The sequence below is a fragment of the Ursus maritimus genome, unplaced genomic scaffold, assembly GCF_017311325.1.
Source record: "Ursus maritimus isolate PB19 unplaced genomic scaffold, ASM1731132v1 scaffold_13, whole genome shotgun sequence".
Lineage (NCBI taxonomy): Eukaryota > Metazoa > Chordata > Mammalia > Carnivora > Ursidae > Ursus > Ursus maritimus.
Window position 1 is genome coordinate 11336084 of NW_024423675.1, and position 144179 is coordinate 11480262.

At 39.0% G+C, this 144179-nt stretch overlaps 1 protein-coding gene across 2 annotated transcripts; it reads right to left on the reverse strand.

The window, feature by feature from the left end:
• Nucleotides 1-11965: 11965 nt before the first annotated feature.
• Nucleotides 11966-97129, reverse strand: FBXL4 (F-box and leucine rich repeat protein 4). Of its 2 annotated transcripts, XM_008705014.2 has the most exons (10): nucleotides 96968-97129; nucleotides 83840-83948; nucleotides 81403-81520; nucleotides 80164-80747; nucleotides 70997-71342; nucleotides 62688-62932; nucleotides 55371-55584; nucleotides 28667-28738; nucleotides 24189-24501; nucleotides 11966-12517 (listed from the first exon to the last, which is right to left on the reverse strand). In XM_008705014.2, exons 4-10 carry the CDS (start codon nucleotides 80673-80675, stop codon nucleotides 12354-12356), a joined length of 1866 nt encoding a protein of 621 aa, XP_008703236.2. In that variant the 5' UTR covers nucleotides 80676-80747; nucleotides 81403-81520; nucleotides 83840-83948; nucleotides 96968-97129; the 3' UTR covers nucleotides 11966-12353. The 2 variants fall into 2 exon arrangements, with proteins under 2 accessions (XP_008703236.2, XP_008703235.2); XM_008705013.2 differs by lacking the exon at nucleotides 83840-83948.
• Nucleotides 97130-144179: the final 47050 nt, after the last annotated feature.

Below are 144179 nucleotides of genomic sequence, written 5' to 3' on the forward strand. Positions count from 1 at the left end.
CGGCAGTTGGGGAGATAAGACCCTAAAGGATAAGGGTTTTGGTTTTTATTCTAGAGGGTTTTCAGCAGAGAAATGACATGATGTGGGTATGTTTCAAAAGCAGTTTGTGGATATAGACTGTGAGGAAACAAGGGGGGAAGCAGGGAGACCAGAAGTCATCATCTAACAGTCGATGTAATTCTGTAGTATTTCGGTCTGAGCTGGCTCTACCCTATGGATTTGGAGAATCTAATACTAATCAAAGCACATTCACTTCAAAAGAATATTCAGATATTTGGTTTCCATGTTTCTAAAATTTATATATGAACATAATTCCATCACTTACTGAGGTCTAATATACTAAATATGGTTTTTTAAAAAGAAAATTAAGGGGCGTCTGGGTGGCTCAGTCATTAAGCATCTGCCTTCGGCTCAGGTCATGATCCCAGTCCTGCATTGGGTTCCCTGTTCAGCGGGCAGCCTGCTTCTCCCTCTCCCGCTCCCCCTGCTTGTGTTCCCTCTCTCACTCTCTCTCTCTGCCAAATAGATAAAATCTTTAAAAATAAATAAAAATTTAAAAAGTTAAATTCACGAAGACAAAATACGACCAAATAAGGAATATATAATTGAGAAGCATGGTATTAACTAATTTTAAGTTATTATAGTATGTAGTATCCCAGTATATGGGGTGATTATCATTATTATTATTATTATTATTGTCATCAATATAATTTATGGAGTCTGTACTGCTTAAACTAGGTTGGACACCTGGGGTGTTTGTAGAAATGTAGTTTTCTGGGTTCTGTCTAGGCTTCGAATCTCCAGGGTTTGGGGGGCTGGAAATTTACATTTAAACAAGCTCCCAGATAATTCTTACATATAATGATGTTTAAACCTGCAAATCTCCGAGTAATGGAAGAATATCAGTTTGAATATTAGGATTAAAAACAGGGAGAGTTGTACTCTATTACTTTATCTCAAATCCCTTTTTCAATAGGGTGGGATATGAATAAAAGAAAATTAAGATTCCATTGCTCTGCCATAATTCTAGGAAAAACAACGAGTTAAACTATAATAAAAATTGCAGAAGGATATGCTTTGTTAATTAGATGACAATAAAAAAGCATTAGAATGAGAGCTTTATAGTAAGAATGACCTTAGGAAGCTTGTGAAACAACTTTCTTATTTTACACATGAGGAAATTGAGAGGCTGAAGAGGTAAGTAACAGCCACAAGAAGCACACCCCGGACTGTGGATTCCTCAGGACTCCTGCTTCCCTTCCAATGTTTCCACGACTACACCAGCAGTTAGCTAGGGTCACTTCAATGAGTTCACCGTCTTTTGTATTTCCTACCGAATTAGGTGATAGTGATATATGGGGTAGTCTTTTTATTTTCCACAGGATGAAATACAAAGAGTGGGGATCCTTCTAAAAATTCTGAACCTAAACCAATGTATCATACGTTCCTTTTTAAAAAATTAAGATGTTACTTCCTTTTATATTATTTTGACATACTTTGGTTACTTATAGGGAACTCAATTTTGTGGGAAATTGTGGTACCTGGGGTATTATTGTTCAGAATTAGTTGGTCCCAATACCTTTGGCTATGACTTAATCATGGTTCCCTGGAAGGAGCGTAGTCTTGTTGCCCGATGCCTGGGCTTGGCCACACGCCTTGCTTTGGCCAACAGAATGTGAGCAGACGTAATGCGCAGTATATCCACTTGGACACTCTGAGATGCATTTCACATTGTTGCCAGTTCTCTTCCATCAATGCCCTTTGCCACTAGAAGGGCATATCCCAGTTAGGGTCTTCTCTTTCAGCCTGGGTCCTGGATGGAGCAGACATGACCCTGAACCACGTCCTGGAGGACAGCTATGACAACCAACCCACAGTAGCTAACGTGCCACATGAGTGAGAAATAGATGTTTTTGGAAGCCACTTATACTTTTGAAGTTGTTATTCACTGTAGCCTGGTAAAGGCTAATACATAAATGCTTCCAAATCTGGACCAAAAATCTGGTACCTGAGATAGAAAGATATCAAAAGTAAAAATTCGGAGGGTCCAAGCATCTCTGTGATAAAAATGTGTACATATCTTATCAGTGTGCCTGCATATACAATAGTGATAGAAGGTTTTTGTGCAGTTTAGAGTTCAGTATATGATAGGTACATATTTGAGTTATGGTCATTTGTGTTTGGAAAATAGGTGTAATGAATCTCCATGACAATTTCATAATGTAAAATTGCACCAACATGCAGAAAGGAAATGTCACAATATATCTGGGGATATAATTTTCAAAGCCAAGGAAATATGGGGGAATATTTTTTAAATTATTATCCCACAAACACACAATGCTCTATCAATTTACATGACTGATGTCAGATTTACATCAGCAAAAATATTTTGCTTCTCCTTGTAAGATTTTGCAAAGTTTTTCTTCTTAGTATTCTTTTTTTCTTTTTGTTTTTTAAGATTTTATTATTTATTCGACAGAGATAGAGACAGCCAGCGAGAGAGGGAACACAAGCAGGGGAGTGGGAGAGGAAGAAGCAGGCTCATAGCAGAGGAGCCTGATGTGGGGCTCGATCCCATAACGTCCAGATCACGCCCTGAGCTGAAGGCAGACGCTTAACCGCTGTGCCACCCAGGTGCCCCTCTTCTTAGTATTCTTAATTCTCCTAGGGATGATTTGATAATAGCTTAGGAAAATTTATTTGAACTTTATTCTTTCAAGGTAGTCAGTGGCAAGGAAGAATTTCATTGATTTGGACGGACTACTTGACCACAGCTGATACCACCGCTGCGGGAAAAGTAGCCGTAGCTTCTGATGCCTGTTTTTCATCCGGCGGCAGTGAGCTGGGGCCGTTCACATCAACTTAAAAGGACAGTGTGTATCTCATCCCAGCTCAGCATTGAGTGACTTCACACTGAAAGCTTGGAATCAGTCACCCTGGGAGTATTTACATGACAAAAATTGGAAAGCACGACAAATCAGGGCTCCCCCCCCCCACCAGAGAGTGGGTGGTTAAACATTTAGCAAAAGGCTTAAAAAGTCACCTTCTTTTACATTTGGTCCTTTAATGTTCAAAACATCAAAAAATAGATGGCCTCATTTGATTTCTGAGGGAGGATTGGCGGCTACCGAGTTAAAACCGAAGCTAGCGGCTGGTCGCAGAGGGTTAGGACCGCAGGCGCCGAGCAGTCGGGCCTCGTGATGCTCCGGGAACGCCCTTCCGCGCAGACTCTGGGCCACCGTCAAACTGACGAACCGAGAGCAGGACGTGAGACCCCTGACTTCCGTAAGGAGGGTCTCTAGATGGGGAATCAGAAGATGTTTTGGAGGACAGAAGCAGAACAGTTGTCGAATAGTCTAATATTTTCTCTCTTTTCTGTGTAGCTACACGTGGTCAGGCACACTGTGGACAGATGCTAGGGAAACATAGGCTAGAAACACACATTTTAAGATCTCTCAATTTTACAAATATTTCTGATTATAATGACATATGGATATTTATTTTAGGTCTTACTGGGTGGCATTGTTTTTAGGACTTTTAAGTAAAGGAAACAGGGCATCAACACTACCAATTCTTTATTTGGGGTATCTGTGAGCAAAAACATCTCAAAGAAGAACAACGGTATGCCCCGGTCTGTGTTGGTATTAATAATTTTCGATCTTCTGCTTTTGTAATCGTAGCAATTTATAAATATTCTATAGAAGGCATTGCAGAAGCATAAGTTCCCACTAAAAAAAAATTAACAAAATCAATTAAACACCTGAGACTGAAATGTATATGTATATACACATTTGTAAATGTATATACACATATACATATGTATATATAACTACACATACAGTAGGGTTCACAGAAAGTATCTCTTTGGGAAGAAATGGTCTTGTAATAAATTACCAACTTCTTTCATTCATAGCCTTCAGCAAAACAGGTGCTAGTTCTGAATTGTTACTGTAACTTTAAAAAAAATACTACACATTCAACATTTTTAAGTGGTCACTGATCAGAAGTTAATCTCAAATTTCTTTTTCTATTACTCCACAGTTGATGATTAGAATAGTTTGTGGACTAGTACAACACATAAATATTAAGTAAAGGAACATAACAGTGAAATCCTACATACAAATATTGAAATTCCTCAGATGGTACAGCAGCAGTTCCTTTAGGCATTCCTAGTGACTAGACCAACATTCATGTTCACAAAATTTTAGGATACCAAAACATATTCTAAAAATCTAATATAGGAAGAAAAAAGGACTTAGAAATCATGGGCCAAAATTAAAAGTAATCATGCTCAGAATTTTTTTTTAATTACATCACCAAAGTATTTGTCAACTTCCTAAATCGTTCTCTTAAATAATAAATTTAAAACATTTTTATTAGAAATAAATTATAATGCATGATCTTGAGGAAGTATATTAAAAGTTACTGTAGCGAATACTTATCTTAAAAAAGATTTTATTTATTTTGAGAGAGAGAAAGCATGCGAGTGGGGGGAGGGGCAGAGGGAGAGAGAATCTCAAGCAGACTCCCCCCTGAGCACAGAGCCTCACGCTGGGCTCCATCCCACAACCATGAGATCATGACGTGAGCCGAAATCAAGAGTTGGGAGCTTAACCAACTGGGTCACCAAGGCACCCCTGTACTGAATTACTTTTATAAGACACCTTATAAAAGTACTGCTTAGCAGCACTTTCTAACCTGTGCCCTGAGAAACTATAGTTTCCAAGAAATGTTCACAAATAGTCCACAGAAACTTGGGAAACGTTACAAACCTTACCTCATCTCACCTTCACAGCGTCCATTAGGTATTTATTGCAGGTTCTGAAGCTCAGTAGTAAAGAAATCTGCCTAACTGTGCTGAATCCATGGTATCCCATGCTTATTTCACCATAGGTTTGTCTCTTGGCACATAACCACTTGTGAAAAGTGCTCTGTGATTATTTCTATGCGTTCTGTAAACCTGGTCCACCCCACCCTAATATGTGCCTAACACAGAGATCTGCACATATATTTGTTGTCCATATATATCGTTGACTACGTGGATGGATGAATGTGTCTTATCTTGTGCTGTTCTTTCCATGATAGCTCTCACCAAAAACAGTCCGGGTGCAACGAGAACCACAAAACCTGGGGGCTAATTAGTAATGAAGAGATTGGCTTTTACAAAAGCAAATGCCACAGTACATGATACCTTATACGTAAATGCAGGAAAACCCTGTGTCAAACTCTGGTTTAAGTAACAAACTTTAAGTAACTAAATCTTATTTGGGGGAATTACTGAGAAAGGAGAGAGAAGTAAATAACAGTGTGAATGCAGTCTGCAGTTGAATTGCAGACTCGTGTAATTTTAGAGTTTAAAATGAGCTGATGTCATTTCATAACATGAGGATGGAGTGTGAGTGTTTAGCACATAGATGATGGTTCATCTACCAGGCTTACCCTCGTCTAATTTCATAGAGGCTGTGACACAAACCTATTTACCCAAACCTTCCATTATATTCAGCAGTGTCCTGAAATGATCAGTTTTGAAAGTGAGCTAATGAGATACTCAAGCTTATCTTATTATTCTGAAGTACAGAATAATACAAACAATAAAAATCGTTAGACATTGAACAGCATTTTTATACAAATAACATTTAAAACATCTCAGTTAGTTGTCTGTACAGATTCTCATTTGTAACAGAAAGAGCTGTTGTATCTTTGGTGTAATCTACTCAATTTATCTGATCCTGTGACTGCTTTGCTTCTACATGTTTCCTTAAACATTTATAGTTGAGACCGCACCAATTTACGTTGCCAAATACACTGATAAAAATCTTCCTTCCTCTGAAAATGTCAATTTCAACATAATTACCTTTTCCTTTCAAAACGTAATAAACCATTAATAGTATTCCTATGTACAAAAATTTAAGCCCAAAATTCAGACTTATAGGCAAAAATCTTAAATACACTTTCTGCTGTGCCAAAGGAAAAATCTTGGCCTCTATCCACATTTATAAAATATAGATAATAAATCACGGTCTCTGATTAAAGTAATTTATCTTTTCCCTTTTGACTTGTAGCTATTGTCAATCATCATCTCATTTGGTTATTGACATTAATGTACTGCTAGAGAACTAGGCTGCAAGGATAAAATCACAGCTGCTAGAATAGTTTTTTAGCAAGAGCTAACATTCTGTTAAGGGTCACTGACAAAATTTTCAGAATGGCTAAAAAGAAAAGTTCTTCTGAAGTATTAATTTAGTATTAAATGTGCTAAGAGAGGAGGAAACTAGATATAGCACTGAAAAATGTGTGATAAATGGCTTTGAAAATGAAAATTACTGTGTCAGAAATAGGTGTCCTTTAAAACCATAAAGTAAAAAATGAAAAGTCAAACATTCATTATTAATTTACATGGCAACCAAATGAAATTTTTATTTGGTTTTATATCTCCTTGTTAGTATTACTATACTTATGAGTTTCCAGTCTTTAGTTAATTCCTGGGAAACACCAAGAATAAAAACACTTCTTTAAAAAAATCACTTTTTCTTTGCTACATATTGGCTCAAAATTAATCACCCCCCAAAAAAGGAAAAATATTAACTGTCTAAATGTTTTTCTATATTTTGTGTATTTTTAGGGTCTTATTTCAGGGCAGTTTAAATTAAGAGGTTCCTTTGCTTATGCTCACAGAGTTAGGGATGTATTTTAATCTATTACTAGCCACTGGGAAGATAATTTATCTTACCAAAATGCTAATAAATATTAACAAACTTAAGTCAGTTGACAATACTAATAACGATGGGTCATGTGGCTTCAAATTTTAATGGATAGTCTGCATATTTTCTCTCGTTAAGGGAACCTTTACACACTGCTGGTGGGAATGTAAATTGTTACAGCCATTATGAAAAACAGTATTGTGGTTTCTCAAAAAATTAAAAATAGAACTACCGTATGACCCAGCAAACCCACTTCTGGGTATATCTCCCAAGAAAATGAAATCAGGATCTCGAAGAGAGATCTGCACTCCCACAATCATTTCCACATTTTCACAATAGGCAAGATATGGAAACAACCTAAGCTGAATGTAGATGAATAAAGAAAATGTAGGGTGTGTGTGTGTGTGTGTGTATGATTTTTATATATATATGATTTATATCATAACATATATTAACACACACATATAATATGGAATAGTATTCAGCCTTGAAAAGAAGGAAATACTGCCATTTGCAACAACTTGGAGGCACCCGGAGAACACTGTGCTGAGTAAAATAAACCAGACACAGAAAGAGAAACACTGCGTGATCTCACTTATGTGAGGAATCTAAAATAGACAAATTCATAGAAGTAGAGTATAATGGTTACCAGGGACTAGGGGAAGAGGAAATGATGTTGGTTAAAAGGTACGAGGTTTTTGGTTATGCAAGATGACTAGGTTTTGGAGATCTAATGTACAACAATGTGACTATAGTTGACAATACTTATTGTGTACTTTGAAATGTGCTCAATTGTCACCACCAAAAAAAAAAAAAGGTGGTAACTATCTAAAGAGAGATACATTACTTAGCTTGAAGGTGGTAATGATTTCACAATGTATATGTATATCAAATAATCAGATTGTATACCTTAAATTTAAACAATTCTTAGTTGCCAAATATACCTTAATAAAAAAGAAAAAACCCAAAATTCTCTCTTATGGTAAAAAATTTTGTTTTTTCTAAGTCAATAAAAACAATTCATCATATTAACATCTAAATGGTAAAATGAGAAAGATAAAGGCTGAGAACAGGTTTGAGAGTGGTGTATAAAATTGGGAATGAGCAAACCTGAGCTTAGCAATGATTTGGGAATATCCTAGAAAAAGGGTCAAAGATTTGGTCCACCAGCCAAATTCAGACCTCCACTTGAAAATGGCTTTAACATTTTTCTAATGGTAAAAAAAAAAAAAAAAAAAAAAAAAAAAAAATCAAAGGAAAAAGAGCATTTTTTGACACATGAAAATTATATGAAATTAAACTTCCAGTGTCCATAAGCAAATAGAATTTTATTGGAATGTGGCCATATTCATTTATGCGCTGTCTATGGTTGCTTCCGCACCCCGGTGGAAGGGGTGAGTGGCCACGGCGGAGACCTCCGGTGCTCTCAGCATACATATTACGAATGTCAGAGATGCAATTGTAACTCTCCGCATTCTGAATGCCACACATATTGCCATACCACGATGTTTTATTACCAGTGGATACCCATGATGCCAGAACAAAAAGGAAAAGGAAAAAAAGAAATATGGACTCCAAGTTTCCTGTGTTTAAGGCACAGTGCAGTATAGACAATTTTGTTACCACAGTAGATGACAGAGCGTTGTGTTTACCACGCAATGACACTGGAGCTGTGCTGGAAGAATACTATACATACAATGGAATTATCAGATGAAGTACTCATCACAGTGGCCAGAAAAATTAGGAAGCTTGAAACAAGTAACGCATTACTCATTACAGAATTTCTTTTTAAAAATGAAAAAAAAATTGAAAATAAAGCTGCAGCCAAAGTAAGCATCTGAGTGGTTCATTTGTTAGCCTTGCAAGAAAAGCCTTTTATCAATGGTGAGTTAATTAAATTGTTTTTGATTCATCAGCTACAGAAAAGTGTCCAAAGTAAACTTGCTTAGACTATTTAATTAGGCTTTTGGCAAGAACAGTGGCTCAAAGAATTGAGAACGTTGGGAACAACATCAACAGTCAATAAAAAAACAAGGCACGTGATTCCGAGTCGGTTTCCCTGGCTCTCGCCGAGTCAACAAATGTACTGCGACTGCCTCATTCTCGTTTATCGGCTAAGTCCGTGCTGCGGAGGAAGTGACTGAGAGAGAGTGAGTTTCTCCACATAGCCTGTGTGGAGCAGCTACAGGCACGAGTCTTTCCTCAGAAGTTAAGGAAATAGGACTTCGGGGCAAACTGAAGTAGAATCCGCTAAGATGTGTTACATTTGATGGTCCAAATATGTGGGAGCAAAAAAAGGCTTAGTTGGTCAAATTCAGAAAACTTGTTTTAAAATGTCAAGGGTCGAAAACACATACAAATGACTATGGTTATTTACTGTATTATTTACGGCAGCTCTTTGTGGAGTACGCGGGACCCGACCTTGCGTTCCTGAGCTAGCGCTCTCAGCAGGGAACGTCACTGAACCATCCGCAGCTGTCACCTGCCAGGTACAGAAGCCGAATGTCCCGATCTGTCCCCCCACACTGCAGTCTGTCGGCTTGCCAGTGCTACTTTCATCCTGAGCTTTTGAGTTCAGAACGGTTATTGCCATCTTTCTGGACCAGAAGAAATACCCTCAAGCGCTATGACAGAACACCGAATGGCTTTGGACTGTAGCTCTTGGTGCAGACTTGATCCTGTTCTGTAATGAATTCCACCCCCAACTGAAACCCTGCAAAACAATGGGAACAGTTATTCCCACTGTATGTGGGATTCAGGAACAGGCTTCTCCGGACTCCAAGAGCATTCTGGAGTAGTGCTTTTCAAAGGGTGGCCCTCAGAGAAGCAGCGTCAAATTCTGCTGAATCAGAAGCTCTGGAGGTGGAGCCGGCAAAACGGTGTTCCTATGCGAAACATACACTGACGTAATTCTGACGACAGCGAACGTCATCGGAATCACAACGTTACACCGAGCAGCTTTCCTGATTTCCTGTGCTATCGAAAGGTAAGACAAGAAGTGGCTCCTCCATTCTCACACGGATCGGCAGCACACATTGGGCTGCAGCCGTAGGTCCAGCAGTGGTTTTTTTGGGACCCTGATGCAAACGTAAAGGACATTTCCATTTCTTCAAATCCGTTCAAGATTGTGCGGTTGCGGACTCCACACAACCTTCAACTGGAAGTGATTCGTCTGCAGGGTGGTAGCATGCTACAAGGAAACCACCAAGAGAAGAAAGAATCCAACAGAATTCGATCAATGCCTTCCAAGCGATAAATACGCCCAGTGAAAACGTTCCCATGGATTAACGTATGTACTTGGCAATACTTACCTGCATGCGAAGATATTTCCAAAGACAAAATATGTAAAATCATAGTAGGGATCCGCATTAACAGATGAATACTTATAATCAATTTTGAGGACAGGAAACAGTAACTTTGAAATCCCAACTAAGTGAAATATTATCCTCCCCAAGAGTATGTCATTCTTCTTGTTAGAAAACCGTATCACAAAAAATTGTTCTCAATTACTATGTTTTTAATTGTGTCAATAAAAATTCAATCTCTCTATCATTATATAATACCCATACAAGAATCTCAATTTTGCCTCGGAGTCCGTCACAGAAAACGCGTGCTGACCAGTGCTCTAGAATCAGAAACCACCACAGACACTTAAAACGTAGGTTGAAGGCAGTGCCTCTGAAGCCAGATGTCCGAGGCGTGTGTAATGGCTCTGCCACTAGCAGCGATGTGGACGTAAGTTCTTTAGTCTTTCTTTGCCTCAGTTTCCTCCACTGTAAGTGGGAGTAAGTAATGGTATCTATGTTCGAGCGCTGTTGTGAAGATCCAGTGACTTAGGAAGCGCAGAGCACACAGACAGTGTCTGGCACGAAGTAAGCACTGACTCCATGCCAGCTGCTAATTTAAGATAAAAGTACCACTTCACCCAGTTGGTAGTCAATTTATAAATCTCATCCTCCTAAAAGTTCCACCGGATAAAACATTTAAAATGTTTACATCCACTTGTGAGTGAAAAGAAAATCCAAGTGCGTGAAGGTAAAAATATAGGTCAACCCAGCCCTTTCCCAACTCCCCTTGCCTCCGCCATGAAACGGAAGAGAGAATGGGTCATACGCATGACAGCACTCCTCATACAGATGGTTTATGTGGAGGAGACTGTATTACTATTTTAACATTTCAAATGTCACAATATTACATTCTTTATATTCTATAAAAGAAAAAGCACAGTACTACCACTAGTAATAATTTATAACCTTTACTTTTTAAAGTTTGACGTATTATATGGCCTCAATAATATATCCTTACTCATTCAAAAAATATTTATTGAATGCCTAATATTTGTCGCATGTATAAATTCACTAGCTTAACTACTTTGGGGGGAAGAGTGCTTTCATATATGTACTGTTGAGAATACCCTCAAAAATTGCCTAGAGACATACATTAATCACGCTAATTTTTTAGCTGAATGTGCTTTTGCTTAAATGACTACAAGAAAATCTAGAGTAATGCTGTCCGATGTGATAACCACTAGCCTCAGGTGACTACCGAACACTGGAGATGTGGCCCACACAACTGAGGTATGGAATTTTTAATTACATTTCAGTTAACTACGATGAAATAAATAGCCACACATGGCTAGTGGCTGCCATACTGGACAGCAGAGTTCTACAGGATTATTCTAGGATGTGCAGAAGTTGGAATTTAACATTTTGCTCTATGTGGGAAAATAAATTTTGTTACCCCATACACTTACGGATTAGTTTGCTACTCAAAACAGCCTTGTCTTTTCATGCCGCCGAATATTTTGTTTACTTTCTTAGCAGCAGAATTAAATCAATTCACTATTTAACCAACAATGTTGTTTGTTTTTCCTCCACTGTAACAGATTTCTAACTGTTTAAGGTGCTAGGCCACAGGAAAAAAATATATGAATGAAATCCGCAGATATTTCAGAAGTCTTAAACCTTTTCCTCTGGCAAAATTTTAAGGCACCTGCTTAACAGTTGGAAAGCTACTTTCTTTAGTGGTTTACCTCCGTTCTTGATCATGCTCATATTTTTATACCGGTATTACCCACTAGTAAAACAGATAAATATGTCGGAAGAAACATGGAAAAACTAAAATTTTCAGGTCGAAGAGTTAATGTATCAGCTTAAAAAATAACCACAGCATGACGAGTTTCTCCAACTAACTCTGGAAATTCTGTATATACCCAAACAAAACACTGGCCAGGTCATAAGGCTTATTAATAAGACATCCTGACATGGAGGTGTGAAAAATTAATTTTATTTTTAAATATCATGACACTTTCTGGCTCAACATGTTCCTTTAAAAATAAGTTAAAAGGTGTCCATATTACTCTTTTATTACACATGTAATTACTGACTAAAGAATAATATTACTGATTAACATAAGGTAAAAATAATGTGAGCCACTCACATACTCTTCAAGAAAAGTGCTTGCAATATTTTATGAAAACACTTGTTTACATTTTTACTTGATTGAATGGACAATTTCATATTTTTCTTCAAAATCTACAAATGCCTTAATGGAACATTAAGACATTCCCACCATTATAAGAACTAAACAAAACCAACCCTAAAATAAAACCCTACAAAAGCGCATTGACTTTATTATAGAACACATATTAAGTCACTGCGTGAAGCTCTTTTTTATGAACACTTTCGGAAAGCTCACAGTGAGTTCTAGCACAGCTCTATTATCAATCTGTGAACAGAAGGACACATCAAGCAAGGAAAGATCTTTACAAGATTCCAGAAGTTTTCTTAAGGATGCTGGACTTACCATTCTTGTTCCTGTTAAAACAAAACAAAACACCATAAATATAATATTTATATAATGTCCTGACAAAGAGCCCCTTTCCTATTTATTATTTAAAATGCACTTAAAATAAATTGCCTTTTAAAAAGTAAAAGTATTTCTTTAAACAAAAGACATACTGCAATAATCCCGTAAATAATACAAGCTGAATTCTCTGAGCCACTTTGGTATCTAGGACCTGGATTTTGTCAATACTCTACCCACTGTCTTCATTCCTACCTCCTACCCCTTCCAGTCAGCTCCTCCAGACTTTCCTGTTTTCGTCACCCAAGTTTTCCTCAACCCATGGGTCAAATCAGACAGCGATGTGTACAGTAATTCCACCTCATACTCCATGCAGTACAAGTACTGAGCAATCACCCTGCAGAACCTTCTGTGTCAGGCACCGGAGATGCAAAGACGGGTAAGACCCGCATCTGCCGGAAGGAACTCACTCACCGAAGTTGAAAACAAATAACTAAAGTACAATTTGGTAAGTTTACAGTAAGTGGTGGGTATAAAACGGCATTACTGGAATTCGGATGATGGACGCTGAGTACTGCGTAGCCCACATTCAATGTGAAGACACTACGGGACATTCAGATAGAGGCTCAATTACATACATTACGAAAAGCACCTGCTATGTAGCAGGTACTCACTAAATACCAAAGATCATTAGGCTTTAAGATATCATCTGTTGTAAAACAAACCTTGCTTTAACTGCAGGTTTTCTAGGGAGAAAAAATAATCACAATCCCATCACATATACAAACCTATTGTGATGGGGACTATAAAGTTAACCTATGCCTTTTTCCCTGAGAAATCCTTTCGACTCTCCTCCCTGCCATGGGCTCCAGAAGTGGCAACTATACTGTTATCTTGACTGTGGCCGGCCCCCAGATTCTCCTGGGAATTTAGAATGGGAACTCAGTAAAGCCTTCAGTGTCCACAGATCTCTCAAACTAAAGACACGAAAAACTGGCTGGGGCTGTCCTATTTAGCCATGTGTACCTAGAAAGACAGAGATGGCCAGCATGACAAGAAAAGAACAAGGCACAGCCAAAGGGAGAAGCAGACATGAGTATCTCTGAGTGTACAGGGGCCGAGGGGGCAGGGGGCCGGTGCCTGAGCACGAAGGATGGGAAAAGAAAGAAAAAAGAAAAAACAGCTTTCTTGCTTTTTGATGGTTTTCTCGTCTCTCCTGGGGTCTGACCATAGAGCTCCTACCTGTGGACCTCAGAGAGCCACCTCTATCTCCATCACCCTTTTCTTTCCCTTCTGCATATGCTAGTGCGTGGTTTCCGTTATACAAGCTCCGAGAACCTCAGCTGAGACACCTGGCCATGTAGTGTTTTTCACACACCCATTTTCTATTTGGTCATTAGAATCTGAGTTTCCTGATAAATTAGAAGTTCCTAAAAGCCTAAGAGAATGTCAGGGCAGGCAGTTGGGAGACTGAAAATTGACCTTGGCTAGGGCGCCCTGTGTTATGCTTGGAGACACGTGCTTTTGTTTTCTTACCCACTCCTGACACAGCTATGTTCCCAGTCGGCTCGCTCCTTCCAGGCTGGGCCGCGTCTATCTTGCTCACCGACCCGTCTCCAGTGTTGGCAACAATGCCTGACACAGTATACGCTCACTAAGTACGTAATACATGAAAGAATGAAGGCTGGTGTTTAATTTCCCAATACCATCACCCCCGTTTAGACCCTTATTAGATGGTTTACTGCAGCTAATCTCCCTGATTTTGATCTCCTCCCTCTCCAATTCACCTACCACCTGTTTCTAGATTAATATCCCTAAAAAGCTCTAAATATATCACTTATGCCCTGAATTAAAACCTGGTAATAGCTCTTCCTTATTTAATTCTGTGCAGATTCCTCATGCCGGTGTTCAAAACTCTCTGTGAAAGCCTCCATTATACTAACGTTCTAAGTCAAATTAGATTGTCTATTCTCTGAAGATACTCTGTATTTTTAACTCAGATGCTTTTGTTTCATGCTATTCATTCTGCTTAAAATGCTCTCTCCCCCCTATTTCCTATTCACTTTTCAAGGATACCTTTCAAATACCTATTAACCTTTTTAATTAAACTTTTTCTTATTTGTCTAATCATATGTACTCTCTTTACTTTGAGCTCCAAAATGGACTTGCTTCTGGCTTGCATTTAAGTTATTTATATATTGTTTTAACCCCCCCCTTTTTTTTGCCAGGTTATAAACTCTCTGAAGGTAGGGACTGTATCTTACTTAGCTTTTGAAGAAGGTATGCCATTTAATGTTCACATGTGCCAGTCACAAAATGACAAAATAATCACTGTTAGCTTGGGGTTTAACTAAGAAACTTTTTTAAGTGGATTCAAACACTTAAGGATAAAAGGAAACCATGAAACAATAAAAATGAAAATACAGCATGGTGGTTTAGGAGCATAGCCTCTGATTCAAATTCAAATTTCCTGACTAGCCATGAGACCCTGGGCAAATCACGTAACTTGTTTCAGCCCATTTCCACTTCTGTGGCTATAATCTACCTCATACAGTTGTTGGGAGGGTTAAATCAGCTAATATATGCTCACAACAGTATAAAGCATACAGTAACATTGCTGTTAACATTAATTATTATTATTGATACTTTTTCTGTGTTCTTTGTATTCGAAATAAGATGTTCTATCATCTGCATGTTGGCCCTCTTCCACCTATAATTTGTTTTGGCCTAATAAGGATACTTCCTTGCTCTTCTTTTCTGAGTGTAGTCGACACACAATGTTACAGTAACTGCAGGTACAGTAGCAGTGATTCAACAAGTCTGAACATTATGCTATGCTCACCACTACTGTGGCTACCATCTGTCACCATGCAGCGCTAAACAGCACTGACTATATTGCCTGTGCTGTGCTTTTATTCCCGTGACTTATTCACTGCATAACTGGAAGCCTGTACCTCCCACTCCCCTTCACCCATTTGCCCATTCCCTCTACCACTCTCCTCCGGCAACCATCAGTTTGTTCTCTACAGGTCTGATTCTGCTTTTTGTTTGTTTATTCATTTGTTACTGCTTTTTTTTTTAAGATTCCATTTATGAGAGAAATAATGTTATTTCTCTTTCTTAGTGTGACATGTCACTTAGCATAATACCTTCCATGTTGTCATAATGGCACAATCTCATCCTTTTTAAGGGCTGTGTGATATTCCACTGTATATCTATATACCACATTTTCCTCATCCATTTTTTATTGATAGACACATAGGTTGCTTCCATATCTTGGCTACAATAAATAATGCCACATAAACATAGGGGTGCATATTATCTTTTTGAATTTGTGGTTTTGTTTTCTTTGAGTAAACACCCAGTAGTGGAATTACTGGAACATACATGGTAATTCTATTTTTCATTTTCTGAGGCACTTCCATGCTGTTTCCCACAGTGGCTGCACACAGTTTACATTCCCACCAACAGTGCACGAGGGTTCCTTTATCTCCACATCCTCGCCAACATTTATTTCTTGTGTTTTTGATTTTAGTCATTCTAGTAAGTGGAAGGTGGTATCTCATTGTGGTTTTCATTTGCATTTCCCTGACGATTACTGATGCTGAACACTTCCCATGTGTCTATTGGCTATCTGTATGTCTTCTTTGGAAAAATGTCTATTCAGGTCCTCTACCCATTTTTTCATTGTATTTTTTGATACTAAGTTCTTTATATATTTTGGATATTAACCCCTTATGGGATATATCATTTACAAATATCTTCTCCCATTCAGTAGGTTATCTTTTTGGTTTGTTGATGGGTTATTCTGCTGTGCAAAAGCTTTTTATTTTGATGGAGTTCCAACAGTTTATTTTTTTGTTTCCCTTGCTTTAGGAGGCATATTTAGAAAAATATTGCGACAGCTGATGTTAGAGAAATTACTGCCTGTGGTCTCTTCTAGGATTTTTGTGATTTCAGGTTTCACATTTGGGTCTTTAATCCACTTGGGTTTATTTTTCTGTAGGGTGTTAAAAGGTGGTCCAGTTTTATTCTTTTACATGTAACCATCCAGTTTTCCCAGCACCGTTTGTTGAAGAGACTTCTTCCCATAGTATAATCTTGTCTCTTTTGTTGTAAATTAATCGACTATATAATCGTGGGTTTATTTCTGGGCTCTCTATTCTGTTTCATTGATCTATGTGTCTATTTTTGTGCCAGTACCATACTGTTTTGATTATTACGGCTTTGTAGTGTATCTTGAAATCTGGAATTGTGATACCTTCAGCTTTGCTCTTTCTCACGATTGCTTTAGCTATTTGAGGGTTTTTGTGGTTCCATACAAATTTTAATATTATTTGTTCTAGGGGCGCCTGGGTGGCTCAGTTGTTATGCGTCTGCCTTCGGCCCAGGGCGTGATCCCAAGGTCCTGGGATCGAGCCCCACATCAGGTTCCTCCGTTGGAAGCCTGCTTCTTCCTCTCCCACTCCCCCTGCTTGTGTTCCCTCTCTCGCTGGCTGTCTCTCTGTCAAATAAATAAATAAATAAATAAATAAATAAATAAATAAATAAATAAAATCTTTAAAAAACATATTATTTGTTCTAGTTTTGTGAAAAATGCTCTTTGTATTTTGAAAGGGATTGCACTGAATCTAGATTGACTTCGGAAATATGGACATTTTAATAATATTAAGTCTTCCAATTCATGAGCATGGAATATCTTTCCATTTATTTGTGTCACCTTCAATTTCTTCCATCAGTGTTTTATAGTTTTCACGTGCAGTTCTTTCACCATTTTTGTTAAGTTTATTCCTAGGTGTTTTATTCTTTATGGTGCAATTGTCAATGGTGTTGTTTCTTAATTTTTTTTCTGCTACTTCATAATTGGTGTATAGACTTGTTACTCATTTCTGGGTACTAATTTCATATCCTGCAGCTTTACTGAATTCATGTATTACTTTTAGTAGTTTTTTTGTGTAATCTTTAGGATTTTCTATGTATAGGATCATGTCATCTGCAAATAGTCCAAATAAACTTCTTTACCAATATGGATGCCTGTTATTTCTTATCTGATTGCTATGGCCAGGACTTCCAGTACTATGCTGAATAAATGTGGTGAGAGTGGACACCCTTGTCTTCTTCCTGATCTCAGAGGAAAATCTCTCAGTTTTTCACCATTGCATATGATGTTAGCTGTGGGTTTTTCATATTGGCCTTTATTACATTGAGAGATGTTCCCCATTTAACTATTACTATTACGCTGAGGTAAGTTCATTCCACTTTGTTGAGAGTTTTTATCATGAATGAATGTTGAATTTTGTCAAATGCTTTTTCTGCATCTATTGAGATAATATGATTTTTATCCTTTGTTTTGTTGATGTGATGTATCACACATTGATTGATCTGCAAATAACTGAGCCATCCTTACATCCCTGGAGTATATCCCACTTGGTCATGGTGAATGAACTTTTTAATGTACTGTTGCAGGCGGTTTGCTAATATTCTGTTAAGGATTTTTGCAACTACGTTCATCAGGGACACTGGCCCATAGTCTTCTTTGTGGTCTCTGATCCTGGACTTTTTGGTAGTTTTTAAAAATTTTTTTATTACCAATTCGATTTTGTTATTTGTAATTGGTGCGTTCAGATTTTCTATTTTGTCCTGGTTCAGTTTTGGAAGACTATGTGCTTCTAGGAATTTATCCATTTCTTCTCGGTTGTCCAGTTTGTTGGCATATAAGTTTTCACAGTACTCTCTTATAATTCTTTGTATTTCTGTTGTCAGTTGTTACTTCTCTTTTATTTCTGATTTTATTTGAGTTCTTTCTTGTTCATATTTGATCAGTCTGGCTATGGGTTTATTGATTTATCTTTTCAAAGATCAGCTCTTGGTTTCATTGATTTTTTTTTTTTTTTTTGGTCTCTATATCATTTATTTCTGCTCTGATCTTTCTTCTATTTCTTCTACTCACTTTGGGTTTTGTTTGTTCTTCTTTTGCTAGTTCCTTTAGGTGTAAGGTTAGATTATTTGAGATTTCTCTTGTTTCTTGAGGTAGGCCTGTATCACTCTATATTTCCCTTAAAATTGCATTTGTGTCCCAAAGATTTTGGATCATTACATTTTCATTTTCCTTTACCTCCATTTTTTAAAAATTCTTTTGATTGCTTCATTGACCCATTCATTGGTTGTTCAGCATCATGCTGTTTAGTCTTCAGGTGTCTTTGTCTTTTCTAGCTTTTTTTCTCCCTTGTGATTTATTTCTAGCTTCATACCATTGTGATTGGAAAAGATGCATGGTATGACTTTAATCTTCTCAAATTTATTGAGGCTTGTTTTGTGGCCTAATATGTGATCTATTCTGAAGAATGTTCCATGTGCAATCAAAAAAAAAAATTTGTATTCTGTTGTTTTCAGATGGAATGTTCTCTATATATCTATCTAGCCCAACGTGTCATTCAAAGACATTGTTTCCTTGTTGACTTTCTGCCTGGACGATCTATGCAATGATGTAAGTGGAACGTTAAAGTCTGCTACTATTGCTTTATTACCATCAATTTCTCTCTTTATGTCCACTAATATTTGCTCTCTGTACTTAGGTGCTCGAGTGTTGGGTGCAGAGGTATTTACAAGTATTACAACTTCTTGTTGGGCTGATCCCTTTCTCATTGTGATGCCCTTGTCTCTTGTTACAGTCATTGTTTTAAAGTCTATTTTGTCTGATATAAGTATTGCTACCCTCTCCTCTTTTTTTTTTTTTTCCACTTCCATTTGCATGGTGAATGTTTCTCCATCCCATCACTTTCAGTGTATGTGTCTTTAGGTCTGAGGTGAGTCTCTTGTAGTCAGCATAAAGATGAGTCTGTTATTGGTTTTTTTTGTTGTTGTTGTTTTTTCATCCATTCTGCCAACCTATGTCTTTTGATTGGAGCATTCTGGCCATTTACATTTAAAGTAATTATTGATAGGCATGTACTTATTGTCATTTTATTTGTTTTCTGGTTGTTTTTGTGGTTCTCATCTGCTCCTTCCTTCTTTTGCTCTCTTTCCTTATGATTGATGGGTGTCAATAGTGTTATGTTTGATTTTCTTTCCTTTTACTTTTTGTGTATCTATTACAGGTTTGGGTTTGTGGTTACCATGAGGTTCAGAAATAGCATCCTAAGTATACAGCAGTCTATATTAATTTCATGATCTTCAAGTTCAAACACACTCTAAAAACAAAACAGAAAAAGAAAAAAAAAACTTTTCTTTTTCGTCATGTTTTATGAATATGTTGTCCTAGTTTACATCTTTTTATTCATAATTTTCTTATGTCTAATTATGGCCTTTTGTTTTCCATTAAAGAAGTCCGTTTAACGTTGCTTTTAAGTCTGGCTTAGTGGTGATGAACTCCTTTATTTTTTGTTTGTCTGGGAAACTCTATCTCTCCCTCAAATTTGAATGACAACCTTTCTGAGTAGAGTATTCTGGGTTATAGGTGTTTTCCTTGCAGCGCTTTGAAGATATCATGTCATTCTCTTCTGGCGTGCAAAGTTTCTGCTGAATAATCAGCTGGTAGTCTTGTAGGTTCTCCTTTGTAAGCAACTTTTTGTCTCTGTTGCTTTTAAGATTCTCTCTCTATCATTGACTTTTGGCATTTTAATTATTATGTGTTGTAGTGTGGACCTCCTTGGGTTCATCTTGTTTGGAACTCTCTTCGATGTGGATGTCTATTTCCTTCCCTAGGTTAGGGAAGTTTTCGGCGATCACTTCTTCATATAAGTTTTTACCCCTTTCTCTCTCTTCCTCTGGGACCCCTGTACAGCAAATGTTTGTGCGCTTGATGTTGTCCAAGAGATCTCTCCATCCATCCTCATTTTAAAAAATTCTTTTCTCTTTTCAATGTTCATTTTGGGTGCTTTCCATTACCCTGTCTTCCAGATCTCTGATAAATTCTTCTGTGAGTGCTAACCTACTGATTCCCTCCAGTGTGTTTTCTACTTCAGTTATTGTATTCTTCGACCCTGACTCGTTCTTGTTTATGCTCGGTATCTCTTCTGAAGGTCTCACAGGCCTCTTCCACTCTTCTCTCCAGCCTGGTGATCTTTACGAACATTACTTCACATTCTTTCTCAGGCATATTGTTTATTCCTGTTTCATTTACTTCTGAGGTTTGTTTGTTTGTTTTCTTATTCTTTCTTCTGGAGCATATTCCTTTGTCTCCCCATTTTGCTTGACCTTCTATGTTTCTATGGATTAGGCTGAATAGCTACTTCTCCCAAATTTGAAGGAATGGTCTTGTATTTGGTCATTCTCTATGTAGACTGTGTGCTTGATGACTTTTGCTGGCTGGCTGGAGCTGTGGCTGGCATGGGCTGGGGGGGTCCTGGTACTTTCCACATAGTGAGTGCCCTGTCAGGATAGCTAAAACTGAAGTGGATGCAGGCCAGGGTGTCCCAGGGTCCTATGCACTGAGGGCACCCTAGCAGAACAGCTGAAGCTGAACTGGGTGCAAGCCAGGGTGTCCTGGGGTGCTCTGGCTGAGTGGCTGGAACTCATGCAGTGTGCAGGCCAGGAGGTTCCTGAGCTCTCTACACAGAGGGTACCCTAGCAGGATGGTTGAAACTAAAGTGGGTGCATGCAAGGGGGACGCGGGGCTCCACACACAGAGGATACCTTGGAAGGATGGCTGAAGCAAAAATGGATATAAACTGGGGGTGTTCCTGGATTCTCCACACATAGGGTGCCCTGAATGGCAGCTGTAGTTGAGATGGAGGACAGGCTGGGAGGTCCTGTGGCATTCCATGCAGGGGGCATCTTGGCAGGAAAACTAAAGCTAAAATGTGGTCCCTGGGCTCTCCACAAAACATGTCCTGGCAGGACAGCTGAAACTGAATTGGGTGCAAGTTGGGTTGTCCCATGGCGTTCCATGGAGTAGGTGCCCTGGCTGGGCAGTTGGAGCTGGGGCCGGCAAGGGTGGAAATGTTCTGGGGTGCTCCATAAAGGGGGTGTTCTGGGCTGAAATCACTGCAGGCATGGGCCTTGGGTACCTGGGGTGCTCCACACAGGAGGCACCCCGGCAGCGTGGTTGGATCTGAAGCAGACGTCAGCCAAGACGGTCTGAAGCACTCTGCACCGTGCGTGTCCTAGCAAGTCATCTGAAGCCAAAGCAGGGTGGGCCTGGATTGTTTTGGGGTGTTTTGCACCTGTGTCACGTTGGTGTGAAGGCTGGGGCTGTAGTGAGAACTAACCAGGGGTGTCCTGGTGTGTACCACTTTGTGACCGCCTTGGTAGGACAGCTGGGGCTGGTATGGGCTAAGGGCCCAGGGACCACTGAGGCACCAAGTCAATTAAGGTGCCCAGACTGTGCACTGGTCTGTGCTTTCAAGGTGGAGGGGGAGTGCAGACCATGTCCATAGCCCCGCCCGCTCCGAGAGCATTCTAGCAGCTGCCCCCACTGTGTGGTGGAGTTCAAGCGTCAACTCTTTTATATACTAATTGCTCTTTTAGATCATGGCTTTTTAGAGAAAGAAAATAATAGTAATAATAAAAATAAAAGAAAAAATGAGAAAAGAAAAAAAGAGATAAAAATGAAAACAAAACCAGAAACAAGACAAAAAAATCCCAAAAAACAAAAACAAACCCACAGCTTATTTTCTATGCTCCAGCAACACTACCCCCAAGGTGCGGGCTTGTGGACCCTCATCTCACTGAGGTCGCCGGTTCACTGTGATGACCGGAACCGCTGGTGTCCAGATCCTGCTGGGGTCTAGGCTTTTAAGGTGGTGTGGGAACATAAGCCGTGTTGTTCTCTAGTCTCTCCGACCCAGAGAGTAAGCCCCCCAGCGCCAGTGCAGTTTGGCAGAGTTCCAGCATTGTCTCTTTTATATGCTAATCGCTCTTCTACCTGAGGCTTTCTTTCTCCGCCCAAGGACAGAGAGATCCGTTCCCCGCCCTTCAGTAACCCCCTCCCCACTGCTGCTGGCACTGTCAGGGGTGGGGGGTCCTTTTGTTACTGTTTCAGTTTTTCTTGCTGCTCTATCTTTGGTCGTGCAGAAGCTGTTCAGTCAGCCCTCAGTTCTCCCTCAGGAGGAACTGTTCTATAAATAGGTATAAACGTGTGTTCCGTGGAGGTAAGTTCAGGGTCTTCCTATGTTGCCATCTTAGACTGGAACCTTCCATATTTCCTTGCTCTTATGTTTAGGAAAGTTACAAATGTTTTCAAAAAGAAGCCATTATACTTCTTACCTATTTTTCTTTTACGTCTCTGTCAAGTAATTCATACATTTATTGGCCAAGGTTAGGCCACCTAACCACCAACCCATTGTTCACCACAACTGTGCTTTTGTTTTCGGCCGGTGTTACCGACTCTTTTTGCGGTTCTCTAGCAGCTCTTTCAGACGCTGACTACTCTTCATCTCCATTGTATGAGGTTTTGAGGGGGAGAGCTGTGAGACAGACATTAACCAACAATACCACCAACCCCGGAAGTTTGATGCAATTAGTGATTCCATTTTAAAGGCCCTGGCCACCTTTCCTCTTTCTCTCCCATTTTCTTGAACTTCCCCAAATATATTTTTCTTATAAAAGGTCTAGATTAATTCAAGATGGAAGGTGGGTGGGAAGGAAAAGAAATAAGCAAGAAAAGCAGTTGTGGTGGGATGGAAACACAGTACTCACTATGCTGGGGCCCAAACCTGGCATTTGAACTGCTGTTCTGCCACATACTAATTGCTGGGCTCCAGTCCCCCTTCTATGAAAAGACAATGATATCCACTTCCCTGAGCTATGAAGAATAAAGAAAATATAACCTAGATGAAGTAGCTAGCCCAAAGTGTACGTGCCACAGGCAAGAATTTCTCCCTAAAGGTTTAGGCAAGAATTTCTGCCTTAAAGCAGCTTAAGTAATATGCAACCACATAAGCAACATCCACAAGGGTATCACAAACCTGGACTGTGCATTTTCAAGGAAACCACAAACTCAGATGCTGAAAATCTTCAGGTTTTCCTGTTGTTGAATGTTTAATAAACAGGAAAGGCTATAACTAGCACTTCATGCGCTAATGTACTGAGACTCATAGATTACCAGAGAACACAGTGCAAGTGCTGTGTAAGTTCACAAAGTACCAACTGTACGGGCAATTATAACTCTGGTGTTGCCAGCACCTCTGGCTAAAGTGAGAAGTAATACTCACAGGGCTCCCAGTTGCTGGACTGCACTAAGGACACAAGGAATCCCAGAACTGGAAAGGATTTTCAGTGGATCTGCCCTGGGGTAGAACTATTCCTAAAACCTAGAATTATCAGGAATGAAGATTTGGCAATATTCCTTAATCGCAAGTTTAACATCAAGAAGCTTCACGGATGTATGTGTGTTTGTGTGTTTGTGTGTATAATTCACTATACAAATGGATTAATTTCTTCTCTGTCTTTAATAAAAATGGAGAACACAGCTCATATAAATTCTCACTCTTCTTACTAGACCAAGAATTAGTGTTTATTTAGAGCTTTCTGATAGGTTCAACTACACAAGTCTGTTATTTTCCTTACTCTTTTACTTATTATTCTCTGTATCAACTGGCCTATCTTGCACTTCCTCAAACCAAGCAGTCTTATCAGGACAAAATTTTATGGCATCCAAGAAGGGTTTTTTTTCCTTGCAAAAAGTCTGAAATTTGCTTTCATGTCCAGGCTTTAAGATAAATGTATATACTATACCCTTACCTAGTACGTCCAGCTGCCGTAATCTGGTACAATTACACGCCAGTTCTTCAATGTCTGTGTCACACACAGACCTGTTCGCTGTCAGAAAGAGTTTTTGCAAGTTTGGGAGCCGGCGGGCCAGTCTGGCGAAACAGCCGGTACTGCTCTGCAGAGTAGGGCACCAGCCAAGGTCGAGCTCCTCCAGAAGGGGACAGCCAGAAGCCAGCTCTGCGATCCCGTTCTCTGTAATATTCTTACATCGCCACAGATCCAGAGTTCGGAGTTTTTTACACTTGGCCCCTATCATGCTGGCTATCATATCATAGTCTTCAATCTGGAAATCAAATCAGTCCAGTCTCTTACGTGTACGCTCAGAAATACAAACTGTATAGAGCAAGTTAGAACATTCTTTTTATTTAGGTTAAAACATTCCTAACCACCATGTAAACAGACCCACATTCTCGTTCATACAGATCTACGTACTCGTCTCACAGGTCTGTTTCATGAAACAGCAGGAAGAATCACTGACTTAAAAATCCAGCTAACAGAACTCCAGACAGAGGACTTCACGAATTAAATCCCAAAGCAGTATGAAATCCTCAGTCCCTCGTAAAGAATGCGAGGGTTTTCAGTTGTTCTTGTATGCCCCCCGTTTTGACCTTGCTGCTGCTGCTCGTTGACGCGCCTAGTTTCTTCTATTTTATATATAATTCATCAACTATGGTAGGTATAGAAGATCTCCCTGACAAAGATGTGCACTCCACCAGGCTCTAAAATACTGTGTGAATATGCGGATAGTACTGATAATGATACTGGTTTGGAGTTAAAGGAGGCATGTGGGGACCGAATACACAACATAAAAATAACTTAGATCACGATATGTTAGTGTCAGTTACTGCACGTGTCCACTAGTTTACTTCCTGATCACAGGATAATCCCCTACTAGACAAGGATTAAACATTTCAGTTCATGGGCTTTATATGCTTTAATAGCGTTTCTTTGAACAGGTTTCTCTTCAGAGTTTCACTTGTTTATAATCGGGTATCAAAATGATCCCAGAAGTCAAAAGGAAACGAAATAGCTAACACCTCCAATTATTATTTCCTTTGGTTCCTTTGTTTATTTGTATTTTCAGCTACTATGTGCCAGCACCTCTCCAGTGAAACAAAACACAAAGACTTTGTTCACATTTTGGGGAAAGATGTCCAGACAAATGAGCAAAATAAATTCAGAGAGTGATAAGTGGCGTGAAAATAATAAAACAGGGTGATCAGCCTGTCAGGTGCTCAGAGTGTCAGGTGCGGTGGAAGAAGGGAGGGAGTGGTGATTGCTGGGATTTCTAGGAATGAACCTGGTGCATTCAAGGAACAGAAATAGGACGGGGTATGGCTCCAGGGGAGTGAGGAGACCCAAGGGGAGTAAGGAGAGAGGTGGTGAGGGCAGAAATTATGCAGGGGCCAGGCCATCAGGCCATGAAATCAATGGAGGGTTTGAAACAAATATGATCTACATTAAAACAAAAACCCCTCTGGTTTCTGTCTGGAGGATCGTCTATGGTGGGTAAGACTAGAGAGAGGAAGTCCAGCAAAAAGGCCTGCACGAGCTTGGTGTAGAGAGACAAAGGCATGGATTAAGCCTGCAGCAGTGGAACTGGAGAAATGGACAGATTTGGGCTGTATCTTGAGTCAGAACTAAGGCCTGATGGCTTGGATGTAGTTGTGATGATTTCTAAGGTTCTGGTCTTCAGGAACTGTGTGTGGGAGAACCATGCAGGAGACCACGAGAAACAGATTCGGGGGAAATATAACTACTTAAGTGAGTGTACCCAAACTATACAAACCTGTAGCTTTGAAAATTAGTGCCGCCAATCAACTTCTTTACAAAGAAGTAATTTTAAAACTTTCCAAAACCCATGATTCTGACTGCTATTATTTTGGTAGTCAAAACTAAAATCAAATGAATCCTCCTGCCCTGTGGTCAACTGACAGAAAAGAAACCGAAGTAAACATGGTATTATTAAAGTGTCAACAAAGATCTGTCCGTGTTACTGTGCTGGTGAACCCTGGACCTGCAGTGAAATGCGAACAGTATTTCTATGACAGGTGCGGAATGTTCCAGCCACAACGTTAGTAACGGGATCAGCGATATTAGTAGTATTTCTGAACTTCAATGTCAAGTCCTTAAAACTTAATCTCCTGGCAAACAAATATCAATAGCAAACATATTTTACTGATAACTACATACTTTAATTTAAAAATAGCCTATTGGGGTCCCTCGGTGGCACAGTTGATTAAGCATCCGACTCTTGGTTTCGCCTCAGGTCGTGATCTCAGGGTCGTGGGATCGAGCCCTATGTCGGGCTCCACGCTAAGCATGGAGTCTGCTAAAGTTGTCTTTCCCTCTCTCTCTGCCTTTCCCAGCCTTGCACTCTCTCTCTCTCTCTCTCTCTCCCTCAAATAAATAATCTCTAAAAAAATGAAATAAATAAATAAATAAAAATAGCCTATTTATCTTAATACTTAAGAAAAGTCATGCTTAAGTAGCATTTTCTACAGTATATCATATACTAATAGAAGTAATATGGGTTCGGGAACAATGGGTTCGGGAGTCAGGTAAAGTTGGAAAACACTGGCTTATGCAAAGGCACACAGTTTCTTTGCTGCAGGACGTACGACTGAAAACTCCAGGAAGAAGACAGAGTAGCATCATTTCCGAATTTTGACCAGGAATCCCTATGTCACTGTCCCCCAATACACATCTTTCCGTAACTGAATTTCTTTTAGGACTAATATTCCAAGGGCCAACTTGACAATGCTGACTTAAAATACACCTCATTCTACCGACAAGCATACGTAATTCCAAATCTAACGTGTCTGTGGTCAGAGGCCTGCTTTTCTAGAGCGTGTTGCTCCGGTTAGGGGAGGTAAATAGCAGGCAGAAAAAGTACCTGTAGCCAAGATTAAACAGGCTGCTTACCAATCTAAAGAGGTGGGCTAGCAATAAGCAAAGATCCAAGTGGCAGTAAGTGGCTCATCTGTTGACACAGTGCCATCAAACGTCATCGGGTACATCTAGAAGAGTCATCAAAGGGACCCAACAGAAGCCCATGAAATGGCTTACTAAGGTAGGAATTTAACCGAAAGTAAGGAAAGCCTAATGCTCAGTTAGTGGGCTCCCAAGATTTGTTTCCAGAGACCGGCGTCAGCCTGAGCCCATAGTTGGGGTTTAATCAGGCCTAATCACCATGATGCTTTCACATGGGGATATGGAGATAAACAAGTGGCCATAACAGGCCTCTCCAGCCTACAAGGCCAAATCTTGGGGCATCTCTGAAGCCATCACTGAACTCTAAAAGGTTTTCACAGGGGACTTCTTTTGGGTTGAATCCAAGCCTAGGACCCCAGGAGAACTCCTCTGATCTTGCAACCATCTTGCTAACTCAGGTCTTCCTAGTAAGTGGATGGACACAAAATTGGAATGGTTTGGAATCTCCTGCATCTGTTTTGCAAGGAGAAGGTAAGAAAGTGAAGAGGGATGGATCGCTCCACAGTCAGTTGTCCTGGGAGATGCACTTCCTATGAGTGCGCATACAAATACCAAGACTTGGATTGTCCCTTGAGTCTCGGTATTATTCATAAGCCACTTAACTCACATGGAAAAAATTTAACTCATTTCATGAAATCTTTCAGCGGCACATAAAATCATAATTTTAAATCTGGAAGGACTTTAAAGATTATCTAGTCCAACGGTCCTTATGCTTTTGGATTTAATGGATCAGTAACATTTCAAAAAAATTTGAGTTCTACCATAGGGTGCCCATCTTTTTCTATCTTTTTTTAAATAATTTTTATTATGTTATGTTAGTCACCATACAGTACATCCCTGGTTTTTGATGTAAAGTTCCATGATTCATTAGTTGCGTATAACACCCAGTGCACCATGCAATACGTGCCCTGCTTAATACCCATCACCAGCCTATCCCAATCCCCCACCCCCCTCCCCTCTGAAGCCTCATCTCTTTTTTTCCTTAATCAGTAAGGACAATAAAACAAACACACACCAAAAACAACAAAAACAAACAAAAAAACAAGACAAACCTACCTAAACCATCAACATTTCCAGGAAATAACTGCAGAACTTAAAAACTAAAATTAGCTTTGTGACACACTTACTGCACTACTGGCATTTGGGTATGACTGATCTTACTTTGTAAAGGACTCCAGAGAGGTAAATAGCTTGTCTGAAATTACATCTGGCTTGACGCAGAACCAAACTCTTTTTACCACACACACTTCTTTCCTTGCTCTCATAAATAATGTCGACGTTTCAAAGACATACTCTCCAATTTAAGAAAAATGTTTGAAAGAGGGCGACACAGTAGTTCACCATAAATCTCAAAAGCTGCAGGTGAGTGTGGAGTGGGCGGGTCAGGATAAAATTCGCCCACGGGAAGAAAAAGAGAACAGGCAATCCAGTAGAAAGAATGTTCGAACACTTACCATTACACAACTGCCCAAACTGAGGTGCTGAAGCTCTGAACAGAAGTTCAAAATGCTGAGCAGCGCTGTTTGCTGCCATCGGGGATCACATTGGCGGCAAATATGGAAAGTGAAAGAAAGTGAAACAAAGAGAAGAGGTCAATTAGACATTAGAGGCTGTCACTGCTTTCCCTGAAATAGAGCTCAAAACGCAGGTTCCAGATACCACAAATGCCATATAATGAGTCCCCAGGTGCTCCCACCATTGATTGGCTTGAAGTCAAGGTAATCAGTACTAGCTTCCACGTGAGTCGCCCCCTCGTATGCGGTTTGGCCTGCCCTACCGATACCTATGTGCCCTGTGACCTCTCAGCTCATCTCCCAAAGGTAAGGAGTTTGAAAGGCTGGTTAAGACTGAACAGTAAGACAAGCTAAACAGCCCCTCCCGCAAAAAAAAAAAAAAAAAAAAAAAAAAAAAAAAAAAAAAAAAGCCAAAACCCAGAGAAGGCTGGTGACACTCTAAAGAACAGCGGCAGCTCTGACATTCACTGATCAGCTGCCGCCTGATGGAGCTGCCAATAGAGTCACCCAAAATCAGGATCGAGCTGGTGACTTTAATGTCAAAGGATTCTCTGTGCTGACAACGATACCAACAACCATTGAGCACCTGTCACTAGCAACATGCTGACTGGAACATATATAATATGCACTTTCTAGTCATGTTCCTGCCATTTAAGCCCATCTATTCTGAGCAATAACGGTCTCACCACTAAAGAAACCCAAAGGTATGCTGGACTGCTACATAATCACGGGACTTAGTCCTGACTCCCTTTGATGAAATGTCTGCCACGAAACATTATAAGCAACGAATAATGCAAAGCATTCAAATTTCACTAGAAATTAATTTTTTTTAATTCCATAAATTAAGGGGAAAAACCACTCAAACTTATGCGGCAAAATTTCTTTCTAAACATTTTAACGCAATCCTATCTAATGAAATGACAATGAGACCAGACCACCTCTGTTTAATCTGTTCCAAGTGTTCAGAAACTGAAAAGTGTCCATCGGGGAAAGGATGAAGAATGTGTCAATGACAATACAAAACATGAGTTCAAACCCGCATAAGATTCTCATTGAGAAAATAATTAACTATTTCAGGTAAAATAAACTTAGATAAGGCAAAAATAAAATAATAGGCCCAGAACAAAACTAGACTTAAGACTAATTGTTTCATTGTTGGGTATTTCTTTGAATTCAAGCAAAAAAAAAAAGAGTTTACATTGATTTTATGATTTTATGTTTAAGTTTCAACACCACTTATCACAATTATAAGACAACCCCATGTAGCTCTAAGAATGTTGGCATTAGAAGAGATGTATGAAGATTAGTTAATTTTCAGATTCTCTATAAAACTTAGCTATTTTAACCTACTAACAAGATGGGAAAATGACATTAGGTTTGTTTTATTAAAATAGCAGTTCCTTATGACAAGGTTGTTTGATAAGATTTTCCCATGAGCAAGATCCAGAACATATTGGAGAATTTTTAGAGAGAAATCCACATATTTTTGTGGATTAGAAGTCATAAAAAGAAATACACACACTTCATTTAAGTAACCTGCTGGTAACTTATTTTTAAACTATGTACAATGGTAAATATCGAGTATACAGACAAGTATAGAATCCAGTATAATGAATACCCATGTAGCTGCAACTCGGATTTATCAGATCTTAGCATTTTGCTTTCTTTGTTTCCTCTTCTCTATTTTGAATCCCTCCAACCATTCACATATGCCCTTAGAGGTAACGTTTATCATGACTTGGTTTTAAAAACAGGCTTGAAAATTACATAATTTTATTATACATTATGGATCCATAAACAGAATACTGTTCTACATGGTTTCTATATAAAGGATGTTACATAAATACGCATTTACTTTTGCATCTTCCTCAAAAGTGTTTGCGAGGAATTTGTTCATGTTGATGCAGCTTTAGTTCACTGACTTTTTAACTGTTGTATACTGTTCCTTATGCAAATATATTACAACGTACACTCTCACTTGATGAGTAGTTTGTTTATAAGTTTTACCATAACAAAGAATGTTAAAATAACCATTCTTATATGTGCTTCCTTGTACATATTATAGTATTTCTTTAGAGCACATACCAGAGGAAGAATTTCTAGATTTTTAGTATGCTTTGATTATATTAGATTTTGCAAAACAGCTTTCCTGAGTACCTGCATCAATTAACACTTCCACTAGCAATGCCGAGTGCTGGGTCCCCACATCTTTGCCAACATATAGTGTTTTCATCCTTTCTAACTTCTGCTCTCTGATGAGCATGGAATGGTGTACTATGATTACTAGTGAGGTTGAAAATCTTTTTATATGTTTATGGGCTACTCATATTTCCTGCTCCATAAGTTATTTAATCATATCCTTTGCTGCTTTTTTTCATTAGGTTGTTTTTTCCTTTTTGACTTGCAGGAATTTTTTCTATGCTGGATACCATCTTTGTCAGCTATATCCATTACAAATATCGTCTCTAAATGTGAGACTTGTCTTCTGCTTTGTTTATAGAAGCTTCTGAGACATGAAATTTGTAATTTTAATACAGTCATATCGATCTTTTTCGTTTAGGTTTGTATTCTGTTGTCTTTTCTAAAAAGTCCCTCTTTATCCAAGGAAGAATATTCTTTTCTTTTTAAATGACCGCATTAAAGTTTTTCTTTACACTTAGGTTTTTAACCCAACTGTAATGGATTTTCACACATGGCAGGATATCAAATTTCATTTTTTTCCTTAAGAATAAACACTTTTCCGGGGCGCCTGGGTGGCACAGCGGTTAAGCGTCTGCCTTCGGCTCAGGGCGTGATCCCGGCATTATGGGATCGAGCCCCACATCAGGCTCCTATGCTATGAGCCTGCTTCTTCCTCTCCCACTTCCCCTGCTTGTGTTCTCTCTCTCGCTGGCTGTCTCTATCTCTGTCAAATAAATAAATAAAATCTTTAAAAAAAAAAAAAAAGAATAACCACTTTTCCTGGTTCAACTTATTGAAGATTCTACCTTATTTACCCACTTGTGGTGCCTTCTGCTTTGTTTCAAGTTTCCATGTATATATACATACATACATGAGTCTATTTCTGGATCACTTTGTTCCTCTTGTCTACTTGCCTCTCCCTGCACCAACACTTCAGTCTTAATTATTATACTTTACAATAAGTTTACAAAGGGGATAAGGCAAACACCTTTTCCTCATTCTTCAAAACTCTTAACTCCTGGTCCTTTGCTCTTTCATATCAATTTTTGAATCACCTTAAAGATTTTAGTTTACCTTTTTAAAAGTAATACAGAAAGATTAGTTTTTCTTTCTTTCTTCCCCCATGGTCATTATAGCTGATCCTTGAAGAATATCAGAGTTAGGGGTGCTGACTTCTGCACAGTCAAAATTCCATGAATATAATTTTTGACTCCCTCAATACTTAACTACTACTAGCCTACAGTTAACTAGAAGCCTTACCAAAAACATAAATAGTCAGTTAAACACATACTTTGTATGCTGTACTACATACTGTGTTTTTACAATAAAGCAAGCTAGATATAAGAAAATGTTATTAAGAAAACCACAAGGAAGAGAAAATGCATGTAGAGTACCATATTTATTGAAAAATATAGTACTATACTCATTGAAAAACATATAGAACTATATTTTTGAAAAATAACTGCCCATAGTCGACCCCATAGGTCGACTGGTTTTATTGGCATTTTATCAATTCCTGTGTCATAACTGTTGATTATATCTGATACCTTCTCACTGAATTTTTCTTCTTGTTGAATATTTTTAATAGTTCTTATAGTGAGTGTGAGCGGTAAAATCTTAACACACATTTATACAGTAGTTATTAACATGTCAGGTACTGCTATAAATTACATATTAATCCTCACAACAAGCCTATTGTTTATACATTTAGTCCTCACAACAGCCCTACACACTCATTTACTCATTTAATAAATATTTATTGAATGTCTACTCTGTGTTAGGCACTTTATAGACACTTGGGATATAACAGTAAACACATCGGATAATAACCTATAAGGTAGATATTATTATTCCTATTTAAGATATTGTTATTCCTATTTACTTATAAAGATTTCATTTATTTGTGAGAAAAAGAGAGAGAGAGAGCAAGCACAAGCGGGGAAGGGGCAGAGGAAGAGGGACAAGCAGACTCCCCGCTGAGCAGGGATCCCAATGCAGGGCTTGATCCCAGGACCCTGAGATCATGACCTGAGCCAAAGTCAGATGCTTAAGGGACTGAGCCACCCAGGCACTCCTATTCCCATTTATTTATAGATAAGGAACGTGAGTCACAGAAAGTTAAATACCTTATTTAGTCTTTATATTTTCCCTTAATCTTGAATGAAAATTTAGCCAGGCTTAAAATTTTAGGATGACGGTTACTTTCTTTCATCACTTTGAAAGCGTTACTCCATTACCTATTAACCACCATTATTTTGATAAAAAGTCTACTGGCAGTCTAATTGTCTTCCTCTGTAGGTAATATGTCTTTTCTCTCTAGTAGCTCTTATCCCTTCATCTCATATTCTGCAGTTTCATCACGATGTATATAAAGATTTATTTTCATTTAACTGTTTGGTTTCCTGAGTGAACATCTGATTCAAAGACTTGCATCTTTCATTATGAAAGACAAAGATTCTTAACAATTTTCTCTTCAAGTATTATTTCTCTATCATTTGTCCCCCCCCTTTTTTTCTTCTAGAACTCCTACTAATGAACATTGGAATCTCCCAAGACCAGTGCCTACAGTAGTTAAAAAATATGTCCATAAACTATTCTATACTTCTTCCTTCCAGAGACAGTTCTTCTCCTTTAAGAGGGGGCTGGACTTCCTGACTTACTTCCAAAAAACGAACATAGCAGAAGTGATGGTATGTTACGTTATTGTGATGGTTAATTTACGTGTCAACTTGACTGCGCCACAGGGTACCCAGATGTTTGGTCAAACATTATTCTGGGTGTTTCTGACAGGATGGTTTTGGATGAGATTAATATTCAAATCAGTAGACTGAAAGCAGTTAACTCCCTAACGTGGATGGGCCTCATCCATCATCAAAGATCTTAATAAAACAAAAGGCTGACTCTCCTCCAAGTTACGAGAATTCTTCCTGCCTGGTGGTCTTCAGCCTGGGGCATCAGCTTATTCCTGACTTCAAAACAACACTGAAACATCAACTCTTCCTGGGTCTCAAATTTGCTACCCTTCAGACTGGCACATCAGCTCTCCTGGTTTTCAGGCCATTGGATCTGGACTGAACTACGCTACTGACTCTCCTGGGTCTCCAGCTTGCTGACCCACCCTGTGGGCCTTCTGACTTGCCAGCCTGCATAATTATGTGAGCTAGTTCCTTAGAATAAAGCTACATACACAACACACACACACACTCTCTCTCTCTCTAATTTCTGTTTCTTTGGAGAACTTTAACATAGTTATAAAAGGGCTATGGTTCCCCTTGGTTCCACCCTCCCCTGCTGTTCACTCAGGAAAAGCCAGCTCCCATGTCATAAGGACACTCAGAAAGCCTACGGAGAAGCCCCCGCAGAGAGTAACAGAGGCCTTTGGCCAATGGCTAACAAAGAATTCTGCTGATGGCCACGTGTGTAAGCTTGGAAGCTGGTCCTCCAGCTGCAGTCAAGCTCTGAGATGACTGCAACCTTGTTTAGACCCAGGGCCAAAACTATCCAGCCAAACAGCTCCCGGATTCCTGATCTACAGAAGCTATGTGACATTATGAATGTCAGCTACTTTAAATCACTCAGTTTGGAGGTAATCTATGTACAGCAATAAATAAATAATATAGTAACTGGCACATGGAGTAGACACAATATGTATTTATTACATCAATGAATAGGATTACTGTGAGGATTAACTGAGGGGTGTGTATGTGTGTGTGTGTGTGTGTGTGTGTGTGTGTGATGCACGGTGCCTGATATTCAAAGTTTTTACAAGTTTAAGTGCATTCCTCAAAACTCTTCTTCTAATTTAGCAATTGTGTCCAATGTAGATTTTAACCAATTTTTTATTACAGTAACTACCGTTTATTTCCTAGATTTCTAACTAGTTCTTTTCCACAACTACTTGTCCTTGCTGTTTCAGTGTGTGTTCCATAATTTCTTGTTCCATTTTAAAAGATGCTTTCATTTACTTCTTTGAACTCCCATTCCCTGACCTCACTATTTTTATTCTTCCCTGGCCAATGGTCTTGCAGACTGCCCCCATCGAGAACCAGGACTTCTACTGAAAGTACGGCGGGCTTGCTCGGCAGCAGTCCTGGGGATACTGCAGAACCAGGAGAGGCTTGGCTCAGTTCTTTCCATGAGGTCCAGCTGATACTGGGTCACTATATACTTTTTGGTATATGTGCCCAGGCCCAAATTCCTCCTTTCTCTAAGATTTCCATCCAATCCCTGGGGTGGCTTAGATAGCCATCTACCAGTCACCTAGCTCTGACTACTCCCACGTTGGGACAATAAGATTCTCTTGGTAAAGTCTGAGATGAATTCCTGTTAAAGCAGTTCTTCTAATTAAGAGTAAGACAAAAAAATTATTGCCAAGAACACCGTATTAACCTGTCTGGACTGCTCCTCAGAGGAGCTGTACCTATTGCTTACCATCCAGCTTAAAGATTGTAACTTTGAGGCACAGACAACACACTTTTGAATTAAAATTCTCATAATTATATATCTAGAAAACATTTTATGTAATGGTAGATGCATTCTGGAGGAATTTCAAGCCACAGAAGAGGAATTCATGGCATACTGTACATTCATGCAAATATTCTACAATAACTTACACAGTCTGCACATTAAATTGCCAATTAAAAATTCATTTAATAGTAGAGAGAACTATTATTTTCATTCCCGCCTTAAAGAAGGAACAAGAATAAAAGAGATTCATGTCAGTCTTTCAGAGGGAGAGGCAAGATGGCGGAGGAGTAGGGGACCCAATTTCAACCGGTCCTCTGAATTTAGCTGGGTATCTACCAAACCATTCTGAACACCCACGAAATCAGCCTGAGATGTAAGAACATATATCTCTACAAGCAGAAAATCTCTGGCGGTAGTTAGGTATGAAGGACAGAGCCGTGATTCTACAGGTAGATTTCAGAAGATAAACAGAAGGGGGAGAGAGCCAACATAATCTGGTGCTGCGAAGGTGATACAAGACGGGAGCACAAAAGTGTCCGGCGCTGGGGACCGGCACAGACTTGCAGACCAGTAACAGCGGGTAAAGGACTTTAGTGCAGCCCCTAGACAGGATCCAGGAGCTGCGAGTGCACGTACGCAAATCAGGGCAGCTCTTGGTTTTAGAAGTGCAAAGGGCAGAGACACGCCCCGGACCTGGGATCAACCTCTGGGAGAGTTGCTGTGGGGCACACCGCTGGGGAGGCTGTGGGTTTTTAGCAGTGGAGACAGAAACGGAGACTGTGTCCTGGAGAGCTCAGTGAAGAGCAGAATAGACGTGGAAAGTTGCCAGAGAGCAAAAGCTCAAAAAACCGATTTCCACTGAGCACCCCCCGCCCCAACAGGGGGCAGGGCGACTCCACCCAAGCAGGGTTGCATGAGTAATAGTGCTTCAGGCCCCTTCCCCAGAAGACAGGCTGGAAGAACAAGAGGACGGCAACCCTAGGGTCCCTATACAATGGGTGCATCTTGCTTGGGTCATGGTTAATACTTTGGACTCTGTACATTCCCTCAACCACCCCTCAAGAGGAAGAACCCCCAACAAAGAAAAAAATCAGAGACTATGGCCTCTACCACAGACCTAATGGATATGGATATAAGCAAGATGTCAGAGACAGACTTCAGAGTAGCAATTATGAAGTCGATATCTAGGCTTGAGAAAAATATTAGCAACAATATAGAATCTCTAAGGGAAGAAATGAGATCTAATCAGGCCAAACTTAAAAATGCTATGAATGAGATGCAGTCTAAACTGGATACTCTGACAACCAGGATAAACGAGGCAGAAGAACGAATCAGTGAGCTAGAAGATAAGATGATAGAAAAGAAGGAAGCCGAGGAGGCCTGGGATAAACACCTAAAAGCCCAAGAGATCAGACTGAGATTAATGATGCCATGAAATGTTCCAGTGTCTGAATTACTGGGATCCCTGAGAGAGTGGAGAGAGAGAGAGAGGACTAGAAGATATATTTGAGCAAATCGTGGCTGAGAACTTCTCTAATCTGGGGAAGGAAAAAGCATTCATGTCCAAGAGGCAGAGAGAACTGTTCCCAAGATCAATGAGAACAGACAGACACCAAGACATATAACTGTACAACTCACAAATCGTAGATCTAAGGAAACAATCTAGAAAACGGCAAGGGGAAGAGATTTCTTACATACAGAGGGAGGAGCATCAGAATAACGTCAGACCTGTCCACAGAGACCTGGCAAGCCAGAAAGGGCTGGCAAGACATATTCAGGGTACTAAATGAGAAGAACATGCAGCCAAGGATACTTTACCCAGCAAGGCTGTCATTCAGAATGGATGGAGAGACAAGGAGCTTCCAGGACTGGCAGAAACTGAAAGAATATGTGACCAACCAAGGCAGCCCTGCAAAAAATATCAAGGGGGCTTTCTATAAAAGAAGAAAGACCCCAAGAGTAATATAGACCAGGAATTTACAGAGACAATCTATAGAAACAGGGACTTCAAGGCAACATGGTGGCACTAAAATCATATCTTTCAACAGTCACTCTCAACGTGAATGGCCTAAATGCTCCCATGATACAGCACAGGGCTGCAGGTCGGATAAAAAGACATGACCCATCCATATGTTGTCTACAAGAGATTCATTTTGAACATGAAGATACATCCAGACTGAAAGTGAGGGGATGGAGAACCATTTTTCATACCAACGGACTGCAAAAGAAAGCTGGGATAGCAATTCTCATATCAGACAAATCAGATTTTAAGCTACAGACTGTAATAAGAGATACAAAGGGACATTATATCATTCTTAAAGGGCCTATCCAACAAAAAGATCTAACAATTGTAAATATCTATGCCCCCAACATGGAACCAGCCAACTACATAAGCCCACTGTTAACCAAAATAAAGAATCATATTGATAATAATATTTTACTAGTAGGAGACTTCAACATTCCACTCTCAGCAATAGACAGATCATCTAAGCAGAAGATCAACAAAGAAACAAGAGCTTTGAATGATACATTGGACCAGATGGACTTCATAGATATATACACAACATTCCACCCTAAAACAACAGAATACTCATTCTTCTCAAATGCACAAGGAAATTTCTCAAGAATAGACCATATACTGAGTCACAAATGAGGTCTCAACTGATACCAAAAGACTGAGAGTATTCCCTGCATATTTTCAGACCACAGCACTTTGAAACTGGAACTCAATCACAAGGAAAAATTTGGAAAGAATTCAAACACTTGAAAGCTAAAGACCATCCTGCTAAAGAATGTTTGGGTCAACCAGGAAATTAAAGAAGAACTTAAACAATTCATGGAAACCAATGAGAACGAAAACACATCAGTTCAAAACCTATGGGATACTGCAGAGGCAGTCGTTAAGGGGAAAATACATAGCCATCTAAGTCTCACTCAAAAAAGTAGAAAAATTCCAAACACACAAGCTAACCTTACACCTAAAGGAACTGAAAAAGAACAGCAAATAAAACCTAAACTAAGTAGGAGAAGAGAAATAATAAAGATTAGAGCAGAGATCAATGAAATAGGAATCAGAAAAACAGTACAGCATATCAATGAAACCAGAAGCTGGTTCTTTGAAAGAATTAATAAGATCAATAAACCACTGGCCAGACTTATCCAAAAGAGAAGAGAAAGGACCCAAATTAATAAAATTGTGAATGAAAGGGAATAGGTCACGACTAACACCAAGGAAATAGAAATAATTATTAGAAATTATTATCAGCAACTATATGCCAGTAAATAAAGCCAGGGCCTGATGGATTCCCAGGGGAATTCTACCAAACATTTAAAGAAGAAATAATACCTATTTTTCTGAAGCTGTTTCAAAAAATAGAAATGGAAGGAAAACTTCTAAACTCATTCTAAGAGGCCAGTATTACCTTAATCCCAAAGGCAAAGATCCCACCAAAAAGAAGAATTACAGACCAATATCCCTGATGAATATGGATGCCAAAATACTCACCAAAATCCTAGCCAAGAGGATCCAAAAGTACATTAAAAGGATTATCCATCACAGACTAGGTGGGATTTATTCCTGGGATGCAAGGGTGGTTCAACATTCGCACATCAATCAATGTGATAGACCACATTAATAAAAGAAAAAACAAGAACCATATGATCCTCTCAACTGATGCAGAAAAAGTATTTGACAAAATACAGCACTGTTTCCTGATTGAAATTCTTCAGAGTGTAGGGATAAAGAGAACATTCCTCAATTTCATAAAACCATTTATGAAAAGCCCAAAGTGAACATCATTCTCAATGGGGAAAAAGATCAGGAACACGACAAGGATGCCCACTCTTGCCACTACTGTTCAACATACTACTGGAAGTCCTAGCATCAGCAATCAGACAACAAAAAGAAATAAAAGGTATTCAAACTGGCAAAGAAGTAGTCAAACTCTCTCTCTCTTCGCAGATGACATGATACTTTATGTGGAAAACCCAAAAGACTACACCACCAAATTACCAGAACTCATACAGCGATTCAGCAATGTGGCAGGATACAAACTCAATGCACAGGAATCGGTTGCTTTTCTATACACTAATAATGTAACTGTAGAATGAGAAATTAGGCAATCGATTCCATTCACAATAGCACTAAAAGCTATAAGATACCTAGGAATAAACCTAATCAAAGAGGTAAAGGATCTATACTCTAGAAACTATAGAACACTTATGAAAGAAATTGAAGACACAAAAAGATGGAAAAACATTCCATGCTCATGGATTGGAAGAATAACATTGTTAAAATGTCTATGCTGCCCAGAGCAATCTACACTTTCAAAATATCATCATCATTTTTCAAAGAGCTGGAACAAACAATCCTAAAATTTGTACGGAACCAGAAAAGACACCAAATTGCCAAGGAAATGTTGAAAAAGAAAAACAAAGCTGGGAGCATCACACTGCCGGATTAAACTATATTACAAAGCTGTGATCACCAAGACAGCATGGTAGTGGCACAAAAACAGACACATAGATCAATGGAATAGAACAGAGTCTCCAGAAATGGACCCTCAACTCTATGGCCAACTAATCTTCGAAAAATCAGGAAAAAATATCCAATGGAAAAAAGACAGCCTTTTCAATAAATGGTGCTGGGAAAATTGGACAGCTATATACAGAAGAATGAAACTCGACCATTCTCTTACACCAAACACAAAGATAAACTCTAAATGGATGAAAGACCTCAATGTGAGACAGGAATCCACAAAAATCCTAGAGGAGAACATAGGCAGTAACCTCTTTGACATAGGCCACAGCAACTTCCTTCAGGACACGTCTCCAAAGGCAAGGGAAACAAAAGCAAAAGTGAACTTTTGGGACTTCATCAAGACAAAAAGCTTCTGCACAGCAAAGGAAACAGTCAACAAAACTAAGAGGCAACCCACAGAATGGGAGAAGATATTTGCAAATGACATTACAGATAAAGGGCTGGTATACAAAATCTACAAAGAACTTCTCAAACTCAACACCCGAAAAACAAGTCAAAAAATAGGCAGAAGACATGAACAGACACCTCTCCAAAGAAGACATACGAATGGCTAACAGACACATGCAAAATGTTCAAAATCTTAGCCATCGCAGAAATTCAAATCAAAACCACACTGAGATACCACCTTACACCAGTTAGAATGGCAAAAATTGACAAGGCAGGAAACAACAAATGTTGGAGAGGATGTGGAGAAAGGAGAACGCTCTTACACTGTTGGTGGGAATGCAAGTTGGTACAGCCACTTTGGAAAATAGTATGGAGGATTCTCAAAAAGTTAAAAATAGAATTACCCTATGACCCAGCAATTGCACTACTGGGTATTTACCCCAAAGATACAGATGTAGTGAAAAGAAGGGGCATACGCATCCCAATGTTCACAGCAGCAATGTCCACAACAGCCAAACTGTGGAAGGAGCCGAGATGCCCTTCAACAGATGAATGGATAAAGAAGATGTGTTCATACATACAGCCATCAGAAAGGATGAACACCCATCATTTGCATTGACATGGATGGAACTGGAGGGGATTATGCTAAGTGAAATAAATCAAACAGAGAAAGACAATTATCATATGGTTTCACTCATATGTGGAACACAAGGAATAGCATGGAGGACATTAGGGAAAACTGAAGGGGCGAAATCAGAGGGGAAGACAAACCAAGAGAGACTATGGACTCTGGGAAACAATCTGAGGGTTTCAGAGGGGAGGGGGTTGGGAAAATGGGGTAGCCCAGTGATGGGTATTAAGGAGGGCACATGTTGTAATGAGCACTGGGTATTAAATGCAAATAATGAATCGTGGAACACTAGATCAAAAACTAGTGATGTACTGTATGGTGACTAACATAATAATAATAAAAAAAGAGATTCATGTTGAATGCTATCACACAACTTTGCTAAATAAGAGATGGGAGATGAAATGCTAAGACTGCCATACAAGGGGTTGGAGGTGATGGCTACGGGAAACAAGGATGACCTTGGGAAAGATGCTGTGAGGAATGCAACTAGGAGTCAAATAGAGATATACAAAACGGCTGACAGGTAGCACTGAGGTGAACAAGTGCAAGTTTGCAGTTTCATGACTTTCTCAAGCAGAGCTCATGAGAAGCCAGATACTCTGGGAATACCCAGGTTTAGAGAAGACAATAAGTTTGCAATCTAAGTGCAATTAACCAATTTCCTCCTAGAATATCTTTAGGATACTCTTTCTCTGTATTGTTAGTATTCAGAATTAAAGTACTGCTAGTGATGCTGAAAGAGGAGAAACTAAAGAGAAATGAACTCTTCGTTTCCAGATAAAAAAGGGCCTGATTTGGGGGAGACCACAGACTCCATGATTCAGAGCAGGCGTTGATAAACTACTGCCCACAGGCCAAATCTAGCCTACTGCCTACTTTTGTAAATAATGTTTTATTGGAACAAAGGCACACCCAACTGTTTATGTATTGTCTATGGCTGTTTCTACACTACAACAGCAGGGCTAAGTAGTTGTGACAGAGATCATAGGGCCTACAAGGCCTAAGGTATTTACTATCTGGGCCTTCAGGAAAAAGTCTGACCACCCCTACTTAAGAAAACAATTCTACCATAATGAGTACTTGCAGCACTTCTAAATGTCTGGAACACACAAATGGACAGATTAAAGCTACATTATCAAATGTGCTATGAAAAAGAAACTCAGAAATAAAAAGTAAAAAATTGTATGAACCTCTTATTTAAGAATTAAGATAGCTATTAAATCCCCAAGTCCACAAATTCTGCTGGTTAGTTAGTAAAATTCAATAGAAGCACAAGAGTAGCTCTATAAAATTAAAATACAATTTAAATAGTTATCAGCTTTAATAATGCAAGACAGCAGATTCATTTTCAATTGAGTCTGTAACTTTTAAACAAAGGCCCAACCCTATTTAAATCACCATGGAAAGGAATTCACTAAGGAGTGACTGGATCCATGTTAATTTCTCCTATAGAATTATCAAAATACTCCCGTAGGTGAATGCTGGCATCTGGTAGTAGAATATATGCTCCTAAAGAAAGAATCCTTTTGCATTCTACCTAAAATCTACCTACTAACCCTGTTCAACAGCTTCAAAATCCAGTGGATAACTATACGTTACGGAGAATTACTATGAATGCCTCTGCCTGTTATAAGGAAATTTATTAAGAGGTCAAAGAAGGAAATTCAAATTTTCACATTCACAGTTTTTTTAAGAAATGCTACCCATAAACTACATAACCTTCCATTCTCCAGACTTCTAAAGTGCTAAGCAAAAATACTTAGTAAGATGATAACTGATGTTTATTATACTCACATATAAGTTTTAGACAGTCCAGATTTATGGTTTAGAGTTATAGTTATGCATACCATATACATTTTATAATACAGTGAGACATTGTTTAGCCAATGCGTGCAGTACCATGTTCACCATTTTATATTAATACAGGTTTATAGTTGTTATAACTAGTTCATAAACTTTATTGCTCACTTAAAATTAATTGTTGCTTATCTTTAATAAAGAATGCAACCCTTAAATATAACATTCTTAATACAGGACGGTAGGATTCCAAATCAGTATTCTCTACTTTAAAAAATGATTCCTAGAAAACATTCTAAAGGAACATTATAAGTTTATATATTACAGACATATATCAGCTAAAATATAGAAATATAGAGACTATTGACATCACCTGATCACAAACAAATGTACTTTCACTGATCATTATATTTCAAACACATCAGAATAATAGCTACAACTAAAGAGATGGGATTTTATAGAAGTATATTCACTATGTGAAAATTCATAAATTTGCGTAACAAATATCACCAAAGAACACAATCAATTAGCAGAATTTAAAATACACATATATGTATGGGGGCACCTGACTGGTTCAGTTGGAAGAGCATGTGACCCTTAATCTCTGGGTAATGAGTTCAAGCCCCACACTGGGCATTGAGATTACTTAAGAAAAAAAAAATACACATATATGTATGAATCTTCCTCTAATTTTTTTTTTTTTGTCCCAGTGTTCCAATCTCAATAAATTTGAGGAAGGGGAATATAGAACAAAAGAAGTATTTTGTGGGACGCCTGGGTGGCTCAGTCGTTAAGTGTCTTTTTCAGCTCAGGTCATAATCCCAGGGTCCTAAGATCAAGTTCTACATTAGGCTTCTTGCTCAGTGGGGAGCCTGCTCCTCCCTCTACCTGCCGCTCACCCTGCCTATGCTCTCTTTCTCTCTGATAAATAAATAAATAAGTAAGTAAATAATAAATAAATAAATAAATAAATAAATAAATAAAATCTTTAAAAAAAAATAAGTTATTTTGAGACCTGTTTAAAGCACTTGCAACTAACTATATGTAGAAACAACCATCATTCTAGAATATTTAAATTCAATTACTTTACAGAGATTTGCTATGAACCGTCTACTACAAATTGTTCTCTTTTATACAGTTTAAATATACAATATGGTATAGGTTATACAATGATACATAATCCCAACTGAATATCAGAATACGGTTCAAATAATTTGTTAAATTCCCAAAGCCCAAGTGTGTGACAGAACAGAATCAGACTACATCACACACGCTGGCCCCGCCCTGGAGCCTCATCCGGAAGCTATCTGTACCACTGTAGTGGATCTCTTCTATAATCATACAGTTGAATACAGCCTTGCTCACTGATCACTAAACTGACCAACTTCCATATCAACCCATAACGGATGACGGCAGAGATCTGTAGTCACAAAGTCACGGCAGTTTCCACACAAGCTGGACTTGACAGTAACCTTACTGATTATACAAAAAAAGAATGTTTCAATCAGAGGGGTGAGGGTTGGACTGTCAAAGAAGCATGTAAGAGGAGCCTGAGGCATATGCTGGTTGACATTGTTCATTTAAAGAGAGTGCATTAGTCCAAAGACTTTATCTATCTTCTTTCCTGCTAAGCTGGAAGTGTCCACCTGTTCTGTGCTGGTGCCTTTCATCATTTAAGTCACATAACTAACTCTCAGTGTTCTCAGTCTAAGAGAATGGCTCTCACCAAATAAGTCTTATAACTATAATTTGGTTTCCCTTGTGATATGTCAACAGTGAGAGAATGTGCTCGTCAGCTACGTCCAGCGAATGATGTCCTAGCCAGGTAGACTTCTTACACCTGACTTACTGGTGGACGGTAACGAGTCTGATCCCCAAGAGATGACACTGCGCCACATCCTGCCTCACTGCACTGACAAGTCAGGCTTCTTGGCCCTAAATGAACCTTGACCCTGAACGAACCACAGCCATATATACTCAACCAGACCAAAAGCCTCATATTCCCACTGGAACTTTTTTTTTTTTTAAAGATTTTATTTATTTATTTGACAGAGACAGCCAGCGAGAGAAGGAACACAAGCAGGGGGAGTGGGAGAGGAAGAAGCAGGCTCCCAGCCGAGGAGCCTGATGTGGGGCTCGATCCCAGAACGCCGGGATCATGCCCTGAGCTGAAGGCAGATGCTTAACGACTGCACCCCCCAGGCGCCCCCCCACTGGAACTTCTATAAAGCCTGTCAGGATAAAAAGAAGTATATTCTTGCCTGGAGACATATATTGAAGACTTTAAAAGTTGTTAACTTTTAGTATATGATAGTAAGTTATATATATTAAAAGTTATTAAAACTCTTAATTCTGTTTAAGAATAGGGGTACCTGGGTGGCTCAGTTGGTTAAGCATCTGCCTTTGGCTTGGGTTGTGACCTTGGGGTCCTGGGATCCAGCCCTGTGTCGGGCTCCCTGCTCAGCGGGGAGTCTGCTTGTCCCTCTTCCTCTGCCCTGCACCTTCACTCAGGCTCTCTCTTTCTCACTCGCTCGTTCTCTCAAATAAATAAAATCTTTAAAAAATTTTGTTTAAGAACAAAGTAACTACTAATATCCTTCGCTTTACATGTTATCTAACCAAATTAATCTGTCTGAAGTGGACTGTATTTAAGTGGCAGTTAGCCAATGACCGCCTGCATTAGTCAATTTAGGTGACCAATGTAGGTTCTTCCTGTATCCGTTTCTCCTCTTGGTCTCAGTTATCCACACTGGCTCTGTTAAGCGAATGGCCATCCCGTTCATTTGAGTCTGTTAGCTGCACTGACTCCATTAAAGGAAAGGCCATCCCTGCTTCTACTTAGCAGTATAAAATAATGTGTTCTTTAAATCAAGTAAGAATGCAGTACGGAGACCACCATTATCTCTGTGTCAGAAAGCAAATTCATGGCATTAAATCAAATCATTCTGTTTTCAAAAGACAGTTCCTGTATCTTTTGCGGGACAGCTGAGGCGCAGGGTGGGATGCATTTTTACTTGTGTATCTCCTCTCTGCCAAATAAACCGGCACAGAAAAAAGAAAATATGAGGAGAGTGCTGATATTCAACAGAAGTAAAGATCGACTGCTTCTGTTGTCTTCTGGTTGGTGAAGATGAAGGCAGCGGGGTCCTTGAAACTGTCGTCCCTGCCCTGGTAGGCCAAGTAAACAGCTGCCGAACCATACTTGCGGATTACTGTCATACACTAGTCCCCCACAATACCTATAATCAGTTTTTTCACTTCTTCAGATTCTTTCAATTTATGCTCTATCATTCTTGAAGTGAGGCAATCAAAACTGGATGCAGGTGTTCCATTTATAACTCCAACTTTTAAAAAACACACTTGGTTTTCTTGTCTGCTGCTAAGCAACAGAATGGCATTCTTACTGAGTTACTATCATGCCCCATCTCACACCCATTCCAGGTTTATATATATATATATTTTTTACAAACAAAGAAAAAGTAAACAGGCTCAAACTTCTAACACTAATCCAGATTGTTTATGCAAGGCACAGGATTGTTCTTAAAGACACTTCTTATGCAATGTGTTAAAAAGTTACTGTTATGCCATCCTCTACAAGTTGTATTAGTTGATTAGGGCTGCTGTAACAATGTACCATAGACTAGGAGGTTAAACAACAGAAATTTATTTTTGCACAATTCTGGAGGCTAGAGGTCTGAAATTAAGATGGCAGCAGGGTTAGTTTTTTCTGAAGCCTCTCTTCTTGGCTTGACACTGGCCGTATTCTTCCCCTGTCTTCACAGGCTCTTCCCTCTGCGTGTGTCTGTGTCCTGATCTCCTCTTCTTATAAGGACACCAGTCATACTGGATTAGGGCCCACTCTGATGACCTCATTTAACCTTAATTACCTCTCGAAAGACCATTTCTCCAAATACAGTCACATTATGAGCTACACATGAATTTGGGAGAGACACAATTCAGCTCATAACAAGCATTTAAGAGTAGGTTGCAGATACATGCCCCTTTACAGCAAAGAACTATATCTTCCACTTATTTCCAAATGGTTCAGGAAAAAGTTATGCACATGGTAGGGGAATCTACTTTTTATGCCACTTTTCTTTAAGTCTAAAATTATTTTGAAATAAAAGGTTTCCTTTTAAGTATTTAAAAGTCTATTTAATGAGTTAAATTTTTACAGCCCTCCTCTCATGAAAATACATCATCATGTACGGCAGAAGAAGTGACTGTAATCAATTCTTATTATACATAGTAAGAATCTTGTCAACAGAGAAGAAAAGGACCAATGGGACTGAAGCAAATCCTTCCTATCACCATATATCTAACTCTATTACAATCACCTCTTCGTCACGAATAGCAGAAGATCCAAAGTTCAACAAAAGTTTCTTTCCTTTCTGCTCTAAGTTCCCATCTTCTTTTTTTTTTTAAAGATTTTATTTATTTATTTGACAGAGATAGAGACAGCCAGCGAGAGAGGGAACACAAGCAGGGGGAGTGGGAGAGGAAGAAGCAGGCTCATAGCGGAGGAGCCTGATGTGGGGCTCGATCCCATAACGCCGGGATCACGCCCTGAGCCGAAGGCAGACACTTAACCGCTGTGCCACCCAGGTGCCCCTAAGTTCCCATCTTTTGGCTAAAATGGTGTCTATACAACCTAAAAGATCCACCAAATTCATTAAAAAGAAAGTTACCCTGTTTACCAACCCATTTCACTAGTTACTCTGGGAACATGCAGTAAACAAGGCCCAAGTCTTGGCTCAAGGGTCATTTCTTCTAAAAAGGTTGCCCAACATGGACCACTCCTCGACTAAGCACAAGCCAGTGACATTTTTCGTATGCATTTGGGCTGACTGCACACCGGTCCACTTAGTCTCTCTTTATCACAATATTATCTTGTTTCTTACAAGGCATATGTTTACTGCTCCGCGTCCAGTGAAATTCAACAAATGGAGACCACTAACTCTCCAAATAGCTTATTTAGTGGTTTTTTTTTTTTTTGGTTGAGTTTTAAGAAGACATTTGTTATTTCTCTGAGGAAACAATTTCTCATCTCAATCCTAAACATCTAAAAAATGAAAGAGATCTCATGAAATGAAAAAAAAAGTTGAACCATATTTCACTATCTTTTAGGGCTAAGAATTCTGAACAGATACAGTTCAAATATTTTCTTACAAGTTTTTCAACTTCAGATCTAACCATCCATCTGCTTAATACATGTGCTTATCTAATAATGAAAAAAATGAATTGATAAGAGCTAGCTATTATTCATTCAATACACGTTTACTGAATACCTACTACATAAATTCATTTGAACACCAGACACTGTTCTATGTACTAGTCGTGAAGAAGTATACCGTCAAACATGGTTCTTCCAATTATGGAGTTTGCAAGTTAGGAATGAATATTCCTTTCACCAGAAATAAATCAAAAGGGTGAAAAAAATAATTCAACCTAAATCTCCCTTTGCACAGGATGGGAAAGATACTCCCATTTAGGAAGATCTATAATACTTCATGGAGATGGAAATATTTGTGTAGGGTCATGTTGAATAAATCTATACTATCATTTTCACATTTACACAAGTGCATCTAATTTATAAAGTGTGTGGTTCTTTTAAACGTAACATATAACCTAGTTTGGTCTTCTCAATAGCCTATGTGATAGGGTAAGCTTGGTTTTTTAAACAGACAAATAAACATTTAGCTTAGTACCAGTGACTTACCCAAGCACAAAAATCTTTTAAGTGGAAAAACCAAAATAAGAACTGAGTTGGATGACTTAGGTCCATGATACAGACTAAATAACAAATATCTTCCCAGTTTTTAAATTATCAAATAGCATGGGAATCAGATACCTGAACCTACTACTAAGCAAAAGTTTTAATCACAGCTAAAGTCTCAACAAGATCCTACCGCTGCTTTCTCTCACTGTAGGGTACCAGCTACAGTATCAGCCAAAGCAGTGGAGCTGGGCAGGAAAATCTTTTCTTTCTTTCTTTTTTTTTTTTTATAAATTTGATGTGCTGCACTCCGTAAATTTAAGGTGTACAGTGTGTTACTTTAATACCTTTATATATTGTAATATGATTGCGATGGAAGCAATCAATATTTGTATATCATTACAGTATAATATTATTGTCCATATTCATTATACTGCCCATCAGATCTCTTTGGCTTTTTTATTACACGTTACACGTTTGTACCATTAAACACCATCCATCTTATCCTCCCCCCACCCCTTATCCCCCTGGAAACCACCATTTTACTCTGTTTTTTCTTTTTATAGGTTTGACTTTTTAAATGAACCAGGCCAAATAAAAGCTGGGCTCAAAAATTGGTGACAATGACACCTAGGGCTTATTTTAAAGTTGCTCTCATTTTAGTTTACCACCAAAGCAGCAATCAAGCAGCACAAAGGATATGCACCGGGATACGACCCCAGTTCCTGACAAGGCTACGCATGAGGCTCAGTGGTCAATGCAGCAGCCCTGACGGTGAAATCTGTCAGGGAGAGAGAAGCCCACTGCCCTGTGCTCACTGCCTGTTTCACCACTCACTCAGGAAGGGGCCCCATCAGTATGCCAGGATCTACCTACCAGCATACAAGGCAATTCTGACCCTATTATACTTTCATTTTCCTGGGTTCTCAGTCTTATTGACTAATCAGACCTGCAACACGCCTGGCTATGCCTAGCCACTTAAGAACATACCACTAGACATCAACAACACATCATTTCACATGCCAGAATTATCTGTGGGATTATCTGTCCCAATGCTACTCTCCACTATGGTATAATATTGAGAATTGGCCTATATAAACTATTTGCTTAAAGCAGTTTATTACGTAATGATTCCACAAACTATTACTTAAATGTAATTTGAATATATATATATATATATATATAAATATAATTTGAATAACTTACTTATAAATGCAGAAAAACTAAGACTCAAAGTAAGTTTGCTCATAATAAAAATAAAAGACAAAAATTCCACTTCCCTATGGTAGTTTCAACCAGAAGATATTTATAGAATATAACTTAGTAGTTTCTATTTTCCACTGGATCACGATGTTGTGTATGTTAGTTACAATGTTATACTTACTTACCAATTGCAAGCTAGAAAAGGAATAGGTAGTAAGGAAAAATCTCTGGTTTAAATAGAGGCAGCCAAATTATTGGAATAACCACCATTCTATAAGCTTTTATATATCTTACAATTTTAACTATAACACTAAAACCACCAAAGCTGGGTTCAAAGCCTGACTCTAACTTATTGCTCTGTGCCACTAGGAAAGTCACTAATCTTTTGGAACCTTCATTTGATCATCTATAAGATGAGAGTGACACCTACTTTGACTACTGTAAAGGATTAAATTATACGCAAAATGTCTAGGAGCAAACAGAATATATTAAGGAAGCTTTCTCAAACTTTGGGATTAAAACCCAGGCCCCAATATCGACTAAGGCTTTGTCCACTATGCACACAGACCAAAGTCTTATAAAATGGCATGGATGTATTGTGTTTATTAGTGTAAATTATATACAGGCACATAAAGAGTAACTCTACTAAATCATAAATCTGACCTCTCTGAAGTTAAATGCTGTAACAGACAACATTTTATAATATTAATTTTTGCTTATTTTAGAACTTTGTAGAATTTAGAAAAATGGGTATAAAAGTGGCACTGGATAATTTGTATCCTTGTTTAAAAAAATTTTTCTCAAGAAGTTCGAATTTGTATCTTCTTTTTCTTCTCACATATTTCCTTAGAGCAAACAGAGGCATTTAAGATTAATTGCTGTTCCTTTTTTTTAAAAACAGTTTATAACATCTGAATGTACTGCCAATGATCACAAGGAAGGCTTAGAGAGAAGCCAGGCCCCTGCATCGTGTCTTCTTATTCCCTGCTTGCTCTTTATCCAGCACCACTGAGTGCAGGGAGGAAATGTACACGCATGGAAGAAAGAAAGGGTGATGTAATGCTTTGCTTAAGTGAAGAGGGAAGTGTTTGCAGACTGATACAAATACCAGTGTTATAGCTTCTGCTTGTTAAAAGAGGCCAGCTGATTTTGCTGCCTTCTCCCTTTATTCCTGTGAGCTCCTTAGTATCCACGTCGGTGTCTGATATAGAGCCCAAGGATGAGAAGACAATAGAAGTGAGTAGAGTATAGGTGGAGAGCATTGAATACAGACTTGAGAAGCAGTACACATTGCCTGGGTTTTTCCCAATTTTGGATTTTCCCATTTATATCACTGAAATAGCATTATTTTTTATTTTATTGTAAGTCAACTATAAATCACTAAAATTTAATTTTATGAATTTTTTACATATTCAGTGTCAGAAAAATTGTATAAATTTATGAATTATTTTTATAATATTTTAGCAGATGGGCTAATAAAAATAAACTTTAAGAGGTAGTAACGTAGGGTACAACACAAATTTTATTTAATGGATTCATATAATGATTTTACATCTATACTGAAGTAACTGAGAGAAGCTGGAGATGAGCTATCTAGACTTAGATACATATGCTTAGATCTCCACTCTTGAAAGAGGAAATCTTCTCAGTCCTTTATAAATCACACTTTTAAAAAAATATACTCGTATGCGGAATTTAAGAAACAATGAACAAAGGAAAAAAGAGACAAGCAAACAGTCTTAAATACAAAGAACAACTGGGTGGTTGCCAGAGGGATGGTGAATGGGAGGATGGATAAAACAGAGAAAGGGGATCAAGAAGACATTTAACACTATGAGAACTAATGTACAGAATTGCTGAATCATTATATTGTATACCTGAAATTAATAAAAATAAAAGAAAATGATTTAGTCATATTCTATCAGCTTCTTAAGGTTAATTAAAGAAAACTAGACCACTTAATGATTTCCTAACACCTAGATCATGTTAATACAGAACATTTCAAAAGCATCCCATGGGATTTTTTTTTTTTTTAAATCACCATAGATGTAAGGTAACCAGCAAGTTAATATAATTTCTTAGTTCTTACCTTATTTTCCTTCTTGAAGATTTGTTTAATAATTGTGCTATACTTCTTCTTAAAGCTAAATTTAACCAGAAAATTTTTAAATGAGGCATTATCTTGCTCAAAGGATCTCAGAGTTTATAATACATAGTATTATATAAAATAGTAAAATACCAACAAAAATAAGGTAGGGTATGATTTAAGAATGGACAGACCTACCCAAGAAAAAGACAGCTGACAATTTTATACTCACAAATGCTAAGTCATTTCACGACAGACAAATGAAAATATGGGCTAATATTACCTTTAAGCTGACATTCAGGGACAATAGCCCTTTCATTTTACAAAAAAAAGAATCTGGGAATTTGAGAGACTATGTGACTCAACCTAGATCATTAAGCTTGTCACTGGGCCAGAATTAGAACCAGTCTTCTTTCTACCATACCAGGTCACCAGGGAAACTCAAGCTAAACATTTTGCCCCACATTGAAAATACTGTATTAAATAGAAGCTCTTCTACTCACATACTCAGGCTTCCATAGATTAGAACAAACACCATATCTATAAAAGGGTATATACTCTGATCTACCAATAAAAAAGGCTATCTACCCAAATGGTTTTATAGGTAAATTCTATAACAGGTAATTTCCATCTATTCCAGTTATGCCAGAGCAAAGAGAAAAATGGGAGTTTCCCAAATCATTTTGCTATGCTGTCATAATCCTAGCCCCAAACCTGATAAATAGCATGAAAAGGAAAACCACAGCTCAATCTCACTTAAGAAAGCAGATGTAAGTTAGTTATAATATAAATCCTTAAAGAATATTTATTATGAACCAGGCACTGTTATAGATACTTCATGTATATGAAATCATTTAACCCTCATAAAAAGTCTTTGTGATGCATACTATTATTACCTCCATTTTATAGAAGGGAAAGCTGAAGCACAGGGGTCAAGAAACTTCCTCAAGGTAAAAATTCTTAAGGGATAAAGCCAGAATTCAAATTCAGGCAATTTGGCTCCAAAATATTAGGAAACTAACCTCGTTTTGTATTAAATTAAAAACATGCAGGGATGCAAGGACTATTCAACATAAGTCATTATACTGATAAATAAAAGAACAAAAAAGATGAATGCACTCATTAATGGAGGCTTAAAAAGTAATATACATTTTTGATAAACTATTCTTAATCAAACAAGAATGATAAAATGCCAAAACTACTTAGATATGAGAAAAACTACTTAGCAGTTAGCAACATCAAACATATAAAATTAGTAAGCTGAATGAGGACCTGTCTGCTTAGTGTGATACTAAAGTTCCGATGCCTAAAATGGTGCCTGGCACATAACAGGTAGTCAAATATTTGTTGTATAGATATTTTTAAGATGAAACAATAAGACATCCCCACCATATAAAAATAAGACTAGTATACCTATTATGACTCTATTTATTCCACATTACTTATTACATTCTATCTAATGAAGCAACACTTTAAATATTGAAAAAGAAAGAAAAAGTGTATTAATTTTGAGATTATATAATCGTATCATTAGAAAATCCAAAAGACATAAGTAAAAAGTTATTAGAACATATGAGCATTCAGTAAGGTGAGCAGATACAAGATAAATATACAAAAAACAACAAACTTTAACAATAACCAATCGAAACTAAGTAGAAGAGGAAACAGTATCTGAGACTATAAAATGCAAGAGATAAATCTTTTAACCAGAAAGATATAAGACCTAAGTGAAGAAAACTATAATATGCTCTTGGATGTAAAACGAGGCTTACATGAACAACAGAAAGCCTTATTAAAGAGCAAAATGAAATAAAATGAATGTACTTCTAATAAAATCCTTGCTAAAAGATACTACTGGAAGAAGAATATACAAGGATTAACAGAAATGTTTAAAAAGAATAGAGATGAGACTTTCCCTACCATAGAGTAAAACGTACTACAAAACTGCCACGATGACACTATTAGTACTAATATTTATTTATTGAGAGCTTACTGAGAGTTTACTATGTTCTAGGCACCCTCTAGGCACTTTACATGTAATTTGCACTTTACATGTAATTTAGTTCTCACAATGACCCTGAGATCTGTATTTTTATTCTCTCCATTTTAGAGAAAAGAAAACTGAAATACCAGAGGTTAAATACCAGGAAAAACTGAAAAAGGTAACATTCAAAACAGTCCAGGGTTCGCTACAGCGGGAAAGCATCTGCTATACCATTTTAGAAAAGTAATTTGGTTATCTTATGCATTCATTTAATAAATATTTATCAAATGACCGATCTTACCAAGTACCATTCTAGACGTTAGAAATACAGCAATGAGAAAGATGTACAAGGCTCCTACCTTCATGACATTTATATCCCAGTGTAAGGAGATAGATATTAGCAAGAAAACAAATCAAATCACTTCAGAGTGATACAGACGCTAAGAAGGAAATAAAACTGGATGATATGGAAGAAACAAACTAGAATTGGGTGACTAACTTTTAATCAATGTCAAAAAGTGATCTCTGAAAAAAAAAATACTTGAACACTGAGCTAAGAAAAGGGCAGCCATGTAATAAGCTAGAAGAATATTCTAGACAGCCAGAAAAGCAAGAGCCATAAGCTGAGACCACATCAGAATATGTTCAAGTAATAGAAAGAAGGTCAACATGACTGAGTAGAGGAAACAAGTATATGACAGTAAGTGGGTGTTTACTACAGGGGCCCAGGCACATCCTCTTTGATCCAGCAACACAATTTAAAGGACTCTATCCTACAGCAATAATAGCATGTATATGCAAAACTCTGCACAAAAGAATGTTATTGCTAGATAATTTGTAAAAGAAAAACAACTGGAAAAGCCTGAAAGTTGATCACTTGGGGAATGGTTGAATAGATTATGGTCTAACCTATACTACACAGTTAATGAAAAGAGTCAAATGCTATGTATGTGGTGATCTGGAAAGAAGTCCTAGAAACGCTAAGTGAAAAAAAGCAAGGAGATCAATATAAATGACAAGATTCCATTTTTTGTTAATGAGACTCCTGAACTATGGTATTGAAAAAAAAATTTTAAGATTTTATTTATTTATTTGAGAGGGAGAGAGAGAGAGAGAGAGAGCGCGCAACAGCAGGGGTAGAGGAAAGCAGACACCCACTGAGCAGGAAGCCTGACTCAGGGCTTGATCTCAGGACACTGGGATCATGACCTGAGCCCAAGGCAGATGCTTAACCAACTGAGCCACCTAGGTGCCCCATGGTATTGAATTTTAACTCCTAAGTCTAGTCCTGGATAAATTCCACTTTGCTTCCTCCCCCTCCTGCACACTATCACTCTACCTCCTTCTCTAATTCATTCCCTGACAGCATTTCAGCTCACCTTAATCCATTGCTTATTTCTTTACCTGGAAACATGCACAACATACAAAAAATTTAAGAACACAGAGAAGAACATTTTCCTGTAATTATAAAAACAACACAATAGACTAAATAATTCTGAAATGACTGAATCAGCTCTATTAATTTTAGAACAGTCAAGTGGCATCAAAATCTATTTAAAAATCAGAAATCACATTATCATGAGCAATTACAGGCAACTAAATATTCAGTTGGCTATCACACTAGCAAAGATGTAAACGATGATTATTCTTACCTCTACCTTTGTTCTATAAAGAACAAGTCGTCTAAGACTGCATAATTTGGCAATGTGGTTGAAAGCTTGAGGTGGTAGTTTATCGCAGGATGAGAGATTCAAGTCCTGTAAATTTGGACACATCTCAGAAATAATCTCCAAGCAAGTTTCATTAAGAAAGTGGCTGCAAGATAATTCAAGGCGCACTAATTCAGATCCACAAACCTTCAGAAACCTGTAAAAACAACGTTCCATGTGAATTTTGTAAAACGAAAAGATACTTTTTTACAAGTACACTGGAATTATCTCAACTCTTAGCAGTCACCCTCAGAAGAATGGATTTCTATTAGGGGAAATGTAAAACTTGTTTCACTTAAACTCATATTTACTACTTACCAAAATAGGCATGGTTGGGCTAAAATAAATCAAGCTGATACAGTAAGAGGTATTCAAATCATATATAAAGTAAGCTAACACCAAGTGAAAAATTAAGAAAGCAGAGAATGTTTTTCTCCTATCTAAAACTCACATCTCAGTTGGTAGAGCCAAAAAAACCAAAAACATAACAAAACCCTTAGAAGATATTTCCCCCTAAACAATATCCATACAGTACTGGATAATTTATTTTGAATGTGGCACACAAGGTGAAAGCTTTAATTAAATGACCTCAAATCAGACTCGCCTCCTCTCAACTAAGGAAATGTCTGAACTGGTTTAACTGTCCTATTGTAATGTTCCTTATAACTGTTACTATTTACTAGACCGATGTTGAAATCATTACAAGATATTCAATTGCAGCTTCACATAAAATACACAGAAATAACTCAACATGGCGGACACAAAACTCTCTGTCAGAGTGGTAGTAACAACACCTTAGTTGTGTTACATATCTGTGGGCAGGGAGACAGTGCTGTCCATAATCATCATCTGAAAATAATAAAAGTAAATGTGAGTCTAGCAATATTTGAATCCATAAAACTTTACCAGCTAAGCAAATTGAACTCTTAAGTGCACCAATCATCCCTGTTCACGTCTCCTGACATTTTCTTGCCCATCACAGGGCCACATCAGTAACATACTGTTAGTTTATTTATGCTACATCTTTTTTCCTGAACAGATTAATTAGCTTCCAAATACACATATAATGTAAAATTAACTAAATCAATCACTTATGAAAATAAGGGAAGTAACACTGGACTTCTAAGTCAAAAGATTAATTTTTTGCCCTGTTCCACTTCCTGGCATGTGACCTTGGAAAAGGCATTTACCCCAGTCTCAGCACTTTCTCAGCTGTAAAAGGCAGACTAGAATTACATAACAGCACTCACCACACTGCCTCATGGCTTTGAACATCAAACAATATGTGAAAGCAGCTGGTAAAGGTCAAAGCACCCCACAAACATTAAAATAAAAATTGAATCTTGGCCAACTCATATTCAAACAACCATAAAAAATTCAATTGCTATAAATTTATTTTAAATGTTGAAAATAACTATTGCCCACATCTTATTTACATCTGAACACCCATTTATTCTTAATCCACTGCAATATGTGTTTTGCTCTCCCTAAATCTGCCCTTTCCTTTTAAATGCCAAATTCAATGCCTTTTCTTTTCAGTGCTTGAATTACTTGACTTATCGTGGCATTTCACACAACTGCCCACCTTTCCTTAAAATTCCCTGACACTCCTCAAACTACTCCTTCTCCCACATTTCTTTCAACCTGTCTCACTACTGTTACCTTTGCTACGTTGAATTAGCTAAACTGCGGTTTGCACCAAGCATGTTCATTCATTAATTCAACGAATATTTATTGGGCTCCTATGACGATCCAGGCATTACTCTAGGCACCGGGGAGTTAGCAATGGACAAAACAAAGTCCCTGCTCTCATGGAGCTTACTTCCATTTTGGTAGGAGAGGCAGGCTATAAACAAGTAAAAGAGTAAAACAAATAGTATATTAGAAAGTGCAAAGTGTCAAGGAGGAGATAAAAGGAGGGAAGGGCAACAGGAAGTTATCAAGGTAGACAGGGTGGTCAGAGATGCCTCACTGAGATGATGAGTCAAAACCCAAAGGAAGTATGGGGGTAAGCAAAGCAGGTATCTGGGGAAGAACATTCCAGGCTGAGGGAAGGGCAAGCCCAACGGCTCTAGGGCAGGATACCACATAGAATAAGGAAATATAAAGAGACTGATGCAGGAGATACGAAGTGAGGGGGAGATGAGAAGCAGGTCAGAGAGGTAAGAGGCAGTTCATATAGTGTGTATCCCATAAATACTTTGGCTTTGAGGGAGATGGCATTGTCAATCATCAGAGGGTTTTGAGAATAGCGATACAACCTCCTTCTGTTTTAGCAGGATCACTCTGGTTTCTGTGTGGAGAATACACTGAAGGGGAAGAGGAGTAAAACCAGGGGGACAGTCAGGACAGAGGAAAGAGAACATGGTGCACTGGATCCAGGTGGAAGCATTGAATGTGGTGCTCAATATTCAGATTCTGGATCTATTTCAAAGGTGGGCAATGTATACTAAATTATGACACACCTTCTCTACACTCAACTGAACTCAGGCTCATCTATTCCTCAACCACTACATTTTTTTCCCCTCTTAACTACAATTTCCTTCTTACTAATTTGTTTAGATTGAGTTTTATCAGCTTCCTTGAATCCTTTGGCAACTGAAGCAGATTTTTGGCTTACCCAATACTTAGCACAATGTCAGGCATAGAAAAAACATTTGATGAGAGTTTACTGAGTGTCTCTTCTAATTATGAAAATTCACTTGAAGAATTTAAGTTTCCTCTACTCCAGAACACACTAAGTTCTATGGACTCAGGGTATTTTTCCCTTACTAGGGTTAAACTGTTCCCAAGAAATACGATGAAATTAACCACTTTACCTACTTTTGAGTATAAATAGTAGTTATAGGTAGTTCTTCATGTTTTTGTAAGCTAGCAACCTAGAAATGGATGTAGGGTTTCAAAGAACTAAAGACTATTCTATTTTGATTTGGTACTTCTGCAAGTATTGGCCGATTACAAAAGCTAAATGAGTATATTAACTCTTAAAATCTTTAGGCGTCTTATCTCTTAAAGGTCTTCATTTTTTGGCTAAACACTTTGTTGTATAATTTTTTCTCATACTGGACTTGCAATATTTTGACATCTTTCCTCCTTACCCTCATGATTGAACTTCTCTCCTCTAAAGAATTTATAGAATGATGTCAAGCCAATCAGCAGAAAGCCAGCTGTTAAGAGACTAGAAAACTTCCCAAATTGATTTAATGAATGACAGAATTTGAAAGCACAATAATGATCATGCCTATACTACCTTTCTGACTTTCCCTCTCTTTTTCTATAGTGCATATTTTTACTCTGAGCAGATTATTTAGTTAATATCCCCATACTGTGTCTTCCTAAACTTACAGGCTCTACACTACCTACTTCCTCATGACCTCTGCAGTTCAAGAAGGCAGAAGTAGCAGCAGACTCAATTAATCAGCCAAACACAACTCGTGTTTCTTTCCTTAACGCCCCTCATGTAAGTTTTACGTTACTGCGTGATTACATACATGTTTTTGTCTTAGTCGTCTATTTATTCGTCTCAATTGTGATACCGGTCACCTAAAAGGAGAACTATAGCTTCTTTATTTTCTACAGCCTCTTCATTCTATGATATAAATTCTCATAAAGTATTTCTTGATATTGAGGGTATTATGGGAAGACCTAAGTTCAGATGAACAATCCCAAACTAGGTCTCTTGCTATGGAAAAAGAGAGAAACGGCTTATCCTTAGGTGATTTTGGACGAATTTGGACAAATTAATTTGTCCAGGTCCATAAGAAGTAATTTACTACACGGTAGCTTGCACCCTAAAATAATAAAATCATATGAATAAATGATTTAATCTGAGTTTACTCATTGAAATAAAAGGCATCAATCCTCACAACTTGCCTGACGTATAACGGTAAGGGGGGAAAAAGGTAAGGGGAGAATTAGACATAAATATCTATGCCTTTTGATTCCTAATGGTACATTTTGTTAGCTGACTCTGAGTTTTATAAAACAGCATATTTAAGATAAATCTTTAATCCTTTATAATTTCGAACATTTTAAATACATCTGATCCAAAATAAAGCCATGAAAAACAAAACTCCTTGTTGGCAGGGAAAAGAATTCTTTACATTGCCTCAAATCTCTGGGAATTGACATTCTAAAAGAGACAGTGTATAAAGCATAGGTAGGCAATTGAATAAACAAATAAATAAATAAGCAATAAGTCTTTATCCCATAAAATTGTAGCTCTGTGTCAAAACACCTAGTGAAGTTCTTGAATCTAAAAAGCAACCTCTAGAATGTTTTCTGAAGGAAACAATTAGAGGAGTCAGGGGTAAACATCTCTACGTAACTGAGGTGGGGATCAAGGTGATTAATTTGGGCAACTATCCGAAGAAAACTGGTAGTGGAAAAATAAACCTAAGGCTTTTTGAGCATGAGAGTGATATGATTAAGCCTCAAAGCACAAACAGGCGGGGGGGGGGGCAAAGAAATATCGAAGACTTTAGGGAACCGTATTGTAAAAGAAAAGTGGAATTATAAAAGATGTGATTCTAATGAGTAATGATATGCGTGAGCAGTACTTGAAGTTGCAAATCACAAATCTGGAGATAGAATAGGATTTTAATAACTGATGAAGACTTTTAAGTTCTTGTTATTCCAATTCGACCTATTTTCCTACTATTTTGAATAACATACATTCCTAAAAAGTTCTTTGAAATCCAGTTAAACAATTCCAACTTGTGAGGAAAGGTTTTTCGGCAACAAAAATAAATAACAAACTTTTCCCAAAGACTTGCTCAGAAGCAGCTCCTCGTCACTGGTCTCTAGTTTAAAAATGTACTTTTTTTCTTTAAAGTATTATAAATAAGTCTTCTTCACAGTAATGAGCATAAATAGACCATACTTATTCATAGATTATTCATTAATAATCAAGCCATGAATATTTATTGTTTATTCTGGGAATGCTGCCTACAAGCCATAATGACTAGTAATTCGGCAGTCAAGTCAAGGGGGCCAACAGCAATCAGTAGGCAAAACTCCAGTATCTCCCACCCAGAAAAAATAATTCTCTCTTCAGTATTTAAACTTTTTTATTTTCTTAATGGGAACAAGGACTATGCTTAAAGGAATGCTATCAAGATTTATAGTTTCACTGACTGAAATACTAAAGTAATATATGGAAAACTTAAATTTATGTATGTACCTTTGTGATTTTTCAAACAGCCCCACAGCAACTAACATGGCTGAATTGAAAATGGAAGAGAAATTGCTGGTGAGAAAGTAGACTGGAGCTTTAATCTTGCAAAAGATCTTTATCCATTATGAGTCTAAAATTTAAAAAGTAGTCTAAACTTTCTTCTCACAACTTATGCCTCTGCTCATGCACCAGGATAAGCTAAACAAAGGGAGTTTTAAAACAGTGACTCAATTATTACTGTTCCATTTTACTCATTATATCATGGTCATATGCAACGTTTTGCCAAACAAGCTGGCAACTATCAGCTGTTCACTATCAATGTTTTCTTTAAAGTCTACATTCATTAGTTATCATCCTGCTATTTTATTAATAAAAATATAGGAAGGATGCTTACATGTTCATATCTTTATCTTTCCTTTGGGCCTGACATAGGAACTATGTTAAACATCTCTTTACATGGTCAACACTCACTATAATTTCTTACACACAAAGGGTGAAAACAAACAAATTCCTAGTAGTGGGAAACACTGAAGAAAGAGGTCTGAGAGGAATGAAAATATCTGAAAGATCCTTATAATGTAAAATAATTTTTACTGACACCAGTTAGCCTTGATTTATGAACCACAGTGCATGCTCTAAGCACCCGCAGTCATCATTAGCTTCCGTCCTTCGTGGTCCTATTAGCACGGCGGAAAATTTTCAAATGAAGTGTGGGGGTGGGCTGGGGAGCAAAGGGAAGTAGAAAGGATTCAGCTGTGTTTCACTGGATAGCCGTCAAATGTCCAGCAATTTTTAAAATGTGGATTCTATAAAAATTCACCAAAATCATACTGCCAAAAGAGAAATGCCTATTTTTTTTACCGTAGATCTCTCCTAAGCAAATTTACATAATAGAAAACATTTTGTATACAAAGCATGTTATAAAAAAAAAATCTTTATACTCTCTGACCCACAATACTGTAATGTTTTATCTAAGAACTTCTTTCCCTGGCTCTATTTTTGGTGGGAAAGAAAGGAACTCAGGGCATCCAGGGTTTCAACATGTGCTATAAGCCATTACTGCTTGTGTTTACTTTTTACTTTGTTGCATAAACTATCAATATTAGCACTTTGAACACACTGTTACTATCCCAAACGTTATTACTTCATCCGAATCTTACAGCATCAAATATTTATTTCTGGAACTGCATCTTTATTTTTATAGCCTAGTCAAGGGAAAACAAGGCTCAATGTACAAATTTCTAATTCATAAACCACTGTTCAAGAACGTATCCACTGAGGATGTGTGAAGGGAGAGCTGTTGTTCATTTTTAACTTCTAAAAACAGGATAGAAGATTATTCATTAATCAAAGATAACAGGTAATTTCCCCAAAGTTTCTACTCCTTCATTATTTAACTTAATGAAATGATGGGATTATACTGTAACGTACAATGAGAATAACCCTCATCAAGGTTAAGAGAAAAACACCTGTTTGTATCATAAGCAAAATTAATATGGCATTACTAAATGAATATGCACTTGTGCAAGCTTTCAAATGTTTAACAGGTGACATTTAATAGTAAGAAACCGAAATGCTTAAATAGAAAGGAGCAGAAACACCTGGGCAGGTCTGCAAGTGTGGTCGCCTACTTAGCATGCAATCGCATTTTCAACATAATTAGTTTAAATGAGCTTCTAAATTTGGGTGATGTATTGCACATGTAATTAAGATTTAATTAAAAATGTTCTATAATAAATTGTTTTCCATTTCTGACAAATCACATTAGAGAGGTGGATTTTGATTTGGAAATAGTTTTAAAATGTGTTAATCATCTGTGCTGAAAAGACGAGAAAGAAAAAAAGGAGCGCTGCTGAAAGTTACTCGGGATTTACAAAACAGAAGGTAAAGGGCAGAGTCTTCCTTCCTATTATTGTGAAGTCTGGCTGAAAAGGATGGTGAAACTCACTCGCTTTGCTAAGCAGAAGCATTCTGAACATGATGGTACACAAAATGGATTTGTTCTTTAGTTCTTTCAAGTCTACGCTGGATCCTTTCAAACGTTTCCTGCTGGTAAAATGAGCGCAGCGAGGCTTGGCACTAACCTGCTAAATCCTGCCACAGAGATGAAGCCCCTGTTGCCAGTCCAAGATAAATTCAGCCACTGAACGAGGGTGCAGCGAGGCTGCAGAAACTGCAGAGAGGTGTCACTTAGTTTTGCCCAGTACGGTTGCAGATTGAGATGGATGTATTGTAGAGGGTCACAGCAATGCTGGTTCAGCAGTTTGCAAGTCTGTGCTAACCTGCACAGGTCTGGTAGTGTAAGATGATTCAGAATCAGCTGAATGAGCTACATCAGACACAGTGAAAAACAGTGTCACTTAAGTATATTGTGTGGTCCAAGAAAGAACAACAGCATCACGTATTTCATAACAATATTTTCACAGACGACATCAAGATTCCGCAGCATTACCCGAGTCAGAAGAAACCATACTTACATAATATATACTACATTTCAAAATTGTTTCAAGTATACTCAGAACATATTGACTACTCATTTTTTTTACAGGACAAACATCTATTTTGGTAATCTGTTGAATAATACAGTTTTCCATAGACTCAACATTTACTGAACATCTGCTACACCTCAAACACGGTGAGAGATGAGAGTTCCCATTGTCAGAGTTTTGCAGAGTAAGTACAATGACATGTTTTAATAGCTTTGAAAGACAGGAGCGGAGGCTGCTCCGAAGATACAGGCCTAACCTCAAAAGGAGAGTGGATTCGTACCAGGAAGGCTCACCTTTAAAGGGTGAGAGGCAAACTAGGTGAAGACTAGTTAGTGGTTGAGGACTGGGTTACACAGAGCCTCCCAGAGGAGCCTGAGTTTATTCCGAAAGCAGTAAGGAGTCTTGAAGGGATTTACACTGCAGAATGCCATGGTCAGAGCTGTGTTGGGAAAGCTCGTGGCAGGGGATACTGCTGGAGGCCGGGAGGCGGGGAGGGAAACCAGCCAAGCAGCCACTACAGAATTCCCGGAGGAAAGAGAAAACAGGGGCCTGCCTGCAGTGATGATGTAGCAAACAGATACAAAAAGGATTAAAGAGGAGGAATCCAAAAGATTTTTATCTCTAATTAAAATAGTTTCCTTGAACTAATCCAAGATTTGTTTTTTTCTTGGCAGTGAGCAGTTTGGGGCTTCTAAACTAATTTTTCTAGAACTACTGCTAAATAGCCTGTTCTGGACCAAGAAACAAAGAAAAAAAAAGATCAAATATTTGCTAAATGGTAAAAATCTTTAGATGAGAGAGAATATTGAGTTTCTTGCTTAATGCAGTGTATTTGTCTAGCTACACTTTTTGTTTTGCAAATATGCCCTGTAGCATAAATGGTGTTCTTCAATTTGACTACGTAAGCCCAATATTCATTTCAGGTTAGAATTTCGCTGTTTTAGACCAAACAATTACCAAATAGTGACAACAACATGATATTTAAAATAATCTTAAAGGATACATAAAATATGAGCATTGCTGACTAATACACGGATTGTGTTCAGTAAGGCTTGGGGTGTTTTTGCTCTTCATTTTTAAGACTGAACTGGACTTTAAAAATGTTAAAGTGTGTGATATAAAAAACAGGGACCTATAAAGAAATAAAAAATTAGTCTAAAATCTCATCACCCTGATAACATGTAAATTGCTGACATGTAAAATATTATATAAACAACAAAAGAAAATTGGGGTAAAACATTAGAAAACCCCAACACTGAAGAAAGGCAAAAAATGAGAAGTTTCTATCATCAAATCTAACGAACCCTCTCCCCACTGGTAAGCCCTTGTATTTTTCTGATCTCTTCCAATAAATATGTACGAAATCCCATTTTGGATTTGCACTAAAAGAATGATACTATATACACTGTTCTATACCTTGCTTTTCTCATCTAATGATGTATCTTATAGATACCTCTTTATCTGCACATAGAAATACACCCCTTTCCTTTTTATAAATGTGGCATACTATTCAACTGATTTCTCACTGAGGTAGTTCCTGTTTTCATACTGCAACATCTTGTGTGTGTGTGTGTAGGTATGTATATCTTGGCAAACTTTGCAAATATACCTTAGGGTAAATTTCACGCTTTTAAGTTTTGACATAAGCATAAAATTGTCCTTCAGAGTGTTTACATCGATTTACTACAAACGGTGTAAAAAAGTACCCATTCAGGGGCACCTGGGTGGCCCAGTTGGTTGGGCGACCTGCTCTTGGCTTGGGCTTAGGTCATGATCTCATGGGTTGTGGGATGGAGCCCTGCATCAGGCTCCGTGCTCAGCAGGGAGTCTGCTTGAGATTCTTTCCCTCTGCCCTTCCCCTCACACACACACACTCTCTCTCTCAAATAATCTTTTTTTTTTTTTTAAGTACCTATTCACTTATGTCGTAGACAGGACTGGTATCAATAAATTTCATCATTCTGAAAGCAGAAAAAGAAGAAACAAAAATAAAAACAGTATGAAACTGTTGTTTTTTATTACTGTTCATTTTTTAACTACAGAAACGTAACAAGGGAGTTGTCAATGTTTCCTTTCTGTTGGTCTGTTTCTGGACTCTATTCTGTTCCATTTATTTATCCATTATTTCTCTCATATCAATTGACCTCTGAGTCAGATGAGTTTTGTTCTAATTTTTTTAGAGTTTATGCATTGGAATGAACTGGACTGTTTGGTTGCAAATGAGAATCTATCTTCATTGTTGACCTACAAATATCATTCCCATAGCTTCAGAATATGCTTTATTATCTGGTGGGACTAGTGCCCCCTCCATCACTCTTCTTTTCCAGAATTTTCCTATTTTCATGTTTTTTCAGGTAAACTTTTCAATTAAAAAACAATAAAAAATTCTGTATTTTAACTGGGACTTCACTGCATACACAGATTAAGGAAAACTGACACCTTTACTTTATTGTGTCTTCTTAGGCAAGGGCATGGTACGATTTATCGTTTAATGATCTTTCATGTTCCTAGAGTTCCTAAAGCTATTGATTTTTATCTATTAACTTTGTGACCTGCCAACTTACTTATTGTTCCTAATAATTTTAGTCTATTCTCCTAAGAATTCTAGTACATAATCATACCGTCTGCAAATGATGATGATTTTATAGCCTCCTTTCCAAAAATTATGCTTTTTCCTTCTCATATTTCCAGCATCAACTAATGCTTCTAGAACAATGTTAAGTAACGCTGCTGTCTTGTTCCTGGTTTTAATTTAAATGTGAGCCACAAATGTGATGCACATATATAATTTTTAAAGTAAATACATTTTTTAAAAAGTCAAAAGACTGTAGTTTATAATAGTATACTTGAAAGTTGCTGAGAGTAGATCTTCAGCATTTTCAACACAAACATAAAGAAAAAAGAGTTAGTGATACGAGGTGATATATGTGTCACTTATCTCGATCTTAGTAATTATTCTACAATGTATATGTAAATGAAATAATCTGCTGTACACTTTAAATACACAATTATATTTTTTAATTATTCCTTAATGAAGTTAAAAATAAAGGTAAAAGAACAGTGATATTAATTTTAACATACTTTATTTATATTAAAAATGATCATTTCAACATGTAATCAATATAAAATTACTGAGATATTTTATTCTTTTCTTTTTTTGTATGAAGTCTGAAATCCTGTATTTGATACTTTCGGCACATCTCAGTTCAGACAAGCCATATTTCAAGTGTTCAATAGTACTTGTGACTAGTGGTTACCACATTGGACAATGCATTTCTAGTGTTTGATAACTGAATATGATGTTATCTTTTAGTTAATAATATTTGGTAGTAGATAATTACTAACAAGAAGCTTAACAAGGTATATAATTTTTTAACGGAGATGGATAACAAATGTTGATATCTATCCAGCTGCCATTTGTCAACCAATTTTATTTATCTACTGAGATGAGATAGGATTTTTCTCCTTTTGACCTAGTACTATGGTATTATAATTCTTTAATACCAAAAACAATTCTCTAATACCAAGACACCCTCGAATTCCAGGAATATGTCCTGAATGATATTGTTGTATTATATTTTAAAATAATTCTATTTACTCTATTGTATTTGTTTGCAGAAGTAATTTTGGTCTGTAGTCTTTTTATGGGCACTGGCTTCATAAAAATGTTGAAAACTTTCCTTTTTCTTTATGCCATGGAAGAGTTTAAATAATATAGGATTTATCTGTTTCTTCAACGTTTGAAAGAACCTATGAAAGCCATCTGGGCTTGACAACAGTAGGACCTTAAATATTTGTAGAATGAATTAAAAATCTGTTGCTTTAACTACAATATTAAAAGTTATATCAGGAGAATTTTTAAGCAGTTAGTGCAAGAAGGCATTAAAAATTAAATATATCCTTGTATCAGAGGATCAATAATTCACTTTTTCCAGATGATTTGTAATTTAAAAAACGCCCAGCAATTTCTGGCATTGTTCCAAACAAAAGACACCAATGTTAAAAGATGTGTATTTTGTGTGAAAACATTCTATGATACTTAATATTAAATTTTAAGCAAATATCGAAATAGAAAAAGAATAGCAAAAAGTCACTGAGACCATGACATTGACATGTGAAAAAGCACTTTTGAATTTTGATAAGAGATGACTTGTTTCAGGCCTACAAGACTATACCCATTAATCATTACATATCCAGTGTCTATTACAATGTGTTTTTATATGAGGGAAGCCTAGCATGAAGTACCATTCGATACTACAGTGAATGTAGGATGTGATGGTGGGGAGGACTCCCAAAACAGAGCTGATATATCTGCCCTCAAAACCCGCTCTACTCATAATACAATTATTTACAACTATGGAAACACTGTCACTTGATATATTTAAAAGTGGGTGGTTGTTTTTTTTTTTTCACTTTAAATAATTTGGATTATCTTAAAATAATTTGGGTAACTTTTTTTTATTTTTTGTTTCTCTTTTTAGTCACCGAGAGATCATTCAGTGTTCTCTCTCTACGCGTGGTGCTCTCTCCGCATGGTGCTCGGCTTTCCTCAGGGCTGGGTAACGTCCTCAGACTACGGATTCTGTCTCCTGGTTTCTTCCCCACGCCTCTGTGGTACTGATCAAACCCCTTATCTGTAGTGGAAGACTTCCCTCTCTGCCACCCCCTTCCCTTCAGCATAGAAACACGCTGAAATCTCTCCCAACCTGCATCACAGACAGAAACCTTCCTACTCTGCTGCTTCCTCCCCCATTCACTTGTCTTTTCTCCTTTTAGAAGTTAGAACAGGTAATTCCTATAATTCATACTCTCCCTCATTTTGATATGCCTTTTTTGAGGGCCACACAAAGGGGCGAAGTGTTAGGCAAGATGACAAAGCAGTATTCATTATTGGTGGACAGTCTTCTCCATGTTACAGCCCACAAATAGAGTATGTTAACAGAAATATTTTCCTGCTTATACTCAAAGTAAATGGTTTTTGTCTCTGCTTCTCTCACCCTCCTTCATGCCTTAACCAAATACGGCAAGGTGTTCACATTCTTCGCCTTATGTTCATGGCTCCACTAAACTGATAATCGTAAAGGATTATCAAAGATCTGCCAGCAACCAAACTGCCTGTGGGCACTTGTAATCTAGCTCCCTGCAGCAATGTGGCTGACTGTGTCCTTTCTATGTTTTCCATGTCTCTTTAGCTTCCCATTGCTTTGAAGACTCTCTCATCCTCACCTCAAGCGCCTTTTCGGACGGGTCTTCCTCTATGAGGCTCCTAGATGTTAGTATTCCCAGGATTCTGCTCTTGGCCCTTGATTCATACTCTACAGACATTCACCAGTTCATTCTATCTACCATGGTGCCCCTCACCTCTTTTAAGTAGACTCACTCAAATATAAATTCAGACCTTCCTCCTGCATTTCAAACTGAAATACTGCCTACTGTCCTCAACCAGTTGAGATGCTTTGATGAATCACAGGGACCTCAAAGTCAGTATGTCCTTCCTACCTTCCCCCACTGTTTTATGATTAATGGCATGTCCATCCACCTAGTCATTCCAACCAGAAACCTGAAAGTCTCGCTGATGTTCTGCTTCATCTAGAGATGAACATTAGTTACTTTCAATTTCGACCGCCTGAGCTCTGGAATATTTCTCCTATTCATCTTTCCAAATCTTCCAATGGCCAGGCTTCATCATTTCTTGCCTCAATTACAGCAGTAGTTTCCTAACTGGTGTCCCTGCCTCCCACCCTGACCTCCTCTTGGTCTACTCTTCATTTGCCAGAAGAATAACCTAAGACAGAAATCTCATTTTCCTATTCTCATTTTTAAAATAAATTAAATAAAACCTTCAGTGTTTCCCTACCGACTACAGAAAAAGTCCACCGTCTTTTTTTTATACCATGACACATATGAAAGACAAAATTTACATGAAGGCCAAAAACCTAGGCAATTATTCTAATTGTGGGCCAACACATGTGCAAAAATCCCTGCCTAGTATGGGTAATTCCTGGAATGTTAGCTATTCCACACCTTTCTCTCCCACTCAAAAAAGCATTAGGAAGACTACAAGAGAATACAAGAAAGTGAGTGTGAAACTATTATAGGTATATAATCTTGGATCTGCTCTAATTTTTTTATCAAAAGTTATTTATATAAAGTTTCAAGTATCTAGGACTTCCCAATTAATTTTGCTGTGTACTGAAGAAACACAGCACCCTGAGGAACACCAGCTGAAGGGAGAAAATGCAGATCTCTCAGTAAAACCCACAAGCCCTCTCTGAGGCAGGCCGTGCACTGCCAATGCTCGGACATCCCAATCACTGTCGTCTACACGAATAGCGTGCTGTGGAGTTAGGCACAGAGGCAGGTCTGAGCCCCCATCCAGTTTCATCTCTTACAGCCTCTGCCATCAAATCCTCTTCCAGGCACCCCAAAAGACTAGAGTTCCCAAACAGGTCACTTGGTTTCATTAGCTCTCACCTCTGTACATTCTCTTCCCTCTGCCTGAAGTTCCCCTCAGTTATTCATCTGAACGCTCTGAATTTAAATCTCTATTTTGTAGTTTCAGGATATGGGTAGGAATCAAAGAAGTGATTTCGTTTCCTCCTGATGAACTGCTCCCACTGTTGCGAGGACAGATGCTCCTTGAAGCCCTGGGGATCAACCCTGGCAGGATCCTATGCTCCTCTTTCCCCAACCCAACTCTTCCTTCATCTTCCCTCAGTCCTCCCGACTAAGAGCCAGAGGGTCTCGTCCAGTCTGTGAAGCTTTCTTTCTATAACACCAGATGTGGCCCGGATGACCTGGGTAGAATCCTGGTCTCATGGCTTACTAACTAAATTACCGTGGATCCTTAACTTCATTTTTTTGTGGCAACTTTAGCTACTTCGCAAGGATATATAACAGCATTTTAACTGTAAAATGTTGTACAGGCATTGTGGTGACTGTTAGGCTTTCAAGAGGCCACGCTACTGTTCTATGCAAGGTAAGCTACTTGTGTTATGACAATGAAACCTGAAATACCTACCAGTTTGGAAGGGGATAGTCTAAACTGCCCAAAATTTGTGTTTATAGATTTTTCTTAGAAAGATCTGGTTCTATTATTTTTAACCACACACAGCAGTTGTCAGCGAGGGGCTGATGCCTGGTGGTGTGCTTCTGGCATCTGCTGCCCGGAAGCCAGGGATGCTGAACAGACTGCAGAAACGCCCCTGCAGAGACACACCGGAAACACAGCTTTCGGCAAAGGCACCCTCCCCCTGCCTAGACCAAAAATTATAACTAGTCAGCAGAATATAAAAGAGAGTTAGTGGAGAAGCATAAATGACACTTGGAGAAACTGTGGGCTTATCAAGTAGGTAAGCATCCCTCTCACAGTCTTATTAATACTCTAATGCAAGAAAAAAGTGGTAAGATTACTTCACATAATTTTGTCTAGTTTCTTCAAAATCGAAATACAGGTGACCCTTGAATAACAGCAAGGGTTAAGTGAATCATCCCTCCCCACAGTTGAAAATCCATGTATAACTTCTGACTCCCCAAAAGTCAACTACTAAGAGCCTGCTGACTGACAAGCCTTACAGCTAACATAGTCGAGTAACACATTTTGTATATTTTATGTATTATGTACTATATTCTTATGATGACATAAGCTAGAGAAGAGAAAATGTTAAGAAAATCCTACGGAAAATGCATTTACAGTACTACACTGTAAAAAAAAATCTATGTAAGTGGACGCGCACAGTTTAAACCCATGTTGTTCAAAGGTTAACTATATATAATACATGAGATTATGTACACTTCACTGATGCTTCTTTTTCTCTGATACCTAGCGAAATAAACATTAATAACTAAACATTTAAAAAGTATAGTGTTATGTCCAATACTGCTACTGGTTATCTTTGGCTTACCTCATAAGGCAGTTTATCAAAATATCCATTATTTGGCCCTTCCCTGAGGGCAGTACTGCTAAACTTTTTGTTAAGACTGTCCATTCCACAACCATCCTTTTCTTCATAGCCATCATCTTCTAGATCATTCATGTCAATAAGTGAAGTCTTGAGCGAAAGCACTGGCTTGTCCTTTGTACCATGTAACACGACTGCATCTAATTCAGTGTAATAATCCAGAAGAGAACTATTTACTTCCAGCCGTATGAGGTTTGTGGGAAAATTTATCTGCTTAATACAAGGTTTAAATTGGCGAGCCTGGGAAGCATTCACCTTCGTCGGTCTCTCTGACCAAAGAATCTCCCATCTGCCAAAGAAAGAAACTTACCTATAATACACTTCAGAATGAGATTTACTGTTACCTTAAGGTTATGACCCCACGCCCAATATGTTACAGTGTGACACACAAAGGTATTAAATAAGGCGAACAGAATCAAACACGAGTATTGTTGCCAGTACATAAAAAAATAAATAAATATACTAAATGTCTTTTACCTTGAAATATTTGTACTACTTACATTATTTTTATAATTTCCTAGAAAGTCCTTTCTGGCAAACTTCACGTTGGTCAGTTAGAAACTGGCATAGCTAGAGCTACGAGGAGCACCATTCAGTTGTACAGAAAAAGGAAACCCAAAGTCAGATTAAGGCGCACAGAGGAATAAAGTTCTGCGGTGCGCGTGTCCTAAACCAGCTGCGGAAACCACACTGTGCATCCTGTCGCACCAGCATCTCCTTTTCCAGCCTTTCCATTTCTGTTACTGGCGTCACACAAACTCAAAACTTTAGTTATCTCTGATTTTCTTTTACCCAGTCATTAAGTTTCATCAAATTTTTCATGAAATTGTCGCTTTTATATGCTCTTCCTCTAAATTCCCATTATTCTCCTCTTTTAGTCATCTGTGTATGTTCCGTATCTAGCAAGTACCTAACACATACCAGGAAAATATCATTTTCTCTTATTCCTCCAAAATGAACCCCACTTTCCAGCCAGATTAGTCACTACCTTCCAGATAATAAACTTATTTCCACCTTTGTGGCTTTGCTTATGATGTCTCCCCACAACAAAATGCCCAACCTGCAATTATCTGCCCATCTATTCTTCAAGGTCCAACTCACATGCCATCTCTTCATATAGATCTCCTGATAAAACTATTTTCCAAAATTATTTAAAGATTCTCCACAATATAGCATCATTAGATACACAATATTCTCACATATGTATTATAAGTAACCATTTCTAATATTGTTTCCAAATATATCAGAGAAAATTAGAAGCACACACAAAAAATACTTCAATAAACACCTTCCCATTTCTAATTACTTTAGTTAGCAGAATTTTTTTTTTAAAGATTTTATTTATTTATTCGACAGAGAGAGAGAGACAGCCAGCGAGAGAGGGAACACAAGCAAGGGGAGTGGGAGAGGAAGAAGCAGGCTCATAGCGGAGGAGCCTGATGGGGGGCTCGATCCCAGAACGCCGGGATCAAGCCCTGAGCCGAAGGCAGATGTTTAACGACTGCGCCACCCAGGTGCCCCTAGTTAGCAGAACTTTTTAAATACAGGTTTTATGTCAAAGACTAAGTATTTTTAAGCCTCGTAATACATACTACAAACTGCTTTCAAAGACGCTTATGCCAACAGCATATAAGAATGACTACTGAGGGTCGCCTGCGTGTGGCGCAGTCAGTTAAGCCTCTGACTCTTGATTTCGGCTCAGGTCATGCTCTTAGGGTCATGAGATTGAGCCCCGTGTCCAGCTCCACACTCAGCATGGAGTCTGCCTGAGATATTCTCTCTCCCTCTCCCTCTGCTCCTTCCCCACCACCTGCAGCATGTGCACATGCTCTCTCTCTAAAACAATACATAATTTTTTTAAAAAAAGAATGACTACCAAAAGTTTGATTTATTTTTAAAAATAATCTGTAATTTCATGGTAAGCCATAGCTCTGTAGGGCATAATTCATAATTTACTGATTACTAATCACATTTAAAATGTTTTCATAAATGTACAAATCATATGAGGTTTTTTCCTAATATACTGTCAGTTCATTTTCTTGGCCCAGTGACCTATTAAGTAAAAACTGATTACAGCAAGGCATTTAGGAAACTGAAATAGACAGAAGAGTGTGAGTCAAAACTACAGAAGTCATCAACATGCAGGCACCCTAATGGTCTTTAGGCCAAGATGGCAGAAAGAAGGGCATAGAGCACCAACTTGGAAGCATACAGCAGAAGTTCACGGGGATTACAGTAAACGTATCGCTAATCATTATAGTAGGAACTTTTGCAGTTACTAGAACCTTTATAATCACCTCATATTTGCTACTTTTGCTGATTCTCTCCTGAAAACTAGGAATAAAACCAGCAAATATAAAGAGCCTGTGAATAATATATCTGGAGACAACGCAAAAGTAAGAATGGAGAGATCAGTACCACTCTCTGATCAACCTTGGGAGACTAGGGAAGAGTTCTAACGAGTAGAGCAAGTTGTGGCAGGTTCAAAGAGTAAAGGAAAGCAGGCTGGGCATCTTGCTTTTCCAGTGACAAGGCAGTAAAGCCCACCTGGAGTGCCAGGCTAGACCTAAGTACCCTTAGGGCTTAACTGCAAAAATCTTGAGGGTTCCTAACAACAGAATTGATTTGAACACTCTAATGTAAACCTATGCAGTTAAACAGAGCTAGCCATACAAGTACAAGGAACTGAAGTATGAATCATTTAAAATTTATGATGAAAAAATCATAAAAATATGAATCATGTTGGTGAGAAAATGCATTCCTAATTTTGGACAGTATATTTCCAAGAATCATGAGGCAAATGGTTTTACTATTTGTAAATAGTAAACTCTTACTGTTTGTTGCCACAGTAAAATGCCATCAGATAGTGTTAGAAGATTGTCTCGTGTCTAGGAAACAAGGACCTCGCAGGACCCTGTGAAATAACGGCCCGTACTGAGTCGCAACACATGTGGTCTAACCCCGTCTATTTTATAATTTAGTTTCAGTGAGGAGTTTTTATGAGGCTTAACAGAAACACTGAAAATGTGACATAGAAATCACCTCTGCCGGATCCTTTGTAATAAATAAATACACAACACATGTTCTTCATGTATGGCTTGAACTGCATTATAATGCAAATTCCATTATACATTTACAAGCATAAGCTTAAAGAAAAGCATTGGCTAGGGCAGAAGTATTCTATTTTAGTAAGGTATTAATCCAGTTAATTAAGTTAGATGATGCTTTAAACTGATTTCCTTAACCTTTCTGGTATATTTAAACATATCAGGATTAATGCTATTTTAGCAACATTTTTGCTTCTTCTATGCAGCATGAATATTCTATATTCACTTACGCATATATCTTAAGTTGTAAATATGATGGTATACTTAAAGAACATCAATATTATCAGTTTTTAGAAATATTTAAAAATATGTCTAAATATATAAAACTTTCATGTACCTAAATTAGTTATTTATATTTTACTTTTTCTTGATGACCTAAAAAGTAAAAAAATTTAAAAAAGAAAAGTTATTTTATAGGTCTGTGGCCACCTGAATTAAACATTAACTGTAAAATCAATACAAATTGATCCCGAGGTGTCTGCATTAAAGTGAACTTTTATTTAAAATTTCCTAATAGAACTAGAATATATTATTTCAAAGTTAGAAAGAGAAAGGTATCTATTTTATCCAACAACAGAATATGTCAATATTATTTTACTCTGGAAAGCTAAAGCCAGAATCTTAAAGCCTAGTCAGTGAAAACAAGCAAGTAAATACAAACAAATGTACATATGCACACATGTGGGTGTACACACACACACACACACACATACACACACACACATACACATTCCTTTCTGTGAGACAGCCCCAACTCTTAATCTTCTTGACCCAGGACAGTGTTAAGGAGATTAAACTGCTTTAAGTCATGCCCTCTGTAGTCTGTACATTTACCTGTTTACTGTATGTGCTCACACACTGTATATGTGTATAGGACAAATCTGACAAGCTCCAATGTCCTATGTAAGCATTTTAAATCTACAGTATCACATATGCAAAATGCAGCTTGGAATTTTGGTATGGTAACCAACAGCACTCTCTACATCAGCCCCCTTATTTCCCTTTCTGTTGACTGCACTGAATGCCTACTATGTGTGCAGTTCTTAGAGAAACAAACCACTCCCTCTCTGTGATATTGATCTGCTGCTTCCCCATTGAGAAAGTCTCTCCAGGGCTCCCCAGTAGCAACTGGTAAACAGAGAGAGATGTTCACCAATGGAAACCTGAGAAAGCAAGTTTTCCGGCATATTTAGGTTGGAAACCTGGCTCATGGATGCAAAAAACTTCCCTATAACCCAAATTTCTCCTGGTTAGTAACCATATCTAGTAGCCAGCACAAAGAAAGTTCTCTTGCCAACACTGTTCCATTACATCAGCTGAAAGTAAAGGGCTAGAAGAGGAACACTAACAAGAATAAAAGGCAAGCATTTTGACAGTACACCTACTCCCTGCCTCCCAGCCCATCTCTAATTGGAACTACCTAGCATCTGCTTTAACAAAATCATGCTTCTTATCCTACAAAGTCAGGACCAGGCTATGACCAATTTGTGAAACTGGTACTTAAGCAACTTCCTTTGGCAGCAAATTCTCTCTGCGACAGCCACTGTCTTTCTCCCTGCTTAAGTTCAGTATTATATAAGTGCTTTTAATGCTCAGAAAAATCCATACCACTAAATTTTATCCCCAAATAACTCTATTCCAATCAGTTTCTTTAATATGATCTCAATTTGTTCATTTCTTTCTCCTCTTTTCCTGTCTCTTTCTTCCAATGTATAACCCTGTGCAGCCTATTTTCTGACTCCTACACAAGCATCCATTGAGATCTTATCCTCGGGGCCAGGACACTGGATACTACCTGTTTTCTTTTCTCTGAATCGGGCACTAGGCAAGAAGTCAGAAGACTCTGAGATCTTATAGAACTACCCGTAACTTGCTTACTTCACTTACTGAACAAAAAAATGTAACCAGACAAAATGGGGAAAGATTGTTTTTAAATTTTGAATGTTCTGGGACTACAAGTCCATTTCCTGCAAACAAATTCCTGAGCCGCTCCAAACACTCTCTTGCTTGCTAACTCTTAAGGTGGTCATAAAACCTGTGCTCAATTAAAATAATAGGCAGTACAGCCCAGGGTTCCCAAACAAAAGCACGTGATGGAGATTTCCATGACTAAATGTAAAAAATAAGGAATGTACTGGTATATATAAAAATATGCACACACATACATGTAAAATTGCCAACCATTCTTTAAGATTCTGATCATGCCAATTTTCTAGTATAAACTGAGGTTTCTTTTATGAAGCGATGGTGATGATAAATGATGTTAGTATTTCATGGGTTTATCTTTTTTAGGTGTACTCATTTAGCAAAGTAAATAATTTGACAACCTAAATCAGTTCTCTAATGTTTATTATCATTATTATTATGTTTACTATTTTATGGTAGCCAACGTTCCCTACCTGTACTCCACTTAGACCTCCTGGTCAGTTCTGTGGGCCCAGTCTCCACACCTCCTTGCTTTACTGCTAAGGGCTTCTCCCTGTAGCCTTCTTCGGAGAACTACTTGGCCTCCTAGAGCCTCTTCACCCAGAGGGTGGCATGTGCCTGGAAGATTTCCATTCCCTTCCCACTCCCCTAGTCTACAGTCCAAGACAGACGGCTGCAGGAAAGTAAGAGCCCAGCTCCCTAGCAACTTTTCCTCCAGGCTGACTGGGACTTCTTAGGAAAGTGCATCCTTGCCTGATTTCCCTTCCTACGGTGCTCTCCCCACTCTCATACTGGTTCCCCCAGGAGCCCTTCCATGGCAGATCATTTGCATAACAACAGTCTTCTCAAGGTCTGCTTCTGGGACACTGGATCCAAGGGCCCCGTGATTCCCAAAGTCTGGAAACCACTAGTCTAGACCTTAAGAATGGCACTTCCATGCTTGTGGCCCTTTGTTAGCTTGTTCTCTACACTTGAACCTTTTTCACTTCTTTAAACACCAAGACCTCACCTCATGACTTCACCTTTGCAATGTGCTGTTCTCGCTCCACCTTTCCTATACAAACTAAAGCTTCACTCAACTTTTGGGTCTCAGTTAAGTCACTCCCTCTGGGAAGACCTCTCTGAGCCCCACAGACTAGATTTGCCCTCTACCAGCACATGTTCCCTATGATCTCATGGTCTTCTTCTAGGCTAGCCTGTGACACTCAAAGAACAAGAGCTATGTTTGTCTGGTTCTTTGTTTTGTTCCCAGCAGTGAACTGGCGGAGAAGGTGTTCAATGTTTCCGACCATTTAAAGAAATTCACCAAAATGCTAACAGTTACTGAATCTGGGGAGAGTAGTGGGGTTTTGTTTTTTCTGTGTATTTTCTTTCTTGATATTTTATGAGTTTTGTTTTTTGTTTTTTGTTTTTAATAATGATTTTTTATTATATTATGTTAGTCACCATACAGTACATCCCCGGTTTTCGATGTAAGGCTCGATGATTCATTAGTTGTGTATAACACCCAGTGCACCATGCAATATGTGCCCTCCTTACTACCCATCACCGGTCTATCCCATTCCCCCACCCCCCTCCCCTCTGTAGCCCTCAGTTTGTTTCTCATAGTCCATAGTCTCTCATGTTTGATTCCCCCTTCTGATTACCCCCCCTTTCTTTATCCCTTTCTTCCCCTACTGATCATTCTAGTTCTTATGTTCCATAGATGAGAGAAATCATATGATAGTTGTCTTTCTCTGCTTGACTTATTTCACTTAGCATTATCTCCTTATGAGGAGTTTTTTAAAACAATGAAACATCTACTGATTTCATAATCAGTAAAATTTAAAAGGTCCTTTTTTATCCTGCAATAATATATATTGGCTACATTCTTTTTCTCTTAAAATTTAATGGTATTTTCTGTGGAATAAAGCTAAATATCAGTTAAGCAAATTAGAGATACATTTGTAAATAAAGTTGTCACTTTAATCACAACCATACACTATAACTCTCGGCTAGGAACCCAAGAGCATTTATATTCGAAGTCAGTTACGCAGACATTATGGTTTAGATTAAAGATATTACATGTTTCATAGATCTCATTCCCAAATTTGTCTAGCTTTTTAGGGGAAAAAAGTGCATAACTTTGTAGGAAAGAGACAAAGAATGACAAATCCAATAAAAACAATTCTCACATAAGAAAGGATCCTGCCTAAAGTACTTTTTCTCTCAGAAAACAAAACAAATCTGTACATTAAAGGATGCTGGTTTTTTGTTTTTTTTAAAAATAGATTCATTAATAATATTATTCACGATGATTTATCAAGGTCATTCTGAAAAGAACAAATAAAGACTATTCCAGCAGTCTCCAGCCTGAGTTGAGCTGTACTCTACACTTGTTTCCTGACGGCGGGGAGGTGTTCCCTTAGAGTTGAGGGGACAAGGGCCTTCAAGGAAGCAGTGTGTCAGGTGGTAATTGATCCTTGTCCCCACTCCTCCTCCAGTGGCAGCTGGGGACTGACAGTTTAACAGGTGCCCACAAACTGCTCTGGGGTGAGAATAAGCTCAAAAGGGCAGGGCTTTTTGTCTGGTTTGTTCACTGTTCACTGCTGTATCCCCAATACCCAAATCCATGCTTAGTACATTGAAGACACACATATATTTAATGAATGAATTAATCAGCAAAGTGATAGAAAGATCACTGGTATCAACAAGTAATAGAAAAATGAGCAAATAATATGATCAGATAGTTCAAGGAGAAGGAAACATAAATGGCTCTTAAACATAAAAGCATATTCAACCTCAGAGATAATGAAAGTATTTTAACTTAAGGTTTACATAAGATAATATTTTCACCTACCAAAATGACAAAAATGTTAAAATTTATTAACACACCCTGTAGGTGAGGCTTGGACAAAACATGTATGCATATACACAGGAATATAAATAGGCAGAGCCTCTTTGAAGAGAAATTTGGCACTATACGTATCAAAATTGAGAATGCACAGACCCCTTGGCCTGGCAATTCTTTTGGGATCTTAACCCACAGACATACCTGCATCTATGTAAACTGATTAATGACAAAGTTATTCATTGCATTAATGTTCATAATAGCAAAAGTATGGAAAAACTAAGTACCCATCAAAAGGTGATTGGTTAAGAAATAAGTTGGGATACGTATACACTGTGCATTACTTGCAACTATAGAAAAGATTGAGGAACCTCTCTTTGCACATATGTGGAAAGATACAGTATATACACTACTAAATGAAACAAGGTATAGGACGATGTGAATAGTATGCTTATTTTTTGTGTATAAAGAAAATAAAAATATATTTGTATTTGCTTTTATCTGCATAAAGAAACTCTGAAAAGAAATAAATAAGTGGATAAAAGTGGTTTCTTTCAACCTGGGTGGGCCTTAGGCACATGGAGATCAGAGTACATGCAAGACTGCATTTTGTATTTTTTAGATTATTGAACCATGTGAATATATTACCAGGTCAATAATTGTATTTTTTTAAAAAGAGGAGGCTGAACTACAAAAAGAGAGAGAGAGAGAGGCACTGCTATGCAAATTGATGTAAATAAATAGGCTTTTAGAAAGAATGCATGAATTTCTCAAAGCGACATTTGTTTTTAAATGAATATGCTTGTTACAAAGACATTCCCCTAACATTAAAGCTAATTCCCTAAGTCCCCCTCCTAAAGTATCACTCTATAGATCTACTTTGAGTTACTCACTGTGTGTAAAAGCAATAACATGACGCTTGTTTGAAAATATGTTACAGGTCATATTTCCTACTAACTTCTCAGGTTGGCCCACATCCCAATTAGTTGAAATCACGCTTTTTGTTTATAGTAACTTGTGACGCACAAATCTCACGATCTATGAATATTACAGTAGAAGATGTTACAGGTACAAAGAAAACGTTACATCTTAAAATATGTGATCTTTCTCTCCCTATCAGAAAACAAAAGAAAGTTTTAAAAATCCAATTTGTTCAAATTACTTAAAAGAATAAAAAAAGACCTCCACTATTAAAACAACCAAAGCCTTTCAGCCATATAACTTGGTCATTAAAAAATGAGTCTTACCTTACTTCAGCTGGTGGAATTGGGGAATAGGGATTTGCAGAACAAGCCAGAATTCTAATGACTGCTCCAGGATGATAGGTTTCCAGAACATGAACAGCTGTCGGATACACCTGTTGTTCAAAACTAAGTTCCACATAGTCTTGGCTTTGAAAATTAGGCGGTGTCCTCTTGAATGGCAAGGAAGCGCTCGGACACTGATCCCACCATGTTCCGTAAGTTCGAAATACAGCTGTCTGAGTGAAGTCACCAGAACTTGGAAATACATTTGGTACACCTGCCAAATTCCACATGGTATAGGACATACTATTCTCACTTCCATAATGGGAACTGAAATCCACTACTTCTTTGGCATACTGGACTACCTCTGCGTTGAGAGGGGAAGTCCGGCTGTTTGATTCTATAGTTCTATGGCTGTTCATCATTTCTCCTCTTGTAGCTGTCCTGGCTCGGCGCCGAAGGCATATATAATAAAACATAGTCAGAACTGTTAACATGGGAAAGACTGGTGACATCTAGGTGTGAATAATGAAGCTTCAAAAGGTCAGGTGTCCTCAGTAAGACGCATGAACTCTTTGAAGGATGTTCTAAAAAAAATGAATGGCTTGGTAAAGTAAAAACAACTCAAATATACAGAAAAATGCATGGATAAGGTAATAATCAGGCTTTTTCCCCAATGTAATTTCCCAGAACGAAACTGAAAAAGCAAAATTCACTGTAAATGTAAATCTCTGGCATAATTAATCGAATGAATTTTTAAGAAACCTAAAAATTGATAATGTATACAATTCTATGCTATATGGGAAGCAAAACTGATATTATATGGCAATGGAAAGTATATGATCCAAAAAACCCTATTTTATACAGAATTATAACTATCTTTCAAAAAATACCAAAGTCCCTGAACTTCTAAAATGAAAATCATTTAAAATATATGGCAAACCACGAAAACATTGCTTTAAATCCAAAAGAACCTTAAGGCATTTTAGAATTTCACATTTTAACAAACGATTCCCTATTGTTAATTATTACTCACCTCCCAACATGCTAAGTACAGATTTCACATTACGGGAATATAGTTTTCTGGAGCTGACAGTTAATGCAGGCCAACTAAATTAACTGCCTTCCACATCACAGATCACCAGGCAGTGTTTAATTTATAACTCTTAGCAGTATTTGTTAGGGCAGTCCATGGCTGGCTGGCATCTGGTTTGCTGCCAGATACTCTTAGAAATCACTCACCCCAGAGAGAATGGTCACAGGATACACACAGGAAATGCAAAAGTTGGCATTCATCCATGTGGCCTGAAAATCGCATGCTGATTTCAGGTTCAAATGTTGAAATGTCACATTCTTTTACCTATAAGACAACAGTTTTAGAAGATCTTTTTATTTCCAACTTCGGAAGTCAAATATCCCAAAAAGACTACAGATCATCTTTTAGATAAATAGACAAAGACAGATAAACAGCTACTTATTAAGTAGAACTTTTAAACCGAACAGGTCACATATTTCTGAATTTTGAGGACAATTCTGAATAATATAATTTTAAAATTTCATGACAGAATGTAATAAAGATGTAATAACGACCCCTTTTTATATAAACAACACAAACCTATAGCTTATGAGTCCAAGTATGTGGGTAGACATATATTATGGGGACCAAACAGTATTTTTTATCTCATTGTTTTATTTTTATTTAAAAACAATTTCTGAGTGTAGTTGACACACAATGTTACATTAGGTTCAGGTGTACAACATTGTGATTTAACATCTCTACACGTTATGCTGTGCTCACCACAAGTGTAGCTACCATCTGTCACCAGACGCTATCACCATGTCATTGACCATAGTCCCTATGCGGTACCTTTTATTCCCAAGACTTATTCATTCCATAACTGGAAGCCTGTCTCCCTCACTCCTCACCCATTTTGCCTATTCCCCACCCCCCTTTCCTCTGGCAACCATCAGTGTTCTCTACATTTATAGGTCTGATTCTTTTTGTTTATTCATTTGTTTTGTTTTTTAGATTCCACATATAAGTGAAATCATAAAGTATTTGTCTTTCTTTGACTAATTTCAATTAGCATAATGGCCTCTAGGTCCATCCGTATTGCCGCCACACATGGCAAGAGCTCATCCTTTTTTATGGCCATATAATATTCCTCTGTAGATGCGTGTGTGTGTGTGTGTGTGTGTGTGTGTGTGTGTGTGTGTGTTTACATCTTCTTTATCTATTCATCTATCAATGGACAACTTAAGTTGCTTCCATACCTTGGTTATTGTAAATAATGCTGCAAAGAAATAGGGGAGCATATCTTTTTGTGTTAGTGTTTCTGTTTTCTTTGGATAAATACCCAGCAGTGGAATTATTGGATCATATGGTAATTCTATTTTTAATTTTTTGAAGAACCTCCATACTGTTTCCCACAGTGGCTGCACCAATTAGATTCCCACCACCAGTACACAAGGGTTTCTTTTTCTCCACATCCTCGCCAACACTTGTTATTTCTTGTCTTTTTGATTTTAGCCATTCTGACAGGTGTCAGGTGATATCTCATTGTGGTTTTGATTTGCATTTCCCTGATGATTAGTGATGTTGAGCATCTTTTCATGTGTCTATTGGCCATCTGTATGTCTTCTTCAGAAAAATGTCTATTCAGGTCCTCTGCCCACTTTTTAATCAGACTGTTTCTTGAAGGTAGGATCTAGCCAAAGATCTTCATTTCTCAAAGTACTCAGTACATGGTAGGCACAAAATATTTGACATGTTGACAGAAAGGTGATGAACAAACAATGCTATAAAAGTCTAAAATAATGTAAGATTACATAACAGTATTCTTATGCCTCTTAATCCCAGCCAGATCCAAACACACTGAAAGGCTTGATAAAATGTAACCAGTAAAACAATATATAAAGAACTGAGCTTGAAACAAGTGAGGAAAATCCACAGTTGTGAGAAACAGAGGAAAGAGAGCAGGAGCTTGAAGCTAATACAGCTCCTGGAACCAGGTACAGGCCTTACTGGTTATAAGGGGCTTTCTAACACTCATACAGAGAAGTGATCTCAAGCCACAGGTCACATGTAGAAAGATCTTCATAAAGCCGAAAATCAGGAAAGATCACCCTGTTAAAACCAGAAATATGAAAACTCAGTGGCCAGGAAGCCTAAGGAGACATAACCTTAATTCGGGTAATGGGGAAAAGGCGCCAGAGGGAAATCACAACCCTATTAGGTGTACATCACACACCAAGCATGGGCCTAAATTCATACTACCTTCATGAGTTAGAATCTCTACCCCAGGGGCGCCTGGGTGGCACAGCGGTTAAGCGTCTGCCTTCGGCTCAGGGCGTGATCCCGGTGTTATGGGATCGAGCCCCACATCAGGCTCCTCCGCTATGAGCCTGCTTCTTCCTCTCCCACTCCCCCTGCTTGTGTTCCCTCTCTCGCTGGCTGTCTCTCTCTCTGTCGAATAAATAAAATCTTTAAAAAAAAAAAAAAAAAAAGAATCTCTACCCCAACTCCAAGCCAAAAACATTTAAAAAGATAAAGTAGCCTTGAACTGGTAAAACTTTAGAAGCTCGTAGGGGCAGATGTGAAACCTCTTTGCAGGGACACTTCCATGACACACAATACAGGACAGACTAAACACTAAGGTACATCACAGTAAAAACTTACGCCAAGGGAAAGTGAACCACGATGAAGGACAGTCAGTAGGCAGGCTCACGAAATGGACAAACTTGCATCCCAAGAGCAAGAAATAGAACAACCTGAACAAGACATTTTTCTGGAGAAGAATAATAACACATGTATTAAAATAAACAAGGTGTTTCTGCAGCACACGTTCCTAGTGCTGATGTACCATGAATCAACAAATCAGATTCACCTCAGGAAATATAACACCAAGTGCTAAAGTATAGGTCATGTTATAAACGTGGGAAAAAATAATTATCTAGTATATCACTTCTTTATTCAAATCTTTCACCTACCACAAGCATAAATCTCTCACAAAAAAAATTACAACTGCACAAACTCAAATCTTTAATGCAAAAATTTAAAATGATACAGCTCCTTTACCATATACACTTTATTTCAAAATAGGCCCCCAAGTATATTAACAAGGGTAACTGTCCAAAGAATTGACTTGGTCCTTCTCTTTCTTAAAAGAATAAAATAAATTGCAAAAATGAAATTTAAAAAAAGGACAGAATTCCAACTGCCAAAGTGGACGGATGAGTTTGGCTATAAAATCTTTTTTTTAAAGATTTATTTATTTATTTGAGAGAGACAGAGACAGAGAGAGAACGTGCGGGGGAGGGGCAGAGGGAGAAAGTCCCAAGCCAACTTCAAGGAGAGCACAGAATCAGAAACGAGCCTCAATCCCACCACCCTGAGACCACAACCAAAAACAACCAGAACAGAAACCAAGAGTTGGAAGCTCAACCGACTGCGCCATCCGGGTACCCCAGCTATATAATCTTTGGACATCACTTCTCATTCACTCCACAGTCTATATAAACTGCTTCAAATAAGCTTCTTTCACTTTCTTTATAAAACTGCATTTATTGGAAAGTAAAAATTTTATAAAACCAAAGAAGTATCTGCAAAATAAGATATCATCATTCATGTGAACTTTCACAACCATTCTTGGCATAAAGATTGAGAAAAATTGTGAAAGTCAAATTCTATTTGACACACCAAGCCACAAACTTTCTGTTTCCCAGCTAGCTGCTACTACTATAGATTATGGGATAATATCAAAAGCAGCAAGAATGCCATATGAGCAATACCATCTTTAAGCCGCGTTAAAGTTAAGTAAAATTTTACGCTGAAGCAACATATGTAAAAGTGAGTTATAAACTGTAAATATATGTATTATATATTCAAGTTTCTGCAGAGTAGAAGAGAAATGTAAATGGATGCTTTATTTTTCCAACTATGAGTAACAATAATCGTTATTTTTTGTAAGATAAAGCTAAAAATGACATTTTTGAAAGAAGGAAAAGCAGTGTACAGTACACTGAAAAAGCAAATATATTTATTCTTTTCCAGCCATCCTATTCAGAAAAATGTAATAAAATTAAACCCTGTTTTTGAAAATAAACAAGACATAGAAATAAAAAAGGAAGTGTGCAATCCCATTGTTAAAACCCTTCATTGATTCTAAACTCCTTTCTAATCAACTAAGATGAGGCTATAAAAGTGTTTGGGGGGGGTGGGGAAGAACATATGGAGAAGAAAGGATAGCTCACTCTATTTTTCCCTGGGAAATGAAGCTGAAAAAGGGAACAGAGGCATAGTCTCAGAACTCATGTGGGCAGCAATGGCCAATGCTGAAGTCCAAATCGTCCGTGTACTGTCTGGACTTTTGCCAAGGCATGGAGGCAATCTGAGATAACCAATGAATATCCCAACGGGCAATGAACCAAATGCAAAAGATACAATAACTCTATTTTATGAGGAAAGTGGGATTCAAAGACAAAATTACTTTTCCCACCTGGTGCAAATAAATAAATATTAGTCTGGTACACTAAAGTAGTCCAAAAGGGTGATTATAAAATATACCTTTTGAGAGACATTTTCTTTTCCAGTTCATTCAAAATGCTACTTTAATTTTTAAAACTCTCACAACATATACAAATATTATTTTCCATTTAACAAAAAGTCACAATTAGAAATAGGGTGATCCTTATTTTATTAGTTGTTTAACCCAATTACTTATCAATAATGGCTATGAGGGGAGAAATTCTCCACAACACACGAACTTTTATACTAGCACAATCAAGGAATACAGAACAACAGCCATTTTAACTTCTATCCTGAGACTTTCATACTCCTTGGGAAACAACTTGCTTTACACAACATGATTTTATTATAATACAACTTTATTTTCAACTACATCTTTCATATTATAAAATGCTTAACAAAGTTAAATAATACAATTACAGAGAAAGCAGTAACAGTGGAAAAGAGAAATTAAGAGGTATAGACAAGGGAGAACATATGTTTTCTACTGAGATTTGAAGTGAGATGGGGAGTCGATGAGGCGGAGAGAAGCAGGATGGCAGGAACTGCAGAGAAGTCGGCTCCTGCTCCGGCTCCGGCACAGGAGAGACAGGAAGGAAAAGGACTTTTCATAAAATAAACAAAAGGAGGTGATCAGAATGAACTCGAACCAGGACCACACCAAGGCCAGGTTCACAGTGGGATGAAAGAACCTAGAAACAAGCTTAAAACTCCAAAAGGATTCTCAACCTAAAGTGACAAGATAGAGGAAAAGAAAAAAGGACAGGCAACGAGGCACAGCCAGATACCGAAGTCACAACACAGTCCTGCTGCAGAATGGCCCAAAGACACCAGCCGATGAAGTGACAGGGAAAGACGAGGGTCTAGGCAGCTCCGCGGCATCACACCAAAATGTAATAGAGTCCATAATGTGGTAAGAAATCAAGATAAAAAGGCCAAACCTGGTAATGTCATCATTTCTGAAGCCTACCGAAACTGATCGAGAGACACTATTTTGAGGAAAGGGCTTTTCTGGACAAGTCTAGAAATCCAGACATCGGTGAATAGAGGAAAATATCAATCAAAAAGAGGGGAATTATATTTCAATTCAGTGCAGCAGCTGCCACTCACAACCGGCCCTCTTTCCTGGCCTGCCCCCGCTACGCTTCTAGGGCACCGTGTGCTCCTCTATCTCCTTCTGCCTGTCTGATAACCTCTCCTCCCTGAGCCCTCTTCCTCTTCATTCTCCAGTAGATAGAGGTACCAGTAAGAGAAGGCTGTCTTTTAATAAAATAACACCCAAGAATGTTCCACTTACCTTGGCACGTCTTCTCCCCTCCCTTCCATTTCCACACTCACCACTTTTGCTGTAGAGCAACTGCCTACCCCCAACCACACTCGTGCTTGCACAGCTCAGAATCTTCAAGTCTTCCACTGAGGCTGGGCTACTCGGGAACGCCCTTGGCACCCTCCTAGTCATCCTTTAAGGTCACGTACAGACTTGGTCTACCACTCACTTTTTCTCTGCTCTTACATTTTTGTGTGCCATTTCTTACACAGTGAGAGATCTTTCTCTACGCTAATAGACTATGAATTCCTCAAGTTCGGGGAATATGACTTAATCATAACTACATCCTTAGGGCTTAGCAAATGCCAATATATGTTCAATAAGCATTTGTTCTGTTTTCTGAAGATGGGCAGAGAAGATGGCGGGACAGAATTAAAATAAACACAGAAATGAAACCAAGGACTCTTCAAGATAAGAACAAGAGGACTGAAAAATTAAGCAAAAAGAGTTCCATATCCTGACACAGAGCAAAAGAGGGGAAAAATGGATAATAAAAACCGAAACACAATAGGTAAAAATCAAATGTATGAACTTCTTTGAAGCCATCCAATAAGGAATAGTATACATATTGAAATTTTACTGTTCAAAGAGAATGTAAAAAAGTAGTAACCTCTGTTAGTACAAAAGCAGCCCCTGAACACATAAAAGAGACTTGACCTTGGCTACAAAGAAACTCTGATTGAAATTAAAGAAAGATTCATGAAAGAGATGATTGGAGAGGTAAAAGGAAACTATTTCCTCAAATACAATGAGTTTTTTTTAACACCCCAAATCTGCGTTAAGACCATAGAATGATTAAGAAGAACTGGAAAAACTATGAGTGGAAAAGAAGTTCTTAGAAAAACTTATAACCTAGGAACAAGAGGGCAGAGACAAGTCAAGGAAGGCAATAATAAAAGAGCCAGGTTGACACTGTTCTGGTATTAGATGAGCTAGGGAGGAGCACTGTAATTATTTACATTTCAACGTACTATATTAAAATAATGTACCAGTGTCAGTAAGGAGACTATTGGAATGGAATATTACAACTTTACATGCCTCTCTCTTCTTCTACGTAAATTCTCCTCCAGTTAAAACACTTTTATTCTGATTACAGTTTTTATTCAACAAGGCCCCAATATAGAATAAACATGTAGAGTTCTTAACTGAGCCAAGTGTTATGGACAGGGAAAATACAGCTTCCTAGCCAGCTTCAAAGCTTCTTGAAAATCCAGGCAAACAGAACAAAAGAAAGCAGAGGAACCACTCAGGAAGAAAAAATCCTAAAGCCAAGGAAAAATCCTGAAAACCAAAAAGACAAACCATACCTCTTTCTCTTCCAGGAATCAACGTAGGACTTAAAAATACAAAAAGTATGGGGGCGCCTGGGTGGCACAGTGGTTAAGCGTCTGCCTTCGGCTCAGGGCGTGATCCCGGCATTGTGGGATCGAGCCCCACATCAGGCTCCTCTGCTATGAGCCTGCTTCTTCCTCTCCCACTCCCCCTGCTTGTGTTCCCTCTCTCGCTGGCTGTCTCTATCTCTGTCAAATAAATAAATAAAATCTTTAAAAAAAAATACAAAAAAATATGGCAACAACGGGCATTTCAAAACTTTTGCTAGTTAATGAACAAATGGTGAGGACCACATAAGAAGTGCATAAGAAGTCAAATCAGGAATAAATTTGCCAGAAAACAAGGGAGAAGATTTAGAATAAATTTAACCTAGAAATTGATAATGGTTAGTTCTCTCTCCTTTCTTTCCTAAACTTTCTTTAACAAGCATATCTCAACTTATGAACTATTTCATGACCATTCTTTAGTAGAGAGAGAAAGGAATCGAGGAGTCAATGTTCTCTTTTTGTTTTAAAAAGCAGAGCTGTAGGGATAGATGTTTGGTGATTTAATACAATGGACCTGAAAACCCTCTTCCTGCCCAAAGTGCTATCTCACAAAGTGACAGGAAGGACATGTTTCTAATAACACAGGTATGATATATAAAGTACCTTAGATAAGATGCCCCCATGCCATATTCTCTATAGCTCACCTTTTCTTCCCTTGTTAATGATGGGTAAGAACAAACCATTTGAATGGGAAGAACGGCGAATTTAGAATAACTCTAAACCTTTGGCAGATACACAATATATATTTAACTAAAATCTAAAATGTTAGGGATAACTGGCTAAGGGCAATTTTAGTAGACTCGCTGGAGAGAAAAAAAAAATCTCTCTAGCTACTAAAACCATAAAGTATATTGAATTTACTTTATTCAAATACTAACTATATATTTTTGTACAGTAAAATAAAGAGATTTTACCTAATAGAAATATATTGAATTTACACTTAGCCTTCCTAACAAAAATCTAACTACAAGATCATAGGTATGTCACTGCTAACCATTCATGCTAAAAGAGCAATTAACTAAAATGGTATAATACTGTTAAATTAACTTTGGTATGAAATTTAATGTAACCACCTCCAGAATCTAAATGTAGAATGTTTCCATCAGCCCAAAAGGCTCACTGCTGCTCCGTCCCAATCACCCATCCACTTCCTGCACCAGATAAAAAATAACCTGCTTCCTATCACTATAAATCAGATTGTCCTTTATTCTAGTTACATACAAATGAAATAATATGTACGTATTCCTTTGCGTCTAGGTTATTCTGCACAGCCTATCTTTAGATTTATCCCTATTGGTATGTGTATCAGTAGTTTGTTCCTTTTTATTGCTGAATCGTATCCATTATAGGGACATATCCACTCACCTGTTGATAAACATTTGGGTTGTTTCTTGTGCCAAAGTGTTTCTAAAATGGCTGCCAGCATCTTACATTTCCACCAGCAATATCTGAGACTTCTAGCTGTTCCACATCCTAATCAATAGCCAATGTTGTCAGTCTTGAGCCATTCCGGGGGGTGGGTGGTAACTATCTTGTTTTAATTTGCGTTTCTCAATTGACTAGTAATGATGTGGAGCAATTTTTCACGTCTTTGCCATTTGTATCTTCTTTAGTGAAATGTCTATTTTGCCCATTTTTTAGAATCAGGTTTTTTTGTTTTTGTATTATTGAGCTGTAAGAGTTCTTTGTACCTTCTAGATACAAGCTTTTTATCAGATATATGTTTTGCAAACATTTCCTCTCAGTCTGTGCCTGGCTTTTCATCTATCTGATAATATCTTTTAAAGAGAAAACTTTTCAATTTTTATTAAGTCCAATGTATCATTTTTTTTCTTTTTATGCCATATTTTTGTGTATCCTAGCAAACATTTTACTTAAGAGCAATGTCAAGCATAATTTCAGAAGGGTAAACTCTGGGACAGATAATATTTAATACCTTAAACCTGGGAACAGTTAATTACAGATTAATGAAATTTTAAGAGGATACCAAACTGGATGCTGCAAACACTTCCAGTGGGAATGCAAAATGGTACAACCCCTGGAAAACTTTGGCAGTTTATTATAAAGCACAACATACCCTTCCAAACCATCTAGAAATCCCACTCCTACATTATTCATTCAAGTGCACTGAAAACTTATATTCAAACAAAAACCTGTACACAAATATTTGTATATTTATTCATAATGACTCCAACCTGGAAACATGAAAGATGTCCTTCAACAGGTGAAAGGATAAACAACCATATATCCGTACAATGAAATATTACTCAGTAATAATACAGAATGAACCACTGATTCAGCAAATAGCACAGATGAACCTTAAGATGATTTTGTAAGTGAAAAAGGCTACACCCAAAGGCTACATACTGTAGAACTTCATTTATAGGATATTCTGGAAAAGGCAAAACTACAGGGAAAGCAAACAGCTGATTGCGAGGGAGTTAGAGGAAAAGAGGGGTTGACTCCAATGACTACAAAGGGCCCACACAAAGGAATTCCTTGGGTGATAGAATGGTTCTGCATGCTTTTGATTTCAGTCTTTGTTTTGGACCAAAACAAAATCAAGTTGGAGATCTGATAGCCTCATATTAGCTTATTTCTGGGGGTCCTACTTTATTAGTCTGTTCTTGACCAGCACACTCTGAAAGGTATCTATTAGTTGACATGTCCAGCCTATTCACTGTGTGTAGGACAAAGCCTGATCACAGAGGCCTTTCCACTTACCTGGCTTTAGGGAACTACCTGTCTGGAAGAGAGAAGAGTGACCTTCATGACTTTACAGAGATTCCCAACCAGGAACAAATCAGCCAACATAGATCTGCATTTATATGTAGGAGTAGAATTACCCATCTTAAAGACAAGGAAACAAGCTGGGCAATAAGAGCGAGTGGTCTCCCATAAAAGTAAACAATGAGAGAGTAGTTTTAAAATTATAATTGTTATCTTTAGTGTGAATTAATGGAGTATAGGATTCACAAAACAAGGAGAAATTAATTTTTAAAAATTTTAAGGTCTTTGAAATTAAAAACATGGTGGCCAAATTAAAAATTTAAATGAAAAAATGATAAGTAACTTAGAACACAGAGGTAAGAAACCTAATGCCTATATAAAGTGAATGCAAGAGACCAAAGCTGGTGGAAATTCAAGGAAATGCTAGAAGATAGTGTAATATTTCAGGATTTCTAAAGAAAAAAACTGACTCAAACTCTTATTCACATAGAAAAACAAACAACACAATGAAAAATATTTCTGGACATGCAAATATACTTCCTATAACTCTTCTTAAAAAAATCTTCAGGAAAGTATTCCACTCAAAAAAAAAAAAAAGAAAGAAAGAAAAGTAAATATTTTTAAAAGGGAAAGATGGAATATTCAAGTAATTAGTGACCTTACAGTCAAATTTAAATCTTTACAGATACAGTACTGGTGCAGATGAAAAGGATGGTTAGGGGGGGAAAAAAACCACAAGTAATGTAAAAAAGAAATCAAATCAACAAAACTAAGAATGTAGGGAAGGCAAGGAGTCACAGCCTCACATTATTGAATGGAGATAAAAGGGAAACAGAGATGATTTGAGATTTTCTGAACTGCATTGCAAGGGAGAGGAAAAAAAAGGTAAATATATGAATAGGTTAAATTTTCCTATTAAAACAAAGCCTTTTGCACAAGGGATGTTTGTAACTCTTCTGTATTTTGACTATGGTGGTGGCCACAAGATATACATAAAATTGCAGAAAATTAAATGCAAACACACACAAGCGCATGTAAAAGTCATAAAATCTGGATAAGATCTGTAGGTCGTACCAATGTCAATTTCCTGGGTGTAATACTGTACTATCGTCATGCAAAATGTTACCACAGGAGGAAATGAGGTGAAGTGTACATAGGATTTCTCTGTATTATTTCTTATAATTGCATATGAATCGATAATTATCTTTTTTTTTTTTTTTTTTTCCAGAGGGAGAGGAGGGAGAGAGAGAATCTTAAGCAGGCTCCACACTCAGGGCAGAGCCCAATGTGGGGTTTTATCTCATGACCCTGAGATCAGGACCGGAGCCAAAATCCCAAAATCAAGAGTCGGACGCTTAACCAACTGAGCCATCCAGGTGCCCCTCTATAATTATCTTTCTAAAAAAAGTTTAAAAATGCAAAAAAATAAAGACAAACTTTTGAATTAGGAGGAGAGAAGACTAGAGAGAGAAATAAAAGTCCAACTATATGATGTTTGATGTTTAAAAGAGGCAAGTAAAGCAAAATGATGGGGAAATGACTAAAATTAAACATATGGGCAATAAAGATCTGGTACACGCAAAACTGACAGAGATGGCAACAGTAATATCAGACAGTGTAGACTCCAAGGCAAAACGGATTAAACAAGGCAAAAAGGGTATTTTACATTTTGTAAGACTGAAATCCAAACAATTACACATAGGATGAATTCAATCAAATTCAGAGTCAGAGTAGGAAATCAACATATTCTGCTTACTGATTTGTCAATTTTGAGGGAAAAAATAACATAGTATAATAAATGTGTCAGGAAAAACAACAGGAAAAGGATGGCTTATCCAAAAAAATGTTTTAGAAAAATGTCCAGATATTTAGAAAAATAAATTTGGAATATTATCACAGCAACCATTTTTAATCTAAATTTATGATACAAAATATCCAATTAAGGGAATTTGTACAAAGTATTTTAATAATCTTGGGGTGAAAACTTAGAGGTCATAAAGGAAGACAATAATAGAATTGACAACATAAATATTATAAAAATTTCTGTAAAACAAAAGTTCCCAGAAACAGCATTAAAAGAATAGACTATGAAAAAAAAAATACTATCAAATGGTGTACAAAGTCACTAGTAGCCACAACATGTAAAAAGCTATTACAAACCAGTAAGAAAAAGAAACACTTCAACAGAAAACTAGAGGATGAACATATGTTACAAAAGAATGCAAATGACCAATAATTTACAGATATTTAACTCCATCAATAACAAAGAAATGCAAAATTAAAACAGTCAAAACATAGCATTTTTCATCCATAGAATTACTATAATGTAAAAAGTGATTTATCACCTTGATACAACTCTTCACAGGTCTCTCTTGTTTCTGCATGTGCCCTTTGTTCCAGACTATCTTTTCAAGGATGTCTAAATAGGAAACATCCATGGCAGATAAAGAGTTTCCCTTTGGAGTAGAGGGCAGGTTTATTGATTATCCAGCATAATAAATATAATGCCTCTCTCTAGGGCAAAGGTTAAGCAAGTTTACTCACAGCCCATTATGAGAGATTCAGGTTCCCTAAACTCAGGGTTCCTGTCCTGTAATGTAATCTACCGTGTGTGCTAGAGTCATCTCGTCCTTATCACATCACCAGGCACAAACTGAGGTTCGAGGAAGCAGCACAAGAAAATGATGATACTCTGGCTGCTGCTGTTGCTGTGCTTGGTCTCTGGCCCTGGAGTCTCATGTCTTTGGCCATATCCACGAAACTGTTGACTTGCAAGTAGGGTAAAATCTCAAGATATGTGACAATCCATGGCAATGATACGGCAGCAGCAGCATTCTTATAAAGTGTATAAATTTACTCTTTCAACACCTTTGGAAAGCGATATGGCACAGTCTTTTTAAAATGTATATAGCCTTTGACCCAGCAATTGCTTGTCTAAGCATTTACACCAAGGAAATAAACAAATGTGCTAATATATACAAACAAATGATCCCAAATTTATGTCTATTACAGAAATAAATTTGAAATAGCTTAAATATCAACAGGGAATCAGTTAAACAAATTTTAGTTTATTTCTACACTGAAATACCAAAAAGACTTTAAAAAGATAATGTTATATGCACTGACATAGAAAGATGTTCATCAATTATTACTAACTGGAAGTTATAGAAAATTATATATTATACACTGCCATTTATGAAACAAATGTAGACTTATACGCATGTACTTTTGGTGTCTGGACGGAGAACAAATGATTAATGATGATCTCTGAGAAATGGGTTTATGGAGTAGGGCACACAACACTTTTACTTTCTCCTCTGGCTACTTCTATATTACTTGACTTTCTTTTGAAGAACGTATATATTTATTTTATAATCTAATAAAGTTCCTAAGCATCTGTTATGGCAGCACTTGAAAATTCATTACATTTAAGACATCCAGTTGGGATGGTAAAGTATAAATGGACAAGGGGCTGTTCTGGGTGTCACTTCTATAGGCACTTACCCTCAGAGCTGCTGAAACCAGGTACAGAAAGTCCTGAGTCATAGCTGAAGAGTGACACACTACACTTACTAATAATACAATCCAAAGTTAAAAGACATGCAGATTTTGAACAGCTGCTTTTCTACGTACAACTCTATATGGCAAGTTCTGAGGTACCAAGAGAAGGGATTTATTTAGCAATGGTTAATGATTCAATGACCCATGAAATAGGTTAGCTTAAAAAAATAATAATTTCAAGAATAGACAAGTAATTTTAAAGGGGTGGGGAGGGGTTGTGGTGGTAAGGACGCCTGGGTGGCTTAGTCGGTTGAGCATCCAACTCTTGATTTCGGCTCAGGTCATGATCTCAGTGTCTTGGGATGGAGCCCCTGCTCTGTGGGTTGGGCTCTGCGCTCACTGCAAGTCTGTTTGAATCTTCTCTTTCCCTCTCCCTCTGCCCCTCCCCGCTGCTCAAACTCTCTCTATAAATAAATAAATAAATAAATAAATAAATAAATAAAATCTTTAAAAATAAATAAAAAATAGAACATTAAGTGTTGTCATTACAAAAATATTTAGTGGTCTACAATATGCCAGACACTGTTTGAATCACTAGACATTAAACACATTACAAAGCTAGAGTAAGAAAAGCAGCATGGTACCAGCACAAGAAGCCAGAGATCACTGAACAGCAGTTCTGAAAACGTCCTCAGAACACACAAGAATTAGGACCTTGGATAAATAGAGTATTTGTTATCAGTAGGGAAAAACAGAATCCAAGAAATGATGATGGGATCAATGGCTAATAATTTTGGGTGGGGGGAAGCGCCTTACTTCCTTTCTCATACTAAAAATACATTTGAGATAGGTTAAAGATTTTTGGATGAAGACTAAGATCATTAAAAGTACTAGAAGAAAACAGGTGAGATATATATATATATAAATATATAAATATATATATTTACAGTTCATGTGGCAAAAAGTCTAGGAGGACACCAAAGTTAGCTCCATGAAGTTAAGACAGAATGTTGATCAAGGAAAATTATGATGATGAGGCAGAGACTAAGACAGCAAAGAACAAAGGGGCAGTTTTTGCTAACTGACCATATCTGAAAATAAAAGACAGCAGTTAACAATATTTTAAGATGCCGTGTACAGAGTACTATAATTGCATTACTTGATCACAGCATTATAAAGAAGAAATTAACCATTTTACATTGAGATGACCTCTCTGATTTTCAAGTCAGTAACAGAAGAGAAGCGCAGGAAATCGCAGGGTTCAGAAAAGCCAAAATCTGAGACAGTTAAAAAAGCTGACACTCAAAAAAGAGGTATGAAAAGAATCCAATTCAATGAGTAATTAGAGAGTGCCTACCATAGGGTGATGCACATGGCCCCTAGGAAGACAAGTACGCTGTCTCTTTCCTCCAGTAACTTAGTATCTAATAAAGAACACTAGGATAGCTGATGTATTAAGAAAATCTCCCTTTACTTAACCAACAGGTATAACATGTAGTACAGAACTAGAGAGGCATTAAGTGAGCTTTTTCAGGATAAAATGTGCCTGAAACCAAGGACTGCACTCCAGGAGGCAGTAAAGGCAGTTTGTGGACTCAAACAAATTGGAACAAACAAGATCACCACACCTGGTGTGAATCCTCCAGGGCAGAACGCCAAACATGGGATCTCGTCAACGCCGCGACCTGACTCTGCCCACGGGTTTATATCACTTTGACTTTCTATTTATTCGTATATTTCAATTAGTGACTGCATCCCGAGGCTATGTGGCAATAAGCATTTGGGAACCATCAAGTCAATCCAAAACCACTCCCACTGTAAGCATGCTGACAAGGAGGCCAAGTGGATGGTCACCATCAGCACTACACTCTAAGGACACCCCTAAACATTGCAACAAGGTTGCTGCGGGTATCTTGCAGCAGTCCTGAAGACATGGGCCTTGTTAGTCAAAAACCATCGATGCCAGAGGGAAACCAAGGCAACACGCACAGGAGCAACAAGTACACAGGCGGGCAGGTGGCCGACGCAGGACTGCAGGGTCAGCACGGCCCGCTGACACCGCGGTGTAAACAACCCTGGGCAGGGTGGGGCAGACAGATACGTCTCACGCCGTGCAGACAGGGTGGGGCAGAGAAGCAGCACCCAAGGCACGTAAACCTCTCACAGGTGCCCAGCAAGCTCCGCAAGCGCGGCGCGGGCTTCGGGGGAGGGGCGACCGGTGGGGACCTCTGCCCAGCGCCCAGGCTCCCCAAGCACGGCGCTCCGCCGTGGCCCGGCCCCGCCCCAGCGCTGAAAGAGGAAGACGGAGACCCGCAGGAGGAAAAAGTAAAGGAAGGGCCGTACCCTGCAGGGTCCGGGAGAGGTGCACGCCGTGGGGTTCACCAGCGACCCAGGCGGCACCGGGAGACGCGGCCGCGGGGGGCGGCTCCTAGAGTCCCGCGCTCCGGCGCGGCAGCGGCCAGGCCAGCCCAGCGCGACCCGGAAGGAAGACGCAAGGACCGCGAGGAGGGGCGAGGCCGAGCCAGGGGAGGGGCGGGGCCAGAGGGGAGGCGGGGCGCCGTTCCCGCCGGCGCCCTGCGCGGCATCTGGACCGCCCTCTCCTAGGCCGAGGGAGGAGCTTCCTACTGACTTCCTGGCCCCAGTCGTACCTATAAATTGCCCAGTTACTACCCAGCAGGCAGTGGTTGAAATCCACTGCGAAGGTAATCCGTTCCTCGCACCTGCCTGCCATCTGTAGCGTAGTCCTGCTAGAGCTTTTGCAGTCCAGAGTTTGTGGGTCAGGTAATGCGTAGGGATTATGGGTGGTAAGGTCCTCAGAGCAAAAGTGGAAAATAAATTATAGGTGCTCTAGAGGCATAATTCACCAAGTTTGCAAACCTCTTCTGCCCCAGATACAAATCCATCCTACAAGCTCATTTCCCTCACATTTGGAAACCTTGATCATGACCTCTCATGAACAAGATGGTCTCACGTCTCTCTTACTCAGTTACTTTTATTTTCAGTAGATACAATATCAACTTTTTAAAGTTTGCATTATACTGATCTCGTTACAAGATTTCCATTAAGATGAAAAAACAGAATCATGAAGAGATGTTAACACGTTACTTGCTATATATTTGTCCCTAAAGAGGCAAAATAATGAAGGTATTTATTTATAAAGTATATATATGAACTGAACTGATATATGATGTGCGATAAAAATTGTATGAAAAACTGGACATTTTTAAAAAGAACATGATGTGCAGTATAAATTGTATGCAAAACTGGACATTTTAAAAAGGAGTTGAATTTTAATCCCCAATCTCCCTTGAGTGTGGGCAGCTTAGTGACTTGTTTCCAAAGAATGCGGAAGGGAGGAAAAAGTAGCTTTATTGCGGAGAAACCTGGTGAACACTACCTTGGCCAGATGAAAGTTAACACCATCGGTGATAAACCAAGTTGATAGCATGTACCCTGATATGGTGTGATGAGAAAGGCTCTTCATCTCTGTAATTATGGGTTTCCTTAAAACCGATAAACCCAGTCTGACCTTGAGACAACATTAGAAAACCCAGAAAAACCTACAAAATACCTGAGAACTGTCTAGTTAATGGAAAAAAATATAACAAAACAAACAAGGAAAAACTGAGAAATTGTCACAGACCAGATGGGGACTTGGGTGATAGGACCACTAAATGTAACATGGTATTTTAAGTGGGATCCTAAAACATGAAATGGATGTTAGTGGGGAAACTAGTGACATAGGAATGGAATTTAGTTCACAGTAATGTACTAATGTTGGTTTCTTAGTCGTAGCAAGTGTGCTATTATAATATATGATGTTAACAGATGAAGGGCAAATGGATGAGTGGTATGTAGAACCTTCTGTACCAGCATTGCAACTTTTCTGCAAATCTCAAGTCTATTCAAAAATCAAAACTGAACTACAAATAAATTAATTTATTAACGAGTAAATAAAACCTGCTCTTTTGTGATTGCCAGTGAGACTTAATTGAGTTGATGCCTTTAGGGCACTCAGACCCAGTCTAACTAAAACAGTTTCTCATTTCTAATTTTTGAAATAAAATTTTCATTAAGGTATAAAATATACCCAGAAAAGGACACAAAATATGAATGTAGAGTTTGATGAAAAGTGAACACACCCATGTATTCACCACTCAGATCAAAAAATAGACAATTACTAGCACTCGGAAGCCCCCCACTGTTTTCTTAAAACTCTATCCTTCACTCCTCCCCAAAGGTAACCATTTTCCTGACTTCTAATATCAGAATGGTTCTTACCTTTATGTAGTTGGATTCATACATTATGGTCTGGCTTCCTTCTCTCAACATTAGGTCTATGAGAGCTATTCATGTTGTTGAGTAGAGTGGTAGTTTCTTGAGTTTCTACTGTATAAATATACCATCACTTATTTATTCTCCTGATGGACACTGAGCTGTTTTTTCTTTTTATTATTACAAGCAATGCTGTTATGAACATTCTTATTCATATCTTTTGTTGCATATCTTTTGCATGCCCCCCCCCATAAATTTTCATCTTCTTGTGTATAAGAGATATAGTAGTTGGTGCTATTATTTGTTTTGTTTTGTGTTTTGGTTTAGTTTTGTTTTTAAGGGCACTTAAAGCACTGCTTGGAAAGTATGTTAAGTTTATATTTAAGGAAAGGGAAAGACTAGGGCAAAGTTACATTTCTGTGACTAGAAGGAATTTTGGTCATCATTGCTCAATCTACCCTCCCTCCATCCTTCTCAAGCGCCATAACATTGCCATGCTTCATTTGCTGAGCAGAAGAGCCAAGTGGGGCCAAGGAAAAGGGCGATACTTATCAGTTAGTGGTGGCGCTGATTTAATGGGTGAACTAATGCCTAGTTATTAAATGGAATGTTGTTTGGAGCTGAATAGCATCCCACGCCGTAACAGCACTATTACAAATAAAGAAAGTCCCAACAAAGCTTAATTGTGCATAAAGAACCAGCTCAGCAAGCTGGTTGTGATCCATTCTATGTTCGCTTCAAAAGTTACAATGTTCTACTCAGATGGGGAGGCGGGCAAAGAAGCAGCAGATTCAAAACTCTTCTTTGTCTCTAACTCTTAAAACACTCACAATCATACCCTCCACTGTTTTCAAGTGATTCGTCTTTATCTTAAAATGAAATGCGTACCAATCATAAACTTTCAGGGTGAGGAGTACGCATGACAATAAGACACTATATCAGAGAAGCGCAGACAGCATCATTCCGCACACTGCAGAGAGGACCAAAAATGTCTTCACCATGAGTTCCCTTAGGTTTGCTATCATTGGTTACCAAGTAAAGTCTTCTGTCAAGTCAAGATCTCTCAGAAAATGCAATGCTATCCATTTTCTGCATAACTCAGCCAAAATAATTTACCTCCTTGTGAAATTTTCACTTAACTAGTTTGTTGAAAAGTGGCTTTCTGTCAATAATATTAGTCCAAGGTTTTTAATATGCCAGTAGCCAAAGAGCATGAATAATAGCCAATAGGAGTGATCTCTTGGCGTATGTTTTTTAGCCTCTTAGAGTCTATGACAAGTTTTATTTTAATATTAATCTATCACAATATTCATCTAGAAACAGTCACAGCCCTATAAAAAAAGAAGAATTTTAAGCAAGAAGTCCGCCCAAAAGTCATGTAGTCCAAACCCCTGCATTACTGATGAGGAAGCTAAGACTCAGAGAGATTGACTTCTCCAAATCGTATGGTCAGACTCTCAATGACACCTGGTTCTCTGACTTTATATCCAGAGGATCCTTTTTTAACAATACCACGTTACTTTATGAAACTTAACTAGTCCTATTACCATAACCTTGAAGTACCCTGAATAGAGTAGAAGAAAATCGAACTTGGGAGTACGAAGCCCCGTCTATCCAGCTCTGCTGTGCAAGTAACTCTGTGATCTTGGATAAGTTACAACTTCTCTGAACTTGTTCCCACTTCTATGAAATGTGCCTCACTCGCAGGCACTGGAGGGATTTAAAAGAGATCATATATGTGAAAGCACTTTGTGAGCTATAAAGTAATATGCAAATGCATGAATATTATTAATATTTATTAAAACATGTGAAAGATAAGAAATTGAATCTTTTCCAACACAAATGTCACAATAGAACTTTCACATCCATTCTAGTCTCATCCTTTCAATTGTCACCGGAGGAGAGAGAAAAGCCTGAAAGCTAAGTAATTTATCCAAAGACTTATGGCAAGTTGCTGGCAAACCAGAACTTGAGTTAGGTCTCCCAATTTGCAGTTTCAATGAACTTCTAATATGTTTGATGAGTGAACACTAACTACAAATCAGCAAGATGGTTTAAAATAATCTGAAAAAAATTTTAGACTCAATTTACACAGGCCTAGAAGGGATATCTTGAAATACTTTCAAAAGTATTTTTAAAATATATTTTAAAAGTAAAAACTTGTCTAACTCATACTGTCTTTGCTCTTTTGCCTTGTATTATTCCTTTTCCTGTAGCGTGGATCATAACTAAGCATTAATGAAACATTGTTGGTGGTTGGAGCCTGAGTGGCTCAGTCAGTTAAGCGGCTGCCTTTGACTTAGGTCATTATCCCAGGGTCCTGGGATCAAGCCCTGAGATAGGCTCCCCGCTCACTGGGGAGTCTGCTTCTCCCTCTCTCTCTGCCCCTCTCCCTGCTTGTGCACTCATTTTCTCTCTCTCTCTCTCAAATAAATAAATAAACCTTAAAATGACAACAACAACATCATGGGTGGTTGAGAATAATGTAGGAGAAAGACCGCCTAGATACAGAGGATAAAACAGAGCTCTTCCTGAAGTAACTTCCTGCCTATGGTTCTATGAGGATGGAAAACGCAGCCACGAAAATGATGCTCGTGGGCAGGGTCTCAGGTAAGGCCAATTGAGACTACAATCTCTCTTCTTCCTACTTTTTCTTTTTTTAAGCGAAGATGCTTTTGAAAGAGTTCCTGTGTATTTGCGTTAGACAGAACGCTGTGGTCTATTCACAGAGTGACATGGCAATCAACAGAAAAAAAGCAAAAGTTTTCTGTCCATACAGGTAAAACAAATACCTGAGAGTTTCAATATGGATGTTCCATATAATTCAGTCTTCAATGGAAGATTCGAAGGGACTGGATTATCCAGATAAACACTCATCATTCACCTATTTGTGCCCTGGCACAACTGTGAGTTTCCCTTCCCTATTATAATACAATCAGTGTATTTAAAACAAAAAATTGAAAATACCATTTTCTGGGTAACCCAAATCCTTTGGAATACAAACAAGTACATCCTATTTTTGCTATTGAGCCATAAATATGTTCCCCATCTAGTTAATATGAGTAATGAAATGTAAACAGTGAAGACAATGACTCAAGAATAATATATTAAGCATAATTTAAAATGAAATCTTTACAATTGCTGAAACTTTATTATAAAGCATCCCCCAAACCCAGTACCCTTTGCTGATGCACTTCTTTCAACCAGCCATCCTGCATCTCTCATGGATATTATGTGAAAGAACAAAGGTAATCTGGCAGAAAGCTCCATAAAAGTGCAGCTTTACATATCCTTCTTTGAGGAGCACCTGGGTGGCTCAGTCGGTTAAGTGGCTGCCTTCGGCTTGAGTCATGATCCCAGGGTCCTGGGTTCCAGTCCCATGTTAGGCTCCCTGCTCAGTGGGGAGTCTCCTTTTCCTCTTCCTCCCCCCCCAACCCACATTTGTCTCACTCTCTCTCTCTCGAATAAATAAATAGAATCTTTAAAAAAAATAAATATCATTCTTTGAGATACTCTGTTTCTTAGATCAATTCCTCAGTGCCTTATTGGGGAAAATCCCTCTATTTCAAAGTCATTTAAGAAGAAATACAGAAAAGAAATTTACTAATAGACTTGTCCCCCCCCCCCGGTTATAAACTGGTAGAAAGTTTCCAGAATTTTGAGGGGAAATTGACTTTTCTTTAATACATTTCTCAGAATGTTACGGAAGATAAAGCTCCCTATTATATACTATTCTCTAGCTATTTTTTTTTCCTGCTTATCATTTCAGCCTTTAATGGTGAGAGATTTGATTGCTTTCGAGTAGGGGTCTTTTCCTCCAAATCAAAGACTTATAAAGCAAGTCACTAAGAGAAGAGGGTGAGAAACCAGGATGGCCTGCTGGCAGCGTTCCCCCTTCCGCCCGCCTCCTGGCCTCCTGCCCCCTGAGAATGCCTCTGGCTGCCAGCACAGCCCAAACAACTTGGAGATGGGCCAGAAAAGATTTAACGATGGTCAGCTAGGATTGATCTGTTATGGAACTGGGCACTTTATTTACTATTTACTAAGTAGATTGCTATTCATACAGTGTTGGACTATTTTATAGGATAAAACGTCTTGAGCTAATTTCATATTTGTATGTCCTATTTCCCTAATAGTGAATATTTTTCCATAGCCTTTAGTGCAGCTGGAAAACAAACTTAATGCAATCACTCAAAAGTACCTCTTCAGAGAACCAACACAAGTAGTTAAGATTCAAGAGAGTGGGTCTTTGAGCTCCTTTCTTTAAAGGTCATATTTCGAGGATAGGAGGAGCCCCCTTAATATTTCTATGGGCAATGTTAGTATTTTATTCTTCCACTAATAATTGATGTTCGTTTAGACTGAGAGTTGGAGTTCACATACAAATTGTGTTTGGTGTTTTTTTCATTTCCAGTGTTGTCTGTGCCCCCAACTACAGACAGGAATCCAGGCAGGCATTCTTTTACGTGGAATACCTGACAAATACGATTTAGGTTAAGATGGTAGAAGTCCTGTAGGCCAATACTTCGAAAACTTTAAGGTTCAATGGAATATTATTCAGTCCTGAGAAAGGAAGGTATTCTTTCATTTGTGACAACATGAAAGGACCTCAAGCACATTATGCTTAGTGAGATAAGTCAGACAGAGAAAGACAAGTACTGTATGATCTCACTTATATGTGAAATTTTAAAAAGTTAAACCTGCAAAAAAAAAAAAGAATAAAATATTGGTTACCAGGGGATGGGGTGGGAAGGATTAAAATGCTGGTGTTTAAGGGTGCAAACTTGTAATAGGTAGTAAAGAAACCATAGAGATCTAATGCTCAGTATCATGAATATAGATAATAATGTTATGCCATAATTATGATCGCTACATTCGCCATCATATTACAATATATAAATGTGTCAAAGCAACATGTTGTACGCCTTAAACTCACACAATGCTACATGTCCAATGTATCCAGTTAAAAAAAAAACCCTTTAATGGGCACATGAATCTCCTAGGAATCATGTTCAAATATGATTCTCATTGTGGGTGGAACCCGAGTTCTGAACTTATAACAGGCTCCTAGATGATCCAGATGTTCCTGAACCCTGCACCCCACTTTCAGTAGAAGCCTTTAGGCCACTTCGCCTGCAGAGTATTATATCTGAACTGTGAAGACTTACCATGACCAGGTACTAATGTTACAAAACAATACCTCAACTTCAACCGGAGACTCAAATACAGAAAATGGATAGAATCTTGTTAAACGTTTGTGTTGATCCCTTTAGATGGTTTTAGATTTCCTCGGGAATAGGAACAGGTAATCCATATTCTCTTTCTGTTTTACTGCAAAGGCAGGTACAAGAGAAAAATCTATGAAGTGTTGGCGTAAGTGGGCATCTCTTCAGTCTCAGAAGACTGTGGCGAGCCCATCTTGCAAAGTAATTGAGAAAGCCAGCAGCCAATATTAGAACAGTTTGGGGGACACAATTCTGGCATATGCCAACATGGCATGAGCTTGACCAGTTTAACTTTCTATACGTCAAAGTTCTCCACCAGTAACGTCACATCTCCAGCCGCTGCTCTGCTGCATCCTGCCTTTGTTTCCACCCAGCTCAAGTGCAGCAGGGAAATGAGGGCATACGAAAAACATCAGATTTGTTATTCACAGCAACAGCTCCAAGCCCAGACAGCTCCAAAGTAAATCTGAGCAAGGTCTTGCTGTGACTTTGTGACCAAAGACTTAATGTTCTCATACCATTAGTGGGCTCTGGCACTTTATCAAACCTGTGATATTGACTAACTACCAGTAATTGCTGATTTATGGGCAAAGTTTTCTCAGCCTTGTTTTCTTCAGTACTCTAATATACCTTCGTCTTCTGGAAACGCGTTAAATCAGTCAGTTCACGTTCTCTGTGAGCTTTGCTGTTGACATATCTAAATAGAGGACATCTTGCCTTTTTACCTGTTGCTGTTGAGATGACTTTGTAGGACTTTACTTGCTTTAAGTTATCTCTTAAGAAAAAAATCCACACTTCCGTGCATTCAGGGAGGGCAATTAATAGAATATAGCATGTGGGAAATAAATTTTATCATTCTATAATTTTTAAAGCTCTTTACTTAAGCAGGATAAGATAATGTTATAACTAGAAGGATTTCTAAAGAACATCTAGTCCCGTATAACAAATGGGTTTCACTGCCAGTGTCATAGGACAGAGGAATGAGGGCAGATATGCCTTTTATTTTCTGATTCAGAATCAGTATCAACCCTAACTTCTAGTCCATGCTTGCGTCTTTGGTCTTTTTTTTTTCCCCCCTTTTCTGTCTATCTTTCTTCATTATCTGGCAATCTCTACCTCAATACAAGTACCAACCAAACCTCAAAATTAGATCCGAGGAAGGATTAGGGTCATATCAAGAGACTAAGATGACTCTATCAATTTCACCTCCCCTTCAAACTTCTTCTACTACTCATTCCGTTATTAACCGGCACCTGGGGCTCCCCAGAACCACTTCCACAGCAGCCTTCGTCCTTTAGCATTTTCAGAGCAGTCCATGTTACTATGGGTGCTTTGTGCCTGAAGGATCATGTTACAGCAACCCTTGAACCATACCATAAAATGTTTATGACCAAGCCACAGCTCACAATAGTTGGACACATAGATAAAGCTCTGGTTTCCAGTTAATTCCTTTTCCAGAATCAAAAACTCCCATCAGGTACCGTCTTTATCTCTTTTCCTACTTCCTCATTCACTATGTACAGCTCTGGGAGGGAGGCAGAGTTTGGTGAGACCAACGGAGACCTTATAATATCTTGGAAGTGTCCAAGTATAGAAATATATTTTGTCCTGTTTATTTCTAGCTTCAGGAGAGTGCTAATTGCAGCCAAGACGTCTAGAGCTGATTTAGATTTCTCTCTGGCAGCATGACCTTGGCTGAGTTACTTCACCTTTTTGATATTTTGTCAAGTGTGGATAATGGCATCTCCTCTTAAATGTGGTTAATCAAAGAAGATATGCAAAAGAACTTTGCTCTCTCCACAGGAAAGGTTCCAGTCTATATAAATACAAGGAATTATTAAGATACTGGTATTTTCAGGCTAAGTTAAGTGTGATTGAATTTTACACCATTAAATGTGCATGTTCAGTGATTTCTTTATTGGTAGCCTGATTCTTAGTATGTTAATGAAGACCTATGTATAGTTTTCTTGATTAACTCATGGCTCAGGACTTGTTACTTCAAACACCAAACAAGATCCAATTTTTTGAGGCATTGCATCCAATATCTCAATTATTCATCTTAAGAATTAGTGTAAAATTAGCACAGATCCCTGTTCATATGGAAATAGATGGGTATGTTAAATGGAATGCTGTAGCTGGAAAAACATCTTGCATAATGAAAGGATTAATATTAATATCTTTGAATGGAAGATGTATATCGTATTATCAGTAAGAAATAATTCATTCATGTGTACTTGTCATCTAAACAATTATTTTATGTCGTTTATCTCACTTCTAAAATACAAGCTATTCAATGTATTGAGGAAATATTTTGAAATGGAAATATGCTACCACATTTTTAACTTAAAGTAAAAGCTATGTTGAAACACTGAAATGTCTTCTTTGCTCCTTCTTCTCATATTTTCTGTCACTTCCCATGTTCAAATTTTCACATCAGTCACTGTAGGGTTTATTAATTCTTAATCAGAACTGGATAATTAAGGTACACTTCCACTAACTATACAGATAAAATACTAGGTGTATGTGATAGTTTGCCATCAATAAAATCCCTTAGTTCTCTCAGTGCATTTTCCGAGTTTACGTACAAAAGTAAACCCAAGTAATGCCAACAATAATTTATAGCAATGCTGAAGGAAATGAGATACAAATGTATATCACACATGTGTGTATATATATATTTACGTATAAATGTACACACACGCATACACCCTGGACTCAAGTTGAGACCTTTAATCAGTTTTAACTTTCTGAAGCTTTTCACTATTATAATATAGCTTTATTCTAATATTTTGCTGTTCCCGTTCATTTAGAAATTAACCAATAATCTCATATTGAGGATCTATCAGATGAAAGGCACTTTGCTAAATGTCGTGGAGGAAATAAAAACGAACAAGGACCTCACTATCTAGGCATACAAATACCCATGTGTACAAATACCTTAATCACAAGAGGAGAGCTCAAAAGCATTATAAACAAAATTCTGTGTGAGCATGAAGTTGGATAAAACTGTCACTACGCACGGCTGCTTGAAGGAGTTGGCATGTTTTACTGAGCTAAAAAGATAACAATTCGAGGGATTTCCAGGCAAAGGCAACAACATGGAAAAAAGCCTGCAGGGGAAAAAAAAAGGCAGAAAGTGTTTTGGGATTGGTGATGAGAGAGAGTTGCAAAGAGTATCAAAGTATCTCCTACTTGTTTCTACCCAACACACTTTGTGACAATCTTACCTCTTTTTCATCAATGTTGTGAAAAACTGTTTTTGAATACAGATTGATATGTAAAGAAATTCTAAAGCAGAAAGTGATTTCCCAGGGAAAACATACACAATAATTCCACTGCTTGGAATTGCCAAAGACGACCGAGGATGGCATTAACGACCACCGTAAACATTCACGGGGGCCTAGGGAGAATCATCTGATAATACAATGCTGGCAACCATGTGGCAGGCCCGGTGCACAGACAGGATGGCCGGCAAAGCCTAAGAGGCCACTGGGTGAGCATCTGTCAGCTGAGGTGCAGGTCCAGGCGCCAAGAATCACTTCATACTCCAGTTGAAGCCCCGTGGTGAAGGGGAGTTTGGGATGACATTGAGCAAATAACCCTGAAATGGAAGGGCTGGTTTCTTCAACCATTCTAACTCAAAATTCTGGAAGGGAACCCCCAAACATACTGTTTATTTACTTATTTACCCAAAGGGCCTATTCCACTTACTATAACTATAGAGCAAGTGACTCTAAACCCTCATGGAGAAAAATAGCTATTACGTTCACAGATTCTGTGGGTCAGGTTTTTGACAACACAGTGGCCTCAGCTTGCCTCTGCTCTATACTGTCCGGGCCTCAGCTGGAAGGCTTGAAAGCAGAGGACTGGGTCATCTGAAGGCTCATTCTCTCACACACCTTGCGGTTAACACTGGCTGTTGGCTGGAGCGTTCCTCTCCACCTGCGCTTCTCATTGTGGTCTCTCTGCAAAAAAGCTTGTTTGACTTCATCACAATATGGCGGCAGAGTTCATAGTTGGAAAGTATAATCTGCCCAGCGCCCTAGAGAGCTCATAGAACAAACACTGTTGCCCCCCTGTCTTTCCCTCTCCTATACCTTTTGTAACTGTTGTGGTTTCTTAAATGAAGAGGGAGGCAGAGGATTAACACAAAGTCTGGACTCTGCTTAGGAGAATTATTAGTAAACTTTATTGCAGGTTTTCAGAATTCAAATTCAATATAGATTAATATACCTGGAGCATGGGAAGGATACAAGTATTTAAAGTGGTGGCTTGGGATAAATCACTGAGGACTTTAAATGCCATGCTGAGAATTAGGTTTTATGCTGGACTTGGGACTTTGTTTTGTGGCAGTGCAGAAATGGCTGCGCAGTTTTGATCAGGTGAGTGACATAATAATTTAGGAAAATGACACAGTCTTAAAGCCCTGGGCATGATAGCAAGACATTAGAAACTGAGAGAAAACAGTTCTATCTTTTTTTTTATTCAAGTATAATTAATATACAGTGTTATATTAGTTTCAGTTGCACAATATGGTGATTCAACAATTCTATACATTACTCAGTGCTTTTCATAATAAGTGTACTCTTAATCCTCTTCACCTATTTCACCCATCCCCCCCCCCCGACCTCCCCTCTGGCAACCACCAATTTGTTCTCTATATTTAAGAGTCTGGCTTTTTGTCTCTTTTTTTCTTTATCCATTTGTTTTATTTCTTAAATTCCACATATGAGTGAGATCATATGGTATTTGTCTTCCTCTGACTGTCTTATTTCACTTAGCGTTATACTCTCTAGCTCCATCCATGTTGTTGCAAATGGCAAGATTTCATTCTTTTTTATGGCTGAGTAATATTCCATTGTATATATACTACATCTTCTTTATCCGGTCATCTGTGGATGGACACTTGGTTTGCTTCCATATTTTGGCTAAATAATGCTACAATAAACATAGGGGTGCATATATCTTTTCAAATTTGTGTTTTTGTTTCCTTTGGGTAAATACCCAGTTGTGGAATTACTGGAATATATGGTAATTCTATTTTTGATTTTCTGAGGAACGTCCATACTGTTTTCCATGCTGGCTGCACTGGCTTGTCTTTCCACCACCAGTTCATAAAGGTTCTTTTTTCTCCACATCCTTACCAACACCTGTTCTTTCTTGTGTTGTTGATTTTAGCCATTCTGACAGGTGTGAGATGATACCTCATTGTGGTTTTGATTTGCACTTTCCTGGTGATGTGTGATGTTGAACATCTTTTCATGTGTCTGTTGGCCATCTGAATGTCTTCTTTGGAAAAACTGGACAGCTACATGCAAAAGAATAAAACTGGACCACTTTCTTACATACACCATACACAAAAAAATGCCTCAAAATGGATTAAAGATCTAAATGTGAGACCTGAAACCATAAAATTCTTAGAAGAAAACATAAGCAATAATTTCTTTGATATTGGCCGTAGAAACATTTTTCTAGATATGTGTCCTCTGGCAAGTGAAACAAAAGCAAAATTAAACTGTCGGGACTACCACAAAATAAAACAGAAATTTTCTTAACTGACTTCCTCTTAACAGAAATGCTTCATTAATCCTAGCTCTCAATGTCGTCTCCAAAATCTATGGACTGATTTGCAGGACACCCTGGATACTGAGCCAGTAAGACACATCCTAACCCTCCCTTGTACTCCTACTCCTTCCAGATGGGTTGCTTGCTTACCAAGAGGCAAGATGTTTGTTTCCAAATCTGCTTATGAGCCTTAGTCGCAATTACGCAATTAAAATAAATATTTTAAGACAAAAGTAATGATAAGCGTAAAAGGAAAAAGGGTTTTTGTTTCTGTGAAAACCAAACTACCTGCTTTGGGAAAGACTAAAAAGGGGTCTAATAATTGCTGTAGCATTAAGGGTGGGTGGAGCAAAGGTAAAAGATTAGGGGAAAAAATGAAAATCTGGAAAGATTCTGTGGTCAGTCTTGTACTTTCAGAGTAGATAATACAGTGTAGCATGGTGGTTAAGAGCCCATAGAGCTAAATTTAATGAAACCAGTTCCAATTCTGTCATTTGCTATCTATGTGACTTTGTGTAATTTACTTAACCTTTATGTGCCTCAGTTTCCTTATCTGTAAATAGAGTTACTAATAGTACCTACCTCATAGTTTGTATGAGGATTAATGGAGTCAAAATTAATAAAGTGCATAAAAGAGTATCTGCTACATAGAAAGTATTAAAGAAAGCTATTATTAGTTATTCATTATTATTATGCACCGTGGATATGGTTTTTAAAAGAAGGACAATGCAGGGGCTCCTGGGTGGTTTAGTCAGTAAGTGTCTGCCTTCAGCTCAGGTCATGGTCCCAGGAGCCTGGATTGAGCCCTGTGTCTGACTCCCTGCTCACTGGGGAGTCTGCTTCTCCCTCTGTCCCTCTCCCTGCTCCTGCTCTCTCTATCTCTCTCTCTCTCATAAATAAATAAAATCTATTTAAAAAATAAAAGGACAATGCAGAACACCAATAAATGGATCAATTCAGGAAAATGCTGTGGCTACATTAAAAGATGAGTGCGTGAATATACATTCATATGTTCACAAGGTGTATGTGTATCATTATTTTTATAAATCCCTGCTGAAATAGACTTATAAACAACACTGACAAGCCATTGGTTCCAATGATCTGAGATAAGAGATCTTTCTCTGTCTGGAGGGCTCTTGCCAGGTGGGTGATGCTAGGAGTCTATGGCAGGAGCAGGGAGAATGGAGAGTAAAGGGGAGCTAAGAGACTCGGTAAAAGGAGACTCTATGGTACCTGAAAATTGCTTGCACACAAAAGGAGAGCAAGGACTCTGATCCCAAAGTTTGAGCTTGAGTATTTAAAAGAAGTTCATCGGATGAGAGAACTTGATTTGGAAAGGGAATAATGAAAATGCTTTATTTAAATATATTGGTTTTTAAACTTTGGTATTTCCCAGGATTTGGTCCTGGGCCCTGAACATTTCTTCCCCAAACCCTCTCTCTATGTAAACTCACCTCATTGCTTTGGTTAGCATATTCTAATCATGTCAAAATTCATAATCCAGCTCAAATCTCTCTGCTGAACTTTAGTATATACAGCTGGGTCCCAAATACACTTCTTCTCAAATGTTCCACGGAACACTCATTGAACATTCAATATGTGCCAAATAATTTATCATCTTCCCACTAACACCTGTTCCTTTTCCAAATTACCTTAACTAATGATACCATCATTTACCCAATCATTCAGGCCATGGGTGATGAAGAAACCAATCCAAATGTCTCCTCTTACCTTACCCTTACAAGTCTTACTTGCCATTTTACCTTGTAAATATTATTTTAATCTGTCCCTTCTGCCTCCTAACTCATTTCCTTGCCTTCAGAACTGGTTTCTCTGCCTTCATGCTTCCTCCCGTATAACCTATTCCTACCACAGTTATATTTATAAAATGCAATATGATCGTATTGCACAAATGGTTAAGACTCTTCAGTGGCTTTTCGTGGTCTATAGGATCTAGCCCAAAATTCTATAGATGGTACACAGCATATATGTCATATTGTGATCTGTTCTCTGCTTCTTCCTCCAGATTCATCTTTACCCCTTGTACGCCATGATCAGTCATACAGATTTATCATGAAAATAACCCCTCCTCCCAGAATTTACCCTTCAAAAACATGGCACGATGGAATTTAAAGACAGAAGATTTTAACCTGATCAACAAAGACCACCTCTACTGGCTTCAAGAATCAGAAAAGAAGCTATCCCGATTAACATTTTCTGAATTCTTTTTAAGAAGGTTGACCTAGTATTAAGCATCCGACTCTTGATCTCAGCTAATGTCTTGATCTCAGGGTCATGAGTTCAAGCCTTGCATTGGGCTCCAGAACGAAAAGAAAGTTTACCTAGTATAATTCCACAGGGAAAAAAAATCCTCCAAAGGGTATGTTTTCAACCTATATTTTATTCTAAGTATTTGTTTTTTAAATTTATAAATATTCACTTCTAGTTAACAACTGTATTTTGTATTTCCCTGGCATTTACTTCTATGATTAACATTGGTATTTTTATAGTATGAATAGGACCAGAATTCTGATTTGTAACATTATATCTATAAGATGAAAAGAATTTGTCTAAGAATGACTCGACTTCTAACAATCACATAAGAACCAATTATGCTGTCAGAAGTGCCCTATACACAAAGTTAGAAATGAAAAAGAGAACAAAGAAGTTATTAAAAGAACACCAAGAAAATACTTTGCACAGCTCTATAATAATAAAACCTAAAAGAAATGAACAGTAGTCTAAGAAAATATAAATTTCCAAAATTGGCCCTTGAAGAGGTAGTAAATCTAAATAAATCAATTTTCATGGAAAAAAATAAAGTTGTCACAGAACTACTACTTAAAAATGTGCAGGACCCAGATGGTTTTACAGATGAATTATTTCAAACTTTCCAGGAACAAATTGTTTCTATGTTATATAAACTGGTCCAGAACACAGATAAAGAAAGAAACTGTTTCTCTTCCTTATATGAAGTTAGCATCCATTTAACAAGGAGAGCACAAACTTCAGACCAATCGCCCTTGAAAGAACTGACACGAAACTCCCAAGTAAAAGATAAACCCATTTACTTGAAATATTTTTAAACGTTAAAGAATGACCCAGCAAAGTTAATTTCAAAAATGCAAGGATAGTTCAATAGTGGGAAATGTATTAATAGATCAAAAGGAAAATAATATTATTATTCTGTCCTGCAAAAAAAAAAAAAAGGGAGGAGGAGGAGGCATTTTTTTTTACAAACTTGAACTAGAAAAATGCACAGATACTCCATGGTTGGCATAATTATCACCTGCTCTTAAGATGGGTATGAAATAGTTAAACGAGACATCCTGAGATGTCACAAGGTACCACAAACCCCCCGTATTCTGTGCAGCGGAAGAGCCTGCTTCAGTCCAATTCTATCTACTCCCTCCTCCCAGAAAGGGGCACTGAAAGGCCAAGTCCCTCGCACAGCACTGCCGGAAGAAGAGTGGGTATAGACAGAGGACAGGGGGACAGCGCAGGAAGCCACGGCAGGCATTTTAATGAGCATGCTGTCAGGGAGAAATACAACGGATAGAGCGAATGCCAATGCAAAAGCTGTTCATTCTCTGGAACAGACATTACAGCTCCGGTGTGGAAAGGTGACCCTCTCACATAGGCGAGAGAGGACTTGAACAGTGGGGAACAGAGAAAAAGTCATTGATTCAGCTCAATAGAAGAGGAGCATCCAAACTGGGGCAGGACCAAAACGATGACCTTAGCCACACCTGGAACCGCACTGGGTATGTGCTGTAGTTTGGGATTAAGTTCATCCTGCAAATTGTAAGGTAAAGAGAGAGGGCTGTGCTGACTGTGTTACACAAGGCCGTGAAGACCTCAGGGCCTGCAGGCACACTCCCGCTTTCTAAGGACAGTCTCCTGAGCTGCTTTGTTTGGTTTGGTTTTGTCTTTCTTTGAGCACTGGGATGAGATGGACCTCCAGCTTCAGGTGAAAACCACCTGCCACTCTAGCCCGTGCTGATAGGGGAAGAGGTTGGTATTTGAAGCAAAAGCAGCCTGATCATGGAGCCTGCAGGCATTAAACGAATAATAGATAATGAAAATTGTTTATAAAGCAATAAATTGAAATTTAAGTGAAAAGATGATGTTTGAAATCTAAGCACATGATTACCTTTTAAAAATATACTTTGAGAGGGCTCCTGGGTGGCTCAGTCAATTAAGTGGTCGACTCTTGATTTTGGCTCAGGTCATGATCTCAGCATCCTGGAATCCAGCCCTGCGGTGGGCTCCCTGCTCAGCGGGGAGGGAGTCTGCTTCTCCCTCTCCCTCTGCTGCTCTCCCTACTCTCTCTCTCAAATAAATAAATAAATCATACACACACACACACACACACACACACACACACATAGTTTGGTGGTTTGCGTGCACAGGCGGCTATTTCAAGAGTCCCAAGACCACCGTCAGGCTGAAGAATTTGTTGAAAGGACACCAGGACTCTAGAAAGCTTTCGTACTCGCGGCTGTGGTTTATACCGTGAGAAGATACAGATGAAGACCAGCATAGGGTAAAGTCTGAGAAACACCAGGCACAAGCTTGCAAGCGTCCCCTTCCGGTCGAACTGCACAGGGACACACACTACTCTCAGCAGCAATGTTTGACAGCACACACACAGTGTTCCCAAGGAAGCAACTCCGTGAGTTTCGGTGTCCAGGGTTTTTACTGGAGGTCAGGCAGGTAGGCGTGCGGGCTGCATGATTACAGCTCCTCAGAAACCACCTACCTGCCCAGACAAAAAACAGGTGTTCACCACAAATCACATTTTATTTTTTTGAATAGGCTTTTTTAGAGCTATTTTAGAATCACAGCAGTACTGAGTAGAAGGTACAAATAGTTCCCATATACCCCTGCCCCACACGTACATTGCATCCCCTAGCAGCCTGGTACCTTTGTGACAATGGACGCATCTCCATTGATGTGTCATTATCACCAGAAGCCCATAGTTTACACTAGGGTGTGTTCTTGGTGTTGCACATTCTATGGGTTTGGAGAAATTTGTAATAACAAGTGCTCACCATTATAATATCGTACAGAATGGTTTCACTGCCTTAAATATTTTCCGTATCCAGCCTATTCATCCCTCTGTCCCCCTAACCCCTGGAAACTGTTGATCTTTATACTGTGTCCATAGTTCTGCCTTTTCCAGAATGTCATATAGTTGGAATCAATTGGATTTATCCTTTCCAGACTGGCTTCTTTCACTTGATAATATGCATTTAACTTTCCCCCATACCTGTTCATGGCTTGTTCATTTCTTTTTAGCACTGAATACTACTCCATCGTCTGGATATGTGACAGCGTATTTACCCAATCACCTACTGATGGACATCTTGGGTACTTCAAAGTTGTGTCAATAATGAAAAAACACTTATAAACATCCACGTACAAGTTCTTCTGCGGAAGTGTGTTCCACTCCTTTGGGTAAATACCAAGGAGCACAACTGATGGATTGCATGGTAAGAAGACGTTCGTTTTCTAGGAAATTGCCAAGCTTGTCTTCAAAATGGCTGTTTTGTTTGGCATTCTCACCAGCAATGAATGAGAGTTTCTGTAGGTCCAGGTATGAACCACACTTTTAGAGTAAGCTCATTTGGTCAAACAGGCCTCGGGCATACAAAAACACTCTGAGCAGGCAGAATATTCCAAGGTGTCAGAGGTAATCTCCTAGCAGTTAGCCAAGGGCCAGCCCTGAAGATGGGCCTTTGTCTGGAATGTGATGAGTTTGAACAACAGAGGTCTGCTGAGTTAACCCTTTTCTGCCCCCAAGCCCAAGCCCTGACCACCCAGCTGCTCTCCGTAAGTACCCGGTCTACGCCTACATCCACCATGCATTAGTCTGAGAAAGAAAAGAGCACGCTGACTTTCTCCCGGGCAGTCTGAAGTAACAGGAAACACCTAGTGGCTGAAATGCTGACCCTTCTCTGCTCAGACTAGGTGTTTGCATCCTTCCTGGGGTAACATCACTCCAACTCCCACTTCTCACCCTCACTTCTACCTAGCACTGTACCCTGCCTGGAGAGATGAGAAGTGAAGCCCTCTACTATCCTTTGGGCGAGAAATGCAACCGTTCCTCATCCGCTTGGTCCGGGGAAGCTGGAGGGAAGCTTGCCTGGGTTTGGTCAGCAATTGGCGAGTTGGAGCTCTTGTGAAGAGATCATTTGGTTAGAAAAAGCGAACCTGCTCTTGATTCCTTTTTGGAACTAGGCCAAGTACTAATCTTTAACTAAACTACTTTAGACACAATCCTTCGCAAGGCTGGGATTCGACCCTACAGAACGAAGTGTGGATTCTCGATTGGCAATGCCCCATCTCTCTCATAACCAGCATATTTGAGTTTGGGACACAGAGGGTGAAGCTGATAATGATGCCACTCTTCATGACAACTAAAGGCCCACTCTCCGTGTTTCAGGTTAGACAAGGCCAGACCAAGAAAAATAGTGCACACCATTTTAAGGAAGTTGGATTTATCCTGGAGTTAATGAGAAGTTATCGGAGCAATTTACATGGGCCACCGCAGACGAAGGTTTATATTTTTAAAATATTGCACTGAACACAATGAGGATGGAGGGAGACAGGAATGGATGCTGATTTTGGAGGTTGCTGCATTAATTAATGCCAACACTGAGGACTGAACGACGACAGTAACCGTAGGAGTGGAGAGGAGTTTGGATGAGAGATATTCAGGGAGTAAAACTGATGTGCAGGAAAGCATCTAGCACGATGGCCACATTCTGGGTTAGATAAGAGAAAGAGCATGAGTCCCAGGTTTCCAGCAGGGAAAACATGGGAAGGTGAACATCTGCATGGTGGACAACACACAGGAGGGGTTAATAACATCTTTAGTAAGTTGACTGTTGGAGGAGGAATTTTTTTTTTTTTTTAAGATTTTATTTATTTGACAGAGAGAGAGACAGCCAGCGAGAGAGGGAACACAAGCAGGGGGAGTGGGTGAGGAAGAAGCAGGCTCCCAGTGGAAGAGCCCGATGTGGGGCTCGATCCCGGGACTCTGGGATCACGCCCTGAGCCGAAGGCAGACGCTTAACGACTGAGCCACCCAGGCGCCCCTGGAGGAGGAATTTTAGGAAGATTATTCTGAAAGTAATAAGTCATAGGCCCCAAAGAGAGGGGAGACCAAAACCTGAGAGACCCTAATTAGAGTGTGACAGAACAGAAAAGGCATAAGCACTAGTGAACTTTCAAAAGAAAGATCCCTAAGTTCTGATGTTTGATTAGCAGAATACAATGTATGAAGGAGGGAAAAAACGAGTCACACTTCCAACTTTTTAATTCCTGGCAAAGTACCAAAGTTACATGACTGGAGTCCCATGGATAAATAATATTATTAATTCCAATAAGAAACTTCAATTTGAATTTTATTGTATGGCTAAATTATTTCTCTTCATTTGGCACAAAAGTCTCATTATACTTACAACCATTACTCCCATTGGGAAAAGAAGTTTTCTTGCCCAGAATTGAGCTGATTGCCAAATTCCTGTTTGTGCTGATGATGTTTAAGTGCCATAGTTTTTGTTTCTAGGTTACTCTTGCTCCCTGATGAACGGGGATTTAGTTTGTGTAACTATTTAATGCACTAAGTTTTGTTTTTTTTTTAAAGATTTTATTTATTTATTCGACAGGATAGAGATAGCCAGAGAGAGAGGGAACACAAGCAGGGGGAGTGGGAGAGGAAGAAGCAGGCTTATAGCGGAAGAGCCTGATGTGGGGCTCGATCCCATAACGCTGGGATCACGCCCTGAGCCGAAGGCAGACGCTTAACCGCTGTGCCACCCAGGCGCCCCTAATGCACCAAGTTTTAAAGCCTGATTGTAACTTCTGGTTCGAGATGTTTGACCTTCTAACCACATTTAAATATCTGAAAAACATTTGGAAACTTCAGCTGGGAGATCAAACAAAATTCTGTCACCAAGTTTCCTGACCTTTCTACATCTCTGAGAAAAGGAATTAAGACTTCAGGCTTTCTTAAAACACATTTGAAACGAAGCTCATTGATTGGGAGCTTTCTGTTCTGCAATTGGCTCCTTGGCTTCCCCCAGTGTCAGTGTGAAATCTGTCACTCTTTTTCCGTTACTTTCTCTTTTTTCCTCTGATCTCTATAAAGTTCAACTGATTTTCAGGTGAAAAAATACAAGTCCAGATTGTGTTTAGATTTTAGTAGGTATTGCCAAAATGGTCAGAGTCTTAAACTGGAAAGCTAAAATGTCAATAACCCGAACACTGGCTGGCAAAAGTTTACTTAAATTTGAGACCTCAGTATTGTTCTCATTTGGGTAAAACCGAATATTTTCCACCGCTTCATGTATTCATTCGGTAACTCCTTTTTAGGGCATGCTGTGTGCCGGGTACTTGGGGTGCATCAGTGAATAGAACTAAGACCTTTCGCTCACAAAGCTTATACTTGAGCGGGGATATAAAATTATAAGCCTAATAAATAAGTATATCTATAGTATGTGAGGAGGTGATTAGTTCTCTGAGAATAAGAAAAGTGTAGAGCAGGCTTGGGAGGAATTAGGAGAGACGGTGGGGTGGAGAAGTTGCTATGTTAAATATAGAGATTAAGGGGGACTTTGTGGAAGAGGTGAGATAGGAGCATAAGCCTGAAGGAGGTGAGGGAAATAACCAGAAAGATATCTGGGAAAAGAGCATTCCAGGCAGAGGGAATAGGAAAAGCAAAGACCCTAAGGCAGGATGCTGCCTAGAATGTTCCAGAAGCAGCAAGTAGGCAGGTTTTAGGGGGGTTAGCAGAGGACATAGATCTGTTGCAAGTATAGGCATGAATAGGTACTCCTCAATACCTGACAATCGCAAGACCATAACTGGCTTTTGATCTGGCCGTAACTACGCAACCCTTTCTTTAGTCCCCCATTCCCCAGATGAATTTTCTGCTTCTTAAGCTCACATTTTTACCATCCTTCCAAGCCGTTCCTGTCTACTTCTACCTCTATGCCTTTGTACCTTCCTCACGGCACCACATTTTGGACCTTTATCCTGGTAGCCAAATCCTCTCCTTTGCTAAGGTCTACCTCATGGTTCCTCCACCCTCGGTGAGGTTTTCCTTAAATTCACTCACTCATTTTCTTTTGTTCGCTCAGTGCCACACATTTGATAACTGAGTATTTGCTCTCTGGGTCATGCCTTTATTACGTCATGCATGTTACACTTTTCTTGTAGAGTATGTGCTTCCTAAAGTCTGAAATCATTCATCTATACTTAACTAGCCTTTGCAGTTACAAATAACTGGGTATACAGACGTAAGACTCTATCCCTATCCTGGAGGAGTTCAATGTGGAGAGAAAACGGCTGGCCTAGCAGTAACAGTGATAGTCTAAGATCTACATACAGCCATGATTCTGAGAATGACAGAGCACCCTGAACAGAGAGGAAAAGAGGAACCAACATGCATTAGATGCCACACATTATCTCATTTAATTGCTACAATAGTCTGGCAGATCGAGGTTAGAAGCTTCATGTTAGAAAATAAGGAAAACGAGGCCCAGAGAGGTGAAGTTTCTTGACCATGGTTACTCGGGTAGATATGATTGGTCCTGGGACAGGATTTAGGCCTTTGATTTCCATTTAACTACACAATTCTTCCACTCACCTATTATCCTTTACCAGTCCAAAGAACACGGCAACTAAGAAATATGTTTTATATCAGTCAAATAAAATAGCAATTTCTTTCATTTGTCCTTATGTTGCTTTTCAAATATCAGAGGATGCCCATGGTAAACATACTTTTCTTTATTTTATAAACTTCAATCTTGTCTCTCCTCAGACTTTGATTTAAGAAAAATGAAATCCAGTTCTAGCTATATTTTTCTCTTACAATTCCTATTATATGTTTGTTTAAAGATCAGTTGTGAAACGAAAATGTCAAGTTTGAGTTCTAACTCTGCCGTTCATTTATCACAGGTTACTCAATCCAGTGGTTTTAGGTCGCTCCATTTGTAAAATAGAGATATCAGTGCGAGGATCCCGGTGCAATTAATTAATATTTTAAGAACATCTGATACTATGCAACTGAAAAATACTAGTGAAGTGAGCACACTTAGAGCCTTCATTGCATTCATAGAAAACGTTACAGGATACACGCATTAGCGTATTAGACAATTAGGTGACTTCTCAAGTAACTGTTAAGGAAAGAAACTAAGACCACCCAAATGAGAACAAACAGGGGCTATACATTCAGAACCTGCTATCACAAGGGAGTCAGCCACCATCACTTGCATTGTGGCAGAGACCTGAAGGCAAGCAGAGGAGTGGGGAAATTTTATAGTAGAAAGAAGGGAACTTTTAGGTGTGCTCTAATTGGAGGCTGTTGGCATGGCGAAGCTGTAGACGGGCTAACTAGAAGTGGGGCATCCTAAGGGAGTGGTTTAGAGTACATATCTGGTTTTTCTGGTTGGCCCTTAGTTGGGAGCAGAGATAAGAATTAGGGAAGCTGTCAGTTATCGATCAAGTCCTGGCCATTTTGTTATGGACGTTATTGTCTGGCTTCCTGGATTAGTTGCTAGGGTTAGTGGTCTGACTTTCCACAAGTCTGACTTACAGCAGGTTGACTTCCTAGGCTAGTTACTGTAGGTAATGGATGCATTTCCTGGGCTGGTTGCTGCACACTGTGGGTCAGAGTTCTATTTCTGCACATGGCTTGGCCTTTGCCTGTTTGTACATTCAGTCTCTCAGTGTAGGTCTATCGAAAGTTGATCTAGCAGGTCTCTGTGTTTTGTAGGACTCTCTATGCACTTTAATGAATTGCTGTTTTTAAAAACTTAGTTCTAGAAGTATCTAGAGTACATGTGCTAATTTTTCTAAGCATTAACGTCATTAAATTTGATATATTAATAATTTGGGCATTTCCTTCTCTTGTCAAAACTTTGAGCTAAATATTCCAAATGTGACCTAAAATTTCTATCATGATTTATTAGAAGATATATGTAGGATAGAAAAGTCACTGTTAGATTGTAAGGAGTTTATTACTATTGTTAATTACCATTGTCACCGTTATTAATTAGTCCTCCAAAAAAGTTAGATTGACCATATATGTGTTCTATTCTTTGAAGGCTTATAGGAAAACAAACAAACAAATAAATAAACCCACAAATCTACAACTGAGATTCAAGGTGCTACACACTAAACAATAGGAAATTTCTAGAAGATAAAATCACACTTAAAACTCTCCATGACAAAAACCGTAGTAGCCAACGCAGGAAAAGTAATTCAGGCATATGCTGAGAGAGTCATAAGACTGCTGTCAACATTGCGGCTTCCGTAAGTATTCTCTTGGTCATTTCAAATGAAGGTAGCCAGAAAGACAGAGTAGACATTTGTCCACTGCTTGCTTGGATAATTTTTGATTAATGAAGCATCTCTCCTCTACTCTTAGTTCTCATTATCAGAGGTCAGATGAGACCTCTCCTAGCCCTAGGGGGTAAACCCAAGCCTCAGCTAATCAATATGTCAAATTTCATGACTCCAGTGATTGGTTCAAAGGGGGGGCTCATGACCTCGCCTCGTCCAATCAGAGTGAATGTCAAGACTTTTAATGAGAATGCTGAACAAATATTCTCCTACTTCCTGGTCAGCGTGAGCCACAAAGACTACTCCCCAAGGGCAACGGGCAGCCAGCTTGCAACCACAAGAAGAGAGCAAGTCCAGGAAATAGGATCAACAAAGATGAAACACAGTTCAGCGGTACACTGGAGAAACTTGGTATCCTACCTTCTTAAGCAGAGAAAAACCCAGCTCTTTCCTGCTGTGAGTTTCTTCCCTTGTGAGTCTCCTTTACTACTCACACAGGACACTTTACTTCCGACACTTCTGGTCATCAAATATATAGAATTTTCTCCCCACAATAGCAAGCAATTCTCTGTGACACCAGCTAGACATCCTACAATTTAACTCAATGCCAACACTATCTACCTGGAGTTAGTATCTGATCCCAGATCCCACAGGTTAAAGGTTTAGTCCCATAAGACAGTCCTCTCCTCTCCTCCCCTCCCCCCCCCCCAACCCCACCCCTGCCCCTTCAGATGCCACTTGCAAGTCCAGGCCATCCCCATGCTTCTGACCAACTGGTTATAGGTTGTAGGGTCCAACATCCCCCTCCTTGGGGTCAATTAATTTGAGCAGGTAACAAAACTCGGGAAGGCACTTCTTACCATCACCAGTTTATTGAAAGATATGATAAAAGATACAGATGGACAGCCAGATGGAGAGATACAGAGAGCGAGGTCTGGGGGGCTCTGGAGCTCAGGGGCTTCGGTCCCTGTGGAGTTGCGGGTGCATCACCTTCTTGGATATGAATCTGTGTGCCAGCCTGGAAGCTCTCTGAACCCACTATTACTGGGCTTTTGTGGAGGCTTCGCCTGTAGGCATGATCACTCATTAACTCCATTCCCAACCCCTCTCTTTGGAGAATGAGGGGCAGGGCTGAAAATCATGGCTTTTTCCCAGCTTCTAATCAAGGCTTGGTCTTTCCAGGAACGAGCCCTTACCCAGGAGCCCACCCACAGTCGCCTCAGTAGGACAAAATGTCCTCCCAGTGTCCATATCACTTAGGAATTTATGAGGGTTTTAGGAGCTCGTGTTGGGACCTGGGAATAGAGACCAATACATGTACTTCTGTTACCTCACAAGCAGTAAAGAGAGAGAAACCAGAGAGTAACTGGTGGTATTGTTTCAATGTATTTTCCTAATTATAACTGTATAGCCTTTTCCCAGTTAGAAAATGAACATAGAGAAGCATAAAGGTAACATAAACAAGGCTAAAGGAGTAAATAACCCACTGCCCATAATCCTATCATCTAGAGCTGACCTCGCGAACATGTCCAGAGGGCAGACTTCCAGTAGACGGGCACCTGCATGAAGACAAGCTTGTAGCTGGAAACTGGGGGATATATTTGGGGAACAAACCAGAACAGCAGCACATATATTTATCATCAATAGCAGTAGACTGCAATTGCCATGCAAGATGGGACAGTGTTTTTTGGCAAAAGCCCTGCGGCAGAGATGGTTATTTCTCTCAAGGAGAGAGCAGCTAAGCCATGAACCAACAAGCAGCGTCAGAAACATGGCTGGTCCAACCCAGGTCTGATTTGACAAGTTCACACAGAAAATCTCAGCGTCAAAACAACAACAACAAAACCCTGCAAAGTCTCTAGCTGCAGCTGAGGCAAAAGGCATCGCTTTGAAGAGGAAAGACCTGTTCTAATCCCTAAGGCTTCCCTGCCCTCAGGAAGCTTTCCATCGAGAAATGCGCTTTAGAGACCCAGGTGGGAAGGGACATGAGCAGTGAAGTGCTTAGAGTCATTTCAGAACTCCGTCTTCATTTGACAGGAGAAGTGCCTTCACTTCAGGCCTTTAATGTGCCCTACTCCTCAAGGCCGAAGCTCGCACTCCCAGAGACGTTTCTGTGCAGTAAGAGAACAAAGCTTGTGCCTTAGTCCTACAGAGAGATTTTTTTACATGTAAAAGAAACAAAATGTAGGAGCTAGAGTTATGTAAATGAGCCGGAGACAGCCCCTGTTAGCCGAAAATGGCCCCACTGCTATTTACTTCCACAACAGGCTAAGACCTTTAGCCCAAAGCCTGCCAGTGCCAACCTCAAATGTTCACACACCGAATTGCTTTAAATAGAATCCAAACAAACATATGTTTAGCCATTTGGAGCCTACCTGTTTTACATACCCCGGGAAACTGACCCCATATCTGCTAAGCATAGATAAGACAAAGCCCATGGCCATAAAAGAAACCAAGCCCCTCTTGCCCTTCAGAGTTCTCTGACGCAGAACCTCCCCCCCCTTACTGCCGAACCGCAGCACCTAAACACAGAGCCGCCACTCTGATTTCCCCCTACCTCTCTAGGACTTCCTCAGCCCTATTCCTCTTTTGGGTGGTGGCCTCGTGGTGCTGTTTCTGGAAGGTCTCTTGCCGGAAGGGGCTTCCCCTGCCATGCCATCCTGTCTAAGCACTCCCCAGGAAAGCTGGTTGGGTGTGACTGTGGTCCTGTCTCTACTTGTTCAACCCTGGCATCTCTGAACTTACCAGAGCCAGCTGAGTCCAGCCTCTCTTCATGCATTTGAGCTATTTTGTTCAGAAGCAATGTATTCCCCAAATCTTATCAATGAAACAAACTTCGCTGTGTATTCATATTAATATACAGACAAAGGAGTCAAGAGGAAGGTGATCAAGCTTCTGAAAAAAAGTATGAAGCCTAAGGCACTGGTGCATGACAACAACGGGCTCCCCCACGCTGCGCCCAGAATTAGGCACATTTGGTCATTCGGTCTCAGGAGGGGCTGGAGATCTACCGTCCCCACTCCAGCGGCAGATCTGAGCTCGCAGTTTGTCCAGGCAGCCGGGCAGGTGCATGTTAAAGTAATAGGCAGAGGATAGAGCTCGGGCTTTTCTCAGGTGCCCCAGCCAGAGAAGCCACCAAGCGACCGGACAGAGAGAGGCTAAGAGCTTCCTAATGGATGGCCCTCTGCATAGAAAGAAACAGCAGGATGGGGAGTTGGTGTTCTCCAGTAGCACATTCTCTTCTGTCACGGCAACTGTAAAAGTGGAAATGTTGCTGCGGAGCGAGTTTAGATCCCAGATGATATGGTTTTACTTGAGAACTACCACTTTTACAGTCCTACATTTAAAGGAGGAATACCACTATTTCTTCTGATAAAACCGCTCCTTCGAATGCTCAAGTTCCATCAATGAAAAGGACTACGTTTATCTTTATGTTTAGGGTAACAACATACATGCCTAAAAATATGTCAGCTTAACTAACAGGTCAAAAGTTAATCAAAAGTCTTTAAGCGATGGGCTATGTAACCAGGGGGTCACTGACTGAGGACCCCTGGTTTAGGGTTATGAAACTTCCGCATTGTCCTTGCTAGGAAAACATACCATAGTTTGGGGTTGGTTTAGAACCTCTTGTAGTGATTACTTTCTGGCTTTTCAAAATGAACAGTTCCATCTTGGTTCTAAGAAAGAAGAAGAGGCTTTAAACCCCAGCAGTGGTGACAGCCTAAAATACGGGAAAGGAAAGCGTGTGTGGGAACACATCATCCTAAGTGTCTGCAAGGCAGGTTGTCGTCCGATGTTTAGCAAGTCACAACCTTGATGACAAATTCCATAGGCTCACATATCTGCCTGGCACGCTTCTGTGTTTTGAGGCATGCTTGTAAATAGTAATCTGGTGGAAATGAAGTATACAGAACTTCGGTGACAGGAAGTAAGGACGGAAAAGTTTTGAGCCCATGAGAACGAGAGGTTATATGAGGGTACTGTGGCTTTAACTGTAAGCCCTGAAACCCTGAGCGTGTTGTGACACTGTTGTGACATTTAAGAAGAGTTACACCAGACAATTTAGATTTCACTGTGACATATGCTGTATAAATTCTTTAATGTTTAGCTTATCTTGCACTAAACAGCAGAAGAATACTTAGTAAGTGCAAGTAGGTCAACATCACTTTAATTTGCATTATCAGTTCAGAAGAACATTTTACACTATATGTGTTGTGATAAAACACTGTGTCATTTCTGTCACCCGATGCGGAGTATTTTTAGGTCTTTGCACATTATGTGTAGAGATATTTGGTATTGCCTTTAATGTAACTTGCCATCTGTGTTCTAGTTTCTAAGCATTGGCAGAAGTGAGCTAAAAGCATTGGCCAAACTTCAAGGGGTTAAGATTTTTGCTAACAAATATGGACTATTTGATATGAAAACCATCATTGTTTGATATGTCAAATAAAACATTTGTCAATCAAAAGTCTTTAAGCACTGGGCTATGTGACATTTACTCTTTTATAAACCAACAAAGTCCCTGGTGGCATGCCTTTTTTCCTCTCATTTAAATAGTAGTAGGAGAACAAATCATACTTCAGGGCAAGTTGATAACTGCCAGTCACGATTCCTGCCTTGTTTACTATAATGAGGAGGGTAATAAATGCATCTGACCATTTCGGCTGGCATTTGCATAGATGAATGATTTGTCCAGTCAGTCGCTCTCCAGTGATTTGGGTCTTTTTGTCAGCACAAAGAGCATTCAGTCTCTCTGGAATTTACAGCAGCCAAGCTCTCATTAGCAAACATCCTTTACCATGAATGATTCAAATAATTACCACTGAAATAATAAACTGTTTCACAAAAACATTTTATTTGATGGCTCCAAACATCAACTTTTCTGAATTGTTGACATTCAAATAAGCCAGAGAGCTTCATTGTTAAGGAACAATGGCTCTCTTGTTAAAGGGTGGGCATTGTTTTACCTCCAATAGACCTTTAAACTTGGCCAGCTATCAAATGCGTCCCTCAAACTGCCAGCCAACATTCTGGGTAATCAGAGGGCATGTACCAGATGGAGCTGTTAAAACTTTACATATTCAAACTCCAGGAAATTTTCTTTAGATTTTCTTTTGAGGTTGCAAACCTAGAACTCCAGATTAATTAGCAGCTGCTACTTTGTATCTTTTTGCACCTAGTGGAGCCAAATAATATTAAATGTCCTCACTTATACTAAGCTATTCAAGTGCGAGTTCTTCGTCGTAATGGTATTCTATGTGTATAATTAAGTGTTATTTGATATAGTTTTGGAGTTCAAACAAATGAGCAAGCAGCAATTACACCTTATTATGATCTTCTCTAGTGCATAGCCATAGGGTTGCTCTCAGTGCATTACCAAATTCATAGCACCAGGCAGGCAGCAGTTCCTGTTATCAACTTTTTTCACCCTCTGCGCCATGCATAATTTAGAGAGTTTTATTAATTTTGAGCTGGCTTAATGTATGCGCATGTTCTAAAGATCTAGGTAGATTGTATGACTAAGTTTAGCTTTCATAGTGCAATTGTTTATGCATGTAAATGTCTGAAAAATATTTTCCCTCGAAGCTTAAAAAGCTATGGTTTCATTTAAATAGATTAACTTGCACATTGCACCTTCTTCCTTACCTGCAAGGAAAAATTCAGGAAGGGAACGAATGGAATATATTTCTGTGCTTTGCAAATTTCCTCATTACTTTGCTTTCACTTTCAAATTTAGACATGTTATATATAGCAAGAATGGAAAACCGTCAACAATACCGAAATACCTTGATGTTCCTACAAAATTACCACACGATGCAAGAAAATCGTGATCATTGGGACGCAAAATTTTTAAACGTTAACTTTGAGGAGTAGCTTAAGGATATTAATAATACCAAGTAGATTATATAGGCTCTATAGCCACTCTCTCCTCGAAGTCAAGGATATCAAAATTACCCTTTCAAGATGTGCTTGATATAGGCGGCCACTTAAAATGGCATACCAGTCCTGACGCTTCCATTTCTATCCCACAAAGAGAGATGCAAACTAGAAACATAATTTGTCATACTTAAAATAATTTACTTTACTTTATCGGGACTTTGTGTCCAAATCCTCGAGTTTCTCCTTTGCCGCTAGCTCGGAACCTTTGCCTCCAAACGGTGTGGCTTTTTTTGTTTCCCATTCCTCGTGCTGCCTGCTCTGGTTGGTAATCATGGTCAAGCCTATGGAGCCCATTTTTCATTTTGTTATTTGGCTTGTCAAATCAAAGGTCAAGAGATGATGAAGAAACCCCGAAATAGCCCAGGATTGGCAGATTTTCCCCTAAGTTTTCTAGCGGAATTTGGTGCTTATGAAAGTGAGGGAATAAAGAACTGGCTCTACCCATAAATCATGCAGGCAAGAGCTTTCCAAGTTTTGCACGGTTTCAACTGCCTAGTGCCCAGAGGCCCAGAGAAGAAAAGCGGGCGTCCCACCATTAATAGTGCCGTCCTCAGGGCTGAGGGCATGTGAGGAGAGCTTTCTGACATCGACTCCTTGTTTATGATTGGAGATGTGGGCAACAAATACGTGCAGCCTTCACTCCTTAGCTGCAACGTGACATGATACACGAGGGATACAGAATCACAGAACGTTAGTGCCAGGAGCGACGTCAAGATGACAGTGGGCAGCAGAACTCGTACTTGAATCCAGGTCTCTGGACGGCGAAGGCGGAGGTCCTTCTCGGAGTTAGACCACAGTGATAGGCCCCCGAGGCTCAAACCTTGCTTGTGAGGACCTCTCTCATTACAAGCTGACATGGTCACGTGCCCTATACATACACAAATTTTCTTTCATGTTAATAAAAATGACCCTGCCCAGTGCTACTCTTGGTCAACAGGTCTTTTCATGATCATGTCGCTCGAGGTGCGGGGACAAGGATCATTTGTGGTAGTGTTGTCAGTCCTCCCTCCCCGGGGATCCGAAAGAAAATTGTCCGGTATTGTGCCAATAGAGTAAGGGAATATGTATGCTGTTTTTAAAAGGCAAGGACTTTGTTTGTTTGTTTGTTTAACCAAATATTCCAGGGACTGCTACTATCAAGTTGCTGAAATGTTTAAGCCCAGATCTTCAACTCACGTGGGCAGAATACTGTTTTCAGTTCCATTTGGGGAGGAGAAGAGAACGGGGCATGGTTCCTTTTGAAACAACTGATTCAGTCTTTTGACCGAACAACCCAAAACACTGATGTACTTGACATTGTGGTTTGGTTGTCGAATTTACACAAATGTTCTTTCCTTAATCAATGCACTGATAATGTTGAATTTTGCTTTAAGCTCTGTTATAGGCTGAATTGTGTCCCCCTCAAAATGCATCTGTTGAAGCCCTAGCCTCCAGTATCTCAGAATGTGATCATATTTGGACATAGGGTTTTTAAAGATGTGATTAAGTTAAAATGAGGCTGTTAGGATGGGCCCTCATTTAATCTGACTGGTGTCTTTATAAGAAGAGGAAATATGGACACAAAAATACAGCAGGGGTGCACTTGCACAGAGGAAGGACCCCTTGAAGAGGGAGCATGAGCATAGCCACCTGCAAGTCCGGGAGAGAGGCTCCAGAGCCAACCCTGCCGGCACCTTGATCGTGGACTTCCAGCCTCCAGAACCTTGAAAATCGGTTACCGTTGTTCAAGCTACCCAGTCTTTGGTATTTTGGAACGGCAGCTCTCACAAAGGAATACCAGCTCCTTGAATGTATCACTTTCTCTTACTTCCAAAATGGAGTCCTCTACCTGAGTCATTTCCTCCGCATCTTTTCCCTGGCTAACTCCTTCCTTATCCTTCAGTTCTAAGCTCGGTTAACATCTCCTCCAGGAAGACTTCCTTCACTGTGCTGCCCTGGTCCAGGGTTCCTCCTTTGGGTTCAGTTGCTGTCCCAACACTTACCACATGGCACTAAGCAGTAAACCTGAGTTGATTCTGGGGGACAAGAGCCAAGGACCCTGCCTTGCTCAGTTTTAATAGAAAAGCGTGTTATGTTAAAGCTCCCAGTGGCATGGTTGGCTTGTGTCTCTGTAAGGAAAGCAAGAAAGTTCCAAGTATCTGTGCCCTGTACTCGCTTTGGTGAAACATTTTCTTAACGAGGACTGGTTTAAAAAGTATAAAGCAGGGGCGCCTGGTTAAGCGTCTGCCTTCGGCTCAGGGCGTGATCCCGGCGTTGTGGGATCGAGCCCCACGTCAGGCTCCTCTGCTGGGAGCCTGCTTCTTCCTCTCCCACTCCCCCTGCTTGTGTTCCCTCTCTCGCTGGCTGTCTCTATCTCTGTCAAATAAATAAATAAAATCTTTTAAAAAAAAGTATAAAGCAAAATGAGTCAGGGTAGGCAAGAAAAGTTGCAACCAAAAGGTTTTGTAAAGCAAGACATATGTCAACCCATAAGTGGGAACAATAGAAGTTAAAGAGAAATGTGGGGAAGTTCTGTTGTTAGAACGCATATGCAACGGAAAATCACCAACTTGAGAAATAGAATGAATAGTAGTGTAAAAGTAAGATGGTTAAAGTCCTGGATTTCGGCCCTCAGACTTGCAAAATGCCATGTGTTCTGACTGCTGGTCTACTAGAGGGACGTGTATGCATTTGTGCACACTCACATGCTCTTGCTTACACACCTGTACATACACATGCGTGTACACGTACACACACACGTACATGCATTTAAAGGAGAAGCAAACTGGACAGTCCCAGAAGGCAGCTGTCTCTCATTAACACTTTACCTAATAACATGTGTTTTTCCTGTTCAGCCTTCCTTAGCTGCTTTGGGACTGCTTTTCATCTCCAATCTGATGTGGAAAGTCTTCTGATTGCACTTCACTCAAGCAAGAAATTCAACTACTAGAACTACCTCCTTACCCTGAAGTTCCCTGAGCACAGGGACTGTGTCCATGGCATCGTCACTGCCCATGGGCACAGGGCCTGGCACTCAGGGTCCCCAATAAATATTGTTCTTGAAGTGGAATGAACGGAGTGAGGGAGAGAGAAAGAGTAAAGTCAAGAGCGAGAGGAAACAGAGAGGAAGCTTTCTTGCTCTGGTTCATTCCTCAACGACTTGCTTCCAACCCAAAAGCCTCCGGTGTTTGCATTTATTCACTCTGTTTGTACCTGAACTCTCCTAAATGACCATGTACATAACACTTTTTTTCACTTCGAAAGGGATAAATCCAAGTTTTCAGAGTTAGAATGACAACTTGTGCCCTTCCTGGCTTCTAGATAAATACACCACCACGAGCCTTCCGATAACTTTTCCCATTTGACTCTAAATAGTCATCATGATAGTTATCATAGAGGCTCTCTCCTGTTATGTGGAATAATTGTCTCCCCCACCCCCACCCCTGAACTTATTCACTAGGCTTTAATCATCACAAAACATTTATTTATGCAAGGAAATAGCGAGTTATTCACTCAGCGCATTTTATTCACCATTGTCTTCTGATTTCTTCACACTACTTAATTTAGCACGTCAAGGTGAAGCGATTAGTTTATCTCACCTTGACACGGCTGTAGTCCACTGACAAACACATTTGTGACATTCTTGTTGGCTACTTCCTTTCTAGTAATAGCTACCTCCTGAATTACTTATCGTCGGATGATATTTCCAAGTCCTAGTAAGTATGCGACCAGCAGGTAAATCTGGTCGGTAATAAATCAGAACGAATGAGGGCATCAGAGCAAACGCCATCTCTTGGGACCACTGCGCGTGATCAGCGGTTGTTTCACATCCACATCTGCTTTTACTTCTCTTGACGATAAGAAAAGCCCAATTAACACCCGCAGTTTAAAAAGATGCAACTTTTTATTTATCTAAGACTCTACTGCTAAAAACCTTGCCAGATTTACAATTCTAAAGACAACAGCTTTTTGTAAATGTGTTTTATTTGCAGTTATAATATCTATAGTTAAATCAGTTCATTAAAAATAGAGTTGTAAACTATCTCTCAAACTGCCATATTTGCGTATTTAAAACAAAATGATTAAATCATATTCTTACACTGCATTTGGGTAGAACTGCGAAGTTGTCTAGGATTCAAAATAACGTCCTTACTTAGGAAATCCTTTCTTAATTAGGATAGAGGTTAGGACAGTGTGATTTCATATTACACATCTAGTCACTCAACCCAGGATTCAATAAGTATGGTCCCTAAGCACTTCCCCACGGTAGTATTTGCGGCACGTAACTTGGAAAGAGCTGTGACCTGTCTAGGTCTCAGGGCAAATGAGCAACAGTATAGACTCCGTAGAAAAAGTGACACCATTGTCAGCCCAGAACAACCCTATACTACACCAGAGGTGCAGAGCCTTTGGCCCTGGTGAAAGCAGGCTGTAGCTGGCCTTTTGAATTATATTATCTATTTCTTGCAGCCCTACTTGCCTTCATTCTTTTCACAAGAAAGCTAGGGGACTTTTTTCTTTTAATAAGAGTGAAAAAGATCCTCGGGTTTCCACAAGGCTCTGTTGTGGAAGAGATCCTGTGCATGAGGATGCACTGGCAGAAGGTGTTCTGGAAGGAGAGCCAGAGACCTGGGTCCCAAGCGCGAGCCTGCTCTGCTAATGTGTGCGTTGGGTTCGTCTCTTAATCGCCCTCTACCTTTATGTCTTCATTGTTAAAATAGGAATACTAATAGCTGCCCTGCCTGCATAGTTGTTCTGAGGATCAAATGAATTAATAAATGTGAGAGTGCTTTGGAAAAGTTAAAAGTGCCACTCAAGCGTTAGTTATTCTTATTTGGCTTTCATATTCTTCGGAAACCCCATTTATAATAAGGCCCTCCTGGAGAAGTAGCTGTTTCTTGAAATCCCATGAAAGCTTTGTCTTTGTATTATCTCTTACGGGTTCCTTTGGAAGTTCAGCAAGTCTGGCTGTTCCCTACTGTGCTGTGCATACATTGCCCAAAGCGCTTCCAGGGCCGGCCTCCACAACGGGCAGCCTGCTCTGCGCATGGTCAGCTCATTGAGGATCGGTGCTATGGTGATGGGATTCAAAATACATATGCTATTTATTGTGTTTTTCTGATTACAAAAGTCATACTTTTGTGTCGGGGGGAGGAAAGGTTTATTTTACTTGCAACAAGCATGGAGAACCAGGGACAATGGCCAAGGTAACGTCTCCTTGAACAACAGGCCAAGGTAACGTCTCCTTGAACAACAGCATTGCGGAAGTCTTAAGCTGAGGAAACACACATTCATGAAGGGGCTCGGGAAAGGACGATTCAGTACAGAATGGGGACAACAGTCATCCTAAGTCATCCTAAGAGTCCAGGGTCCTAGTTGATTAAAGTCTCGAGGGCCCTCAAAGGTTGGTATCAACAGTTCTCGGGCTCTAGTTAGTCTGGTGTTCAAGTACTCAAAGAGGTTTCAGTCCCACCAACAGGATTCGAGAATCTGTGTTAGGTCAATCTTTACTTCTGAAACAGCCCTGGGAGTTTTACCACTGATTTACTGTCTCTTATATGGTTAGGCTATCTCCTGGCCTGGTAGTGGCTGTTTGTTTTTTATGTTCTTTTGTTCCCTTAAAATCCTTAACTACAGAGGTCTATTTTTCCACAACTTTACCATATCCCAGGGGTTCTGCAAGAAATGTGCTGGGGCAAGTAGTGTGGGTCTTGAGAAAGAAGAGCAGCCTTGAAGGTACCACAATCCCAGATTTCAAGATACACCACAAAGCTGCAGTAATCAAAACAGTATGGCACTGGCACAGAATAGACACATAAGTTGATAGAACAGAATAAAGAGCCCAGAAAGAAGCATACCCTTATATGATCAATCAATCTACAACAAAGGAGGCAAGACTATGCAATGGGGAAGAGTGTCTTCAACAAATGGTATTGGGAAAACTGGACAGCTGCATGCAAAAGAATGAAACTGGACCACCCTTCTACACCATACACTAAAATAAACTCCAAATGGATTAAAGACCTGAATGTGAGACCTAAAACCATAAAAATCCCAGAAGAGAATAGAGGCAGTAATTTCTCTGACATCAGACATGGCAATGTTTTTCTAGATAAGTCTTTTAAGGCAAGGGACACACAAGCAAAAATATACGATGGGGATTACATCAAAATAAAAATAAAGAGCTTTTGCATGGCAAAAGAAACCACCAACAAAACAAAAAGACAAGCTATGGAATGGGAGAAGATATTTACAAATTTTTAATAGAACATTTTGAATTGACAGAAACACACAAAGAAAGAAAGAATGCAAATTACCTACTACCTAAACATCAATCCTTCAATCCTACTACGTAAACATAAGCATTGTTAATATTTTGATACATATCAAGTATAGCTTTCAGGCCTCTTTCCATATATATGTAATACACGTTGTGTATTTGGAAGTCTACATGTTGTTATGGGCCAGATGTTCCCCCTCTCCCCGCTCTTACGTTGCAGCCTGAAGTCCCAATGGGACTGTATTTGGCAATAGGGCCTTTAGAAGGTAACTGAAGTTAAATGGTGTCCTGAAGTTGGAGCCCCCGTCCAACTGGATTAGTATCCTGATAAAAACAGGCACCAGAGAGACTCTCCCCTCCCTCCACACCCACTCCCCTCTCCTCTCTCTCCTTCTCTTTCTCTCTCCCCACCATGTGAGGACACAGCAAGGAGGCAGTGGTCCTCTGCAAGCCAGGAGGACAGTTTTCACCAGATACCAAATTGCCAGGTGTCTTGATCTTGGACTTCCAGCCTCCAGAACTGTGGGAAATAAATTTCTGTTGCTTAAGCACCCCCGTCCCTGGTGTTCTGTTATAATAGCCTGAGCAGACTGAAGCATGAGTATCATACACTGCTCTATCATTTGTTTCTTTCGCTTAGCAGCAGATGATGAACATTTCTCTGTGCATTAACTATTCTACACTGTGATTTTTAATGGCTTTAAAATGTGACAAAATATAGATGCAACCTTAATTTTTAATAATCCCTATTGGACATTTTAATGATTTTCAATTTTTGGTTATTATAAATAATGCTGTAATGAATATCCTTGGATATTTATCTTTTTTACATAGTTCTCATTCCTCGCAGTAGAGCTGCTGAATCAAAAAGAATGAATATTTTAAAAGTTTTTGATATATGTATTAAAATGTCCTCCAGAAAGATTGTTATCAATTTATACTCCTACTGACGGTTATCTGAGGTTTCCTATTATCAAGAACTCCTGCCAACAAGAGGCACTATCATCGAAAATGGTGTTTGTTGATTGGAAGCCAAAGAGGTATCTCATTGCTATTTTAATTTGTATTCTTAATTCCTAAATTAATGAATTATACTTATTTTGGATTTATTCTTTAAGGATAGCAAGGAAAGAATGTCACTCTTAAATATAATTATTAGCAACTTTATTACTAAAATCTTAATGTTTCAATATGACATTTGTTTTATGACCTACCCTTTACCACTTGCAGACCACAAGGATGTCACCAGTCCTGCAGCTTCTAACACAACTTCACTGCTTTACATTTTTTGATTCTTTGAAGAAACATGGATTTTTATAGGTTTTATGGAAACTGGAATTTAAGTCTAAATTAGCCCTAGAGACATTTCTAGGAATCCTTAATACAGAGGATAATGGCATGCTTCCAGGTAAATGATATGCTGGTAATAGGACAATGGGATCTTCAAAATAGGTGAGTTTAATTTTAATACCTGGCTATATTTTTCCATATGCCCTCATTCACTATGGATATTTGACACCTAGCAGATACAAAATAAATATCTGTTAGATGATTGAATGGAATAATGAGGGAATCATCTACTGTTTTCTCATTTTAAATTGAAGAAAATCCTGTCTATTCTAAACCATTCAAATTAATGACTATAATTCTACCTATTTCTAACCCCAATGCAATCCTCCTTTACAGTCTTCTCTGTTATGATAAATTCTACTTCTTTTCTTGCGCCGTCTCCTGAAAGACCATCTTTCTAGAAACTATTGAGCACAGAGTCAAGGGATTGTGCTTCTAATGTTCTAACTCCATAACCAAGCCTTCTGCTGAGTTTCAAAGTAACAGGGATAAAATTAAGGAAAACATGAGTCACAGTTTCTCCAAGTCACATGGAGAAAAAATGACATGTCAAATTCCCTCTTTATTCCTTTGTTTAGTCAGAATTTACCATAGAAAATTTGCCCCAAATTGGCCTTGGAAAATTCATTGTTTATTTTTTTTAGCCCATTATCCCAGGAGGGTTTTTTATCTTTATTTTCTTTTACTAAGACTAACCTTGATCTACCCTCCACTTTTGTCCACACCCAGTGAAAATATCTTTTCTAAAAATTAGTGTCTATTTTACAGTCGTTTGTGAAGAGGCATTTGCTGAGAGATCTGTCATAACATTTTTGACACAGTTAAAAAAGAGTTAAAAGACATTTTCTTCAAAAAGACCAGTACAAAAGTCCTCCTACTTGTACTAGGATTTCAGATGCCTCAAATATTTTCATGAATGAAAGCCCTTTTGGTTATTTTCATTATAGGAGAAATTCTTTTATGGAAAATTCAAACCAACAAAGAAAGCTCAGATTGCAGTTCTAACATTTTTCAGCAGAGTTGACCAAACATGAGTCCTAAATTGACGTATTATGAACACAATAAATAAGGTTTTAAAGTCTGGCTAACACTGCAAAGCTTTTTGAAACAGACCTCTCCTTTATGTATCTGTCTTTCTGGGAGTTCATGGATCATGAGAGGACATGGAATTTGAAGGCCTCTGGTTATTCTTACAATAGCCACAGCTAATGGACAGCTGGGCAGCAAGGGTCGGTCACTTCCTGTAGAATCATCTGTGATGAATCGTCCCTGTTGCCAGCTTGGGAGTGGAGGAGCCCTTATATTGCCCACCAGAGTTATTAAAAGACTGCACTGGCGTTGTAAAAGGTTAATTGCTGATGGATAAACAGTTCAACTCAAACCATTTCTGTTGAATTCTTACTTTGTACAAGGCACAAAGATAATAGTGTTGGCAGCTGTGACATGGACAGTGGTGGTGGTGGTGATGGTGACGGAGGTGGAGGTGGGGGGGTGTGTGTCTGTGAGGCGGAGAGAGTTACAAAGAGGAATGACCTAGCCTCTGCCGGCCAGTGCGGAAATGCTATGATGGAAGCAAGCTAAGGGCTGTGGGAGCAAAGAGATGGGAGATACGTATTCTAGAAGATAGGGAACAGGTATGAATCACACAGAGGAGCCCAGTGGTTCTAGCATCAGGGTACAAGGGATCAAAATTGAACTCCATGAAGTGGGTCAAGAGGAATGAATAGTTTGAGAAAGAAAGAGGTCTTGTAGGTGGCCAAAGAAACACAGCTTCAACAGACTAAGGATTAATCAATGAGAGAGAGAAAGACAAAGACAGATAGACAGACAGACAGACAGACAGACACACACACACACACACACAGAAAATGGCAGAAGTCTCATTGTAAAAGAACCAGAATCTGGAACAGCCCAAGCCATCTAGGGAGACTTCACTTCTCTCATGTTCTTATCTGTAATAATCTACCTGTCTGTAGAATGTTTGCTCCGTTGCTAGAGTGCAAGCTCCAAGGAGACAGCCAATTTGTCTGTTTTGTTAATTGCTCCCCAAAGAGCATATGACACTAATAAACACATAAAAATATCAGCAGAAAGAATATATGAATATATGTGATAGATGACTTGTAGAACCACAAGGGAGGCCTGCATTCCAGAAGCTGGGGTTTGAGGAAATACACCCCCCACACCATTATCAGGTGGTAGCATAAATCTGTGAACAGAAAACTGCTAGAGATGTGTAGGCTATAGCAAGATATTGATTAGAATTGTTTTTTATTGCCCTGGACGGGCATCCAGGACCCAAGACTGACGTAAAGATGAATCGATGACACCCCATTATAAAGAAAACAGAAAGCAAGTAGGAACAAGCGCCATCTTCAGAGCTTGTTAAGAGTTAGGCCATTTGGTTCTACTACTGCAGGGATGGGGATCAGAGGGAACGCCCGAGTCAGAGGTCATCAGCTCGTCGGGGAGTGCTGCATGTGGGTTTTCTTTATCTTCCCTCCTCCCTACCCGTCCTCAACACTTGTGCCCAGTTAGGAGGAAGGCTTGAAGAGAATGACTTGCAGAGCCTGAAGTCTGTAAGAAGAGACTGGGTGCTCGCTCTCTGGTTGAATGTGTCCCGTGCAATGAAGCCCTCTGGGTGGACCTAGTAAGACGGCAGCGGGAGGAGAGAACGCTGAAGGCATGGCACCGGACTTTTCACCATGGGCTGTGGCAAAATGGCCTAATTCCCCATGGATCAATAAATACAGCAGAGGTAGCTAGGCTGAGGTCTGGAGTGAGAGCACACTGGAAGCAAGAGGTAGTGGGGCCCCATTGCTAGAGATGAACACGGAAGGGTTGGAAGGGATTGAGCTGAGTGGACCGCCCAGGTCAGGGCACTGTGCAGTAGAGAAGGGTGGCCTCCCCTCATGGAGAAGACCTGGAATGACTCCTGGCCTGGAACGCTCTCCCAGTGACTATCACGCTTCCTTCATCTGGCTAACTCCTCTGGACTCTTCCATCAGGTAGAATGTCCATTCCTCAGAGAAGTGCCAGACCATAATTATCTTGGACATTTTTGATTCATGGTTGTCTTCTCTTCTAGTTTGTAACCTTTCCAAGGGCGATGGACCCTGGGGCTTCGGCTCACTGTGGCCTTCCAGTGCCCAGCTCAGGCCTGCTGGCCAGGGGAGCCGGCTCTGGGCTTGGGAGCTCTTCTACCCATGCTGCCTCTCTAGGCCTCAGTCTCCTCATCTATAAAATGGGCTAAAAAGCATCTTGACTCTATCGGTTACGGTGAGGGTAAAATGAGAGAATACATAGAAAGTGTGTGGCTTAGTACCTGACACAGTTATTATCCGCAAGATGGACAGTCAGTAGTATTTGCTGAATTGAATCAACAAGAGCCAACAGTACTGGGTACTTCCAAGTACCACTGAAATGCTTTACATTGACCATGACTTTCCATCCTTCGAACCCCCCTAAGAAAAGGGCACTACTCTCCACCTTATTTTTCTCACAAGGAAGCTGAAGTACAAAGAGGTTAAGTGACTTGCTCAGAGTCGCACTGTGATTAAATTGGTGAAAACAGTTTCAGGAGCATCTCGGATCATGACGCCTATTATCGGTTCCCGACAGGTTTGGTGTAAATGTTTCTTTCTCTCTAGCACCCTCTTCTCTGGCCGAAAAGCAATATTGTTAGCAAACAGCTCATCTTATATGAAAATGTTTATTTGATATGGCTTGGTCCTGAAAGTAGACCATTTTTAAAAGCCAAATAGTCAAGGAAACTTCCTCTGTGGTCACATCTCTTATTTCTTATAATTCAATAAAATATGTCATTTACATCAAGGTCATTTTGTTATTTGGTTTTATTGGACACATGCAAATTTAGAAGATACCTTAAAATCTGCGAACCTTGAAGTGCATAATCACCACGGCATTGATGTAAATGTAAATCACTTAAAATATATCAGAGTAAGGGGGCGCCTGGGTGGCACAGCGGTTGAGCGTCTGCCTTCGGCTCAGGGCGTGATCCCGGCGTTATGGGATCGAGCCCCACATCAGGCTCTTCCACTATGAGCCTGCTTCTTCCTCTCCCACTCCCCCTGCTTGTGTTCCCTCTCTCGCTGGCTGTCTCTATCTCTGTCAAGTAAATAAATAAATAAATCTTTAAAAATATATATATATCAGAGTAGGAATTCTAAGAAAGCTTGACTGTGGAAAAAAATCGTAGATGTCTATATTTGGCTATGTTTACATCTACCTATGTAAATAAGTAACTTTCTATTCTATACCCATAGATATTGAATTCAGCAGTATTTTATCTTTGCACTCTTACCTTTGAATGGAGCTCACACATTGCTCACTGATTAAGTTAACTTAAAAACAACAACAAAAAAAAACTTTAGAAAGTAGTTCGCTTAAAGCATTTTACCCAGAAAGCTAATGATTTTTTCTAGTTGTTTAGATGATGCGCCTGAGCTCCTGGGTTCTGCTGACCTGGATTTAAATCCTGACATGACTTAGTCAAGATATTTAAGTGGCATAATCCTTAGCACTTCCATCTGCAAAACGGGATAATAATAGTATTTACTCCCTAGTGCTGTTATAATCATTAAAGAAGATAATACGGAGCACCTGGGTGGCTCAGTCGGTTAAGCATCTGCCTTCTGCTCAGGTCATGATCCTAGTGTCCTGGGATCGAGCCCCGTGTTGCATAGGGCTCCCTGCTCCACAGGGAGTCTGCTTCTTCCTTTCCCTTTCCCTCTGCCCCTCCCACTTGTGCACGTGCTCTCTCTCTCAAATAAATAAATCTTAAAACAATATATTTAAAGAAGATAATACAGCAGTCCCCCTTATCCATGGGGATACATTCCAAGGCCCCTAGTGGATTCCTGAAATTGCAGACAGTATGGAACCCTATAAATGTTCTGCTTTTTCCTATACATGCATTCCTATGATAAAGCTGAATTTATAAATTAAGGCACAGTATGAGATTAACAGCAATGGCTAATAATAAAAACAGAACAATTATAACAATATATTGTAATAAGAGTTACGTGTATGTGCTCTCTCGCTCTAAATAACTCATCGTACTAAGCCGCCCTTCTTCCTGTGATGACGTGAGATGATACAATGCCTACGTGATGAGATGAAGTAAAAAGAATGACGTAGGCATCGTGACTTAGCATTAGACTACGATTGACCTTGTCCGAATACCTCAAAAGGAACATCTGCCACCGATCTTACTCAGCTAAAGCTGTGCGTGAGGTGGGACTACTGTGGTTGTGAGAGGCCGAACAGTGTCAACCTACATGTAGAAAAATAACCTCCAGCCAAGTCCATCAGTGACTCCCACATAGCACCTGGTACATGTTCAAGTTATCGTGGAATTGAATTGAGATTCAGAAGGTGAGCTGTTTAGAGGCAAACTACGTAGTCTTAGTGCGAGTTGCTATTTAGTTTTTTCCAGACACGTTCAAGGACTGGTTGTAGAGGACTCACCCTAAAAGCTTTTAAAATTTTGGATTCTGGTAACTGAAAATTCAGACTCAGTCAGAAGGCGTGATATTAGGCCACAAATGCATATTTTTAAAAGCGCTTATGGGGATTCCAGTGGTCAGGGTGGGGTCCATTGCCTCAAATACACCTTCAATTCAATAAAAAAAAAATATCCCCAGTACTTCCATTGGCAGGCTGAACCCCCAATAAATGGAAACCAGATCCCAACGGTTTTCTAGTTAAATATCCACATCACGGCATCTGCAGCCTCATTCCAGAAATGACTTTTTCAACTCTCTAAAGGTACGGCCAATGAGAGGAAGTCCCAGAGTGGCATGAGAGAAACCACAGGGAAGGGGACCTGACCCGGAGCATTTTCCAAGACGTCAGTGCCCCCAAGCCAGACAACAGCGGCTCCTCCCACCCAGAGAAGAAACAAGCGGCAAGCAGCTAAAAGAAAACCCACACCCTTACCTCCTCAGTGGGTTTCTGCTCTTCTGTCTCTCTCTGTGTCGTCTATTACAAAGGTAGTCAATAAATACTCACGAATTAATTATTGTCGTCTTGGCGTCAGCCTCCCATTCCAGCAGCCCTCAGTACGTCTCACCTATGGGATGTGAGTTTAGTCAGCAAAGCTGATTTAATGAATCTGCCTCCCCACTGAATCCTAGGAAGAACTGCATACATTTTATTTCTCCCACCTGCAGGCCTCCTTGCTCCAACCACGTGCCCTCGTCCCCTGTCACATGCCCTCCCCGTCCTTCCTGCCCTGCCGCACCCCCAGGCACGCCACAGAGTCATGAGCTCTAGCGTATAAATAACAGGCCAACATTCATCTCTGTGGTGGCAGAGAAGCTGCTGCCACTTTTTCTTTTTCTTTTTCTTTTTTCTTTTTTTTCTGGAAACCTGCCTTTGGTGTGACAATCTACCACAGCAGTTGGAAACATTTTCCCAAAACACTTCTGAGTGAAGCAGGGAGAGGAGATGGGGAAGTTAAGATACTGCTGTGGCCTTCACACATCAGTTTATAACTTGCCTAAATATTTGTCACCGTGTCAACCGCACTTAAATATGAGCCAATAATTCATTTCAATCCGGATCTGTATTCTCTGAAGTGTTCTTGGGGGGAAAAGTTGCTCAGTGCTTCCAAACTTTTATTCCTTTATCACTGGGAAAATACCTATTTTTTACTTATTTAGGATCTTCTTTAGGAATTTATAACAAAGATGTAAATTCTAACAGAGCAAGCCGTGTGTCTCTTTTTGCTCACCATTATATCCCCCATAGTAAGCTCAATGACGATAGCAGGTGCTTTAAAAATTTTTTGAGTCAGGGAAGACACACTTTAGAAAAGAGTGTTGGAGGACTAAAGAAGACAGAGATTTTTAGAAGGCCATTTCAAGGAGAGAGAACTCCCAAAGGATGGAAAGCTCTTTTCTTCCCATGCATACAGACAGAGGAGAGAGAGAAAGGAGGGGGGAGGAGAGGGGAAGAGGGGAGAGAGAGAGGAGACAGAGGAGGAGGAAGAGCATAATAAGCCCAAAAGGACAATAGGGTATTTGTCAAAGAAAGGAATTACGGCCTCTTTCCCTCCGTTGCCCTTGATAACAAGGGGAGTATGGATAACATACATGGGGTTCAAATAGATGCTCCTGCAATGCCCCCCCCCAGCCTCTAAGGATGAAATCTTAGCTTGGCAGGGTTTATAAGGCCCCGCAGGACCTCACCCCTGCCCAGCTGTGCAGCTTCGCGGGCATCTCCGCCGTCCCCTCCCAGGTACGCTACATTCCAGCCATCCTGAACGTCCTTCACATTCTCTTGCATCTGGGCGTTGGCATATGCTGCGCTCTCTGCCAGGGACACCTTCCTCCCCTTCGCTGGCTCATTCCCTTTTGTCTTCAGGTATCTGCTGAAATGCCACTGCCTCCAGGAAGTCTCTCCAGGCCTTTGGGTTGGGCTCCCCTTTCGGCTCTGTTCCGGCCTCTCTTGGACTGGGCTGTAACTGCTCGCGCAGCCGCCTCTGCCGAGACCATTGACTCTGGGGGGTAGTGACCAAGCCTACGCCGCTCATCACTGTGTCTTCAGCACTGAGCCCAGCCTGACACACGGTCCGTACATTTTTACTGAATGGATGAAGAGACGAAGAGAAAGGAAGGAACCTGGAGCCTGAGCAAACGGCAAGGGACCCTGTCGGCAAAGAGGTGGTGGCTACACTGAGTGGGCGTTGGCTTTCCTGGCCTCTCTAAGATCCATTTGGTGGAGTCCCAGAAGATGTGGGAAGGCGAACCTAACGCCACTGAGCCCAGAGTTGTGTGTAGGAAAGAAGAGAAAGAAAGACTAAATGATTGCTGATAAGACTACTAGGTTTTGGGGACGCCTGGGGGGCTCAGTCGGTTAAGCGTCTGCCTTTAGCTCAGGTCATGATCCCAGGGTCCTGGAATCAAGCCCCGCACTGGGCTCCCTGCTCAGTGGGAAGCCTGCTTTTCCTTCTCCATCTGCCCCCCCCTGCTTGTGCTCTGTCACTCTCTCTCTCTCTCTCTCAGAAATAAAATCTTGAAAAAAAGAAAGACTAATAGGTTTTGAAAAGACCTATTCACAGTGACCATACTAATTTCTAGCTACATATGTTATGAAGCGGTTCTTATTGAATAAAATTGTCACTTAACATCAGACAGAAGTTCTTATCTCATTTTTAAAGTTTTATCCCGACTTGGGAAGAAAGAAGACTAGAACGACCCACATAATTCGACGCAACTCTTTTGTAGAAAATTTGTAGAACAGGGAAGTTGCTTTCGGTGTATAGAAACAATCAAAAAGAAAGTTCTTAAATAATTTTAAGACCTGTGTTTCGAGCATGGAGGTTGTTTCAGCCAGCAGCTATTACCTTGGTTTCCGCCATCTGTAATGCGGTCTCGAATGCTTACTTGCCTAGGGTAAGGTCCCGACAAAAACCATTTATTATCCTGGTTAAAAAAGTCAGAGTTAGGATGGCGACCCAATTCACCATGTATCTCCTGGCGGCCTTGATTTTCTCATTCTCATGCAAAGTAATGTGGGGCTGTGTCTTTCCTGCAAAGAGGCTTTAGGTTTCGCTGTGGGAATGTAGTGCGGAGGCCGCATGCATTGGCCATTGAGGAACCCACAGTCCTGGATGTCCCAAGCATTTGGGCATCCTGTCCCACTTGGATACTCGTCTGTTACCTGACTAGTTACTTATTTGAATTTTTTTCCATCTATAATGGGAAATTTTCTTAGAATTTTTTTACAGTCTACCCATCGTATTTAAAACTCTTATGTAATCTATTTGACGTTATAAACATTTTGTGTTACTCTGTCATTTAATTGGTCAAGGGCTTTGCAAATAAAAATCGATTATCCAGGGATTCGAGAAAAGAGAAACCTGGTAAAAAACATTAATTTAATGAGGATATCTGTTATCTACAATTATCTATTTTATATCATCAACTGCTTCATTGGAGGGGTAAAAACAATGTCCAATAATGTCCAATAATTCTTTGAGCACTACCAAAGCACTTAGCATATAAATATCCACTAATACTCATTGACACATTATTCTAAGCATACTAGGCATTAATCAAATACCCTTTATCAGCCTGTGATAATTTTCATCTATGGGATAAGAAGTTAGCTGACAAGGTTTAATTGAAATAGAAATCACGAAGTTAAGCCTTAAAAAAATATGGGGTTTTAAGAAATTGAAGAATGGAATAAAAACATGCATTAAAAAAGATGCTAGTAATGCGTTAAATGTCATACCTTTGAAATTACCTTGTTTCTTAATTAGAATTCTTCAAGCATATCAACTGAACTTGTCCTCACTGAGAACCACACCCTAGGCAAATTCAAAGCATGGAAGGGAATTATTTTCTAGTTAATGGAGCATGTAAGTTTATTTTAATATTCAAGGTTATGATGGGTGAAATGTAAACTGAGAAGTTTTCCTTTTTATCATGGGTCATGGTATAATAGCAGTACTTACTTTATGAAATAAATGTCCAATTACCATAAAACAAATGGAAGGTCATTACATTTTACTTGGCTTTTGTATGCAGTCTATGAAATGTGTTTCCTTACAAAC

Coding starts and splice junctions, on each gene's coding strand:
- FBXL4 (XM_008705013.2), bottom strand. CDS start 80,675: ATGTCACCAGTCTTTCCCATGTTAACAGTTCTGACTATGTTTTATTAT. Junction 55,585..62,687: donor TCTGTGGCAGGATTTAGCAG/GTTAGTGCCAAG, acceptor TTGTTTTTACAG/GTTTCTGAAGGTTTGTGGAT. Junction 12,518..24,188: donor ACGGCAGCTGGACGTACTAG/GTAAGGGTATAG, acceptor TTGTTTTAACAG/GAACAAGAATGGTAAGTCCA.